Below are 144,179 nucleotides of genomic sequence, written 5' to 3'. Positions count from 1 at the left end.
TACAGTTCTTCCATGGAGCTCCGGTTTTTGGAATTCGCCCACGCTTGAACCTCTCCCATCTAGACATACTAGCTATGGACTTCACCTGCAAGGACTTCACCTGCACAGATACTCTGGGGCAGCCACTGTTAATGTTAGGTAGGGAAAGGATGTTCTGCCATGTTATGCTTATCATGCCGTACTTTTAATAAAACCTATTAACCGCAATAAGCCTGGTCTGAAGTTATTCAAGGGGTGCACATGGGGTCCTGGGGCACACACACAAGGGTCTGAGTCTGCAACCACTTGTAACAGCACACGAAAGGTTCTAGTTACACTCAGAAATAAAAGGTTAACTGCAGCCAGTCATTGTCATGGTACCTGGTAGAGTGACAGGTTCTCCAATAGTGATGGGGTCTGGTACTACGGCTCCCTCCCAAGCTGTCTGTCTCTGTCAGTCCACTGGGAGCACAATAGCGTCAAGGAGAGTCATGGCCTGGTCACTTGGTACGGATAATAAAGGATTAAGTGAGTATGCATGAGGTCTGCACTATGTGCTCTGTGGGACCCCATTTTGCTACTAGGAGTGAAGTGGCATGGTACACTGACTGGTGGAGTGGGCATGGACTCTGCATGTTCCTCCGAATGCAACACATACAGCTGTACAAATTTGTAGTAAACGAGACCACATTCTCGAAAAGGAATTCACATAGCACTGCACATAAGTTAATGTTTGATTCCTCACATAACCACAGCCCTTGTTGCGTCCTGGCAATGAAGAGCATGCCCCTGGGCAAGGTGTAAACCTGCTTTTACAACAAGATCCTTCTGGTTGTCTGGCGTAGCCCAAAAGAACCCACCCCAGAGTAGGCCTCCTGTGTGACCCTTACATTTGGCGCCCAACCAGTGTTGCCAACCCGTCACATTAAAAATCACTGACACGACACCCAAAATTTACGGACAGAGCTAATTTTTTACTGGCATTTTCAAAAATGTACAAAATTACATTTTTAAGTGCAAATTTCAGTCTTTATGCTGCAAACAATTACAATATGCAATTAACAGTGTGATTTGGGAGAGATTTCAAGGTAAAAGAAGGTTTGTCATTTTTGACCTGCTGGCTCTGACTGGACTACTAGACTAGAGTGGAGTGGACTGACTGGGGTGGGGGCTGGGCCAGCCCACAATGGACTTTTTTCAGGCTTCTTATCAATTCCACTTATTTTCTCACTACCTTGCATATAATTACTGGAAATGAAAGAGCAGTTTTTTTTTTTTTTTTGTGATGTAGGAGCATTGGCATATAATTAGTATATATGAATATATTAACCTTTTTGTTTTTTTCCTGTAATGTGAATTCTATTGCATGCTCTTGATCATGATAACCTTAGAAGAAAACACTTTATCCTTTTGACAGTAAATGGGTCATACGTATACATATAGTGTGTTATAGCCTCTCCTGCAACTTTAGCTTTAATACAGTAGTGGTACTAGTGTGTGTTACCCAAAAGTGTGTCTTCTTACAGCTAGAAGCTAACTGTGTGGAGTGTGGAGGACAGACAGACCCTTCACCAAAGGAGAAGATCAGATGGAGAGACAGTGGTGTGCCAGCCAGAGATGGATGGATCCTCGTGAGGGGACGCCGGGGTGGGAGCTGGCTGGTGCTGCTGCGGTGCTGCTGCCCTGGGCTGGTCGGTCGTCGGAGTCAGACTCCTCCATCGCGGCCGGTGTAGTTGAAAAAATCGGCAGTACACCGGCCCGGCGGGAAAACTTAAATGACGGCGGGGGCGGGGGCAGGGGCGGGCCGTGGTCACGATCATCTGACACAGCTCCGTCCATTGGGCATGTGTCAGGTGCAGAGACTGAGTCAGGGGAGGCTGTGATTGGCTGAGACGCGCAGCGCTTGGTGAGCGAGAGAGGGTGGGGGGAAGCTGGGGCTGACGTCACACGGTCTCTGCGAGAGAAGAGAACTCGGCTCGCTTCGGGGATCTCCGAGTCCGGAACTGCGCGCCGCGCACGCGCAGTTCTAACCTTGCCGCCGCCGCCGTAGATTTACTGGCACTTTTCTCCTGCTACGGGCATTTACGGGCAGGAGAAAAGTGCCCTGATTTTACGGGCTGTCCGTAAATCTACGGGCGGTTGGCAACACTGCGCCCAACGAGTTAATGGGAAACACATGGAGGAGAGGTCACCTGTCCATCACAAGACACCTACCCTCCCCCTAGAGGCTGAGAGCAATAGAGGGCATATGTTTGAGTTAATAATACATACTTGAACAGATTTTTTTTTTAACCCAATTTTAGTGTAACTTTAAGCGGTAGTAAGCCCTGCTTTTTTAGCCTATAATAAGAATTTCCTGTAAGTATAGTAAACATCTCCTAAATGTTCACTGTTTAGGAGATATTTACATGTGTAGCAGCTGGTGACATCACTGGAGCATGTACCATTCAAACGGCTGCAGTCCACGAACCTGAAAGGAAGACAGGGTGAAGATGGAAGCCCTGTCAGCGGTGACAGCATACAGCTGGAGGGCTTCATTTTAAGGTAAGTCTTTTATAATGTGCTAGTATGTGATACATACTAGCACATTATGACATTACCTTGCAGGGACCTGATTTTTTTTTTCTATGTCAAGACTACTGCTTTAACCACTTAAGCCCCGGAGGATTTGGCTGCTGAAAGACCAGGGGGTATTTAGCGATTCGACACTGCGTGACTTTAACGGACAATTTCGCGGTCGTGTGACGCTGTACCTAAACAAATTTGACGTCCTTTTTTTCCCACAAACAGAGCTTTCTTTTGGTGGTATTTGGTCACCTGTGCGATTTTTTTGATCATGCGCTATAAACAAAAAAAGAGCGTCAATTTTGCAAAAATAACAATATTTTTCACATTTTTTTATATGAAATTCCCCCCCAAAAAAATGTAAAAATGAAAATTTTTTAACATTTTCGGCCAATTTGTTTTATGCTACATATGTTTGGTAAAAAAAATCGCAAAAAGCGTATTTTGATTGGTTTGCGCAAAAGTTATCGCGTTTACTAACAAAGGGAAAGATTTTTGTCATTTTTGTTGTTTTTTTAACGCGTAATGGCGGCGATCTGCGATTTTTTTTGCGGTACTGCGACATTGCGGCGGACAGATCGGACCCTTGATTGACATTTTTAACACTTTTGGGGTTACCAGTGACATTTCTACAGTAATCAGTGCTATACATATGCACTGTTACTGTAAAATTACACTGGCAGTGAAGGGGTTAACTTTATTTGAGAGGGAGGGGCTGTGTGTGTCCCTAGAGGCGTGATTCTAACTGTGATTGGCTGTGGCTTGAGCTGTATGAACAATGATCAACGGTCCTACATAGTAGAACCGTATGATCATTGTTTCTACACAGGGGAGAATGACAGGCGGCTTGTTTACACAGCCTGCCTGCCTTTCTCCCTCTCCCCCGACGATCGCTGAGTGACCGGCGGACATCGGGTCCGCCGGTCACACGCGCGGGGGGGGGGGTCCGTGACTGCGCGGGAGCGCGCCGCTGGCGGCGCACGCTCGCTCCCCAGAGCCTCACAGGCTAGTGACGTACCGATACGTCACTCTGCCTGTGAGGGGCTGACCGCCGCAGTATATTTACTTGCGGCGGTCGGCAAGCGGTTAAGCATGACTAAAATTAGCCAGTCAATAGTGAATAAGGTGAAGCTCTGTTGCTTTCCATCATCCAATCATGTACAAACAAAAATCCTTTTTTTTCCCTTGCACATGATTGGGTATTCTTTGCAAAGTGAAATTTCCGCATGTTCACTAAGCTCTGGAGAAAATTACCATGCAAAGGTGAGCAGCCTATTTGCCTTTAGTAAACGGCTTTGATAGTTTTATCTCTGGTCAAGAAATAGCATCTACAGTAGATCCGTATTCTAATTAATTCGAAAGCCAGCCATACATGGGTTGAATTCCGAAACAAATTGTCTTTCGAATTTTGCACATTTTGTTAGCGGGCTGCAGCAACGATCGATTTTCATGCGACCATCAATATTGAGTGATCAGGCATGTTGGAAATTTGTGGAAAAAAAAACAAAGTTCTTATCATTGACAAGAGAATCGTGTAAGAAATATATGCGAAAAAAAATGCACGTGAGCTTTGACCTAGCAACTAAAGAAGATTCCTGACCACAAAAATTATTTTCTGTAGCAACATGAGGTGAAATAAAAGGGCTTGGTTGGTCAAATTTCTAAATCAATGGTGGCACCATTACAAAATGCACAACATTTCTGATTTTCAAAAGAAAATTAATTTGGAATTTGACCCAAGTATGGCCTGCATTCATCTGTGTCCTAGAAAGTATCAAAGCCAGTAGGTTGACACTGCAATTAGGTAGAAGAAAGAGGTAATCCCCAATGCCACACATCCATGCAGTCCTGCAATGGTGATGAGAGTGACAACCTGAGCCTGGACTCCAACCAGGTCATGCCCTCAACACATTTCGAATCAACCCCAGGGCTTAACAACCATGAGCAAAATGTGTTGGGGGGTGTGGGCTGGTTGGAGTCCAGGCTGAGGCAGAGCACATCAGTGAAGGAGAAAAATTACTTATTTTCAAAATCTACTCACAGAAAATAAGAAAAACTTTTTTTTTTCAAAATTTTCTGTCTTTTTTCTTTTTTTTATAAGAAATAAAAAACCCAGCGGTGATTAAATACAATCAAAAGAAAGCTCTATTTGTGTGAAACAAATAATAAAAATTTCATATGGGTACAGTGTAGCATGACCACGTAACTGTCATTCAAAGTGTGACAGCGCTGAAAGCTGAAAATTGGCCTGGGCAGGAGGGGGATGAAAGGGCCCTGTATTGAAGTGGTTAACAAAAAATAAAAAAAGTGTGGAAAAAAGTTGTATTAAATAAACAAATAGATAAAAAAATAAAAATTAAGCGCCACCGCCCCCCCGTGCTTACGTGCAAATGCAAACGCATACATTACTCCTGCATTCATATGTAAACGGTGCTCGCACCACACATGTGAGGTATTGTCGCGAACGTCAGAGCGAGAGCAATAATTCTACCACCAGACCTCTTGTCCAACTTTCAACTGGTAATCTGTAAAGGCATTTAAAGCATTGCCTATGGAGAATTTTAAGAACTGTAGTTTGCCGCTATTCTACTTAGTTACTATACATCTCTGGGCATAGGAAACACCCTGCAATGCCCTGTTAAAGTAGAATTATGCAAATACATGCAAATAATCAGATCAGACCAAACTGAGGAACAACTGAAGAGGAAAGAGGGGCAGAGGGACTTCATTCCATATCAGGGACTGTCCCTTGAAACAGTTGGGAGCTATGCCTGAAGATCCTGGTATAAATTAAGGGTGGAACCATATGCTGTTTTTATTTCTTGAGGGGGAGGGGACAACTTCTAGATCAGAACCTCATCTATTATAAGAATCTGGTAAAGAAAGCCACCCTCTAATAGGAAGTTGAATCACAGCAGCAAAAAAAACAAAATTGGAAGGAGGCTTGTAGGCAGGTTGCCTACAGCGTTAATGCTAGTTAGATTAGTGTGGCTGCCTAGGTTGGGAAGTGGAAGGGTTAACTCTGTTATGTTCTGCTGCTAACATTTTGTGGGCTTTTGGGGTCCACCCTCCTGACCTGTGATATATACAGCATCTCACAAAAGTAAGTACACCCTTCACATTTTTGTAAATATTTTATTATATCTTTTCCTGCAACAACACTGAAGAAATAACACTTTGCTACAATGTAAAGTAGTGAGTGTACAGCTTGTATAACAGTGTAAATTTGCTGTCCCCTCAAAATAACTCAACACACAGCCAATAATGTCTAAACCGCTGGCAACAAAAGTGAGTACACCCCTAAGTGAAAGTGTCAATATTTTGTGTGGCCACCATTATTTTCCAGCACTGCCTTAACTCTACTGGGCATGGAGTTCACCAAAGCTTCACAGGTTGCCACTGGAGTCCTTTTTCACTCCTCCATGACCACATCACAAAGCTGGTGGATGTTAGAGACCTTGCGCTCCTCCACCTCCCGTTTGAGGATGCCCCACAGATGCTCATGCTTGGCCAGTTCTTTACCTTTACCCTCAGCTTCTTTAGCAAGGCAGTGGTCGTCTTGGAGGTGTGTTTGGGGTCGTTATCATGTTGGGATACTGCCCTGTGGCCCAGTCTATGAAGGGAGGGGATCATGCCTTGCTTCAGTATGTCACAGTACATGTTGGCAGTCATTGTTTCCCTCAATGAACTGTAGCTCCCCAGTGCCGGCAGCACTTATGCAGCCCCAGACCCTGACACTCCCACCACCATGCTTGTCTGTAGGCAAGACACACTTGTCTTTGTACTCCTCCCCTGGTTGCCGCCACACATGTTTGACACCAAGTGAACCAAATAAGTTTATCTTGGTCTCATCAGACCACAGGACATGGTTCCAGTAATCTATGTTCTTAGTCTGCTTGTCTTCAGCAAAATGTTTGTGGGCTTTCTTGTGTATCATCTTTAGAAGAGGCTTCCTTCTGGGACAACGGTCATGTATACCAATTTGATGCAGTGTGCGGCGTATGGTCTGAGCACTGACAGGCTGACCCCCCACCCCTTCAACCTCTGCAGCAATGCTGGCAGCACTCATATGTCTATTTCCCAAAGACAACCTCTGGTTATGATGCTGAGCACGTGCGCCTAACTTTTCTGAGTGGAACCTTTCCTGTTAAACCACTGTATGGTCTTGGACACCGTGCTGCAGCACAGTTTCAGGGTCTTGGCAATCTTCCTAAAGCCTAGGCCATCTTTATGTAGAGCAACAATTCTTTTTTGCAGATCCTCAGAGAGTTCTTTGCCATGAGGTGCCATGTTGAACTTCCAGTGACTAGTATGAGAGAGTGAGAGCGATAACACCAAATTTAACACACCCCATTAAAACCTGAGACCTTGTAACACTAATGAGTCACATGAGATCGGGGAGAGAAAATGGCTAATTGGGCCCAATATGGACATTGTCACTTAGGGGTGTAATGGCTTCGTGTTGAGTTATTTTGAGGGGACAGCAAATTTACACTTTTATACAATCTGTACACTCACTACTTTACATTGTAGCAAAGTACCATTTCTACCAAAGTCACATGAAAAGATATAATAAAATATTTACAAAAATGTGAGGGGTTTACTCACTTTTGTGAGATACTGTAAATAGCAGAGGTTCGGATCTCAAGGGTCGAGTCGGGTCAGAGACAAAAGATCAGGACTGTGCTGAGACTTACAGTTCTTCCATGGAGCACCGGTTTTTGGAATTCGCCCACGCTTGAACCTCTCCCATCTAGACATACTAGCTGTGGACTTCACCTGCAAGGACTTCACCTGCACAGATACTCTGGGGCAGCCACTGTTATTGTTAGGTAGGGAAAGGATGTTCTGCCATGTTATGCTTATCATGCCGTACTTGTAATAAAACCTATTAACCGCAATAAGCCTGGTCTGAAGTTATTCAAGGGGTGCACATGGGGTCCTGGGGCACACACATAAGGGTCTGAGTCTGCAACCACTTGTAACAGCACACAAAAGGTTCTAGTCACACTCAGAAATAAAAGGTTAACTGCAGCCCGTCATTGGCATGGTACCTGGTAGAGTGACAGGTTCTCCAATAGTGATGGGGTCTAGTACTATGGCTCCCTCCCAAGCTGTCTGTCTCTGTCAGTCCACTGGGAGCACAATAGCGTCAAGGAGAGTCATGGCCTGGTCACTTGGTACGGATAATAAAGGATTAAGTGAGTATGCATGAGGTCTGCACTATGTGCTCTGTGGGACCCCATTTTGCTACTAGGAGTGAAGTGGCATGGTACACTGACTGGTGGAGTGGGCATGGACTCTGCATGTTCCTCCGAATGCAACACATACAGCTGTACAAATTTGTAGTAAACGAGACCACATTCTCGAAAAGGAATTCACATAGCACTGCACATAAGTTAATGTTTGATTCCTCACATAACCACAGCCCTTGTTGCGTCCCGGCAATGAAGAGCATGCCCCTGGGCAAGGTGTAAACCTGCTTTTACAACAAGATCCTTCTGGTTGTCTGGCGTAGCCCAAAAGAACCCATCCCAGAGTAGGCCTCCTGTGTGACCCTTACATTTGGCGCCCAACGAGTTAATGGGAAACACATGGAGGAGAGGTCACCTGTCCATCACAAGACACCTACCCTCCCCCTAGAGGCTGAGAGCAATAGAGGGCATATGTTTGAGTTAATAATACATACTTGAACAGATTTTTTTTTTAACCCAATTTTAGTGTAACTTTAAACGGTAGTAAGCCCTGCTTTTTTAGCCTATAATAAGAATTTCCTGTAAGTATAGTAAACATCTCCTAAATGTTCACTGTTTAGGAGATATTTACATGTGTAGCAGCTGGTGACATCACTGGAGCATGTACCATTCAAACGGCTGCAGTCCACGAACCTGAAAGGAAGACAGGGTGAAGATGGAAGCCCTGTCAGCGGTGACAGCATACAGCTGGAGGGCTTCATTTTAAGGTAAGTCTTTTATAATGTGCTAGTATGTGATACATACTAGCATATTATGACATTACCTTGCAGGGACCTGATTTTTTTTTTCTATGTCAAGACTACTGCTTTAACCACTTAAGCCCCGGAGGATTTGGCTGCTGAAAGACCAGGGGGTATTTTGCGATTCGGCACTGCGTGACTTTAACGGACAATTGCGCGGTCGTGTGACGCTGTACCTAAACGAATTTGACGTCCTTTTTTTCCCACAAACAGAGCTTTCTTTTGGTGGTATTTGGTCACCTGTGCGATTTTTTTGATCATGCGCTATAAACAAAAAAAGAGCGTCAATTTTGCAAAAATAACAATATTTTTCACATTTTTTTATATGAAATTCCCCCCCAAAAAAATGTAAAAATCAAAATTTTTTAACATTTTCGGCCAATTTGTTTTATGCTACATATGTTTGGTAAAAAAAATCGCAAAAAGCGTATTTTGATTGGTTTGCGCAAAAGTTATCGCGTTTACTAACAAAGGGAAAGATTTTTGTCATTTTTGTTGTTTTTTTAACGCGTAATGGCGGCGATCTGCGATTTTTTTTGCGGTACTGCGACATTGCGGCGGACAGATCGGACCCTTGATTGACATTTTTAACACTTTTGGGGTTACCAGTGACATTTCTACAGTAATCAGTGCTATACATATGCACTGTTACTGTAAAATTACACTGGCAGTGAAGGGGTTAACTTTATTTGAGAGGGAGGGGCTGTGTGTGTGTCCCTAGAGGCGTGATTCTAACTGTGATTGGCTGTGGCTTGAGCTGTAGGAACAGTGATCAACGGTCCTACATAGTAGAACCGTATGATCATTGTTTCTACACAGGGGAGAATGACAGGCGGCTTGTTTACACAGCCTGCCTGCCTTTCTCCCTCTCCCCCGACGATCGCTGAGTGACCGGCGGACATCGGGTCCGCCGGTCACACGCGCGGGGGGGGGGGTCCGTGACTGCGCGGGAGCGCGCCGCTGGCGGCGCACGCTCGCTCCCCAGAGCCTCACAGGCTAGTGACGTACCGATACGTCACTCTGCCTGTGAGGGGCTGACCGCCGCAGTATATTTACTTGCGGCGGTCGGCAAGCGGTTAAGCATGACTAAAATTAGCCAGTCAATAGTGAATAAGGTGAAGCTCTGTTGCTTTCCATCATCCAATCATGTACAAACAAAAATCCTTTTTTTTCCCTTGCACATGATTGGGTATTCTTTGCAAAGTGAAATTTCCGCATGTTCACTAAGCTCTGGAGAAAATTACCATGCAAAGGTGAGCAGCCTATTTGCCTTTAGTAAACGGCTTTGATAGTTTTATCTCTGGTCAAGAAATAGCATCTACAGTAGATCCGTATTCTAATTAATTCGAAAGCCAGCCATACATGGGTTGAATTCCGAACAAATTGTCTTTCGAATTTTGCACATTTTGTTAGCGGGCTGCAGCAACGATCGATTTTCATGCGACCATCAATATTGAGTGATCAGGCATGTTGGAAATTTGTGGAAAAAAAAAACAAAGTTCTTATCATTGACAAGAGAATCGTGTAAGAAATATATGCGAAAAAAAATGCACGTGAGCTTTGACCTAGCAACTAAAGAAGATTCCTGACCACAAAAATTATTTTCTGTAGCAACATGAGGTGAAATAAAAGGGCTTGGTTGGTCAAATTTCTAAATCAATGGTGGCACCATTACAAAATGCACAACATTTCTGATTTTCAAAAGAAAATTAATTTGGAATTTGACCCAAGTATGGCCTGCATTCATCTGTGTCCTAGAAAGTATCAAAGCCAGTAGGTTGACACTGCAATTAGGTAGAAGAAAGAGGTAATCCCCAATGCCACACATCCATGCAGTCCTGCAATGGTGATGAGAGTGACAACCTGAGCCTGGACTTCAACCAGGTCATGCCCTCAACACATTTCGAATCAACCCCAGGGCTTAACAACCATGAGCAAAATGTGTTGGGGGGTGTGGGCTGGTTGGAGTCCAGGCTGAGGCAGAGCACATCAGTGAAGGAGAAAAATTACTTATTTTCAAAATCTACTCACAGAAAATAAGAAAAACTTTTTTTTTTCAAAATTTTCTGTCTTTTTTCTTTTTTTTATAAGAAATAAAAAACCCAGCGGTGATTAAATACAATCAAAAGAAAGCTCTATTTGTGTGAAACAAATAATAAAAATTTCATATGGGTACAGTGTAGCATGACCACGCAACTGTCATTCAAAGTGTGACAGCGCTGAAAGCTGAAAATTGGCCTGGGCAGGAGGGGGATGAAAGGGCCCTGTATTGAAGTGGTTAACAAAAAATAAAAAAAGTGTGAAAAAAAGTTGTATTAAATAAACAAATAGATAAAAAAATAAAAATTAAGCGCCACCGCCCCCCCGTGCTTACGTGCAAATGCAAACGCATACATTACTCCTGCATTCATATGTAAACGGTGCTCGCACCACACATGTGAGGTATTGTCGCGAACGTCAGAGCGAGAGCAATAATTCTACCACCAGACCTCTTGTCCAACTTTCAACTGGTAATCTGTAAAGGCATTTAAAGCATTGCCTATGGAGAATTTTAAGAACTGTAGTTTGCCGCTATTCTACTTAGTTACTATACATCTCTGGGCATAGGAAACACCCTGCAATGCCCTGTTAAAGTAGAATTATGCAAATACATGCAAATAATCAGATCAGACCAAACTGAGGAACAACTGAAGAGGAAAGAGGGGCAGAGGGACTTCATTCCATATCAGGACTGTCCCTTGAAACAGTTGGGAGCTATGCCTGAAGATCCTGGTATAAATTAAGGGTGGAACCATATGCTGTTTTTATTTCTTGAGGGGGAGGGGACAACTTCTAGATCAGAACCTCATCTATTATAAGAATCTGGTAAAGAAAGCCACCCTCTAATAGGAAGTTGAATCACAGCAGCAAAAAAACAAAATTGGAAGGAGGCTTGTAGGCAGGTTGCCTACAGCGTTAATGCTAGTTAGATTAGTGTGGCTGCCTAGGTTGGGAAGTGGAAGGGTTAACTCTGTTATGTTCTGCTGCTAACATTTTGTGGGCTTTTGGGGTCCACCCTCCTGACCTGTGATATATACAGCATCTCACAAAAGTAAGTACACCCTTCACATTTTTGTAAATATTTTATTATATCTTTTCCTGCAACAACACTGAAGAAATAACACTTTGCTACAATGTAAAGTAGTGAGTGTACAGCTTGTATAACAGTGTAAATTTGCTGTCCCCTCAAAATAACTCAACACACAGCCAATAATGTCTAAACCGCTGGCAACAAAAGTGAGTACACCCCTAAGTGAAAGTGTCAATATTTTGTGTGGCCACCATTATTTTCCAGCACTGCCTTAACTCTACTGGGCATGGAGTTCACCAAAGCTTCACAGGTTGCCACTGGAGTCCTTTTTCACTCCTCCATGACCACATCACAAAGCTGGTGGATGTTAGAGACCTTGCGCTCCTCCACCTCCCGTTTGAGGATGCCCCACAGATGCTCATGCTTGGCCAGTTCTCTACCTTTACCCTCAGCTTCTTTAGCAAAGCAGTGGTCGTCTTGGAGGTGTGTTTGGGGTCGTTATCATGTTGGGATACTGCCCTGTGGCCCAGTCTATGAAGGGAGGGGATCATGCCTTGCTTCAGTATGTCACAGTACATGTTGGCAGTCATTGTTTCCCTCAATGAACTGTAGCTCCCCAGTGCCGGCAGCACTTATGCAGCCCCAGACCCTGACACTCCCACCACCATGCTTGTCTGTAGGCAAGACACACTTGTCTTTGTACTCCTCCCCTGGTTGCCGCCACACATGTTTGACACCAAGTGAACCAAATAAGTTTATCTTGGTCTCATCAGACCACAGGACATGGTTCCAGTAATCTATGTTCTTAGTCTGCTTGTCTTCAGCAAAATGTTTGTGGGCTTTCTTGTGTATCATCTTTAGAAGAGGCTTCCTTCTGGGACAACGGTCATGTATACCAATTTGATGCAGTGTGCGGCGTATGGTCTGAGCACTGACAGGCTGACCCCCCACCCCTTCAACCTCTGCAGCAATGCTGGCAGCACTCATATGTCTATTTCCCAAAGACAACCTCTGGTTATGATGCTGAGCACGTGCGCCTAACTTTTCTGAGTGGAACCTTTCCTGTTAAACCACTGTATGGTCTTGGACACCGTGCTGCAGCACAGTTTCAGGGTCTTGGCAATCTTCCTAAAGCCTAGGCCATCTTTATGTAGAGCAACAATTCTTTTTTGCAGATCCTCAGAGAGTTCTTTGCCATGAGGTGCCATGTTGAACTTCCAGTGACTAGTATGAGAGAGTGAGAGCGATAACACCAAATTTAACACACCCCATTAAAACCTGAGACCTTGTAACACTAATGAGTCACATGAGATCGGGGAGAGAAAATGGCTAATTGGGCCCAATATGGACATTGTCACTTAGGGGTGTAATGGCTTCGTGTTGAGTTATTTTGAGGGGACAGCAAATTTACACTTTTATACAATCTGTACACTCACTACTTTACATTGTAGCAAAGTACCATTTCTACCAAAGTCACATGAAAAGATATAATAAAATATTTACAAAAATGTGAGGGGTTTACTCACTTTTGTGAGATACTGTAAATAGCAGAGGTTCGGATCTCAAGGGTCGAGTCGGGTCAGAGACAAAAGATCAGGACTGTGCTGAGACTTACAGTTCTTCCATGGAGCACCGGTTTTTGGAATTCGCCCACGCTTGAACCTCTCCCATCTAGACATACTAGCTGTGGACTTCACCTGCAAGGACTTCACCTGCACAGATACTCTGGGGCAGCCACTGTTATTGTTAGGTAGGGAAAGGATGTTCTGCCATGTTATGCTTATCATGCCGTACTTGTAATAAAACCTATTAACCGCAATAAGCCTGGTCTGAAGTTATTCAAGGGGTGCACATGGGGTCCTGGGGCACACACACAAGGGTCTGAGTCTGCAACCACTTGTAACAGCACACGAAAGGTTCTAGTTACACTCAGAAATAAAAGGTTAACTGCAGCCAGTCATTGTCATGGTACCTGGTAGAGTGACAGGTTCTCCAATAGTGATGGGGTCTGGTACTACGGCTCCCTCCCAAGCTGTCTGTCTCTGTCAGTCCACTGGGAGCACAATAGCGTCAAGGAGAGTCATGGCCTGGTCACTTGGTACGGATAATAAAGGATTAAGTGAGTATGCATGAGGTCTGCACTATGTGCTCTGTGGGACCCCATTTTGCTACTAGGAGTGAAGTGGCATGGTACACTGACTGGTGGAGTGGGCATGGACTCTGCATGTTCCTCCGAATGCAACACATACAGCTGTACAAATTTGTAGTAAACGAGACCACATTCTCGAAAAGGAATTCACATAGCACTGCACATAAGTTAATGTTTGATTCCTCACATAACCACAGCCCTTGTTGCGTCCCGGCAATGAAGAGCATGCCCCTGGGCAAGGTGTAAACCTGCTTTTACAACAAGATCCTTCTGGTTGTCTGGCGTAGCCCAAAAGAACCCATCCCAGAGTAGGCCTCCTGTGTGACCCTTACATTTGGCGCCCAACGAGTTAATGGGAAACACATGGAGGAGAGGTCACCTGTCCATCACAAGACACCTACCCTCCCCCTAGAGGCTGAGAGCAATAGAGGGCATATGTTTGAGTTAATAATACATACTTGAACAGATTTTTTTTTTAACCCAATTTTAGTGTAACTTTAAACGGTAGTAAGCCCTGCTTTTTTAGCCTATAATAAGAATTTCCTGTAAGTATAGTAAACATCTCCTAAATGTTCACTGTTTAGGAGATATTTACATGTGTAGCAGCTGGTGACATCACTGGAGCATGTACCATTCAAACGGCTGCAGTCCACGAACCTGAAAGGAAGACAGGGTGAAGATGGAAGCCCTGTCAGCGGTGACAGCATACAGCTGGAGGGCTTCATTTTAAGGTAAGTCTTTTATAATGTGCTAGTATGTGATACATACTAGCATATTATGACATTACCTTGCAGGGACCTGATTTTTTTTTTCTATGTCAAGACTACTGCTTTAACCACTTAAGCCCCGGAGGATTTGGCTGCTGAAAGACCAGGGGGTATTTTGCGATTCGGCACTGCGTGACTTTAACGGACAATTGCGCGGTCGTGTGACGCTGTACCTAAACGAATTTGACGTCCTTTTTTTCCCACAAACAGAGCTTTCTTTTGGTGGTATTTGGTCACCTGTGCGATTTTTTTGATCATGCGCTATAAACAAAAAAAGAGCGTCAATTTTGCAAAAATAACAATATTTTTCACATTTTTTTATATGAAATTCCCCCCCAAAAAAATGTAAAAATCAAAATTTTTTAACATTTTCGGCCAATTTGTTTTATGCTACATATGTTTGGTAAAAAAAATCGCAAAAAGCGTATTTTGATTGGTTTGCGCAAAAGTTATCGCGTTTACTAACAAAGGGAAAGATTTTTGTCATTTTTGTTGTTTTTTTAACGCGTAATGGCGGCGATCTGCGATTTTTTTTGCGGTACTGCGACATTGCGGCGGACAGATCGGACCCTTGATTGACATTTTTAACACTTTTGGGGTTACCAGTGACATTTCTACAGTAATCAGTGCTATACATATGCACTGTTACTGTAAAATTACACTGGCAGTGAAGGGGTTAACTTTATTTGAGAGGGAGGGGCTGTGTGTGTGTCCCTAGAGGCGTGATTCTAACTGTGATTGGCTGTGGCTTGAGCTGTAGGAACAGTGATCAACGGTCCTACATAGTAGAACCGTATGATCATTGTTTCTACACAGGGGAGAATGACAGGCGGCTTGTTTACACAGCCTGCCTGCCTTTCTCCCTCTCCCCCGACGATCGCTGAGTGACCGGCGGACATCGGGTCCGCCGGTCACACGCGCGGGGGGGGGGGTCCGTGACTGCGCGGGAGCGCGCCGCTGGCGGCGCACGCTCGCTCCCCAGAGCCTCACAGGCTAGTGACGTACCGATACGTCACTCTGCCTGTGAGGGGCTGACCGCCGCAGTATATTTACTTGCGGCGGTCGGCAAGCGGTTAAGCATGACTAAAATTAGCCAGTCAATAGTGAATAAGGTGAAGCTCTGTTGCTTTCCATCATCCAATCATGTACAAACAAAAATCCTTTTTTTTCCCTTGCACATGATTGGGTATTCTTTGCAAAGTGAAATTTCCGCATGTTCACTAAGCTCTGGAGAAAATTACCATGCAAAGGTGAGCAGCCTATTTGCCTTTAGTAAACGGCTTTGATAGTTTTATCTCTGGTCAAGAAATAGCATCTACAGTAGATCCGTATTCTAATTAATTCGAAAGCCAGCCATACATGGGTTGAATTCCGAACAAATTGTCTTTCGAATTTTGCACATTTTGTTAGCGGGCTGCAGCAACGATCGATTTTCATGCGACCATCAATATTGAGTGATCAGGCATGTTGGAAATTTGTGGAAAAAAAAAACAAAGTTCTTATCATTGACAAGAGAATCGTGTAAGAAATATATGCGAAAAAAAATGCACGTGAGCTTTGACCTAGCAACTAAAGAAGATTCCTGACCACAAAAATTATTTTCTGTAGCAACATGAGGTGAAATAAAAGGGCTTGGTTGGTCAAATTTCTAAATCAATGGTGGCACCATTACAAAATGCACAACATTTCTGATTTTCAAAAGAAAATTAATTTGGAATTTGACCCAAGTATGGCCTGCATTCATCTGTGTCCTAGAAAGTATCAAAGCCAGTAGGTTGACACTGCAATTAGGTAGAAGAAAGAGGTAATCCCCAATGCCACACATCCATGCAGTCCTGCAATGGTGATGAGAGTGACAACCTGAGCCTGGACTTCAACCAGGTCATGCCCTCAACACATTTCGAATCAACCCCAGGGCTTAACAACCATGAGCAAAATGTGTTGGGGGGTGTGGGCTGGTTGGAGTCCAGGCTGAGGCAGAGCACATCAGTGAAGGAGAAAAATTACTTATTTTCAAAATCTACTCACAGAAAATAAGAAAAACTTTTTTTTTTCAAAATTTTCTGTCTTTTTTCTTTTTTTTATAAGAAATAAAAAACCCAGCGGTGATTAAATACAATCAAAAGAAAGCTCTATTTGTGTGAAACAAATAATAAAAATTTCATATGGGTACAGTGTAGCATGACCACGCAACTGTCATTCAAAGTGTGACAGCGCTGAAAGCTGAAAATTGGCCTGGGCAGGAGGGGGATGAAAGGGCCCTGTATTGAAGTGGTTAACAAAAAATAAAAAAAGTGTGAAAAAAAGTTGTATTAAATAAACAAATAGATAAAAAAATAAAAATTAAGCGCCACCGCCCCCCCGTGCTTACGTGCAAATGCAAACGCATACATTACTCCTGCATTCATATGTAAACGGTGCTCGCACCACACATGTGAGGTATTGTCGCGAACGTCAGAGCGAGAGCAATAATTCTACCACCAGACCTCTTGTCCAACTTTCAACTGGTAATCTGTAAAGGCATTTAAAGCATTGCCTATGGAGAATTTTAAGAACTGTAGTTTGCCGCTATTCTACTTAGTTACTATACATCTCTGGGCATAGGAAACACCCTGCAATGCCCTGTTAAAGTAGAATTATGCAAATACATGCAAATAATCAGATCAGACCAAACTGAGGAACAACTGAAGAGGAAAGAGGGGCAGAGGGACTTCATTCCATATCAGGACTGTCCCTTGAAACAGTTGGGAGCTATGCCTGAAGATCCTGGTATAAATTAAGGGTGGAACCATATGCTGTTTTTATTTCTTGAGGGGGAGGGGACAACTTCTAGATCAGAACCTCATCTATTATAAGAATCTGGTAAAGAAAGCCACCCTCTAATAGGAAGTTGAATCACAGCAGCAAAAAAACAAAATTGGAAGGAGGCTTGTAGGCAGGTTGCCTACAGCGTTAATGCTAGTTAGATTAGTGTGGCTGCCTAGGTTGGGAAGTGGAAGGGTTAACTCTGTTATGTTCTGCTGCTAACATTTTGTGGGCTTTTGGGGTCCACCCTCCTGACCTGTGATATATACAGCATCTCACAAAAGTAAGTACACCCTTCACATTTTTGTAAATATTTTATTATATCTTTTCCTGCAACAACACTGAAGAAATAACACTTTGCTACAATGTAAAGTAGTGAGTGTACAGCTTGTATAACAGTGTAAATTTGCTGTCCCCTCAAAATAACTCAACACACAGCCAATAATGTCTAAACCGCTGGCAACAAAAGTGAGTACACCCCTAAGTGAAAGTGTCAATATTTTGTGTGGCCACCATTATTTTCCAGCACTGCCTTAACTCTACTGGGCATGGAGTTCACCAAAGCTTCACAGGTTGCCACTGGAGTCCTTTTTCACTCCTCCATGACCACATCACAAAGCTGGTGGATGTTAGAGACCTTGCGCTCCTCCACCTCCCGTTTGAGGATGCCCCACAGATGCTCATGCTTGGCCAGTTCTCTACCTTTACCCTCAGCTTCTTTAGCAAAGCAGTGGTCGTCTTGGAGGTGTGTTTGGGGTCGTTATCATGTTGGGATACTGCCCTGTGGCCCAGTCTATGAAGGGAGGGGATCATGCCTTGCTTCAGTATGTCACAGTACATGTTGGCAGTCATTGTTTCCCTCAATGAACTGTAGCTCCCCAGTGCCGGCAGCACTTATGCAGCCCCAGACCCTGACACTCCCACCACCATGCTTGTCTGTAGGCAAGACACACTTGTCTTTGTACTCCTCCCCTGGTTGCCGCCACACATGTTTGACACCAAGTGAACCAAATAAGTTTATCTTGGTCTCATCAGACCACAGGACATGGTTCCAGTAATCTATGTTCTTAGTCTGCTTGTCTTCAGCAAAATGTTTGTGGGCTTTCTTGTGTATCATCTTTAGAAGAGGCTTCCTTCTGGGACAACGGTCATGTATACCAATTTGATGCAGTGTGCGGCGTATGGTCTGAGCACTGACAGGCTGACCCCCCACCCCTTCAACCTCTGCAGCAATGCTGGCAGCACTCATATGTCTATTTCCCAAAGACAACCTCTGGTTATGATGCTGAGCACGTGCGCCTAACTTTTCTGAGTGGAACCTTTCCTGTTAAACCACTGTATGGTCTTGGACACCGTGCTGCAGCACAGTTTCAGGGTCTTGGCAATCTTCCTAAAGCCTAGGCCATCTTTATGTAGAGCAACAATTCTTTTTTGCAGATCCTCAGAGAGTTCTTTGCCATGAGGTGCCATGTTGAACTTCCAGTGACTAGTATGAGAGAGTGAGAGCGATAACACCAAATTTAACACACCCCATTAAAACCTGAGACCTTGTAACACTAATGAGTCACATGAGATCGGGGAGAGAAAATGGCTAATTGGGCCCAATATGGACATTGTCACTTAGGGGTGTAATGGCTTCGTGTTGAGTTATTTTGAGGGGACAGCAAATTTACACTTTTATACAATCTGTACACTCACTACTTTACATTGTAGCAAAGTACCATTTCTACCAAAGTCACATGAAAAGATATAATAAAATATTTACAAAAATGTGAGGGGTTTACTCACTTTTGTGAGATACTGTAAATAGCAGAGGTTCGGATCTCAAGGGTCGAGTCGGGTCAGAGACAAAAGATCAGGACTGTGCTGAGACTTACAGTTCTTCCATGGAGCACCGGTTTTTGGAATTCGCCCACGCTTGAACCTCTCCCATCTAGACATACTAGCTGTGGACTTCACCTGCAAGGACTTCACCTGCACAGATACTCTGGGGCAGCCACTGTTATTGTTAGGTAGGGAAAGGATGTTCTGCCATGTTATGCTTATCATGCCGTACTTGTAATAAAACCTATTAACCGCAATAAGCCTGGTCTGAAGTTATTCAAGGGGTGCACATGGGGTCCTGGGGCACACACATAAGGGTCTGAGTCTGCAACCACTTGTAACAGCACACAAAAGGTTCTAGTCACACTCAGAAATAAAAGGTTAACTGCAGCCCGTCATTGGCATGGTACCTGGTAGAGTGACAGGTTCTCCAATAGTGATGGGGTCTAGTACTATGGCTCCCTCCCAAGCTGTCTGTCTCTGTCAGTCCACTGGGAGCACAATAGCGTCAAGGAGAGTCATGGCCTGGTCACTTGGTACGGATAATAAAGGATTAAGTGAGTATGCATGAGGTCTGCACTATGTGCTCTGTGGGACCCCATTTTGCTACTAGGAGTGAAGTGGCATGGTACACTGACTGGTGGAGTGGGCATGGACTCTGCATGTTCCTCCGAATGCAACACATACAGCTGTACAAATTTGTAGTAAACGAGACCACATTCTCGAAAAGGAATTCACATAGCACTGCACATAAGTTAATGTTTGATTCCTCACATAACCACAGCCCTTGTTGCGTCCCGGCAATGAAGAGCATGCCCCTGGGCAAGGTGTAAACCTGCTTTTACAACAAGATCCTTCTGGTTGTCTGGCGTAGCCCAAAAGAACCCATCCCAGAGTAGGCCTCCTGTGTGACCCTTACATTTGGCGCCCAACGAGTTAATGGGAAACACATGGAGGAGAGGTCACCTGTCCATCACAAGACACCCCCTAGAGGCTGAGAGCAATAGAGGGCATATGTTTGAGTTAATAATACATACTTGAACAGATTTTTTTTTTAACCCAATTTTAGTGTAACTTTAAACGGTAGTAAGCCCTGCTTTTTTAGCCTATAATAAGAATTTCCTGTGAGTATAGTAAACATCTCCTAAATGTTCACTGCTTAGGAGATATTTACATGTGTAGCAGCTGGTGACATCACTGGAGCATGTACCATTCAAACGGCTGCAGTCCACGAACCTGAAAGGAAGACAGGGTGAAGATGGAAGCCCTGTCAGCGGTGACAGCATACAGCTGGAGGGCTTCATTTTAAGGTAAGTCTTTCATAATGTGCTAGTATGTGATACATACTAGCAAATTATGACATTACCTTGCAGGGACCTGATTTTTTTTTTCTATGTCAAGACTACTGCTTTAACCACTTAAGCCCCGGAGGATTTGGCTGCTGAAAGACCAGGGGGTATTTTGCGATTCGGCACTGCGTGACTTTAACGGACAATTGCGCGGTCGTGTGACTCTGTACCTAAACGAATTTGACTTCCTTTTTTCCCCACAAACAGAGCTTTCTTTTGGTGGTATTTGGTCACCTGTGCGATTTTTTTGATCATGCGCTATAAACAAAAAAAGAGCGTCAATTTTGCAAAAATAACAATATTTTTCATTTTTTTATATGAAATTCCCCCCCAAAAAAATTTAAAAATCAAAATTTTTAAACATTTTCGGCCAATTTGTTTTATGCTACATATGTTTGGTAAAAAAAATCGCAAAAAGCGTATTTTGATTGGTTTGCGCAAAAGTTATCGCGTTTACTAACAAAGGGAAAGATTTTTGTCATTTTTGTTGTTTTTTTAACGCGTAATGGCGGCGATCTGCGATTTTTTTTGCGGTACTGCGACATTGCGGCGGACAGATCGGACCCTTGACTGACATTTTTAACACTTTTGGGGTTACCAGTGACATTTCTACAGTAATCAGTGCTATACATATGCACTGTTACTGTAAAAAATTACACTGGCAGTGAAGGGGTTAACTTTATTTGAGAGGGAGGGGCTGTGTGTGTCCCTAGAGGCGTGATTCTAACTGTGATTGGCTGTGGCTTGAGCTGTAGGAACAATGATCAACGGTCCTACATAGTAGAACCGTATGATCATTGTTTCTACACAGGGGAGAATGACAGGCGGCTTGTTTACACAGCCTGCCTGCCTTTCTCCCTCTCCCCCGACGATCGCTGAGTGACCGGCGGACATCGGGTCCGCCGGTCACACGTGCGGGGGGGGGTCCGTGACTGCGCGGGAGCGCGCCGCTGGCGGCGCACGCTCGCTCCCCAGAGCCTCACAGGCTAGTGAAGTACCGATACGTCACTCTGCCTGTGAGGGGCTGACCGCCGCAGTATATTTACTTGCGGCGGTCGGCAAGCGGTTAAGCATGACTAAAATTAGCCAGTCAATAGTGAATTAGGTGAAGCTCTGTTTCTTTCCATCATCCAATCATGTACAAACAAAAATCCTTTTTTTTCCCTTGCACATGATTGGGTATTCTTTGCAAAGTGAAATTTCCCCATGTTCACTAAGCTCTGGAGAAAATTACCATGCAAAGGTGAGCAGCCTATTTGCCTTTAGTAAACGGCTTTGATAGTTTTATCTCTGGTCAAGAAATAGCATCTACAGTAGATCCGTATTCTAATTAATTCGAAAGCCAGCCATACATGGTTTGAATTCTGAACAAATTGTCTTTCGAATTTTGCACATTTTGTTAGCGGGCTGCAGCAACGAACGATTTTCATGCGACCATCAATATTGAGTGATCAGGCATGTTGGAAATTTGTGGAAAAAAAAAAACAAAGTTCTTATCATTGACAAGAGAATCGTGTAAGAAATATATGCGAAAAAAAATGCACGTGAGCTTTGACCTAGCAACTAAAGAAGATTCCTGGTTAAAAAAAACCCAAAGTGAATGGGATTATATAGCGCTTGCTGGCAGGATCAAATAGGAATATAGATTATAGTTAAAAAATATATATTATATAAAATATAAAATCTGAACCCATAAATTAAACACAGTAAAAATATATTAATAAATAACAATAGTGTCATAAAGGTGTATAATAGTGTTTAATTTATGGGTTCAGATTTTATATTTTATATAATATATATTTTTTAACTATAATCTATATTCCTATTTGATCCTGCCAGCAAGCGCTATATAATCCCATTCACTTTGGGGTTTTTTTTAACCATTTCCTCCTTTTACTATAGCAGCTGCTATTTGTTAATATATTTATTAGTTTAGTTATCTGTTTAATTAGGCGTTCCTAGGCGCGAAGAATATATTCTTTTGAATATATATACTTTGAAAGAAGATTCCTGACCACAAAAATTATTTTCTGTAGCAACATGAGGTGAAATAAAAAGGCTTGGTTGGTCAAATTTCTAAATCAATGGTGGCACCATTACAAAATGTACAACATTTCTGATTTTCAAAAGAAAATTCATTTGGAATTTGACCCAAGTATGGCCTACATTAGTCTGTGTCTTAGAAAGTATCAAAGCCAGTAGGTTGACACTGCAATTAGGTAGAAGAAAGAGGTAATCCCCAATGCCACACATCCATGCAGTCCTGTAATGGTGATGAGAGTGACAACCTGAGCCTGGACTCCAACCAGGTCATGCCCTCAACACGTTTCAATCAACCCCAGGGCTTAACAACCATGAGCAAAATGTGTTGGGGGTGTGGGCTGGTTGGAGTCCAGGCTGAGGTTGTCACTCTCATCCCCATTGCAGGACTACATGGATGTGCAGCATTGGGGATTACCTCTTTCTTCTCCCTTGAACTATAACTTAGAGCCAGGATGGGCGCTGTCCCTTGCCAGCACTCCCCGCATTGGAGGCGGAGGAATCCGCTCACATACCCCATATTGAAACAAGCGTGAGCGGCACTCTAAGCTCTTTCAGAAAATGATCAGCATTGCAGATGATGGTCAGATTCCTTAATCAGCCAGATTTCAAAGAAAAATATTAGAGTGGAACGGAAAGGTTCCACATTGCTCCCTACCTAATGGGTCCCACAGAAGCTGCTTGGCCTGCCTCATGGTTGTGCTGAAATAACATATTCAGTTATAATAATGGACCAGGAGAGCTCGACAGCACAATACTTATTTTCCAAGAAAAAAATATAATTCATTACAATGGAGTCGGACACTTGTTATATTCCTATTGACCATTTCTAGTGAAGGATATAATGCATGCATTATGTGTTAGCAGCAACCAGGGAACATAAATAATCAAAATGAATAATTTAAAGCTCAAAGAAAGAGAATAAATAAATAGGTATAGTGACCTGTAGATGAAACAGGTTTACTTGTTGTAATAAACATTTTAGCCAAGTGTCAGAGAAGGATGTGGAACAGATGCTGTGCTGCCTTTCTACTAACCTTCTGCACAGTAATTAAGTTTCCACACAGTAAAGCAGCAAATTTATATTTCCAGGTGTCGGGGGAATTTATAGAATCATACCATTACTAGATTTCCTTTTGCTTTTCATGGTAGTTAAACAAACAAGACATAGTAGGGGGCCTATTATATTTTCTATTCTATTTTATAAAAAATGTATATTTATTGTGCATGCTTGTATGCTGTACAGGCAGTCCCCGGGTTACAAACAAGATAGGGTCTGTAGATTTGTTCTTAAAGCGGAGTTCCGGGCACAAAAAAGTTTTTTCAATAGACATACCCCCGGGAAAGTCAGGGCTAGTACATTCCACAATGGCTAGCCTCTGATCTGTCCCGGTTCGCACTTACCTGCAAGAAGAAATACTCACTTATAAAATTTCTTCTCCAGCGTTGCCATCTCTCTTGTGGGCAGCTGAAGCCGGCGCGATCCTCTTCCGCGTCCTCTTCCGTGTCTTCTTCTCCCAGAATGCGCCTGCACCGGCCCCTCTAGTCACTTCCGGTGCGGCGCCGCATTCCTCCACAGCTTCTGGGCATGCCCAGAAGCTGTTTAGCAGGGAATGTGGCGTCGCCCCCCCGGAAGTGACGAGCCGGGCCGGTGCCGTCGCATTGATTCCTGGGAGCGATGACGTTCAGCTCCCAGGAATCATTGCAAAGGAGGAAGTGACGGCGGAGCCGCGGCACAGAGGGAGGAAGTGAAGAAGAGGTGAGTATTCTCTATCTACAATTACAAGGCGAGTAAAAAAAAAAAAATATATACCTAACTATCCAATTCCTTTTCAGGTGAAGAAGATCCATCGGATGGGCACAAAATCGATTAGGTCGATTTTGTGCCCGGAACTCCGCTTTAAGTTGAATTTGTTGGTAAGTCGGAACAGGTACATGTTTTAAGTGTTAAATGGGATGTGTAAAAAAAGTGCGCTGGAAAATAGAAAAGCTGCGACCTTAGAAAAAATGTAAAAGTGAAAGGTGTGTATCAGGTGCGCTAAACTATTAAGTGATAATATCAAATATATAATCATATAGTGACAAATCAACAAAAATGATGAATAATATGTAGAATGGGAGGACAAACCTCCTCCACAATGGGTGAATCAAATAACACAACAAAATGGATGACAGTATGTGAAAGGAATACAATCCAAAATGATACAAAGTCATACAGATGTATGTCCATAAATAAAATGTGAATGTCCAAAATCATATTCATCCGACATGCATGCGAAAAGAATCCAAAGGTGCAAAAGTCAATACAATAGATGTGGGCAGTGAAGACCTCCACCGTGATTGAATAAGCCTCTTACCAGATGAGATAACACAAGGGCGTATGTATTATCAGATCCAATAATAATACCCAGGAAAGGTGAGAAAAGACCCCCAAATCCTTTTCTCCAAGAGGGAAGAGCAGGTCAGCCTCTTACCAGATAGTTCTTAATTCTAGGCAAAAGGATTGGATTCCGCCTGTAATGGGTGCCTGTTCTGTTCCCTGGGATACTTGGATCTACTAGCTCTGCTCGTTGTATAAGGTTCCCCCGGTAACCAAAAAAGAAAACCGCTGATAGTGTGATATCTTCCAACAAAATTTAATATAAGAAGGTAATGCACTTACAATGGGTTGACTTGGTATGTGACATAAACAGCAATGTGTACCGGAGAGAACAGCTGGAGGGCCGCGGCCGCCTGCAGCGCGGTCCGCGGCGATGGATCATGACGTTGCGGTGCTCCTCTCTGACGCGTTTCCTCCTACGAAGGACGTCAACTCAGATGGCGCTTTTTGTTTTCCTCCAGACATCTACTAAGCTGCTGAAAGAGAAAAATTTAGGAAAAAGGCTTTTCTTATATTTTTTCTTAATATTTAATGTTGGTAATACGTGTATATTCAGGTAATATGTGCAATGGCATTACAGCCAATAGAGTTTACAGGTTTTTTTTTTTTTTTTGAATTTTAAAGTTGCACTTCTGTTTGTCAAAAAGCAATATTTTTGTTTGTTTATGAAACTTGGTTTTATTTAACCACTTGCCGACCGCCGCAAGTAGATATACTGCGGCGGTCAGCCCCTCACAGGCAAAGTGACGTATATATACGTCACTAGCCAGCGAGGCTCTGGGGAGCGAGCGTGCGCCGCTGGCGGTGCGCTCCCGCGCGGTCACGGACCCCCCCGCGTGTGTGACCCGATGTCCGCCGGTCACTCTGCGATCGTCTGGGGAGAGGGAGAAAGGCAGGCGGCTAGTGTAAACAAGCCGCCTGTCATTCTCCCCTGTGTAGAAACAATGATCATACGGTTCTACTATGTAGGACCGTTGATCATTGTTCCTACAGCTCAAGCCACAGCCAATCACAGTTAGAATCACGCCCCTAGGGACACACACAGCCCCTCCCTCTCAAATAAAGTTAACCCCTTCACTGCCAGTGTAATTTTACAGTAACAGTGCATATGTATAGCACTGATTACTGTAGAAATAACACTGGTAACCCCAAAAGTGTCAAAAATGTCAGTCAAGGGTCCGATCTGTCCTCTGCAATGTCGCAGTACCGCAAAAAGAATCGCAGATCGCTGCCATTATGCGTTAAAAAAAACAACAAAAATGACAAAAATCTTTCCCTTTGTTAGTAAACGCGATAACTTTTGCGCAAACCAATCAAAATACGCTTTTTGCGATTTTCTTTACCAAACATATGTAGCATAAAACAAATTGGCCGAAAATGTTAAAAAATTTTGATTTTTACATTTTTTGGGGGGGGAATTTCATATAAAAAAATGTGAAAAATATTGTTATTTTTGCAAAATTGACGCTCTTTTTTTGTTTATAGGGCATGATCAAAAAATCGCACAGGTGATCAAATACCACCAAAAGAAAGCTCTGTTTGTGGGAAAAAAAGGACGTCAAATTCGTTTAGGTACAGCGTCGCACGACCGCGCAATTGTCCATTAAATTCACGCAGTGCCGAATCGCAAAATACCCCCTGGTCAGGAAGGGGGTAAAATCTTCCGGGGCTTAAGTGGTTAAAAGACAATATATTTTACAATGGCTAAGACTCCATTCACACTGCCGCGACTTGTCAGGCGACTTGTGTGCCCTCAAGTCGCCCCAAGTCGCTTGACATAACAAATGCAATGTAAATCAATGAGAGCCGTCTTAATATGCACTACTGAAGTCGCTCCGACTTCAGAAAAGGGTCCTGTACTACTTTGAGGAGACTTGTATCCGACTTGTGCCAATAGACTTCAATGGGAGTCGCCTCCAAGTCGGATCCTTATCTTATTTGAAGCGACTTGTGATCCGACTTTGCAGTAAGAAGAAGGAAAATTAGCCAGGCATTCCCCACATTGCAGCCATGCCTACAGTTCCTATATACCATTATCTCTGCCTGGTCTGTGTGAGTGGCACTGGTGGACACAGATAAGTGGCACTGGTGGGCAGTGGCACTGGTGGACACTGATACGTGGCACTGGTGGACATTGATTCGTGGCACTGATACGTGGCACTGATATGTGGCACTGGTGGACACTGATTCGTAGCACTGATACGTGGCACTGGTGGACACTGATTCATGGCACTGATATGTGGCACTGGTGGACACTGAAAAGATAATTTTTCTTAGAATTATTAGTAGAGCAGGGATGGGGCTCTGCTCCTTTTATGCCAGGGTGACAGAACTCATCCATGTCAGGGTGACCGCCATAAGAAAAAGATCATTTTTCTTAGAATTATTAGTAGAGCAGGGATGGGGTTCCGCTCCTTTAACACCTGGGCATTTTTGTTTCAGGCGTTTATTGGGCTTTTTTGTGGACTTCTTTGGAGTCAGGCATGACATCTGAACTTCTGAGTAGGGGTATATATATATACACACACACACATATATGTATATATACACATACACACATAGGTGTGAAAGGAGCAGAACCCTATCCCTGCGCTACTGAAATTATTTGCAGGGATGGTGTTACACGAATTTCTCAAAACTTTTGGCCACAGCTGTAGGCAGGGCTGCTGATAGGGGGTGGGGGAGGGGGGACCACCGGTCCACCTGTAGGGGGACCAAGCACACAGGAGGGCCCAAACAGCAGGGAAAATCAGTGCAGTTGGGTGGAGGGGCAATTACAGAAGGATGCCCTGTGCGGCTCTCTGCAGCAGCTGAAAGCAAGCTTCTCTTCCTCCAGCCAGCTTTCAGCAGCTGCCAGAAGAGACACAGACACAGGGCATTGTTCCTGTAATCGCTTCCCCTGCACCAATCCACCTCCCTGTTCTGCTTGCTTCTGATCCCCCTGTGTGCCCTCCCTATCACTGTGCTGCCCCCGGCTTCCCTGTCCTGAAAACATTTTTTTTTAAATAAATTAAAAATATAATTAAAAAATAATAATTTTGAAACTTTTTTTAAAATTTTATATTTTTTAATGTAAAAACAATTTAAAAAGAGCTAATTCAAACAGGTTCTCTGTTATGTTTGTGTCCGCTAATAATGATTTTAGTGTACTTTTAGTAAAAATATATTTTTTATATATTGGGGGGGCCCTGTCAGGTAGGCTTTATGGGGCCCCACGATTTCTTACAGCAGCCCTGGCTGCAGGGCCACCATCAGGGGGGGGGGGGGGCAACCCATAAACATGTATGGGGACCGGGAGTCCCGGCGTGGGCCCGAACCAAGGAGTTGTTGCTGCTGACATGGACCCGGAGTAGTTTGGGCAGAAGTGAGACTTTCCAACAGGCGCCGGGATCTCCCTTCCTGTTTACAGGGAGGGGAGAATGCACGCGGCCAGCAGAGCGAGCAGCGGGAGCAGCAAAGACAATGCAGGATTTCTTCCTCCTGCTCTGGTACTGTAAGTTTTTCTCTGTCCCTTCCGCAGCTCCAAAGGATGGACAGGGGGGTCAGGGGGTGTTAGGTCCCCTCTGATCACCCCCCTGTAGTCTTACTACTTGGGGTCTCCTTCTCCTGGAGGGGGGGCCATAGAAAGTCTGTTTTGAGGTCCCTACTGATCCCCCCCATGAAGTCCTACTAACTGGGGTCTCCTTCTCCTGGAGGGGGGTGGGCAGAAGGCATCTGTTTTGCTGTCCTTACTGATCACCCCTCTGTAGTCCTCCTAGCTGGGGGTCACCTTCTCCTGAAGGCAGAATCTGTTTTTGTGTCCCCTCTGATCACCCCCCTGCAAACCTACTTACTGGGTGTCTCCTTCTCCTGGAGAGGGGTGGGCAGAGTTAAGACTGTGTTTGCATCCCCCTTGAATCACTCCCCTGCAGTCCTAATAACTGGGGGTCACCATCTCCTGGAGGGGGGGTCTGTTTTGGGGTCCCTACTGACCACCCCTGCAGTCCTTTTAGCTTGGGGTCACCTTCTCCTGGGGGGTGGGCAGAGGAGGGTCTGTGTTGGGGTCCCATCTGATTGCTCCTCTGCAGTCCTAATAAAGGGGGTCTCTTTCTCCTGGAGGGAGGTCTGTTTTGGGGTCCCCTCGGATCCCTCCCCTGCAGTCCATTTAGCTAGGAGTCTCCTTTAACTGCAGGGGGTTTGCATTTGTCTTGAATCTTGGATGGATCTAAGGGGGTTATTTTTGATCACACCCATGCACTCCTCCTGTTCAGGGGTCTTCTTTTCCTGAGGGATCAGTATTCCTTGATGGGAGGGAGGGGGCCCCTGGCCCCCTGATCACTCCCCTGTACTCCTTAGTGATGGTTGATCTGTAAATATAGAGGGGGGTCAGGAGGGCTTATTTAGATAGGTGTCAGGGGGTCTTATATAGAGGTAGGTAGGTGTTGAGTGGTCTTATATAGAGGTAGGTAAGTGTCCAGGGGTCTTATATAGAGGTAAGTTGGTGCCAGGTCTTTTATAGAGGTAAGTGGGTGTCAGGGGGTCTTATATAGAGGTAGGTAGGTGTCAGGAAGTCTTATATAGAGGTAAGTAGGTGTCAGGGAGTCTTATATAAAGGTAAGTGGGTGTTCGGGGGTCTTATATAGAAGTAAGTAGGTGTCAGGGGGTCTTATATAGAGGTAAGTGGGTGTTAGGGGGTCTTATATAGAGGTAGTTAGGTGTCAGGAAGTCTTATATAGAGGTAAGTAGGTGTCAGGGGGCCTTCTATAGAGGTAAGTGGGTGTCAGGGGGTCTTATATAGAAGTAAGTAGGTGTAAGGGGGGTCTTATGTAGAGGTAGGTAGGTGTCAGGGGGTCTTATATAGATGTAGTTAGGTGTCAGGGGGTCTTATAGAGAGGTAAGTAGGTGTCAGTGGGTCTTATATAGAGGTAAGTGGGTGTTAGAGCCAGGGGTCTTATATAGAGGTAGTTAGATGTCAGGAAGTCTTATAGAGAGGTAAATAGGTGTCAGTGGGTCTTATATAGAGGTAAGTGGGTGTTAGGGGGTCTTATATAGAAGTAGGTGTAAGGGGGTCTTATGTAGAGGTAGGTAGGTGTCAGGGGATCTTATATAGAGGTAGTTAGGTGTCAGGGTGTCTTATATAGAGGTAAGTGGGTGTCAGGGGGTCTTATATAGAAGGTAAGTGGGTGTCAGGGGGTCTAATATAGAAGGTAAGTGGGTGTCAGGGGGTCTTATATAGAAGGTAAGTGGGTGTCAGGGGGTCTTATATAGAGGTAAGTGGGTGTTAGGGGGTCTTATATAGAAGTAGGTGTAAGGGGGTCTTATGTAGAGGTAGTTAGGTTTCAGGGTGTCTTATATAGAAGGTAAGTGGGTGTCAGGGGGTCTTATATAGAAGGTAAGTGGGTGTCAGGGGGTCTTATATAGAGGTAAGTGGGTACCTGGGGGTCTTATATAGAGGTAAGTGGGTGTCTGGGGGTTTTATATAGAGGTAAGTGGGTGTCAGGGGGTCTTATATAGAGGTAAGTGGGTGTCAAGGGGTCTTATATAGAGGTAAGTGGGTGTCAGGGGGTCTTATATAGAGGTAAGTGGGTGTCAGGGGGTTTTATATAGAGGTAAGTGGGTGTCTGGGGTCTTATATAGAGGTAAGTGGGTGTCAGGGGGTCTTATATAGAGGTAAGTGGGTGTCTGGGGTCTTATATAGAGGTAAGTGGGTGTCAGGGGGCCTTCTATAGAGGTAAGTGGGTGCCTGGGGGTCTTGTATAGAGGTAAGTGGGTGTCTGGGGGTTATTGAGGTTGGTAAGTGACTGGTTGAACGACTCAGTGGGTGGATTTGTTGTGACAACCAGTAGACGGGCCCTGGAAATGTTGGTGATCAGGACCAGGGGCCCCACAAATGATTTTGGCTGCCATGCCTGAGTGTAGGTAGTTATTTGTAGCTGCTGATTATTTATTTATTCCAAACAGGGAGAAGAACAACCCTGTATTTTATGGAAAGAAAAATAAAACAACGCTAGGTGGCGCCTTTACAAACAAATACACCTATACGGGCAAAGGACCCAGCTTTCCCACATAGAGCTCACATTGTGGGAGGTTGTCTCATGCTTTATGTAATAACTAGTTATGGCCATCATATATTCCATGTCCTGAAGACAGCGGCTTCTGTATGCTGCGCGCCCTGATTTCATGAATAGAAATTATTAGTAGAATACCAAAAAGATGGCCGCCCCCGGTGTGGCGGCTACACATTGTGCCTAGGTGTATTTGGATGTGTGGGGCGTGTCCGGTCACGTGGGGGACGGTGGGCGGGAAGGTACAGAACACTTCCTTGGTAACTTGGTTACCGGAGTAACGCGGCTAAACAGGAGCGACAATCCGGATCAGGGGAAGCGCGGGGTCTGCGGAGCCATGATGGTAAAGATGACACTGAGCCAGTCTTGTCATTATGTGTGTTCATGTCCCCAAATGTTATATGTCCCTGTGTTCTGTGCTCTCCACATCGAGGACAATCGTTGTTCCCGGACATTTATAGTTATAGTGGATCTGAAAGGTAACCTTTTCTGGTTTTGCATACAGCAGGGAATGCTCAGAACCCGTATCATCATCATTAATATTAGTCATTTGTTTTGCTCCATTTGGGAGATTTCCCCCCACTTCCTGTCCTGGGGTCATCATAGTAAGTGAGGAAAAATCCCCTTTTAAGGGCCATTCATTCCAGAAAAAGAGGAGTTATGTTGTGCTGTCCTGTGCTGGAAAAAAAAAAACAGAATGTGCATTACTTTATTTTTTTTTTCTGCGCAAACAGAAAAATATAATAGGCATTGCTTTGCGGCTGTAAAAAATTGCATGACTTTGAGGTCGCAAAAGTGTGAAAGGGGCCTTCAGTAATTAAGGTATAGTGTGCCCCCTTTCAATGCAGAGTGACCAGCGTGCCCCCTTTCAATGCACAGTGACCAGCGTGCCCCCTTTCAATGCACAGTGACCAGCGTGCCCCCTTTCAATGCACAGTGACCAGCGTACATGCCCCCAATGCAGTGACCAGCGTACGTGCCCCCAATGCAGTGACCAGCGTACGTGCCCCCAATGCAGTGACCAGCGTACGTGCCCCCAATGCAGTGACCAGCGTACGTGCCCCCAATGCAGTGACCAGCATACGTGCCCCCAATGCAGTGACCAGCGTACGTGCCCCCCAATGCAGAGATCCGCGTGCGTGCCCCCAATGTAGTGACCAGCATACATGCCCCCAATGCAGAGTACATGCCCCCAATGCAGAGTACATGCCCCCAATGCAGAGATCAGTGTGCGTGCCCCCTTACCTACCTGGAGCAGCAGCGGCGGCGGGCGGCGCATCTCAACGAGTCCTTCCAGCAGCGGCAGCTTCTTCTGAGTCCCGGTGACCAGCGGCGCGACTCCACGAGTCCTTTCCGGTCCCGCCTCCTCCTTGGCCAATGGCAAGGGGTTTGTCTTGCGGCCAATCAGGAAGCGCGTATCGGACGCGCTTCCTGATTGGCCAGGAGGAGGATCGGTGTGACAATAGCGAATTTTCATTCGCTATTGTCACACAATGGGTGGACTCGGGACGCACTGCTCTGCGCCCCAGGTCCACCCTTTGCATCGCCCTATTAGAGCCTCTGGCTCTAATCAGGTGATGCCAAATAAAAAAAAAAAAATCCCATTGTACTCCATGCGTCCGGCGCCCCTGCATGCAGATTAGGGGGCCGGACGCATGGATGGGGGGGCGGCTCCCCTGCGCCCTGTATACATCAGCCGCCACTGTAATGCAGCAGATGTAACCTCATATAAAAACAATGCACATAAATGGCAGTTGAGGTTTCATTTAGAAATAAAGCTTAGTGAAAAGGTATTGAGGTGTATGTTAATCCGCAACGCAGCATTTGATAAAGTGACACATTGCGGTGTGTAAAGACCCGTAGGAAAACAAGCATTTGAGTTGTGTTCCTAAAGTTCCAAACCAATCTCCCTTAAAGCGGAGTTCCACCGCTTTAAATACTCCTGACCCCTTGACATGCCACATCTGGCATGTTTTTTTTTTTTTTCGGGGGGGGGGGGGGGGCTGGTACCTAGATTTGACAGGTTCCCACTTCTGTTCTGGCCGCCTAGGCAGCTCAAGCGAAAGTTCTCCTCTCCCCATCCTTTCCTGCAATCTTCTGGGACACGTCGCAGGTCCCAGAAGATTGCCCGGCCATTCACAACGTGCAGCGCCACTTGTGCAGTGCGCACCCAGCTGTGAGCCCTGGTTCACAGTGCGATCACGGAGATCGCATGTAATTCGGAGTGCACTGCTCCTAAATTACATGCGATCTCTGTGCAGTGAAAATTTCAGCCATACACTTTGTATGGCTGAATTCGCACCCCATCCGCACTAAACACACACAGGACCCTTTTTTTTATCCGCAGCAGAATCGGATCGCATGGTGGTTCACACTAGTGCGATCCGATTCTGTGCCAACTTGCAGATCGCAACTGGGGGTGTCGTTAACTTTTAATTGAAACCCCCTGCGTATCGCATATGGCAGTATGAACTGCCAGGGGTGCGGATGCGATGCGGGATCATGCTGCATATTCGCAGCGTTCCCGCATCGCACAAATGTGAATTGGGACTAAAGCCGCAAGTTGCCACAGACGGCTGCCCACACTAGAGATGTCGGTGCCGCCGAACGGCGAGGGAGTGGAGGGAGGCTTCAGGCGGCTGGATCGTGGGACAGGTGAGTGTGTGTTACACTTTTAGTAGATGCTGACTTTTAATAAACACAAAAACGAGTCGAACTCCGATTTAAAGTAAAACTTAACCTGGGGATATTTTTCCCCCAACCTTCTTTTTTCTTCTCTTCCTTTCCTTCCCCTTCCTCTCTTCCCTTCCTCTCTTTCCTTCCCTCCATACCTTACCCTTCCTTTCCTTCCTCCCTCATTTCCTCTCTTCACTTCCTTTCCTCTCCCCCCCCCCCTTCCTTTCCTCCCCCCCTTCATTTCCTCTCCCCCCCCCTTCATTTCCTCTCCCCCCCCTTCCTTTCCTCTCCCCCCCTTTCCTTTCCTCTCCCCCCCTTTCCTTTCCTCTCCCCCCCCTTCCTTTCCTCTCCCCCCTTCCTTTGCTCTCCCCCCTTCCTTTCCTCTTCCCCCCTTCCTTTCCTCTTCCCCCCCTTCCTTTCCTCTTCCCCCCTTCCTTTCCTCTTCCCCCCTTCCTTTCCTCTTCCCCCCCTTCCTTTCCTCTTCCCCCCTTCCTTTCCTCTTCTCCCCCCCTTCCTTTCCTCTTCTCCCCCCCTTCCTTTCCTCTTCTCCCCCCCTTCCTTTCCTCTTCTCCCCCCCTTCCTTTCCTCTTCTCCCCCCCTTCCTTTCCTCTTCTCCCCCCCTTCCTTTCCTCTTCTCCCCCCCTTCCTTTCCTCTTCTCCCCCCCTTCCTTTCCTCTTCTCCCCCCCTTCCTTTCCTCTTCCCCCCCCTTCCTTTCCTCTTCCCCCCCCCCCTTCCTTTCCTCTTCCCCCCCCCTTCCTTTCCTCTTTCCCCCCCCCTTCCTTTTTCCTCTCCCCCCCTTCCTTTTTCCTCTCCCCCCCCCTTCCTTTTTCCTCTCCCCCCCCTTCCTTTTTCCTCTCCCCCCCCTTCCTTTTTCCTCTTCCCCCCCCCTTCCTTTTTCCTCTTCCCCCCCCCTTCCTTTTTCCTCTTCCCCCCCCCCTTCCTTTTTCCTCTTCCCCCCCCTTCCTTTTTCCTCTTCCCCCCCCCCCTTCCTTTTTCCTCTTCCCCCCCCCTTCCTTTTTCCTCTTCCCCCCCCCCTTCCTTTTTCCTCTTCCCCCCCCCCTTCCTTTTTCCTCTTCCCCCCCCTTCCTTTTTCCTCCCCCCCCCTTCCTTTTTCCTCTCCCCCCCCCCTTCCTTTTTCCTCTTCCCCCCCCCTTCCTTTTTCCTCTTCCCCCCCTTCCTTTTTCCTCTCCCCCCCCTTCCTTTTTCCTCTCCCCCCCCTTCCTTTTTCCTCTCCCCCCCCTTCCTTTTTCCTTTTTTCCTCTCCCCCCTTCCTTTTTCCTTTTTCCTCTCCCCCCTTCCTTTTTCCTCTTCCCCCCTTCTTTTTTCCTCTTTCCCCCCCCCCTTCCTTTTTCCTTTTTTCCTCTCCCCCCTTCCTTTTTCCTTTTTTCCTCTCCCCCCTTCCTTTTTCCTCTTCCCCCCCCCCTTCCTTTTTCCTCTCCCCCCCCCTTCCTTTTTCCTCTTCCCCCCCCCTTCCTTTTTCCTCTTCCCCCCCCCTTCCTTTTTCCTCTTCCCCCCCCCCTTCCTTTTTCCTCTTCCCCCCCCCTTCCTTTTTCCTCTTCCCCCCCCCCTTCCTTTTTCCTCTTCCCCCCCCCTTCCTTTTTCCTCTTCCCCCCCCCCCTTCCTTTTTCCTCTTCCCCCCCCCCTTCCTTTTTCCTCTTCCCCCCCCCTTCCTTTTTCCTCTTCCCCCCCCCCTTCCTTTTTCCTCTTCCCCCCCCTTCCTTTTTCCTCTTCCCCCCCCTTCCTTTTTCCTCTTCCCCCCCCTTCCTTTTTCCTCTTCCCCCCCCTTCCTTTTTCCTCTCCCCCACCCTTCCTTTCCTCTTTTCCTTCCCCTCCCCTTCCTTTCTATTCCCTGGTTGTCATCAGCACCTTTTAATTATTGGACGTGTGTACAGATGTGTAGCAGGTCTCCAGGATAAGGATAGGCAACCTGGAATCACTCTTCAAAGGGCAATGATGTTGTGCCCTGCTGCCTTGCTTTACAGAGGGCATTTGACAGGCAGCTTGGAGGTAATATGTCTCCTCTGTGTATTTATTTATTTTTCATCCTGTAAAGCAGTGGATCTCAACCAGGGTTCCTCCAGAGGTTGCTAGGGGTTCCTTGAGCAATGAGCAATTTCTGCCTCTGAGATAAGTTCCCCTGACACCATTGATCTTTTTTTTTTTAATCAGATAATTTTTATTGAATTTTTTTCAAAACAAACAACAAAAATACATAAAAGACCATTGATCTTTTTAGCTATCTGGAAGAAGGTAATTATTTTCAGTGTCAACAAGTGTAAGCAGCATTCATCCCACTGACCATCATACTAATGTATCATGAGTTATAGATGTAGTCATTTTTAGCAGGGGTTCCCTGAGACCTAAAAATTATTTCAAGGGTTCTTATTTTTTTGGAAAAAAATACACTTTAATGAAAAAAAAAAAAAAGGAATATATAACCCATTTTCCGCTTTCGTTCATTGACAGACACAGCTCCTGTCATTCTTGACCATTGGGTAATGCTGCCCCCTACAGGAGTAGGACATTGGACAGAAAAAACTTCTGGCTACAATAATGGGCTGTCCCAGGGGGTATACTCCCTCTTCCTGCTGAAGTCACTCAGTTTTTTTCTGCCTAGTCAGGAGTAAGGACCTAGTCCTTTGCTGGAATCTTTGGTCCTGGCAACATTTCTAGATCGGAAATTTTTTTCCTGGGCTACCGGCTGAATACTCTAGATCCAGTGGTCACCCCAGTCTGGCCAGCGAGCGCATGCAGGTCGGCCGCGACATAGCCCCACTGGACGGGGCGTCTTGTGAAGTCGCAAACAACCTGGCCTCAGTCTGAGTTTGGGGAGGAGGATCTGGAGCGGAGCCCACCCTGTACCTGGTATGGTGAGTAGCTGTCCTCCCTCTACCCCTGGAGGATTTTGGGGTGGACATGGGCCCCTTCTTGGGACGGCCGGACTCCCGGGTTCCCATCCTTCCCGCAGGAACCCACTCCCATTCAGCCCCCCCCTGCATATGCTGGGGTTGTACTTTTATTTAGGTGGCCTGGCCACTTTCCTGGGGTGGGGGCAGAGCACTAACTGGCGAAGGGGGGTGCGCCGCCGGCGACTGAAAAATCAATTGAGCAGGGGGGTTGTACCTGGTGGTGGCTCCTGCCTGGATCTGTCCTTGAGGCCCGGTCCCTGTATTCTGGGTCCGTGTATGCCTCGTGGGGCAGCCATTTTGTTGTAGCCTGTGTGTTTCTATGCACGGCGACCATGTTTGTGTAGTCTGGCGGCCATTTTCTTGTGGTTTACCAATGCAAATAGCGACGGTCATGACAGAGCACTGTGGGCAGCGTTTTCGGCAGTGGGAGCCCCCTCCGTATCCCCTGGTGCTGACTCCTGGATCATTTAGCTTCCTGATTGCGCATGTGTAGTGCAGATTGTTCTGGTGGTCGCAGGTGCCTGTGTCGGCGGCTGGTGAGTCTGGTGGGGTCCTCTTCCTCTCTCCTGAGGATCGTTCTGTGCCTTGTGCTGGGGACTGGGTGGTGCTACCAGCACGGTGGGTGTTGTCCCTTAGCAGTGTGTTACACTTTTTTGTAGGGTCCCCCTGGTGACTCATAGTCTTTGGAGCATGTTTTCCCACCTGATCCCCCTCTTTGTGGCTGTGGTGCCCTCCAGGCCCCAACCATCCATCCATGCACTAACGGCGGTCCAGAAGTCCTATGTGTCCCGGGTTGAGGCGGCTTGCGGGCAATGGGCTAGCAAAAAGCACCCCTCGTCTTCCCCTGCCTCATGGTCTCATAGGATCCTGAATCTGATTCGGCCCGTCGCGGACATGGGTCACCTTGCTGGGTCTGCGACCACGTGCCTGGAATCCTCTGACGGTGAGGATTATACCTCCATGTCGGCGGCCACGCATGAAAAGGTACCGGTTGATGCACTAACTGTATCTGTGTGTGAGACCCTGAAGAAGGAGAATGCAGCTGAAGCTGCGACGGAGGCGCAGGTACCCTTTGGCACTCACAAGCCATCCAGAGCGGCAAAGGTGTTTCCTTTCCCCATCTATTTTGACAGAATTGTGGCTAAAGAGTGGGGACGACTAAAGCGTCCCCGTGGGGTTCCGAATCGCTTTACTAGGCATTACCCCTATGAGGAGTCCCTCTTTTTAAGAAGTAGACTGTACCACCAGTGGTGGACCCTCTGGTTTCCAGATTGAACAAGGCAACTGTAATTCCAGTGGAAAAGACCCTGGCCTTTAAGGATCCCGCTGACTGGAAGGCAAAGGCTGTGGCCTGCATAATGTATACCTTAGCTGGTTCAGCAATGAGGCCAGTATTTACTATTGCCCTAGTGTCATAAACTCTGACCGAGTGGGCTAAGCTCCTATGCCGTGATCTGAAGGGAGAACCGCTTCCTCCTGCCTTTGCCGAGCTGGTGGATGCCTCTTTGGACGCAGCTCCCCTGATGGCTCTCCTCTCTGTTTGGTCCTTCGGCGTGTCTTTTGGCTCAAATGCTGGTCTGCAGACCAGACTTCTAATAAGGCCTTGACTGATCTTCCCTTTCAAGGAGATCGTCTGTTTGGAGCTACCGTGGATGACATCATAAAAGGTCTCAAGGGGGCGGGGGAGAGTACCTTTTCTTCTGCAGGCTACTAAGGGCAAGGAACATCGTCGTAGACATGGACCCTCCTTTCCGGCTCATAAGAAGTTTTTTTCGTCCCTCAGGGTCGACCGACAAGGGCTCGAAGCCTTTTCAGGGCCTCCTCTGACGAATCCCAACGAACCTGGTCTGGCAAGCCGAGACAAGGCTCCTTCTGCATGAAGATGCACCCTCACCCATATCAGGGGTGGGGGGGACAGCTTTGCTGGTTTTCAGACCCATGGACTTCCCAGGTGCCAAACAAGTAGGTTCACAAAGTCATTCGGTCCGGCTACAAGTTCGAGTTTTCCCCTTGTCCCCCCCGGCAAGGTTTTTTCCTTCCAACCTGCGCTTGTCCCCAGACCGGTTACAGGGTCTGTAGGGGGGGCGGTACAAGACCTGTTCCTTCAAGGTGTAATTGCTCTGGTTCCGACTTTAGAAAATTTTCAGGGTTTTTTTTTCTCAAACCTGTTCACAGTCCCCAGGAAGGAAGGGGAAGTACGTCCAATCCTGGACCTCAAGGCGCTAAACTGCTTTGTGCGAGTACAGAAGTTCAAACTAGAGTCCATTCCAACAGTGGTGGCATCTCTGCATCAGGGGGATTTCCTCGCCTCTATAGATATCAAGGATGCCTTCACATTCCAATCTGTGCCAGTCGCCAACATTTTCTCCGCTTTACTGTGGGAGAGGAGCATTATCAGTTTGTGGCGTTACCCTTTGGTCTCACCTCCACTCTTCGGGTCTTCACAAAAGTGTTGGCTCCAGTGCTAGCCTTGCTACACCAATGGGGGATTGCGGTACTGGGATACTTGGATGATCTCCTTCTGCCAGCCGAGTCTCCCTCTGTTAAGGGGGGATGGGTGCGCTGATAGTGTGTTGAAGCTGCTCCCGGTATTCAGTGCTTGGTGAATATATAAAATAAATATGGTGGATCTCCTAGGAGATCGGATTTTGTTCAGCATATGAGTTTATAATTTGCACCTTACCTTTTTCCGTTCGGTAAGGAGGAATTTCACTTGGTGGTGGATACACTTTAGAGTCTCCCTCTGCTCTGGTGGAGAACCTGCAGATCACCATACGAACTCTGCAGGAGTTCGGCTGGATTTTGAGTTTTCAGAAGTCTGCCCTGGTGCCGTCCACAGGATATTCCCCTGCTTACGCTGGCCTAGAAGGTGGTCTTTTTGGTGGCTATCACCTCTGCGTGTGGTTATCCTGTCGTTCACCTTACTTGGTGATTCACAAGGAAAAGTTGGTGCTTCGTGCTTCGACCCTGTCCGTCATTCCTTCCTAAGTTGGTCTCTGACTTTCATTTGAATGAAGACATTGTGTTGCCTTCAGACAAAAACACATCGCTCTGAACAGCAGAACCATCAGGTAAATGGAAACGTTCATCAGGTGCACAGGCTATGGTGATCTCTCCAAACACGATGAAATATAATGTCAAGCAAAAGGACTGCTGACAACTCTCTAAATCTTCCAATTCTTTATTGTCACACCTCCAGTGAGTAAAAAGGTTAAGGTGGCTAACGCGTTTCGGCAATGAGCCTTGGTCACAGCACACACAACATATGAAAAAAAATTATATATATATATATATATATATATATATATATACACACACACACACACATAATAGGAGACTCCACCCCCATACCAATCAATTAGTATTTGAATCAAGTGTTGTGCTGACCAGAAAGGGTCAACAGCTGTTACAAATGTTAGAAGGGAAGTAGTCTCCAATGTGTATTAGTTAAAACAGATGACAGCCTTAATGGAACAAAATATATGGTACAATAAAATACTTGTACATGAAACATACACAGGCCATGTAATAATTTACTTCAGGAAACGATCCACATCATAACGATGATTCATTCCCAAAGGCATCCTTGCTTGGAGGTTAAAAAACCACCACACCTTCCGGAATATGGGCTTGCGGTGGATATCACCCCCTCGGGAGGACAAACCAACTCTTTCTAGTCCTTGAAAGGTAAAGGAAGTCATATTTCCATGGTGCACATATTTAAAGTGTTTATAAACATTAGACAAATTGTACCACAAATATACAAGCCAAAAGTTTGCAACCAAGTTTTGTGTGAATGCCTAGATTCATATAGACTGGGGGACAATATATTGCCCAATGTCTTGGCACGTCTGCTGGAAAATCAAATGAAAGGGCCAAGTCTTTATCTGTTGCAAGTAAAGGTAAGTACTTAGAAATAATATTTTTTTTAAATTAAACTAAATTCTAATGAATAAGTGGTAACAAAAGTAATGGGATTTTTATTTCTAGACAGTGGCATATTTTTAGAACAGGTTTCATTTCTTTTGCTATACTGACCCTTGCCTGAGTTTCTCAGACTGAATGCCTTATCTCTTTTGGAAGCCAAGCGAAGTGCTCCGGGGATGCGTTGTTCATTATACTGACTCTCTTTTTAGGTCTACAGTAATAGTCTCACATTCCACCACAAACGCATCATCAGTTGACAGTATGTCTTCCTTTACAGTATGACTTCCTTTACCTTTCAAGGAGTAGAAAGGGTTGGTTTGTCCTCCCGAGGGGGTGATATCCACAGCAAGCTCCTATCCTGGGAGGTGTGGTGGATATTTAACCTCCAAACAAGAATGCCTTTGGGAATGAATCATCGTTATGATGTGGATCTTTTTCTTAAGTAAATTATTACATGACCTGTGTATGTTTTCTTGTATTTTAATGTACCCTATATTTTGTTCCATTATGGCTGTCATCTGTTTTAACTAACACACATTGGAGACTACTTCCCCCCTACAATTTGTAACAGCTGTTGATCATTTTTGGTCAGCACAGCACTTGATTCAATTACTAATTGAGTGGTATGGGGGTGGAGTCTGCTATTGTGTGTGTGTGTGTGTGTGTGTGTGTGTGTGTGTGTGTGTATATATACATGTACAGTGCCTTGCGAAATTATTCGGCCCCCTTGAACTTTGCAACCTTTTGCCACATTTCAGGCTTCAAACATAAAGATATAAAACTAATTTTTTGTGAAGAATCAACAACAAGTGGAACGAAATTTATTGGATATTTCAAACTTTGTTAACAAATAAAAAAACTGAAAAATTGGGCGTGCAAAATTATTCAGCCCCTTTACTTGCAGTGCAGCAAACTCTCTCCAGAAGTTCAGTGAGGATCTCTGAATGATCCAATGTTGACCTAAATGACTAATGATGATAAATAGAATCAACCTGTTTGTAATCAAGTCTCCGTATTAATGCACCTGCACTGTGATAGTCTCAGAGGTCCGTTTAAAGCGCAGAAAGCATCATGAAGAACAAGGAACACACCAGGCAGGTCCGAGATACTGTTGTGGAGAAGTTTAAAGCCGGATTTGGATACTAAAAGATTTCCCAAGCTTTAAACATCCCAAGGAGCACTGTGCAAGCTAAAATATTGAAATGGAAGGAGTATCAGACCACTGCAAATCTACGAAGACCTGGCCGTCCCTCTAAACTTTCAGCTCATACAAGGAGAAGACTGATCAGAGATGCAGCTAAGAGGCCCATGATCACTCTGGATGAACTGCAGAGATCTACAGCTGAGATGGGAGACTCTGTCCATAGGACAACAATCAGTCGTATACTGCACACATCTGGCCTTTATGGAAGAGTGGCAAGAAGAAAGCCATTTCTTAAAGATATCCATAAAAAGTGTCGTTTAAAGTTTGCCACAAGCCACCTGGGAGACACACCAAACATGTGGAAGAAGGTGCTCTGGTCAGATGAAACCAAAGTCGAACCTTTTGGCAACAATGCAAAACGTTATGTTTGGCGTAAAAACAACACAGCTCTGGTGGTGGCAGCATCATGGTTTGGGCCTGCTTTTCTTCAGCAGGGACAGGGAAGATGGTTAAAATTGATGGGAAGGTGGATGGAGCCAAATACAGGACCATTTTGGAAGAAAACCTGATGGAGTCTGCAAAAGACTTGAGACTGGGACAGAGATTTGTCTTCCAACAAGACAATGATCCAAAACATAAAGCAAAATCTACAATGGAATGGTTCACAAATAAACATATCCAGGTGTTAGAATTGCCAAGTCAAAGTCCAGACCTGAATCAAATCGAGAATCTGTGGAATGAACTGAAAACTGCTGTTCACAAACGCTCTCCATCCAACCTCACTGAGCTGGAGCTGTTTTGCAAGAAGGAATGGGCAAAAATTTCAGTCTCTCGATGTGCAAAACTTATAGAGACCTACCCCAAGCGACTTACCGCTGTAATCGCAGCAAAAGGTGGCACTACAAAGTATTAACTTAAGGGGGCTGAATAATTTTGCACGCCCAATTTTTCATTTTTTTTTTTTTATTTGTTAAAGTTTGAAATATCCAATAAATTTTGTTCCCCTTCATGATTGTGTCCCACTTGTTGTTGATTCTTCAAAAAAAATTACAGTTTTATACCTTTATGTTTGAAGCCTGAAATGTGGCAAAAGACCGCAAAGTTCAAGGGGGCCGAATACTTTCGCAAGGCACTGTACATAGTTTATATAATATGTGTTTTTTAATATGTTGTGTGTGTGCGCGGCACATCGCCGAAACACGTTAGCCACCTTGTCCTTTTTACTCACTTGGGTGTGATAATAAAGAATTGGAAGATTTACAGAGTTCCCGACTGTCCTTTTGCTTGACGTTGTGTTGCCTTCCCTGTGTCCCAGACCTAAACATCCAAATGAAATAGCCTTGCATGCATTGGATGTGATCCGGGCAATTAGGGTGTACCTGGCAGCTACCAATTCTTTCAGGAAGATGTTCATTGACGGACATGGCACCCACCCCTCTGTTGAGTTATGATTCTCCTGACATTGCTTGTAACAAAACTGACTATAGCAGGAAGAGGGAGTATACCACCTGGGACTGCCCATGGGTGTAGCCATTTAGTTCTGCCTAGTGTCCTACTCCTGTAGGGGGCAGCATAACCCAATGGTCAAGAATGACAGGAGCTGTGTCTGGCAATGAACATGAGAGAAATGGTTTTTACGGTAAGTCAAAAATCCAATTTTTTTTTTTTTTTTTGCCATGAAAGCTGTTACGCCAAGTAAATAGATACCCAGCATGTCATGCTTTACAATTGCGCATGCAAGTAGAACATTAAGCAGGAAAAAGCTTTACCACACATATGGGGCCGTCCTTGCAGGCATACACCTACACACTCTGCTATAGCCCTCAGTTTGTTTCTGCCTAGTTTAGGAGTAGGACCTAGTTCCCGGCTGGGACTTCGGTCTTGGCTTGTCTTCTTTATTTTAAAGGGAACCTTTGCTAAAAATTTAATTTTTTAGCTAGTTATGTTCCTGAGAGAACTGAAATCAACAGCCGGCCTGGGTTTCGGACTGGATATGCTAGATCCTTAAGGTCTCCCAGCCCGGCCAGCGAGCATGTGCAGCCCAGCGCTAGGCCTCGCCACGACAGAGCCAAAATGGACAGGGGAGTCGCAGCGTACCACTTGGCAGTCAGCACCCTCACCTCGAGTGGAGAGGTAGTCTGTCCGGAGTGGGGCCCACCCGATGTCGTTGGTATGGTGAGTAGTGTCCCCCCATAGCTCTTGCGGTCTCGGGGTGGACGTGGGCCCCTCCTTGGGATGGTCGAACCCCCGGGTTCCCTTCCATTCCCCTATTCCCTCTAACAGTCACGGTGGTCTTTTGGCCCCAAACTACACCCACGCCCCCCCTCCCGGAGTTAGGTAGGAGCTGGCTTTGCCACTTGCTCCAGTAAGGGGAGGGGGGGGGATGTATGCGGTTGTTGCTGATCGGGCTATCAGGATCGCAAACGGGGGTCTTTGAGCAAGTTCCCATGGGGATTAGTGACTGGGGCAGAGATGTCTTTTAGGCTCCCTGCGGCGGTTATAGGCTTGAGGGGGAGCGGATGTTTCTTCATACACGGGTCTGCGCCTCACTTGGCTGGATCGGGCCGAAAATTAAGGCCGCGGCTTGCGGCCTACTCACGGCTGTTCCTGTCCGAGTACTATATCAAGCCGCCCGGGTACCATGTCAAGCTGTCCGAAGTGCCTGACTGAGCTGACCGGTGGATGCCGACGGATCGCCTCACGTGGCCGGATCAGAAAAATTAAGGCCGTGGCTTACGGCCTTCTCGTGGCTGATGGAGCTGGCTGTCTGAGTGACTGACCAAGCTGTCCGGGGGCAACTGACCAGGCTGTCCAAGCTCCTATCCGAGCTGTCCAAACTGCTAATCAAGCTGATAGAGCTGACAGCAGACCCACGACTGGATCGGGCCCCAAATTTAGGCCACAGCTTTGGGGCCTACTTGAGGCTGGCTGACCGAGTTGCTGACCAGGCGGTTTGAGCTGCTGACCGGGGTGATAGAGCAGCAAATGGGCATCTGCCCCCTTTGAACCTGGGGGGGGGGGGGGGGGGGTGCCGTGTGTAGGGGTACTCTGCTTGTGTGTCTGTGTCACGGCTGGCACCCTCTTTATAGGGGGCTATGTCCTCATGTAATTTATGGTCTCTCTTTAGCCGGCGTCTCCTTGCGGGACTGCGGTCAGCAACACCCCCCCCCCCCCCCGCTTGTTATGCACTCACTCAGGGTAAGCTTAGCACATAGCGAATCTATTGGGTCTGCATCCACACATTTCGGGTGCTCTGCAGTGAGGACGATTCCTTTTTTACTGCACATTCAAGGGCGCTGGTGGATGCACTAATTGTATCGGTGCAGAAAATGTTAACATGGGGGGCGCAGATCCCCTAAAGGCGGCAAAGGTACTCCCTTTTCCCTCCTACTGTTACAAAATTGTCGCGCGTCTGTGGCGTTGTTCTAAACGCGATAATGGTAACCACACATGGTGGGGCTAAAAAGCTGGTCTGCGGATCAGGCTCTACAGATCTTTCCTTTACGGGGTACCACCTATTTGGGTCTTTGTTGGAATCCGCTAAGGGCAAGTCACCGCTTAATAGACAGGGCCCTTATTTTTCAGCACACAGGCGGCCCCTTCGTGACTTCGGCATGCAGGAGAAAGGACCTATGCCATTTAGGCCATCTGGGTGTTTGAAGAAAATGTGGCCGGTTAAGCCGAGAACAGGCCCCTCCAGATCTGCGGACAAATCTCCGTCTGCATGAAGAGTTGCCCTCACCCGTATCTGGGTTGAGGGGACGTCTTTGTTTCCTGTCCGGAGCCATGGACCTCCTTGATTCAGGACAAATGGGCCCACGAGCTGCTCCGATCGGGTTACAAGATCGAATTCAGGTCCAGACCGTCAGACAGATTCTTCCCGTCCAATCTACGCCTATCTTCAGATCGGTTAAGGGATCTATGAGAGGCGGTACAAGATCTGCAGTCGCAAAGGGTGGTTGTGCTGATTCCCTCTGGAACGCTTTCAAGGGTTTTATGCAAACCTGTTTACTGTTCCCAAAAAAGAAGGGAAAGTACATCCAATTCTTGACCTCAACGCTCTGAATCGCTTTGTGCGGGTACAGAGCTTTCGAATGGAGTCCATTCGCCCGGTAGTAGCGTTCCTACACCAAGGGGACTTTTTGGCCTCTATCGATATCGAGGATGCAAATCTGCACATCCCTATTTACGCAGGACACCGGCGTTTTTCTTTGCTTTGCTGTAGGAGAGGAACATTATCAATTTGTGGCGTTACCTTTTTGGTCTCACCTCCGCCCGCATGGTCTTCACCAACGTGTTGGCTCCGGTATTGGCATTACTGTAACAGCGGGAGATTGCGGTACTGGGGAGAGCAGACTCGCATTCAATGCGGTTGGGCGACTTGTCAGTCACTGTACGAACTCTGCAAGAGTTTGGTTGGAACATCAATTTAAAAAAAAAAACTGCTCTGGTCCCATCTTAAAAGATGGATTACCTGGGTCTGACTCTGGACTCCGCTTCGGTGAGGGTGTTTCTTCCCCCGGGAGAGCTGCAGAAGTTGCAGAAGGCGATTCGCCTGCTGTTCTCCAGCAACTTGTCCTCTCTGTGGACATGCATGTGAGCCTTTGGTCTGATGGTGTTGACCTTCGAGGCGGTTCCGTTTGCTCAGTTCCACACAAGCCCCTTACAAAGGGAAATTCTTGTCAAGTGGAACAAAGATCTAAAATCCTTGGACGCTATGATTTAGTTGAGTCCTAGCACAAGGAGTGTTCTTCTTCTTTGGTGGCTTCATTCGTTGGCCCTACACCAGGACAATCCTTCCATTGTATTGGACCATGGTAACCATGGATGTCAGCCTGTCCGGCTGGGGAGAAGTGCTTGGGAAGCCTGTGTGTCCTGGGGTCCTGGATCTGAGCGATAAAGCTTTGCCTGAGTCACTGGATGAATCTTCTTCAGAGTTGTCCAGTTCTGTTTCAATAGGACAATGCCACGGTTGTGGCTTACATCAATCATCTAGGGGGCACCAAGAGTGTCCTGGCGGCCTGGGAGGTTGCCGAGATCCTGAAATAGGCAGAACATTTTGTTCCAGCCCTTTCCGCCGTGCATATCCAAGGAGTGGAGAACTGGCAGGCGGATTACCTGAGTCGTAAGGTGTTGGATCGGGGGGAATTGTCCCTGCACCCGGAGGTGTTTCACCTGCTATGTGTCCGGTGGGGGACACCCGACGTTGACCTGTTAGCCTCTCGACTCAACAAGAAGGTACAGAGGTTTGTAGCCAGGTCTCAGGATCCTCTTGCCGTTGCCACAGACACTCTGGTGGCTCCTTGGGGTCAGTATCGGCTGATTTATGTGTTCCCTCTGCTGAAGCTCCTGCCGAGGATTCTGCACAGAATAGAGGTGGAAGGGATTCTGGTCATTCTGGTGGACCCAGACTCGCCTTGCCGGTACGCAGATATGGTAAGGTTGGTCGCCGATGCTCCTTGGAGATTTCCTCTCAGGGAAGATCTGCTGTCTCAAGGGCCGATCTTCCATCCTGCTTTACAGTCGCTGGCTTTAATGGCGTGGCTGTTAAAAGCCAGGTGCTGAAGGTCAGGGGTCTTTCTGACTTAGTAATTCCTACAATGTTGAAGGCTGGGAGATCTATCATCGTACGTGGAAATCGTACATCTCATGGTGTGAATCGCTGAAGGGGCATCCTCGCTTTTTTCCGGTGGCTAGGATTTTGGCCTTTCTCCAAAGAGGGGTTCAACAGCGGTTGGCCTTGGGTACGGTCTGTTCTTCAAAAATCTCCCTTTGAGAACATTAGGGAGATTCCTCTGCTCGCAGAGTATCTGAATTGGTGGCGCTATTCTGCCGTTCACAGAAATTAAGTGGTACTTCGACCTAATCCGTCGTTTCTTCCTAAGGGATTGTCTATGTCTGCTGAGAACATACCCAGATTGATCAGGCAGACGGTGGTACAGGCTTATTCACTGAAGGGTCAGGTTACACTTTTCCCTGTGAAGGCGCTTTCTACTAGGACGCTGAGTGCTTCTTGGGCTTTTCGCCATCAGGCATCAGTGATGCAAGTTTGCAAGGCGGCAAGTTGTTCGTCGGTGCACACGTTCAGAAAATTCTATAAAGTAGATGTGTTGGCATCCTCGGATACTTCTTTTGGCCTCAAGTTTTTGCAGGCTGCTGTTTGACTTTAGTCTCTTTGAGGGTGTTTGTTCTATATGAGCTCCAGTTGTTCCTGGTTGAGCTCCATGTTCACTGGTTGGCTAAAGTTTTAGCCTTTTTGGGAATTGCGTTCTTTTTCTGCGTTTTCTCACCCCTCATGCAAATACTGATTTGGGATGTCCCAATGGTCAAGAATTATATGGAGCTGCGTCTGTCAATAAACGATCGAGAAAAGGATTTCACGGTAAGTCAAAAATCCAGGTATTTATTTTATGACTTTTTTTTTTTTTTTCCAACTTTCCCTTTTACATTATTATTATTTGTTCACTTCCTATCACAAGAAATGTAATGTAATAGAAATAAGCAGTGATGGGTAGGGATGCACCGAAATGAAAATTCTGGGCTGAAACAGAAACCGAAAATTCAGGATGCCCTTGGCCGAAAACCGAAAAGGACTTTTTTACCCCAAATGATTTTAAAATAGTTTTTTCTATCATTGAAGATGAAAAAAGAGACATGAAAAAACACAAACATATAAGCACTAAAATCCATCCAACATAAATAATGACTTAATGCTAGAAGGGGGAGGCAGGGAGTGGAAAAGGGAAGGGGAGGAAAAAACAAATTGGTAAATAAGTATGGAATGTCCATTGAATAAGATATCCAACTGCACCAAGCAGTTCTTCTCAGAAGTGAGGAAAACTCTGGAACAAATACAAAAAGCACAGAACAGTGCTCTAAGTGCAGACCGATTTAATTAAAGTGTGTTTATACAAATGTAGCAACTCCAAAGAAGCCACGGCATGAAAAGGCTGTTGTATCAATGATTGAGCAGGACTCCTAGGTGGTGCTGTCCCTCCACATGTAAGGACAAAACCAAAGCAAGCCGTCCGTCACAGGAGGAGAGGTGCCGGCTGTCTCCTGTGATAGTCCCGGTCCCAAGCGGAGCTGTGATGCGGAAGTGAAGATGAGAGAATATGGCAGCGTTACCCGGAAGCTGAGGAAAGAGCGGGCATGTCCGTTTGGGACTTGGTGCATGCTCAGAAACGCGTTGTGCGCCCACCAGCTTCCGGGTGACGCTGCTGTATTCTTTCTTCTTCACTTCCGCATCACAGCTCCTCTTGGGACCCGGACTATCATAGGAGACAGCCGGCACCTCTCCACCTGTGACGGACGGCTTACTTCGGTTTTGTCCTTATATGTGGATGGACGGCACCACCTAAAGGAGTGTTGATCAATCATGGATACAACAGCCTTTTCATGCCTTGGCTTCTTGTGAGTTGCTAAATTTGTTTTAATGCACTTCAATAAAATCTGTCTGCACTTAGAGCGCTGTATTTTGCTTTTTGTATTCATTTTCGGCATATATGACCCGTTTTCGGCCGAAATTTCGGTGCACCACTAGCGACAGGTCCTATTTTATGCAGAGATCTGGGGATAAATCGGACCCCAAATCTCTCATCCACAGTGTAAAGCATTAGATCAAAAAAAAAAAAAAAAAAAACCATTGATCCAGTGCTTTTAAAAAAAATGGCCTTGTTTACATTGGGCCGGAACCAGAAGTGACCCCGCTCCAGTCCTCGTAGGCAATAGAGATGTGCGGAGGCCATCTTTCCTCTGCTTATTTCTATTACCAGCCATCCCAGTCCTAAAGTTAGCTAATAACTCTTTGGTAGGGTTTACGCTTTATCTCCTCTTTAGCACATTCATGGTAAATTTCAGGGCATTTTATTTCTCTTTTTGATTAGGTTTCAAAGAGGGGAATGACTTACAGTCAGAGGGAAAAGCAAATAGCTGAAGCTCGACGTCAGGAGTTTATCCGAGAAGACCAAGTAAAAAGGCTGAACCAAGAACAGCAGCTGGAAGCATCTCTAAAAAGTGAGGAGCGTGTGGAGAAGAAGCGCTATCTTAGAAGACTACAAGATGAAGAACAGGAGAGACAAATGGAAGACGCCATTCAGCATGTAAGTAATATGCTGACCTTTTATTTTTTACTCTGATAAACATGTGGTTTAGGATTGATATTTGATGGATTTCTGATTCTTTTTGCTTACATTTACATTTAGTAATATCTGAAAAGCGTTCCATTTATTTACATTTTTGTGACTTGGGCCGGCCATAGACAGTTGGAATCTCGGCTGGTTCAGCAGGATTTTAATCATATTTCGGTAGGCTGAATTGATCAACAATTTAGGTACAACCAGCCTGCTGGATTTCACATGCGATTTTTTTTTTTTGCTGTCCCTGTTCCTAATCCCTGTGTTTTTCTGGCGGGGATGTCTTCCCCTGCTGGGAGAAGACAATTGCTCCACAAGAGGGATTCCCCTGTCAACACCATCTGTGTTGATGGGGGAATCTAGTGAATTTCTTTCCTGCAACTCCTGGTTGGAGGCCAGAAATTTGCTCCCGTATATGGCTGGCCTTAGATTGATATTCAACCATTCATTTTTAAGCACTTTCAGCAGCTGATTTAATTACTGAGTATGGAGCTTCTTTAGGCCCCTTTTACACTGATGGACCAATGGGATCTGCCTGTCAGTTTTTCAGGCAGACTCGATCGGACCATCTATTGCTCTGTCCATTGACACCCGCTCACATCTGATCCTATCCTATCTAAAAACATACAGATGGGGATCCATTCCCCATCCATCTTTTGGATCGGATGACAGTCGGATGGAAAAGGACAGGCGGTCAGTTTCCACCCGATCGCCCATAGAGGACAGCGGGCTGTGTCTGCATCAGCGGAGTGGATACGGACCTGTCATCTGTCATCAGCGGAGAGATCCCCCTGCTGAGTGGGCTTATTTGCTGGCAGACTTCGCCAGTGTGAATGGGGTCTTATCCTTTAATCCTTGGCTATGTTTCTGTGTAAACTGGTGCCATGAACCCTACCCAAGGTTTCCTATTTAAAGTAGGGATGCACCGATCCAACTTTTTTGGACCCGATACCGATATCTGGCATGGTGAAATCGCAGATACCGATTCCGGAACCGATCTGGAGCTACGCACAAAGCAAGCGGCTGCAGTACAGAGCAAAGCCGCTGCTTCACGTGTACGGCTCCTCCATTCACAGGCGGAGTGCATCTGATATCACTCCGCCTGTGAGCCTGACCTATACAGGAAGTAGCGGCTCCCATCCCATACTACTACTGCACCTAGTAAGGGATGGCTGAGACGTTACTCAGCAAAAACCAGATCGGCCCGTGGATCGGTCAATGTTACCTATCCCCCGATCCATCTAAAATGGCCATATCGGTGCCGATATCCAATCCGAATATCAGATCGGTGCATCTCTAATTTAAAGCTTCGTACACGCTATTAGTTGTCACTATCTGCTCTGGTTGGAGCTGCTGTACTAACAATCCAACGTTAGTACAGCGATCTCCCCCCACTGAGCCATTGGCTGGGAGCCGGTTGACTGCACGTTTTTCCGCATGCATGTCCAACAGAAGCTGGCCAGTATGTATGGCAGCCGAGCCGCCTTCTGTTGTCATGCATGCTGGAAAACCAGCAGCCGAATGACGGCCTGTTTTTATTGAACTGGCTGATGTAGCCCAACATTTGGCCCCCATACTAGGCTTAAGGCTCCATGCACACTGGACTGAACCCCAGTTCCATTGGCAAAAAAAAGAAACGCTGATATAGAGCGTTTTTGTACACATATTTAGGCACGTTTAGGAGTGTTTAGCGTTTTTTTTCTGCCAGAAAGGCCCAAACCAGAAGGGTTTTTTTTTTTTTTTTCCTGCCTCTAAACCCTAAGGTTAAAATATGCCTCTAAATATCCTAATGCGCATGGACACATAGAATAACATTGATCTCCTTCAATAGGCAAAACACAAAACTACTGTAGAAGCAGCAATTTTTAAGTCGGTGTGCTTGGACAATAGAAATAAAAAGCCGTTAGTTTAGAATGGCAAGGCATGTTCTGTAAGGATCCTTGTGTAAACATGCATCTGCATAGACACGACTACAGTTCTTCTTCATCCTCTTCTAGTTGCCAGTGCTGCAATATATACAAGTATACAAGAGTATGTGTGTAAGTTACTGCAAAATTTCCTATTCGTATTTTACAGCTCTGTACTCATTGCTGTATTACTGATCTTTATGTATCTGTGTGCATTGTTCCATAGACAGAAAAGCCTCTGTGTTCAGATCAGTAAAAAAACATGGCGTTTTTTACTTCTGTGTACAAGAGGCCTAATAGTCCACCAAGGTAACTAGTGCTAGAATTACAAAGATCACAATTGTAAGGGTCAGAAAATTGCAATAACAACCTCTTCCTATCTAGGAAGGACTATACAACATATACAGTTTATTGCAATCCTATAGGTTAGATTCTTCAAGTACGACTTGAGAGTTAACAGTAAGGGACAGTGGGGGAAGAGGCAATGGTGAAATTTATTGTTGAAACTTAATGAAGATCTGTAAAAACATGGAATGGAAAAAGAGGGAAAGTTGGGAGAGAGTAGAGGGTATCAATTGGGATGGGAGGGGGATTAGGAAAATTGGTTATGGTTTGGAAACGAAGACAGCTCACTGTATAGTGGGATGAAGAGTTTATTGCCATCTGTGACCTTGTCCGGATGATTTCCCCTTACTTTGTGTCAGGACATTTTTAGAAATGTGAAAAATGGTGAGAATTTCTAAAATTTTTTTGTTTCAAGCTGTCTGCTTGATGATGCAAATCAGGAAGAGATTGAAGATCTCTCCAATGACATCACAGGCAGACAATTTAACTTTTAGCACTGATCTTTACAGTATATAATATACCAGCACTAAGAACTAGCCAGGATCTGTTAGTGCCAGCGGTACGCATGCTAAAAGAGTGAACATAAGTATACTCGCCCCAGTGTGCTTTTGCGGCTCTTTCAAAAAGTTTGGACGAATAATTAAGACAGCGATAATGAGTATTTAATTATTCTACAGCAATGCCTCCAGCCTTTTAGTGTGTTAATTAGCATACCATAAATTCAGTTAATATATAAACTACGCTGGCTTGACTACTTTACTTTAGTCTGTTTACTCTTTTGTAGAGTTTTTACCACAATAGCCAGAATACATGCAATTGGGCTATACTGGCAGATAACCAGGTTCACCCAATCAGACCCTCCCCTCAGACTATTCTGCAGCAGAATATGAGCCTCAAGTCTTTGCTAACAGTTACGTTGATAACCGCTTGCTACATAGGTATTTAATTATACTTTAACAATTAGGATATTTGTGATGGGTTATGGAACCACACACAGGAATCTGCAAGGCCGCATTTTGGATGAACTGTAGAGGATGTTCAGAGGGCTTTCAAGGAGATTAATCTACAAAGCCTTAGATTGAGAGAGCATGTTTTGTTGAAAGACTCTATAGTGCATAGTGATGAAGATGAAGTGTGACCTGATGATGTCCCCCCTTCCTCTCTGAACTTTACTTTTTCCAAAATTGCCTTATCTAAGGACTAGTCTGTAGTTCAGATTATTTACAGCTGCAAGAAAAAGTATGTGAACCCTTTGGAATGATATGGATTTCTGCACAAATTGGTCATGAAATGTGATCTGATCATCGTCATCTAAGTCACAAAAATAGACAATCACTGTCTGCTTAAACTAATAACACACAAAGAATGAAATGTTGCCATGTTTTTATTGAACACACCATGTAAACATTCACAGTGCATGTGGAAAAAGTATGTGAACCCCTAGACTAATGACATCTCCAAGAGCTAATTGGAGTCAGATGTCAGCCAACTGGAGTCCAATCAATGAGATGAGATTGATGGTGTTGGTTACAGCTGCCCTGCCCTATAAAAACACACACCAGTTCTGGGTTTGCTTTTCATAAGAAGCATTGCCTGATGTGAATGATGCCTCGCACAAAAGAGCTCTCAGAAGACCTACGATTAAGAATTGTTGACTTGCATAAAGCTTGAAAGGGTTATAAAAGTATCTCCAAAAGCCTTGCTGTTCATCAGTCTATGGTAAGACAAATTGTCTATAAATGGAGAAAGTTCAGCAATGCTGCTACTCTCCCTAGGAGTGGCCGTCCTGTAAAGATGACTGCAAGAGCACAGCGCAGACTGCTCAATGAGGTGAAGAAGGATCCTAGAGTGTCAGCTAAAGACTTACAAAAGTCACTGGCAAATGCTAAAATCCCTGTTAGCGAATCTACAATACGTAAAACACTAAACAAGAATGGATTTCATGGGAGGATACCACAGAGGAAGCCACTGCTGTCCAAACAAAACATGTTTACAGTTTGCACACGAGCACCTGGATGTTCCACAGCAGTACTGGCAAAATATTCTGTGGACAGATGAAACCAAAGTTGAGTTGTTTGGAAGAAACACACAACACTATGTGTGGGGAAAAAGAGGCACAGCACACCAACATCAAAACCTCATCCTAACTGTGAAGTATGGTGGTGGGGGCATCATGGTTTGGGGCTGCTTTGCTGCGTCAGGGCCTGGACGGATTGCTATCATCGAAGGAAAAATGAATTCCCAAGTTTATCAAGACATTTTGCAGGAGAACTTAAGGCCATCTGTCTACCAGCTGAAGCTCAACAGAAGATGGATGTTGCAACAGGACAATGACCCAAAGCATAGAAGTAAATCAACAGAATGGCTTAAACAGAAGAAAATACGCCTTCTGAAGTGGCCCAGTCAGAGTCCTGACCTCAACCCGATTGAGATGCTGTGGCATGACCTCGAGAAAGCGATTCACACCAGACATCCAAAGAATATTGCTGAACTGAAACAGTTCTGTAAAGAGGAATGGTCGCGAATTACTCCTTACCGTTGTACACGTCTTATCTGTAACTACAGGAAACGTTTGGTTGAAGTTATTGCTGCCAAAGGAGGTTCAACCAGTTATTAAATCCAAGGGTTCACATACTTTTTCCACCGGCACTGTGAATGTTTACATGGTGTGTTCAATAAAAACATGGCAACATTTCATTCTTTGTGTGTTATTAGTTTAAGCAGACTGTGATTGTCTATTGTTGTGACTTAGATGATGATGATCAGATCACATTTTATGACCAATTTGTGCAGAAATCCATATCATTCCAAAGGGTTCACATACTTTTTCTTGAAGCTGTATCTACATCTGATTGGAAGACCCTTCTATAAATTAACCCAATGTTTGTTTAGGAGTTGACTGTGGCTTCCCACCAGATGGGGCTCTAAAGCCTCGTACACACGATCAGATTATCGGACGATCTTTTGTCCATTTTTTTGTTGCATGCTAGTCTCGTATGGAAAGTGAAGGTTACTTTCATACGAAAATTCTCGTATGACAGAATTCAACTCCAGAAGTGATGTCATGCGTTGAATTGTTTTGTATGTGCTCTTTTGTTTCTGAGCATGCCTAGTCTTGCTCTTTTATGATTTTTTTTTCGGACGAAAACTGTACTAATTAAACAAAAATCGGACGTTGTGTTCACGTACGATAGAAATTTTATAGCCTGCACATCCGGTTTTTGTCGTCCGAAAATTCGCAATCGGTTATTGAAAGCACTATACTAACAATCCGAAAATCACCAGATCGTTCGTCGGATGAAATTTTACTTCCAATTTTCGTATCGTGTGTACGGGCCTTAAGTGCCGGTTCACATTTGTGCGATGCGGGAATGCTGCAAATATGCAGCGTGATCCCGCATCGCATCCGCACCTCTGGCAGTTCACACTGCCATATGTGATACGCAGGGGGTGTCAATTAGAAGTTAACAACGCCCCCAGTTGCGATCGCATATCGCAGTGCAATCTGCAAGTTCGCACAGTATCGGATCGCACTAGTGTGAACAACGATGCGATCCGATTCTGCTGCGGATAAAAAAAAAATCCTTGTGCGAGTTTATTGCGGATGCAGTGCGAATTCAGCCATACAAAGTGTATGGCTGAAATTCGCACCACACATGAGATCGCATGTAATTTAGGAGCAGTGCACTCCGAATTACATGCGATCTCCGCAATCGCACAAATGTGAACCGGGGCTAAGACTAGGAATTCCTATTTTAGGTCTTCTGGAAATAAAATTTAGATGTTCAACTTCAAAGGTATCTGGGACATAATTATTTTTATCTTGAGTTAATCTAAATAGGTTATCCTTATCATAGTGTGGAGAAGTCCCCATTATGAATAATATTATTTTTGATATTAATTTTCAATGTACCTTCATTTTAATCTTATGATATTTGTTAAAGATGTGTGATTTATCCAGAAATCAATTTTTTAAGGTATACATTATTAATCCACAATGGAGATCTTGATAAATATTAACTCTTCATTTCATTTTCTATCTCTCTTCTGATTTCTTATCTTAAGTATTTTGCTGTTTCATATATATGGTACAATATTTCTTGTCATCATTGAGTCCTTTAGATTGTAGGATGTGATATATACACATTATATTGTCAAAAGTATTGTGACGCCTGCCTTTACACGCATATGAACTTTAAAGCTATCCCAGTCTTAGTATGTAGGGTTCAATATTGAGTTGACCCATCCTTTGCAGCTATAATGGCTTAAACGCTTCTGGAAAGGCTGTCCATAAGGTTTAGGAGTGTGTCTATGGGAATGTTTGACCATTCTTCCAGAAGCGCATTTGTGGGGTCAGGCACTGATGTTGGATGAGAAGGCCTGGCTTGCAGTCTCCGCTCTAATTCATCCCAAAGGTGTTCTATCAGGTTGAGATCAAGACTCTGTGCAGGCCAATCAAGTTCCTTCACCCTAAACTCGCTCATCCATGTCTTTATGAACCTTGCTTTGTGCACTGGTCCAAATAATTTGGTGGAGGGGGGGATTATAGCATGGGGTTGTTTTTTAGGGGTTGGACTTGGCCCCTTAGTTCCAGTTAGGGGAACTCCTAAGGTGTCAGCATACCAAGACATTTTAAACAATTTCAGTCTCCCAACTTTCTGGGAACAGTTTGGGGATGGTCCCTTCTTGTTCCAACATGACTGCACACCAGTGCACAAAGCAAGGTCCATAAACACATGGATGAGGGAGTTTGGGGTGGAGGAACTTGACTGGCCTGCGCAGAGTCCTGACCTCAAATCGATACAACGCCTTTGGGATGAGTTAGAGCAGAGACTGTAAACCAGGCCTTCTCGTCCAACATAAGTGCCTGACCTCACAAATGCTTTTCTGGAAGAATGGTCAAACATTCCCATAGACACACTCCTAAACCTTGTAAACAGCCTTCCCGGAAGAGTTTAAGCCGTTATAGCTGGAAAGAATGGGCCAACTCAATATTGAACCCTACAGACTGTAAAGGAAATTTGTACCTCCTGTATATTATTGTATTATATTTTGTATGTAGTGCAGACGACACTAATAATGTTTTCATTATGTTTGCATTCTTTTGAGTCGTAATTAGAATGAGTCTGTCTATGTTACGGCCTTGTTACCATAAAGGTACAATTGTAATATTAATGTGATATATACATAATCATGTGTATAAAAACCTTCAGTTGCGTCAAATAAAGCAGAACAGTTATTTTCGAAAAATGCGGAGTGTATCTTTTTGTGTCTGTTCCCTACTACAGTAGTTATTATTTGGAACCACTAATCAATATGAGGATAGGAGTTGCCTATCTATAAAATGTCCAGAACAAGACTAAGACTGGAATGCCATTAAAGTTCATGTGTGTGTAAAGGCAGTCGTCCCAATACTTTTCACAATATAGTGTGTGTATGTATGTGTGTATATAATATATTCTCACTCTATAGTTATTTTCCAATAGTGTCCCTAAGATATAAACTGTTCTGCCTTATAAAAAATAAAATATTGAAAAACATATAATAAATTTTCCTTTTTTCATTTGTGGAAAGATTCCACAAGGTTGTAATTCGTTACATAGTTACATAGTTTGTGAAGTTGAAAAAAGACATCAGTTCAACCTATGATGTGCTTGTGTTTGCTGTTAACCGTACATTGTATACCCCTGAACGTTGTGGTCTTTAAGGTGCCCATCTAATAGTTTTTTGAAACTATCGATGCTCCCTGCTGATACGACTGCTTGTGGAAGAGAATTCCACATCCTTACTGCTCTGACAGTGAAGAACCCCCTACGTACTTTAACCACTTAAGCCCCGGAAGATTTTACCCCCATTCCGACCAGGGGGTTTTGTTGCGATTCAGCACTGCATGACTTTAACGGACAATTGCGCGGTCGTGCGACGCTGTACCTAAACGAATTTGACGTCCATTTTTTCCCACAAACAGAGCTTTCTTTTGGTGGCATTTGATCACCTGTGAGATTTTTTTTTTTTGATCATGCGCTATAAACAAAAAAAGAGCGACAATTTTGCAAAAATAATATTTCTCTTACGTCCTCCGACAGTCGCCGCCTCTTCATATTCGTCACATATGGGGTATTAGACTTTGCTCCGAAGGAGTAGCTAGGCAACAGAATATGTTAACATTAAAGCTTTTAACATATCCCACCCTCAAGGGGTGGTCCCCTCAGTCAATACCCTCCTACTTCCTGCAACCATATCTCAGTTTTTAATGTCTAGCTTGTCAGGAGTGGCTGGCTTTTCCTGTGCTGGGGCTTTCTGCCCCAGACTCTTTCTTCTTTTTGAAATTTTGTTTGAGTTTTCTCTCTACCTTTACTTAGCTGTTATTTTTGTCAGCGTTAGTTAGTTCTTCTGATGAAGAGGATCATGCGGGCTGGGTCTCGGGCTGATCCCCCTGGTCGCAGGTCGTGGGTCAGTGGCTTCCCAGCCTGCCATCGAGCGTTCAGCCAGGTAACGCTCCTGGCACAGTGAACGACCCATCCCTGTTCGGTGCAGGGATGATTGGTGAGGTGGCTACCTCACTGGACGCCGTGCGGTTTCTTAACCCCCATTTTGTGCGTCTTGAATTGCGACTCTCCCTGCCTCATGTGCAGCGGCTTGTTCGCCTGTGCGGGTCCCCCACGCCATTGAGAGGTAAGTGTATCTATGTGGGGACCTGTCTGTCTGGGGGGGTGTCAGTCTGGGACTGTGTAACCTGCCTCTATTCACACTGCTTGTCTCCCTATCTCTCGGCTGCATGCTGTGGGCTGCAAGGGGGGGGGGGGGGGAGCTGTGTGACACTGTGTGTGTCAGCCTGGTCAGTGTGAAAAGCTGTGTGCTGTGGGGCATGTTTTTTTGGCATGTTTGGGCATATACAGTGATCGCTGCGGCGATCTGACATGTGTTCTTATACATGGATGACATGTGTGCATTACTGCACTGTGGAGCGGCGGTTTCGGCGCCAAACGGCGCCATTTTGCCTACACTCGCTCCGGCCGCATGTTTTACATGCATGGCGGCCATTTTCTTGTAGCCTCCATAGGCTTTCATAGAGCGCCCTGGCAGCATCACTTCCTCTTTCCAGGAACACCGATCGAGGCAGCAGCAGTGGCGAGGGTCTCCTCAGGTTTTATCCTTCTGTTCTTGCTATCCATTGCCTGTGTTCAGTTTGCATATTCCCTGTGGGGGTCTCATTGTGCTTGAGTGTGGTGCGGTGGGCTGCGCTTGCCGCGCTTGCTTAAAGGGGCAGTTAACCCTTTATTGTCTGGTATTACAGGGGCAATGGATTCTCAGGAGGGCAAATTTCCTACCGCCTTGGTGGAAAGCCAGGGGACCGCTGTTTCCCCCCCAGGGGGGGATTTAGCCACTATTGTGGCTGGCCTTGCTGCTCAGGTGCAGATGCTGGTGGCTGCTCAATCTACTAAAAGACCCAGAATTGCTCTTTCCTCTGATTCTGAGGGTGAAGGTGATGGGGTTGTTATGGCGGGGGCCTCCTTATCGGGGTCCCGCTCCTCCCTAGATCTAGTGGGGTCCGAAGTGGAGGCTGAAGTTGAGGGGGTTGATAATTCTCCCCCTGGCTCGCCTGAAGAGCTTGCAATCATGGATGAATTGATTGCTTCCATAAAGCAAACATTGCATTTGCAGGATGAAGTGTGTCCCCCCGCTGCCTTGGCGGCCTATGGGACGCAGAGAAAACGCAGGACACCGCAGGTTTTTCCCTGCAATGATGATTTTCAGCGCGCTGTTAAGGAACAATGGCGCAATCTGCGCAAACCTTTTGCTGTACCAAGTAGGTTCAAGCTGCGTTATCCTTTCTCGCCGTCCACTGATGAAAGGTGGTGTGTGCCTCCCCCAGTGGATCACGCAATTGCGGTTTTAAACAAGGCCACTGCGATTCCTGCAGAGGATTCCCCTGTGTTCCGTGATGCCACAGATAGGAGATTGGAGTCTCTTGCCCGTCATACTTATTCTGTTACGGGTTCTATGCTTAAAGCTCTGTTTGCTTCTCTCATGGCGGCCCAGGCGATCGCAAGTTGGACGCAGATGCTTAGGCGCGTCCTAGTGGCCGACTCGGCCTCGCCGGCGACCCTGGATATGGTGGATCAAATCCACCAGGGTGTCATGTATCTGTGTGATGCGGACCTGGACCTGGTTCCATTGGCTGCACGTGTGCACAGCGTGGCGGTGTTGTCCCGCCGCCTGGTTTGGTTAAAATGTTGGTCGGTGGACCAATCTTCGCGTAAGACCTTAGCCAATCTACCTTATGATGGGTCTCGCCTTTTTGGGGAGTCCTTGGATGTGTTGATTAAGGGGATCACCGGGGGTAAGAGCACTCTCTTGCCCCATTTCCCCAAGGCTAAGGGGGCTTCTGGGAAGAAGCATGCTAATTTTCGGCCCCCTCAGGGGTCCTTTCGTGCCTTTCGGCCGCACTACAAGGGCAAGCCTTCAAAGGTCAAGGCTCTCAGAAGAAGCCCTGGTCTGGGAAACAGAAGTCCGGCCAATCCGGATCTGCAGCCCATAACAGTTCGGCCTGAAGGGGCGCCCTCACCCAGTTTTGGGGTGGGGGGACGCTTGCTCGGTTTTCTTCAACCCTGGTTGGCCCGTGTGCGGGACTGATGGGTTCAGGAGATCGTTCGATCTGGTTACAAGATCGAGTTTCTCTCTCGGCCGGAGAGCAGATTTTTTCCCTCAAATCTTCAACTGTCTCCAGAGCGTTTGCGGGACCTGCACCTGGCGGTGCGGGACCTGAGGGCTCAGGGAGTGGTGGTTCCGGTGCCTCATCGGGACAGATTTCGGGGGTTTTATTCCAATCTGTTCACCGTGCCCAGAAAGGAGGGCAAGGTTCGTCCAGTTCTGGACTTGAAGGCTCTGAACCGCTCTGTGCGGGTTCGCAAGTTCCGCATGGAATCCCTGCGGTCGGTGGTGGCTGCCCTGGTTCCGGGGGAATTCATGGCCTCCATCGATTTGAAGGATGCGTATCTTCACATCCCCATTTTCGAGGGTCACCAGAGGTTCCTTCGATTTGCCATTGCGGAGGATCACTACCAGTTCGTGGCGTTGCCTTTTGGTCTCGCCTCGGCTCCGCGGGTCTTCACCAAGGTGCTTGCACCGGTTCTGGCATTATTGAGGGCCCAGGGCATTTCTGTCCTGGGGTATCTGGACGACATTCTGGTTCGGTCTGCGACCAGCCAGGGTCTGGAGAAGGACCTGTCTGTCACGATGCAAACTCTGCAGGAGTTTGGTTGGACGATAAATTTTCCAAAGTCGACACTGAGTCCGTCGGTTCGTCTTCCCTACCTGGGAATGATTCTGGACTCGGTGCAGGCGAAGGTCTTCCTGCCGGAAGACAAACTCAGAACTCTTCAGGAGGAAGTCAGGTCCCTCAGAGACGTTCCGCACTCGTCTCTGCGGACGTGCATGAGATGTCTGGGATTGATGGTCTCGGCCTTCGAGGCGATTCCCTTCGCCCAGTTTCACACGCGGGGTCTCCAAGCGGAGATCCTGTCCAGGTGGGACGGGCGACCTCAATCTCTGGATCTTCAAATCTCGTTGAGTCATCGCACCAGAAGAAACCTTCTGTGGTGGCTCCAGTCCCCGATGGTGTCCGGGGGCAAGTCGTTTCGTCCTGTCTCGTGGACGGTGATCACCACGGATGCCAGCTTGTCGGGCTGGGGTGGTGTTCTGGGCGTTCTATCCGCCCAGGGAACTTGGTCGGAGGGGGAGTCTTCCCTTCCGATCAACATTCTGGAATTGCGTGCGATAAAGCTCTGTCTTCATCGCTGGACGGACCGGCTGCAGGGCTGCCCGGTTCGGGTGCAGACGGACAATGCCACGGCGGTGGCCTACATCAACCACCAAGGGGGCACCAGGAGTGCCCGAGCGGCTCGAGAAGTGGCCGACATTCTGTCTTGGGCCGAGACTCATGTCCCGGCGATAACGGCGGTTCACATTCCGGGAGTGGAGAATTGGCAGGCGGACTATCTGAGTCGCCAGACCCTGGATCAGGGGGAATGGTCTCTCCACCCGGCTGTCTTCCAGATGTTGTGCGCGAAGTGGGGTCTTCCAGATGTGGACCTGTTCGCGTCTCGTCTCAACAACAAGGTGAAAAGGTTCGTGGCAAGGACGCGCGACCCTCGGGCAGACGCGTCGGACGCGTTAGTGGCCCCGTGGCATCAGTACAGGCTGATGTACGCGTTTCCACCGATTCAGTTGCTGTCCAGGTTCCTTTGCAGGTTACACTCGGAACGCAGCACGGTGATTCTTGTGGCACCGGACTGGCCTCGCCGGTCCTGGTACGCAGACCTCGTGAATCTGGCGGTCGACGCTCCGTGGCATCTGCCTCTTCGAGACGATCTACTGTCTCAAGGACCGATATACCATCCTGCTTTACAGTCGCTGGCTTTGACGGCCTGGCTGTTGAGACCGAGGTCCTGAAGGAGAGGGGTCTCTCTCCAGAGGTCGTTCATACTTTGATCAACGCGAGGAAGTCTTCCTCGGGGAAGGTTTATTACCGTACTTGGAAGGCCTATTTTGCCTGGTGTGAGTCCAGGGGGTTTTCACCCCGCACGTACTCGGTTTCCCGTGTGCTGTCTTTTCTTCAAACGGGTGTTGATCAGCGTTTGGCGCTGGCTACGATAAAGGGTCAGGTGTCTGCACTGGCCGTTCTGTTTCAACGTCCCGTGGCTTCCAACTCCTTGGTTGGCACTTTTGTTCAGGGTGTGCGGCATCTGGTTCCTCCTAGGAGGGATCCTTTGCCCCCTTGGGACTTGAATCTCGTTCTGTCTGTGTTGCAACGTGCTCCTTTTGAACAGATCAGGGAGATCTCGTTGTCTATGTTGTCCAAAAAGGTCGCCTTTTTGGTGGCGATCACTTCGGCTCGCAGAGTGTCGGAGATGGCAGCTTTGTCCTGCAAGTCTCCGTACCTGGTTGTTCATTTGGATAAGGTGGTCTTGCGACCTAATCCTTCTTTTCTTCCGAAACGAGTTTCGGAATTCCATCTTAATGAGGATATTGTCTTACCTTCGCTGTGCGCGAAGCCTAAACATCCAAAGGAGGTGAGATTGCATTCTCTGGTTGTTGTTCGGGCGATAAGGGTTTACCTTAAATCGACTGAGTCTTTTCGAAAGACGGACTCCTTGTTTGTTCTTCCAGAGGGTCCTCGGAAGGGCATGGCGGCTTCGGCCTCTACCATCGCAAAATGGATCAGGCAGACCATTGAACAGGCCTATGCTTTGCAGGGGAAGGTTCCCCCTGTGCCTGTGAAGGCGCACTCTACTAGATCTTTGAGTACGTCTTGGGCCTGTCGTCATGGGGCTTCTGTAGCCCAGGTGTGTAAGGCGGCGACCTGGTCGACCGTACACACGTTCACAAGATTCTACAAAGTAGATGTTCAGGCATCGGCGGATGCTTCCTTTGGCCGCAAGGTTCTTAGTGCGGCAGTTCCCTAGGGTCCCTTGTTGGGGACCTCTGGCTGTTGGGATAAGTTTTGTATCCCCTGGTTTTTTGTCTTTTCCTGGGTTGTTGCTCCTGTTGAGCACTTGTTTTTTTCTGTTGCCCAGCTGGTTTCCTTCCTTTGGTAAGGTTCCTTTCTTTGATGCGGAGACTGCGTTGCCTTTCGGCGCGGATGCGTTTCCCACCCCTCATGTTTGCACTGCTTTGGGACGCCCCCATATGTGACGAATATGAAGAGGCGGCGACTGTCGGAGGACGTAAGAGAAAACGGAATTTTTGTAAAATCTTACCTGTAAAATTCCTTTCTCTGAGTCCTCCGACAGTCGCCGCCCCCGCCCCTCTTTTGGGGTTTGGTTGTATACTCTACTGCTATTCCACTAAAACTGAGATATGGTTGCAGGAAGTAGGAGGGTATTGACTGAGGGGACCACCCCTTGAGGGTGGGATATGTTAAAAGCTTTAATGTTCACATATTCTGTTGCCTAGCTACTCCTTCGGAGCAAAGTCTAATACCCCATATGTGACGAATATGAAGAGGCGGCGACTGTCGGAGGACTCAGAGAAAGGAATTTTACAGGTAAGATTTTACAAAAATTCAGTTTTTTCACATTTTTTTATATGAAATTCCCCCCCAAAAAAATGTAAAAATCAAAATTTTTTAACATTTTCGGCCAATTTGTTTTATGCTACATATGTTTGGTAAAAAAAATCGTAAAAAGCGTATTTTGATTGGTTTGCGCAAAAGTTATCGCGTTTACTAACAAAGGGAAAGATTTTTGTCATTTTTGCTGTTTTTTTTTTTTTTAACGCGTAATGGCGGCGATCTGCAATTTTTTTTTTTTTTTTTTTTTTTGCGGTACTGCGACATTGCGGCGGACAGATCGGACCCTTGACTGACATTTTTGACACTTTTGGGGTTACCAGTGACATTTCGACAGTAATCAGTGCTATACATATGCGCTGTTACTGTAAAATTACACTGGCAGTGAAGGGGTTAACTTTTTTTGAGAGGGAGGGGTGGTGTGTGTCCCTAGGGGCATGATTATAACTGTGATTGGCTGTGGCTTGAGCTGTATGAACAGTGATCAACGGTCCTACATAGTAGAACCGTGTGATCACTGTTTCTACACAGGGGAGAATGACAGGCGGCTTGTTTACATCAGCCGCCTGCCTTTCTCCCTCTGCACCGACGATCGCCGAGTGACCGGCGGACATCGGGTCCGCCGGTCACACGTGCAGGGGGGTCCGTGACCACGCGGGGGCGCGCGCTCGCTCCCTAGACCCTCACAGGCTAGCGACGTAGTACTACGTCGCTCTGCCTGTGAGGGGCTGACCACCGCAGTAAATAGTCGTGCGGCAGTCGGCAAGCGGTTAAGGTTAAACCGCCTTTCCTCTAGTTTTAGTGAGTGGCCACGTGTCTTATTGTATTCCCTTTCTCTGAATAGTTTGTTCCTTATGCTAGGGTCGTCAGTACAGTATTTGTACATTGATATCATATCCCCTCTCAATCGTCTTTTCTCCAGAGAGAATAGGTTCAGTGCTTGTAGTCTTTCCTCATAGCTGATGTCCTCCATTCCCCTAATTATTTTTGTTGCCCTTCTCTGGACTCTCTCCAGTTCCAGCACATCCTTCCTGAGGACCGGTGCCCAGAACTGGACAGCATACTCCAGATGTGGCCGGACCAGAGTCTTGTAGAGTGGGAGAATAATCTCTTTATTTCTGGAGTGAATCCCCTTTTTTTATACATCCCAGTATTCTGTTGGCTTTGCTTGCAGCGGCTTGGCATTGCATGCCACTGCCAAGCCTGTTGTCTACCAGTACCCCCAGGTCCTTTTACCATCCTAGACTCGTTAAAGATTTCCTATGTTCCCTTCTCAGTTTTATCAACAGAACAAGAGTGAGACCAGCCAGTGTTTCTTACTAGCTTCGTTAAATGGAGTCCACTAGAAGTTGACACTATGCAGGAAATATGGTTTCTCTTACGTCCTCCGACAGTCGCCGCCATCTTCATATTCGTCACAATGGGGTATTAGACTTTGCTCCGAAGGAGTAGCTAGGCAACAGAATATGTCAGTATTAAAGCTTTTAACATATCCCCACCCCAGGGGGTGGTCCCCTCAGTCTATACCCTCCTGCTTCCTGTTTCCTGCTTCAGTTTCAATGTCTAGCTTGTCAGGAGTAGCTGGATGTCTCTATGCTGGGGCATTTTGTCTCAGCCTTCTCTCTTTTTTTTTATTTTATTTGAGTTTTTTCTCTCTTTCTTTATTTAGCTGTTATTTTTACCAGCAATAGTTAGATCTTCGGATGAAGAGGATAATGCGGGCTGCGTCTCGGGCTGACTCCCCTGGTCGCAGGTTGTGGGTCAGTGGCTTCTCAGCCCGCCATCGAGCGTTCAGTCAGGTACCGCTCCTGAGTTTTCTGAACGACCCATCCCTGTTCCGTGCAGGGATGCTAGGGTGAGATGGCTACCTCACTGGACGCTGTGCGGTTTCTCAACCCACCTTCTGCTGCGTCCTGGATGCGACTCTCCCTGTCTCATGTACAGCGGCTTGTTCGCCTGTGCGGGTCCCCCACGCCATGTAAGAGGTAAGTGTATTCATGTGGGGACCTGTCTGTCTGGGGGGTGTCAGTCTGGGACTGTGTTACCTTGCCCTGTGTTCACACTATTGATGTTTCCCTATCTCTCACACTGCATGCTGTGGGCTGCAAGGAGGGGGGGCTGTGCTGCACTTCTGTGTCAGTCTGAGTGTGTGAACGGCTGTGTGCTGTGGAACTTGATGCTATCATGTTTGGGGCACATTACAGCGCCGCTGCGGCGGTCCACCATGTTCTTTATGACTATGTGGTGTATTTTTATTCCACCTTCATGAGGTGGGGAAGCGGCGGTTTCAGCGCCAAACGCCGCCATTTTGGCTGTACTCGCTCCGGCCGCATGGTACACATGCATGGCGGCCATTTTCTTGTAGCCTCCCATAGGCTTTAATGGAGCGCCCGGAATATCAGCAATTCCTTTTCTACAGGAGCACCGATCTGGCCAGCAGCAGCAGCGGTCTCTCCAGGTTTTTTCCCTCTATTCTCTGTATCCTTGCCTGAGTATAACTTCTCTCCCTGTGGGGGTCCCTGGTGTGGGTGTGCTTGTGTGGCGGTGGGCTACGTTCGCAGCGCCTTATTTAAAGGGGCGGTCACCCATTTTATTTTACTCATTTTGGGGCATGGATTCTCAGGAAAGCAAATTTCCTGTCACATTGGTGGGAAGCCAGGGGACTGCGGTTTTCCCCCTCGGGGGGGGGGGGGGGGATTTGGCTGCGATTGTGGCTAGCCTTGCGACTCAGGTGCAATTGCTGATGGCTGCTCAATCCTCAAAAAGGCCCAGAGTTTTCACTTTCCTCTGATTCAGAGGGTGTTGGAGATGGGGCTGCTGTTGCTGGGGTCTCCTTGTCGGGGTCCCGTTCCTCCCTGGACCTTGTAGGGTCAGAAATGGAGGCTGAGGTTGAGGGGGTTGATATTTCTCCCCCTGGCTCGTCTGAAGAGCTTGCACTCATGGATGAATTGGTTGCTTCTATCAAGCAAACACTGCGTTTACAGGATGAACCTTGTCCTCCTGCTGCCTTGGCGGCTTATGGGACGCAGAAAAGATGCAAAACATCGCAAGTATTTCCCTGCACTGATAATTTTCAATGCGCTGTAAAGGAACATTGGCGTAATATACGCAAGCCTTTTTCTATACCAAGTAGGTTTAGGCTGCGCTATCCTTTTACGCCCGCTACTGATGAGCGTTGGTGTGTCCCACCTCCGGTGGATCACGCGATAGCGGTTCTGAATAAGCCCACTGCGATTCCTGCTGAGGATATCCCGGTGTTCCGGGATGCCACGGACAAACGGACGGAGTCCCTTGCCCGTCATGCCTATTCTATTATGGGTTCTATGCTGAAAGCTTTATTTGCTTCACTTATGGCGGCCCAGGCTGTCGCGAGCTGGACGCAGGTGCTTAATCGCGTCCTGGTGGCTGATTCTGCCCTCCAGGTGACTTTGGATATGGTGGATCAAATCCACCAGGGTGTCATGTATTTGTGTGATGCGGACCTTGATATGGTTCCGTTGGCTGCACGTGTACATGGTGTGGCGGTATTGTCTCGCCGTTTTGGTTTGGTTGAAGTGTTGGTCGGTGGACCAATCTTCGCGTAAGACCTTGGCTAATCTGCCCTATGATGGTTCTCGCCTTTTTTGGTGAGTCCCTAGATACGTTAATTAGGGGGATCGCGGGTGGTGAGAGCACGCTCTAACCCTAATCCCACAAGGCTAAGACGGCTCCTGGTAAGAAGCCGTGGACTGGTAAGCAAAAGTCCGGCCAGTCCGGTTCAGCGGCCCACAACAGTGCGGCCTGAAGGGGCGCCCTCACCCGACTCTGGGGTGGGGGGGGACGCTTGCTCGGTTTCCTTCAGCCATGGCTGTCCCGGGTTCAGGAAAGGTGGGTTCAGGAAATCGTGTTTCTCTATAGGCCGGAGCGCAGATTTTTTCCCTCAAATCTTCTACTGACCCCGGAGCGTTTGCGGGATCTGCATCTAGCGGTGCAGGACCTGAGGGCTCAGGGAGTGGTGGTCCCGGTGCCTCATCGGGACAGGTTTCGGGGGTTCTATTCCAATCTGTTCACCGTGCCCGGGAAGGCGGGCAAGGTACGTCCGATTCTGGACTTAAAGGCGCTGAACCGATTTGTGCGGGTGCGCAAGTTCCGCATGGAATCTCTGCGGTCGGTGGTGGCTGCCCTGGTTCCGGGGGAGTTCATGGCTTCCATCGACTTGAAGGATGCGTATCTTCACATCCCGAATTTCGAGGGTCACCAGAGGTACCTTCGATTCGCCATAGCGGAGGATCACTACCAATTTGTGGCGTTGCCCTTTGGTCTCGCCTCGGCTCAACGGGTGTTCACCAAGGTGCGGGCACCGGTTTTGGCTTTGTTGAGAGCCCAGGGCGTCTCTGTCCTAGGGTATCTGGACGATATTCTGGTTCGGTCTGCGACCAGCCAGGGTCTGGAGAAGGCTCTGTCCGTTACGATGCAGTCTCTGCAGGAGTTTGGTTGGTCGATAACTTTTCCAAAGTCAGCACTGTGCCCATCGGTTCGTCTCCCTTACCTGGGAATGGTTCTGGACTCTGTCCAGGCGAAGGTCTTCCTACCGGACGACAAACTCAGGACTCTTCAGGAAGGAAGTCAGGTCCCTCAGGGACGCTCCGTCCTCGTCCACTCGGACGTGCATGAGATGTCTGGGATTGATGGTCTCGGCTTTCGAGGCGATTCCCTTCGCCCAGTTTCACACGCGGGGTCTCCAAGCGGAGATCCTGTCCAGTTGGGACTGGCGACCGCGATCTCTGGATCCGGATTTCGTTGGGCCATCGCACCAGAAGGGTTCTTCTGTGGTGGCTCCTGTCCCCGCCGGTGTCAGGGGGCAAGTCTTTTCGTCCTCTCTCATGGACGGTGGTCACCACGGATGCCAGCCTGTCGGGCTGGGGTGGTGTTCTGGGCGTTCTGTCCGCCCAGGGAACTTGGTCGGAGGGGGAATCCTCCCTTCCGGTCAGCATTCTGGAATTGCATGCGATGATTCTCTGCCTTCAACGTTGGCCGGACAGGCTGCAGGGCTGTCCGGTTCGGGTGCAGACGGACTTTGCCACGGCGGTGGCTTACGTCATTCGCCAAGGGGACACCAAGAGGGCCCGGGTGGCTCGGGAAGTGGCCGACATTCTGTCTTGGGCCGAGACGCATGTCCCGGCGATATCGGCGGTTCACATTCCAGGGGTTGGAGAACTGGCGGGCGGATTATCTGATGCCGCCAGTCCCTGGACCAGGGGGAATGGCCCCTCCGTCCGGGTGTTCTCCAGATGTTGTGCGCGACGTGGGGTCTTCCGGAGGTGGACCTGTTCGCGTCTCGTCTGTACAGCAAGGTGTACAGGTTCGTGGCAAGGCCACGCGATCCTCGGGCAGACGCGTCAGACGCGTTGGTAGCTCCGTGGCATCCGTACCGACTGATGTATGCGTTTTCACCGTTTCAATTGCTGCCCAGGTTCCTTCGCAGGTTGGTCTCGGAACCAAAACACGGTGATTCTTGCGACACCGGACTGGCCTCGCCGGTCCTGGTGCGCAGACCTCATGCATTTGGCGGTCGACGCCCCGTGTCGTCTGCCTCTTCGGGAAGGTCTCCGGTCTCAAGGGCTGATATTTCATCCTGCCTTGCAGTCGCTGGCCTTGCCGGCCTGGCTGTTGAAACCGAGGCCCTGAGGGATAGGGGTCTCTCCCCTGAGGTCATTCACACTTTGATCGACGCGAGGAATTTTTCCTCGGGTTAGGTCTTTTACCATATTTAGGCCTATTTTGCCTGGTGTGAGTTCAGGGGGTCTTCACCTCGCCCGTGGTCGGTGTCTGGGGTGTTGTCCTTCCTTCGAAAGGGTGTTGACAGCGTTTGGCGCTGGCTATGATCAAGGGTCTGCGATGGCCGTTCTTTTTTCAACGTCCTATGGCATCTATCTCCTTGATTGGCACTTTTGTTCGGGGGCATCTGGTCCCTCCTAGGAGGGTGCCTCTGCCTCCTTGGGACTGGAATCTTGTTCTGTCCGTGTTACAACATGGTTCTTTTTTTGAACGGATCAGGTAGATCTCATTGTCTATGTTGTCCTAGAAGGTCACCTTTTTTGGTGGCGATCAATTCGGCTCGCAGAGTGTCGGAGCTGGCAGCCTGTCCTGCCAATGGCCGTATCTGGTCAATCACTTGGTTAAGGTGGTCTTGCGACCTAACCCTTCTTTTTTTCCGAAGAGGGTTTCGGAATTTCACCTCAATGAGGACATTGTCTTGCCTTCGCCTTGCGCGAAGTCTAAACATTCGGAGGAGGTGGTGTTGCACTCCTTGGATGCTGTTCATGGCGATTAGGGTTTACCCAAAAATCGTCTGAATCTTTTCACAAGTCGGATTCTTTGTTTGTCCTTCCGGGGGTCCTCGGAAGGGCGTGGCGGCGTCGGCTTCTGCCGTCGCCAATTGGTTCAGACAGGCCGTTGAACAGGCCTATGCTTTGCGGGGAAAAGTTTCCCTTATGCCTGTGAGGGCGCACTCTACCAGATCTCTGAGTACGTCTTGGGCCTGTCGTCATGGGGCTTCTGTGGCCCAGGTGTGTAGGGCGGCGACTTGGTCGACCGTGCACACCTTCACTCTGTTCCACAGAGTGGATGTTCAAGCATCGGCAGATGCTTCCTTTGGCCGCAAGGTTCTTAGTGCGGCGGTCTCTTAGGGTCCCTGGTTTGGTCCTTTGGGCTGTTTGGGATTTCTTTGTATCCCTGGGTTATTTGTTTTTTTTTTTTTCCCGGGTTATTGCTCCCGTTGAGCAAATTTTTTTCTCGTGTTGCCCAGCTGGTTTCCTTCCTTTGGTAAGGTTACTTTCTTGATGTGGAGACTGCGTTGCCTTTAGGCGGCTGCGTTTCCCACCCCTCATGTTTGCACTGCTTTAGGACGTCCCCATTGTGACCAATATGAAGATGGCGGCGACTGTCGGAGGACGTAAGAGAAAACGGAATTTTTGTAAAATCTTACCTGTAAAATTCCTTTCTCTGAGTCCTCCGACAGTCGCCGCCCCCGCCCCTCTTTTGGGGTTTAGGTACTCTACTGCTATTCCACTGAAACTGAAGCAGGAAGCAGGAGGGTATAGACTGAGGGGACCACCCCCTGGGGTGGGGATATGTTAAAAGCTTTAATACTGACATATTCTGTTGCCTAGCTACTCCTTCGGAGCAAAGTCTAATACCCCATTGTGACGAATATGAAGATGGCGGCGACTGTCGGAGGACTCAGAGAAAGGAATTTTACAGGTAAGATTTTACAAAAATTCAGTTTTCTACCAGCTGGACCACAGAATTTGTGTATTCTCCGTAACAAACTGGTTGCTGTTTGGATATCCATGCATTTGCCAGAGACTTGTATGTCTTTGACTTAGTCTACGTTACCACTAATGTGACTCCAAAGTCATGCAATTTAGAGTGCGACTTTAAGTGGAAATTTGATCCAACTTTACACTCTCTGGATCAAAGTCACATCAAAGTAGTGCACGCACCTTTTCAGAGTTGGTGCGACTGATTTGAATGGATGCCATTGAAACCAATGGGCTGTGACTCTTCATGCGACTTGGTGTCCAAAGTCGCATGGCAAGTCGCATCAGTGGAAACAGAGACTTAAGCTTACTACACATCTCAAACTTTAGTCCTTCAAGGCCTTCGTTTTGAGGTCAGTGAGCACCTGTAATGCTGAGTTCATCTGAAGTTCAGTCTGATTATCTCATCAGTATTCTGTTTTATTGATACTTTTATACCAGAGAAACCCTGACAGCTTTATTGTTCAGCAAGCTGAGGGTGTGGTTTGACCAAGCTGATGCTTCAGTGGAGGTTTAGTATCTGGCTGTGATGTCTGTAAGGGATTCCTGGATCACAAAACTATTTTTCAAAATGCTAAAACCCTTATATTTGTAATCAAAATGTGTACTAAGCTGATCGGTTAATCGACTTCTGTTCAACTGCAGTGACCACGCATGGATTGAAATTCACTGGTCCCTGCTGAACTGGCTGAATTTCCATGCATCTGTGGCCATTTTAAAGCTGGATACACACTATAGAATTCTCTTTAGATTTTTTCCATTAGATTTACTAAAACCATATAATATGAGGTCAAACCTAAACACTAATCTAAATCTAAAGGAAATCAAACAACAAAAGTTATATAGTGTGTATCCAGCTTTAGACCAGCAAAGCCCATTTTGTGTGCTAATCACTGGGAGGTGGTCTGTGTCTGCTACCACCATAGACAGCTGAGACTTGCTTAGGGAGCTTTTTTTTTTTTTTTTTTTTAGCAGGTGTTCAGTTAACAAAAATGGGCATGAGTCTGTCTTTACACTTTTCATAGTTGAAGGTTGTGACTATTATGTCTGAGTTACTTTGCAAAAGAAATATAAAGATCGTTCATTTATTGCTTTTTTCAATGTAGGCAGAGGAAACTAAAAGGCTTAAGGAGTTACAGTTGGAACAGGAAGAAAGAATGGCGACAGAACTGGCTAGGATCAAACAAGAAAAGCTAAAAGATGAAAAGCTGAGGCAACAAATTCGAGAGAACAGGTAGTTTATTGAATTGAAGGCAAGAAAAAAATATATATATCTACACACTGTTTAAAAAAATTAAAGGAACACTTTGAAAACACATCAGATCTCAACAGGGAAAAATATCCTGCTGGCTATCCATACTGATATAGACTGGGTAATGTGTTAGGAATGAAAGGATTCCACATCGTTTGATGGAAATGAAAATTATCAACCTACAGAGGGCTGAATTCAAAGACACTCCGGAAATCAAAGTGAAAAATGATGCAGCAGGCTAGTCCATTTTGCTGAAATCTCATTGCAACAACTCAAAATGGTACTCAGTAGTTTGTATGACATGCCTGACAAAGCTAGGGTATTCTCCTAATGAGACAATGGATGGTGTCCTGGGGTGTTTCCTCCCAGATCTGGACCAGGGCATAAACTAAACAGACTGAGGTGCAACCTGACAGTGTCGGATGGATCGAATTATGTCCCAGAGGTTTTCTATTGGATTTAGTTCATGCAAGTATGGGGGCCATTCAATGATATCAATTCCTTCATGTTCCCGGAACTGGTGTCCTCCCAGAATAGGGTCTGACAATGGTTCTAAGGATTTCATCCCAATACCTAATGGTAGTCAGGGTGCCATTGTCTAGCCTGTAGAGATCTGTGCGTCCCTCCATAGATATACCTCCCTAGACCATCACTGACCCACCACCAAACTGCTCATGCTGAACGTTGGTACAGGCAGCATAACGTTCTTCACGGCTTCTCCAGATCCTTTCATGTTTGTCACGTGCTCAGGGTGAACCTTCTCTGTGAAAAGCACCAGGTACCAGTGGTGGACCTGCCAATTCTGGTGTTCAATCACAAATGCCAATGGAGCTCCACAGTGTCTGACATTGAGCACAGGGCCCACTAGGAGACATCGGGCCCTCAGGCCACCCTCATGAAGTCTGTTTCTGATTGTTTGGTCAGAGACATTTACACCTGTGGCCTGCTGGTGGTCATTTTTGTTGGGCTCTGGCAGTTCTCATCCTGTTCCTCCTTGCACAAAGGAGTAGGTACAGATCCTGCTTATGGGTTAAGGACCTTCTAATGCCCTGTCCAGCTATCCTAGAATCTACTCCATGCTCTTGAGACCGTGCTGGGAGACACAGCAAACCTTCTGGCAATGGCATGTATTGATGTGCCATCCTTGAGTCGCACTGCGTGTGCAACCTCTATAGGGTCCAGGTATCGATCCATGCTACCAGTAGTGACACTGACCCTAGTCAAATGAAAAACTAGTGAAAAATAGTCAGAAAAGATGAGTAGGGAAAAAAATGTTAGTGGCCTCGACCTGTAAAACCATTCCTGTTTTGGGGGTCATCTCATTGTTGCCCATCTAGTGCACCTGTTGCTAATTTTATTAAAACCAAAGCAGCTGAAACTGATTGACAACCCCCTCTGCTACTTAACTGACCAGATCAATGTCCATGAGTTTAATTGACTTGAAGCTATACTCTGATTAAAAAGTGTTCCTTTAATTTTTTGTGAGCTGTCTGTGTGTGTGTATATGTATATATATATATATATATATATATATATATATATATATATAATAATCTGCATACATTGCTACGCTTCTTTAGAAACATGTGTTTTTTTTTCATCTGAAGTCTCCCAAAAGCATGTGGCAAAATGTGTTGTGGACGGATGAAACCAAGGTTGAACTTTTTGGCCATGATTCCAAAAGTTACGTTTGGTGCAAATTCAACACTGCACATCACCAAAAGAACACCATGCCCACAGTAAAGCATAGTGGTGGCAGCATCATGCTTTGGGGCTGTTTTTCTTCAGCTGGAACAGAGGCCTTAGTCAAGGTAGAGGGAATTATGAACCGTTCCAAATACCAGTCAATATTGACACAAAACCTTTCAGCATGACAACGACCCAAAGCATACATCCAAAGCAACAAAGGAATGGCTTCACCAGAAGAAGATTGTGGAATAGCCCAGCCAGAGCCCAGACCTGAATCCCATTGAAATTCGGTGGGGTGATCTGAAGAGGACTGTGCACAGCAAAAGCCCTTACAATCTGATAGATTTGGAGGGTTTTTGCAAAGAAGAGTGGGCAAATATTGCCAAGTCAAGATGTGCCATGCTGATAGACTCATACCCAAAAAGACTGAGTACTGTAATAAAATCAAAAGGTGCTTCAACAAAGTATTAAGGGTGTGCACACTTATGGGACCATATTATTTGTTTTGTTTTTACTTCCCTCCACCTAAAAAAGATTTCAGTTTGTTGTTCAACTGAGTTGTACAGTTTTTTTTTTTTATTCCACATTAAAGGTGGAAAAAGTTCTGAAATTATTTATTTTTGTCTCTTTTTTTACATCACAGAAACCTAACATTTTAACAGGGGAGTGAAGACTTGTTATATCCACTGTATACTCTTATTCTACATTAACACCATTTTTTTTAAAATGAACACTGGTAAAAAAAGAGAATGCTATTTGTGTTGTCTGTTTTTAGTTTTGTTGCATTTTTTTATGTCGAAGATTTGCATTAAAAACTTTTTCTAGACAATATCGCAAAAATGAAAGCCTTGTTTGTCCCCCACCTTCATTTTACGCCCTATTCTATCTACCCTGTAAAGGAAAGATATGTATACTTACCTATTCTGAGGGCACTCCCATACAGTCATATGATCGAAATCCCAGCACTGGCTTCATTGTAGAAGAGGGACAGCTGACAACTGATGCCCTATGCCTATGCCTATGGGTAAGCCTATGGGTGTTGTCACCACCCAGCTCTGCAGCCGTTATCAGTTATCTCTCCTGAAGCCGGCTACTGGGGAGATCAGGTGACCAGACCTGAGCGCCCTCAGCATAGGTATTTGCTGGACATCTTTACCTTGCAGGGCAGTTAGAATAGGCTTAGAATGGGGGTATAAGCAGGTTTAAGTAGAGTTTGGATTTAACTGAACTTCTATGTTAATTTGTTTATAATGACTGTACTGTTTTCCCAGCCTGGAGCTCAGAGAATTAGAGCAAAAGCTGAAGTCTGCCTATCTAACTAGAGAGCGGGCTGCACAAATAGCAGAAAAAGAGGTCGTTAAATATGAGAAAATGGTAAGTTTTTCTACTTTTGATGAAAAGAACACCAATCTAATTGGCCATTTACTATATATATATATATATATATATATATATTAATATAAAATTACCAATTTTTTTTTGTATGCTTTTTGCTGGTTATACCCATAAGTCATTAATTCCAAAGGTTATATATTGGAGCCCAGAGGTTGCATAGAATACATAAAAGCAGCAACACTGCTTTAACATTGGGCCCCATACAGATATAAAGAAAAAGTGTACTTGCAAAAAGTCCTGCATATTCATGGGGTTGGGATTGTTGTTAAAGAACTGTAAGTGCAGTAAAGCATGCCTGCTATACCGCTATACCTTACCATCTATAGTCCACAAGTTCTGTTCACTTTAAAGATGACCCTTGATTCCTGGTTTGTTAAAGCGGTTGTAAACCCTAAAAAATAAAAACCTGCAAGACAAAGGCATAATGAGCTAGTATGCATCGCATACTAGCCCATTATGTGTAACTTACCTTAGAACGAAGCCCTGACACGGACCCCCGGACATCGCTGCGGGCGCTGCCATGATCCCTCGCCGTCTCTTCCGGGTTCGGCGGCTCCGGCGCGGTGATTGGCCGGAAGAGACGGCTCCGGCGCGATTATTGGCCGGAGCCGCGATGACGTCACTCCGCGCATGCACGTGGGAGTGATTTTTTCCGGCAAGCTCCCGGCAAATAAATTGAAGGTCCCCCCCGGACCTTCAGAGCGCTCGCGCGAGCGGCTGCATGCACTGTAAATATCTCCTAAACCATGCCGGTTTAGGAGATATTATTTGTACCTACAGGTAAGCCTTATTATAGGCTTACCTGTAGGTAAAAGTGTCAAAAAGCGGGATACTACCGCTTTAAGAAAAAAACACTGTAGTGAGCACAATCACATATTGTCCCACTTTATTAAATCCAAAGAAAATCAAATCATTGATTAATAAATGAAAAATATTTTAGTGCAGCTAGTAAAGTTTAGAAGCAATCAGTACATAGAAATGTATATACAGTATACCAACCATAGGTAACATTCTATGACACAAAGTTAGACATATTCCTGGAGCCAGGTATCCAATGTACTTTAAAATTTTCTCCTGGTAATTTTTTAGCAGCTTATCAAAAGAAGGAAGTTTTTCCTTCTGATGGTCTTGAATGCTACGTTTATCTGTTGACCCTTACCATATTACAGAGCAGCTCAGTCTGGTCACCACCAAAATCTGCCTTCAACTCTGAATGTCTCAGTGTCAGTAGAAACTGCTGCTACCATTGAAAGAACCTAGCTAAAGGCAAATACAGAAATCAGATCAGCCACTGCCAAAAACAATATAAAGTATTTTTGAAGCACCTGCTGCACAAGAACTCCTCTTTCCACCTTTAGGGAGTATGGTGGTGCAGAGGCTTTCCTGTAACTGAATAGTAACATGAACATATGTGGTCCCACAACAGAACTGTAGATGGCAGTGTAAAAATACATGAAGCATATGCCAATACAAAATAAACATTACATATTTCGTACATCACTGCAATACATGCACATTCCCCAACATTTTATCCCTTTAAATATGGTGCAAGTACAAAAAAAGCTGTTGATGTGTCAGAAAAATACTGTGTTCTTACCATCCTCTTTGACGTGACAACAGTGTATTTTTGCTTCTGAATTCAAAAGCACATGTTGTCAGCCCTGCCTAATTCATTTATGAGGGATTACCAAAAATACAGACTTCACACTATCTCCATAATCCCTCCTACTGCACTGGCAGAGAGCACAAGAAGTTATCAGCTCACATTTCTGGCAAAATCAACAGGTATTTTTTGCACTTAAATATTTTATAATGTAACACTTTCAACTGTATATTTAGCAGACCAAAAGAGAGCAAAGAAGAAAAATTAATTTTGCACGTGAATTATTAGACCCATGTGGATGTTTATATTTTTCTCTCTCATCCATTGAGGGATATGGAAATCCAGATACTATTGGATTATACTGTCACTTACAGGAGGATTGGGCTCTGGAAAACAAAAATTGTAGGCCAGCCACGGAAAACCTCTCCTCTACCCGCTGGGGTTGATTTACTAAAACTGGAGAGAACAAAATCTAGTGCAGCTGTGCATGGTAGCCAATCGGCTTCTAACTTCAGCTTGTTCATTAAAGCTTTGACAAAAAAAAACTGGAAGCTGATTTTCTATGCAGAGCTGCACCATAATTTGCACTCACCAATCAATTCTATTCTATCTAAGCTTTTTGCAGGTATCCTAGAAGGATAGACATATTTTCTTTTCTTCAGCTGTGCTGAGAAAAATCTAAACAAATGTTGCTAGCCTTTTGTTTGTTGCTTTTTTATTCTTTCTCTAGTAAATTCAAGCAGGATTTATTCCTGCTTTTGCTAGTCTCTAAATTAGAGATCGACCGATTATCGGGAAAGCCGATATAGCGAGGGCCGATATGGGCTTTCCCCGATATATCGGAATCGGCTTTTTATTTACCGATAGTGCAGATTTTTCAGGGAAAGTGCATGTACTGGGCTGATGCCTGCAACAAGAGGCATCACCCCGGTACTGGTGTCCATAGCCGACGGTGGGCTGTCTTGTAATGGCAACCGATGCGGCTGAGAAGCCGCTCGGCTGTCATTACAAGGAGCGGGAAGGGTCGACGTTCCACCCCCCCCCCTCCCGCTGACTTCCGCGGCTCGCCCGGGTCTCTTATCTCACCGGGAGGCTCAGGAATCCTACCTTCACCACCGCCGTCTGACCCGGGTCTCCATTTCTTTAAATTCGGTGCCGCCGCGTACCCGGAAGTGATGTCATGACATGACATCGCTTCCGGGTACTGGCGGCGCCGAATTCAAAAAACTTACAGCATTCAAAACAGCCAAACTTGGCGTTTTGAATGCTTAAGTGCGGAGGAGGGGTTTGGGGTCTTTTAGATCCCCAGATCCCTCCACCACAGTACCTGTAGACATTAAAAAAAAAATAAAATAATAATAATTTTTTTAATGTCCGAAAATATCAGCCGATACCCGATGACCAAAATATCGGTATTGGCGGTAAAAAAAACTATATTGGTCGATCACTACTCCTAAATAGCTGCTATCCAAATCAGCCTTTCTTTAGCTTTACATTGTTGCCAGAGTCTGCTGACCTGGACATTGTAGGACTAGCCTAGAATGTGACTATCATGTGCTGGGTTCTATTTGTAGAGCAATCCAAACATCACGGGGTAGCCCCAGACCACTTTTCAGGTCCAGAGCAGTGGCGATTCCTCAGCGCTTGCTCTGTCTCTGAAGGCTCATTCTGTTTAGAAGGCCAATCAGGCTGAGCTCCTGGAGCTATTTTGCCATTTGCAGTGCTGGGCACCTTTTTCCTGGCTACTGTCGGCTCAACCGCAGTAAGTGTTAAAGCTGAGAAACTGAGTGTGGATTTGCTGGGTGAAGTGTTGGGTACTGTCACTCTGTGCACTCTTTCTTGCGGTTCATGTAGAGTAAGCAACATCCTACTGCTGCTCTTGCTTTACAAAGCATCACCTGGAACTCCCATCTCTGTTCTGTTCCTGCTGCCTGCCTTCAGTGATCTGGTCACCTCCAGCATCTACCCCTCATCAGCTGCCTTGGTTTATGGGAATCTGAATCCTTACCTCCACGTGGTGCAACATGTCTGCACACAGAGAGGACAGTCCCACTGCTATGGGTGACTTAAGCCCATACTCTGGCGGTTCCCAGGGCATCTACTTGGTATCCTCTGAAAGCACCAATTCCTTCAATCTGAAAACTAGTCCTCCTTTAGTCATAGGGTCTACATATTCAGAGTCTCCCTCTGTTGAGTGAGGCGGAGTCTCCTACCCTATCGTCGTGGACCTCTACTGCATTCAAGACTTTGTGACCAAATTCACCCAATCTCTTGCGGATAACCATTGCGAAGGCTGTATGCATTCTCCAGCGCGATTCTCCATTCTCCAACATTTCTGAGGTCTTCGAACAGGCTGAGCCACCAGTCGCTGTGACCACCTTTGACTCAGATTCAGAGGTCTAATAATTTATCTCCAAAGAGACACTAGTCTCTTTCTTTCACCTCCTATTACAAGGGATTATTTTGCTCCTTTTATTGATGCAGTACAATTGACAAAGACCTTTCCATTACACCTGCTATTTGAGGTATTAGTTTGTGCAGGCAGGAAGAGTCCTGGGACCCACTCGAGGGTGTGTTGGATCTGTTCCCCCTTGAGAGGGATTTTGTTAAACGGTAGTTGATATCCACTGTGCATCTACTAGTGAGCAATCTTAACAGGAAAACTCCTAGACAAGAAGAGGGTGTGCTTACCTTTTTAGGGATTCTATTGACAGAAGTTAGAATCTTTGCTTAAATCCCAGTTATCTTTGACAGGTACTGTACTCTGTCCTGGTGCTGGGATGTTGATGCTATATTTAAAGAGACTTGCTTATCATTTGGGGACATTGTATATTTGGACCTTCACATGATGAAGTATCATCAGGAATTCCATGGAAGACAAATGTGCACTCCTGCATAAACAAAGGAGGTCTAAGGAAAAAAACATATGTTTCTCCCATTCTAAGCCCTCTGAAAAGCCGCCTTCTTGTAGGTATGCTCCAACTTCCAAGAAATTAAGGACGGAGTCCAAACCCTGGCGGTCCTTGGGTAGTTTGTGCCTCAGGCTTTCATGTGCAGAGTGCACCCCATTAGGCTCACAGGATAATCCCATGCTCCCTTCCACTGCTTCCTCTTATCTCCCCTGTGCTATTGCGCAGAATTATGCACCTTTCCCTTGGGTTCCTCTTACCCCTTACTCCTGTTTATGTGTGAACCCAGTCTCTGTAGCTGTGTCCCATGCAAGGTAAAACTTTTATCTTAGGGAAGTCTCCTGTCCTTGGGACATGTAATGCCCTTAATGGAACTTGGTATCCTTTAGCCTCAGTTTCCACTAGTGCAGCTACGAAGCCGTGCTACTTCTAGCACGACTTCATAGCGAAAGTAAACTGCGGCTTCAGTGAGACTTGTCCCTCATATATAGAGGGAAGTCGCACTGAAGGCGGCTCAAAAGTAGTGCACGATCTACTTTTGAAGTCGCCGCAACTGAAGCCGCGGCAGTGGAAACGGGTCCCATTGAAAACAATGGGTTTTGACTTGCTGTGTGACTTGACATGTGTCAAGTCGCACCGCAAGTCGCATTAGTGGAAACCGAGCCTTACTGTTCCTCTCCTGCAGAGGGACTCCTGACCTACTAGGTTGACTGGGACCGGCTCTGACTGTTTTCTGTCAAGATAAGAATCTGGATCTCTATTGTTCCTCATGCTCATCTGATAATTATTGGAGCATTGGTTCTTGTGTTTGGCCTTTACCATTGTGAGACACTCTGACAACCTCCTGGGAAGAGTCAGCTTTGTGGATCTTTGAAGTCAGCATCTTCTCAAAGAACCTAACATCTGTAAGGCCCGCTGGATCTGGCTTCATCAGGTCTTCGCATTGGAATCGGTCTATTACCTGTGAGATTAACCAGTTTAGTTCCTCACTATGAAGAGCCACAGTAGGCATACCTTCATATACCCCTCATCATACGACAGGAGGTAACCCCTTCTGTCTTGCAGGAACGTTGAGCATTGGGGGACCCTCCTTAGTCCCTTTCTCTTCTATTGCAGAGAGTCTTTTTCTGGTGCAGTCTAATGGCTTTGCTTCTATAGACTCTGGATTCCCCAGTTTGATCACTCAAGCATCTTGAGTCGACTGGAACTGATGCCTCTCCCCATATTTGGGGAGTTTCTCTTGGAGAAGAACCACCATTACTGGGACAATTATTTGGCCTTCCAGAGGAGGTGGTTCCTTCTACATCATGGGATCCTGCCCTGGGCAAGTCTCCTGGTTAAGACTCAGTTTGACACCATCTAGGTCAGGGGTATTGAATTAAAATGAAAATTCCAGTCGCTAAAATTTTCTTCCAACTGAGGTCCGAATCTCAAGTCTATGCCATGAAAAATTGTACATGTCTACTTTTCTTTTTTGGCACAAGCCACGCTCTTTGGCGCTTTTGTTACAGTTTACTCCACACACTCAGGTGCCCCTACCAGAGTAATTTATTACATTGTGTGCCCCCATCAGACTACCTCCCATAAACCAGTTGCCCCCATCAGAGTGCCCCCTTAAGTAATGTGTCCCCATCAGAGTGCCCCCTTAAGTAATGTGTCCCCATCAGAGTGCCCTCTTAAGTAACGTGTCCCCCATCAGAGTGCCCTCTTAAGTAACGTGTCCCCCATCAGAGTGCCCTCTTAAGTAACGTGTCCCCCATCAGAGTGCCCTCTTAAGTAACGTGTCCCCCATCAGAGTGCCCTCTTAAGTAACGTGTCCCCCATCAGAGTGCCCTCTTAAGTAATGTGTCCCCCATCAGAGTGCCCTCTTAAGTAATGTGTCCCCCATCAGAGTGCCCTTTTAAGTAATGTGTCCCCATCAGAGTGCCCTTTTAAGTAATGTGTCCCCATCAGAGTGCCCCCTTCAGTAACCATTTGTCCCCATCAGAGTGCCCCCTTCAGTAACCATTTGTCACCATCACAGTGCCCCCTTTTACATCAGGTGTTCCCACCACAGTGCCCCCTTTTACCTCAGGTGTCCCCATCACAAGTGTCCCTTTTTACATCAGGTGTCCCCCCATCACAAGTGTCCCTTTTACATCAGGTGCCCCCCATCACAAGTGTCCATTTTACATCAGGTGTCCCCCATCACAAGTGTCCATTTTACATCAAGTGTCCCTTTTTACACCAGGTGTCCCTTTTACATCAGGTGTCCCCATCACAGTGCTCCTTAACATAAAATGTGCCTATCAGCGTGCCCCTTGACATAAAATGTGCCCCCAACATGAAATATGGGGCATTCTGATGGGCCCATTTTATGTTAAGGGAAACATTTTATGTTAAGGGGCACTCTGAAGTGCACAACATAAAATGTGCCCCTCAGCGTGACCCTTAACCTAAAATAAGGGGCATGATGATCAACACATTTTATGTTAAGGGCAAGGTGATAGGTACATTTTATGTTAAGCGTCACACTGATGGGCACATTTTGTTGTGCCCATCAGAGTGCCCCTTAAAGTGGTTGTTAACCCACTTTGACAAGTTAATATAATTTCCTAATGACAGGTGCTCCTGTCTGTTTTTATAAAAAAAATGCCTTTTTTTACCGGATTTCAGAGCCTCTTCCGGCGCCCATGTGACCGGCCGGCTCTCTCCTCTCCCCGTCTGACAGCTGCAGTGAATGGGGCCGAGATTCTCCCGCTGACGTCAGTTGGGACTAGGGGAGAAGAGGAGAGCGAGAGCCGACCGGTCATGTGGTCGCCGGGAAATGCTCTGAAATCCGGTAAAGAAGGCTTTTTTTTTTTTTTTATAAAACAGAAAGACCGAAGCACCTGTCATTAGGAAACAAGGAGGATTATATAGAACAATAAAAGTAATTTTAGTAGCGGGAGGGGGCGGCGGCAGGCACTGACACAGAAGCAGACAGGCAGGGAGGGGAGGGGGAAGAAGATGGAGGAGAGCACAAAGGAGGACAGGAGAGCTGCAGATAACGGAGGCACATAAACTGACCATAGTATCAGGGCTCAGCAGCCATGATAAATGTGGCCAGTTTACAGAGTGGAGGGCATAGCCAGGCAGGATCAACCAGGTTTTTAGGTGAAACGGGAGGCCAAATTACACAGCACAAGCACTGTGCTGTGTAATATGCTTTAAAGAAATCGGATCTTTTTTTTGGGGGGGCAACAAACACTTTAAGATAAAATGTGCCCATCAGCGTGCCCTTTTTCAAAAAGTGTGCCCCTGTAAATATAACACCCCACATACCTTGAGGGCAGGAGCTAGCGTTGGTTAAAAGCTGCATGAGACAGGAGCTGCAAGATACCATACCTCGAGGCCAGCAAGGAGTGAGAGCCAGGACCTGCTAGATAGCGAGCAGCGGGGGTGGGGCGCACATGTGATGTTATGCCTTAACTCGCGGCCCAGCAGGGAGCTGCGAGTCGCAAGATAATCAGTAGCAAGTGGTGGGGAACACACGTGACGTAAGTGATTGGTGGGATACCCAAGGTCCCAGCAACCAATGACTGCTGAGTGGCAATGATGTGGCACTACACTGGCGGGCTGAGGGTCTGGACAGGAGCGTCGCTTGGTCTGTGTTTGGACCGCGGGCTGCCGTTTAATGATGGCTGATCTAGGTGTTTAGGTGTAGCCATGCCTTTACCACCGAGAAGGAGTGGAAGTCCTTTCAGCAGCAGGAGAGATAGTCTGGTTCCTCTGCTAGATGATACTACACGTCCTAGCCTTGCTTAAACCGACTCCCTTGGAGTGTAACTAAACCCATCGATTTAATGGTTTCCCAAAATATTTACATTCAAGGCATGTTGTGAATGATCACTCTCACAAGTGCTTGTGCTCCAATAAACCCTACCTTTTCAGTCACTTTGTCTTTGACTTTGTAGGACTGAATCCCTGAGTTCCCTGGTGCACTTGTGAATCCTTTTACACCCTTTTTGAGCTGTTGTGTTTTTGCTGTTACAGAATTTTCCTTGGTAATTCTCACCTAGAGAGTTTGGGTGTCTGGCCAGACAACCTCTTTAGTCATCTAGTTTTTATTCTTTTGCTCCTAGACGGTCAGGATTGTAAAAGTTTTGACCCTTCCCATGTGGACCAGCTAGTCTTTCTGATCTCGACCTGTTCTGCCCTGGGTTCCTTCTTAGAACTTATTCTTTTTAGGAATTGTCCCCATTTTGTTTCTGACACATAAGTTTGTGCCTCTTCTCCCTTCACATGAATTTGTTATTGTGCCCCGTTTTTAGTGAGAGTAGGTTGCTTATGTTGGTTCAGGTTTGGTGTTTTCTTCCATGTAGAATAATTTCCTCTGGTGGCAACCTGTCGATCTAGGTGAGGATAATTTTCTTTGCCCTCCCTCTTGTCATTTTGGGCAGCTTTCCCTTTCTAGCAGAGGGCCCAGCCCCATCCGGTTTAGGTTCGGGCTTGGTTCTTCAGGTGGCCCCTGGGCTACAGTCAGTTTCTATTTCTTAAAAAACAAATTGAAAAGGATTAAAAGAGGTGCATGGAAGCCAGCCAGCCCCCAGTCTGATGTACTCACCCTCCAGTCTGCCACCAACCAAGTAGACCTGTCTCGATATAAATAAAGAACAGGGGTTTAGTTGACATGCATTTGCAAACGCATATGTAAGCTGCAGAGCCACGACACGGCACCCTGTTTTATCTGCAGTCCCTAACACTTTTAAATTTGAGTGTCTCCACTCTGGGAGCACATGGCTGCTAATGGGTGGATAGGAGGCAGGTGGGAGGGAGCAGCCCAAACTTCCCCCCAACCCACCTCCATCCACGACTGGTATAGTATCTCAATGCTCTAATAGCAATGTTCTTAAGATGGTACAAACTGAAAACGACCAGCTGAGAAGCATACACCTCCAATCCCTTGGCGGGTGCAGTGTAAAACACAGATTGGGACTTTATATGAGGCAATTTGCCTGTATAGCTCAGTGCCTCCATCCCTTCTATTTCTTTTCTTTGGGCCTGTTAGTGGTTGTTGCTGTGTTGCCCACCTCTCAGTTTGACTGCTTTTTAACTTCCTGAAAGTATCTGAAATCCTGTGTCCCTCCAAAGGACGAAAAGAAAATAGAATTTAAGAATTCGTTGTAAAATTTTCTTGGAGTCCATTGTAGGCCACAGATCACACCCCTCTGTGTTTGTGTTCATGCACTTGGTACTGATTGCTACAAACTGAGGCATGCTGGGAGGAGACTTGGTTATCCTGACCTTAATTTATTTTTGTCTACCAGTATCCAATCCTGTAGTTGGCAGTATAATCTGACTGCATCTGAATTCCTGTACCCCGCAATGGACTCCAAAAAAATAATTTTGCAGCAGGTACAAAATATTGAAATATTCTTTCTCTAACCTGTCACTCCCAAAACTTTTGCATACTGAATAGAAACGTGAAGCTGAAATAGCTCGCAAAATGAAGGAGGAACATGAAAGGGCTTCAGAGGAGGAACTGGCTAAAGAAACCAGGCGCTATCATGAGAAGCTGCATTACCAGAAGGAGCTGGAAACACAGCTGGAAGAAAAGGAGATGAAGAGGCAGGAAGCTTATCAGGAGTTCCTGAGGGAGAAAATCCTTATAGATGAAATTGTCAGGAAGATTTATGAAGAAGATCAAACGTAAGTATAAAAGACATGTGTGATTGTCCTTCTAAAGGAAATATATGTGTGAGCAGAATTTTCAGACTGCAAATATGAATTGTATATGACGGCATCTGTAATGAACAGTTAAAGAATAGCTCCAGTAAGCAATATATGCACCTAACCCGCCCATATAACATATATCTGCTCTAATTGTAGGAAAAAAAAATCCAGTGAGGGGTTTCTAATTTAGTTTGGATTAGGGGAATAGGTAAAATAGAATAATTTTGTTTTTACTAGAAGCGATCTTGCCCTTTTAAATATGAAGTTTGACTACAATATATTTTTAACATGTAAAATAATTTATAGCAAGCAGTCAGCATTTACTGGCCTGACTCTAATTTTGGTTCTTATTGACATATTTTATGTATACTTTTATCGTTATTGCCTGACACCCTAAATAATTTACAAATCAATTCATCACTAGTCTTTGACACATTTTAGTTAGCTACAATTTCCCTTTCAGGAATAGGTTTACTGTCTTTTTACAAATTACAGTTAAACATTTACATGTTTACCAATGATTACCGATATTTTTGGTCACTTACTTGCTGATACCGAGTACCGATACCTTTGCGTTGCAATTTGAGCCCACAGAAAATAAATGGACTTAAATCACACTGAAAAGAATCACATCCAATTGAACAGGAATGCGGTATGATTTCTGTCCAAATTGCATGCCATTTCCCCTACAGCTTCTGTGTGATCCCAGTATAGAAAGACAAGGAAGTGCCATCTAAGAAGTGCAGTAATGGGTAAATAGTTTACTAAAAAAATGTTATGTTATCACAACGCACATAAAATTACATAATATTTCTTGCATGTCAAATCCAAAACCACGGCTGCTTGTGGTGCTCACAGGGCTGGAGGAGATGTAGGCAGTTCCAGGACCCCTGTGGGTATAGGGCAAAAGTGATGTCAGCTTAGGGGCAAGACCGCCTATGCATCTCCTCCAGCCCTGTCAGCAATCCAAGCGTCCATGGTTTGTGAGTTGTGATAACCTAACATTTTTTAATGAACTTTTTGTTTGCCCATTGCTGCACTTCTTAGATGGCGCTTTCCTGTCTCTCTATACTGGGATCACACAGGAGCAGTGGGAGAAACCGCATGCGATTTGGACAGGAATCGCACCACATTCCTGTTCAAATTGCATGCGATTGTTTGCAATGCAATTTAAGCCCACTCATTTTGTATGGGCTCAAATCGCACTGCAAAGGTACTGGTTTTTGGGTATCGGGAGCATTTGCAGGAGTACAAATACTCAAGTGCATCCCTAGTTAGTATTATGTGCTAGTGTTATATAACAAATAGAATTATACTGCAAGGTAAACATTATGTTGCCTTGGTAATATAAATCTAAATTATAATAGCCAGTTGTTTGCCCAGAAAGGACAGTAAATTTGGTTGTCTAGGGCAGAGTTTGCTAATTCATTTTTCCCTTGGAATCCTTTGACATGGTATAGCAAAACTTTGGAACCCCCCCAAAAAAATGTGTGCCATAGACTAAGTAGTGCAGCACAAACCTTTCAGTGAGCAAAATGTAATGTTCTCTTTTGCTGGCAAAATCTTTTTTTTATCTGGTTTAATTGTTGACAGAGTCTTTCAATGCCCCTGACAGAGCCTTTTAATTTCCTGAGCAGAGAATGTCAAAGCCCCAGACAGTCTTTCAGTGCCTCCGACAGAGCTGGCTGACGGCTAGGCGGGCTGGCTGACGACGGCTGGGTGGGCTCTCTAACGGACGAGCTAAGTGAGTGGCTGGCTGACGGCAGTGCGGGCGCTAGGCCAGGCTCTGACAGCAATGCCGGCTGACAGCAGGGTGGGATCACGCTCCCGCGATCTCTGCTGTTTCCGACCTTCCGCTAACAGCAGGTAACGGGGGCCATCTTGGATGTGTCAAAATGCAGCGGAACCCCAATTTTTGTTCTTGCAGAACCCCAATTGGGAAACGCTGGTCTGGGGCATCTAGAGCTGTCCATTGAAACCCACACCATCTAGGTGTCAAGTTCATTTAAATTTCTAAACAACAAAAAGCAATTACCTTGCAGTATATGATCAACAGATGACATTAAAGTAGCACTTTAAAACATTTTTTAATTTTAAATAGAGTAAGGGAGGGTTATACCACCATTCTATTTTTTTTTTTTGTCATGCATGTCCCATTTGGGAGTTTTCTCTTGACTTCCTGTCCCATAACCAAAACAAGAAGTGAGAGGAAATCTTTCTCCAAAATGAAGGAATCACTGGTTGTCACCAGGGTCAACAAAGCTAGTGTCACTTTTTTTTTTCTCCTTTAAGGCCTTATGTACACTGCTGCTTGTAAACATATGTTTTTGAGCAGTTGGGCGTTTTTTTTCAGAAGCCCCTAAACCCACCTCTATGTTATCTTATCTGTCCATGTACACTGGGTCGTTTACAGTCATTGTCGTTTTTTGGAAAGCAATTTTCTCTTACGTCCTCCGACAGTCGCCGCCTCGTCATATTCGTCACATATGGGGTATTAGACTTTGCTACGAAGGAGTAGCTAGGCAACAGAATATGTTAACATTAAAGCTTTTAACATATCCCACCCTCAAGGGGTGGTCCCCTCAGTCAATACCCTCCTACTTCCTGCAACCATATCTCAGTTTCAATGTCTAGCTTGTCAGGAGTGGCTGGCTCTCTCTGTGCTGGGGCTTTGTGCCCCAGACTCTTTCTTCTTTTTTGATTTTTTTGTTTCAGTTTTCTCTCTACCTTTACTTAGCTGTTCTTTTTGTCAGCATTAGTTAGTTCTTCGGATGAAGAGGATCATGCGGGCTGGGTCTCGGGCTGATCCCCCTGGTCGCAGGTCGTGGGTCAGTGGCTTCCCAGCTTGCCATCGAGCGTTCAGCCAGGTAACGCTCCTGGCACAGTGAACGACCCATCCCTGTTCGGTGCAGGGATGATTGGTGAGGTGGCTACCTCACTGGACGCTGTGCGGTTTCTTAACCCCCATTCTGTGCGTCTTGTATGCGACTCTCCCTGCCTCATGTGCAGCGGCTTGTTCGCCTGTGCGGGTCCCCCACGCCATTGTGAGGTAAGTGTATCTATGTGGGGACCTGTCTGTCTGGGGGGGTGTCAGTCTGGGACTGTGTAACCTGCCTCTGTTCACACTGTTTGTCTCCCTATCACTCGGCTGCATGCTGTGGGCTGCAAGGGGGGGGGGGGAGCTGTGTGACACTGTGTGTGTCAGCCTTGTCAGTGTGAGAAGCTGTGTGCTGTGGGGCATGTTTTGTGGCATGTTTGGGCACTATACAGCGATCACTGCGGCGATCTAACATGTTTTTTTATACATGGATGACATGTGTGCATTACTGTACTGTGGAGCGGCGGTTTCGGCGCCAAACTGCGCCATTTTGCCTACACTCGCTCCGGCCGCATGTTCTACATGCATGGCGGCCATTTTCTTGTAGCCTCCCATAGGCTTTAATAGAGCGCCCTGGCCGCATCACTTCCTCTTCTCCAGGAACACCGATCGAGGCAGCAGCAGCGGCGAGGGTCTCCTCAGGTTATATCCTTCTTATCCATTGCCTGTGTCAGTTTTATTGTCCCTGTGGGGGTCTCATTGTGCTTGTGTGTGGTGCGGTGGGCTGCGCTCGCCGCGCTTGTTAAAGGGGCAGTTAACCCTTTATTATCCGGCATTTGTAATAGGGGCAATGGATTCTCAGGAGGGCAAATTTTCTACCGCCTTGTTGGAAAGCCAGGGGACCGCTGTTTCCCCCCCAGGGGGGGATTTAGCCACTATTATGGCTGGCCTTGCTGCTCAGGTGCAGATGCTGGTGGCTGCTCAATCTACTAAAAGACCCAGAGTTTCTCTTTCCTCTGATTCTGAGGGTGAAGGTGATGGGGCTGTTATGGCGGGGGCCTCCTTATCGGGGTCCCGCTCCTCCCTGGATCTAGTGGGGTCCGAGGTGGAGGCTGAAGTTGAAGGGGTTGATAATTCTCCCCCTGGCTCGCCTGAAGAGCTTGCAATCATGGATGAATTGATTGCTTCCATAAAACAAACGCTGCGTTTGCAGGATGAAGTGTGTCCCCCCGCTGCCTTGGCGGCTTATGGGACGCAGAGGAAACGCTGGACGCCGCAGGTTTTTCCCTGCAATGATGATTTTCAGCGCGCTGTTAAGGAACAATGGCGCAATCTACGCAAACCTTTTGCTGTACCAAGTAGGTTCAAGCTGCGTTATCCTTTCTCGCCTTCCACTGATGAAAGGTGGTGTGTGCCACCCCCAGTGGATCACGCAATTGCGGTTTTAAACAAATCCACTGCGATTCCTGCAGAGGATTCCCCTGTGTTCCGTGATGCCACGGATAGGAGATTGGAGTCTCTTGCCCGTTATACTTATTCTGTTACGGGTTCTATGCTTAAGGCTCTGTTTGCCTCTCTCATGGGGGCCCAGGCTGTCGCAAGTTGGACGCAGATGCTTAGGCGCGTCCTAGTGGCCGATTCGGCCTCGCCGGCGACCCTGGATATGGTGGATCAAATCCACCAGGGTGTCATGTATCTGTGTGATGCGGACTTGGACCTAGTCCCGTTGGCTGCACATGTGCACATCGTGGCGGTGTTGTCTCGCCGCCTGGTTTGGTTGAAATGTTGGTCGGTGGACCAATCTTCACGTAAGACCTTAGCCAATCTGCTTTATGATGGGTCTCGCCTTTTTGGGGAGTCCTTGGATGTGTTGATTAAGGGGATCACCGGAGGTAAGAGCACTCTCTTGCCCCATTTCCCCAAGGCTAAGGGGGCTTCTGGGAAGAAGCATGCTAATTTTCGGCCCCCTCAGGGGTCCTTTCATGCCTTTCGGTCGCACTACAAGGGCAAACCGTTCAAAGGTCAAGGCTCTCAGAAGAAGCCCTGGTCTGGAAAACAGAAGTCCGGTCAATCCGGATCCGCAGCCCATAACAGTGCGGCCTGAAGGGGCGCCCTCACCCAGTTTTGGGGTGGGGGGACGCTTGCTCGGTTTTCTTCAGCCCTGGTTGGCCCGCGTGCGGGACGGATGGGTTCAGGAGATCGTTCGATCTGGTTACAAGATCGAGTTTCTCTCTCGGCCGGAGAGCAGATTTTTTCCCTCAAATCTTCAACTGTCTCCAGAGCGTTTACGGGACCTGCACCTGGCGGTGCGGGACCTGAGAGCTCAGGGAGTGGTAGTTCCGGTGCCTCATCGGGACAGATTTCGGGGGTTTTATTCCAATCTGTTCACCAGAAAGGAGGGCAAGGTTCGTCCAATTCTGGACTTGAAGGCTCTGAACCGCTCTGTGCGGGTTCGCAAGTTCCGCATGGAATCCCTGCGGTCGGTGGTGGCTACCCTGGTTCCGGGGGAATTCATGGCCTCCATCGATTTGAAGGATGCGTATCTTCACATCCCCATTTTCGAGGGTCACCAGAGGTACCTTCGATTCGCCATTGCGGAGGATCACTACCAGTTCGTGGCGTTGCCTTTTGGTCTCGCCTAGGCTCCGCGGGTCTTCACCAAGGTGCTTGCACCGGTTCTGGCATTATTGAGGGCCCAGGGCATTTCTGTCCTGGGGTATCTGGACGACATTCTGGTTCGGTCTGCGACCAGCCAGGGTCTGGAGAAGGACCTGTCTGTCACGATGCAAACTCTGCAGGAGTTTGGTTGGATGATAAATTTTCCAAAGTCGACACTGAGTCCGTCGGTTCGTCTTCCCTACCTGGGAATGATTCTGGACTCGGTGCAGGCGAAGGTCTTCCTGCCGGAAGACAAACTCAGAACTCTTCAGGAGGAAGTCAGGTCCCTCAGGGACGTTCCGCACTCGTCTCTGCGGACGTGCATGAGATGTCTGGGATTGATGGTCTCGGCCTTCGAGGCGATTCCCTTCGCCCAGTTTCACACGCGGGGTCTCCAAGCGGAGATCCTGTCCATGTGGGACGGGCGACCTCAATCTCTGGATCTTCAAATCTCGTTGAGTCATCGCACCAGAAGAGACCTTCTGTGGTGGCTCCAGTCCCCGATGGTGTCCGGGGGCAAGTCGTTTCGTCCTATCTCGTGGACGGTAATCACTACGGATGCCAGCCTGTCGGGCTGGGGTGGTGTTCTGGGCGTTCTGTCCGCCCAGGGGACTTGGTCGGAGGGGGAGTCCTCCCTTCCGATCAACATTCTGGAATTGCGTGCGATAAATCTCTGTCTTCATCGCTGGACGGACCGGCTGCAGGGCTGCCCGGTTCGGGTGCAGACGGACAATGCCACGGCGGTGGCCTACATCAACCACCAAGGGGGCACCAGGAGTGCCCGAGCGGCTCGGGAAGTGGCCGACATTCTGTCTTGGGCCGAGACTCATGTCCCGGCGATAACGGCGGTTCACATTCCAGGGGTGGAGAACTGGCAGGCGGACTATCTGAGTCGCCAGACCCTGGATCAGGGGGAATGGTCTCTCCACCCGGCTGTCTTCCAGATGTTGTGCGCGAAGTGGGGTCTTCCAGATGTGGACCTGTTCGCGTCTCGTCTCAACAACAAGGTGAGAAGGTTCGTGGCAAGGACGCGTGACCCTCGGGCAGACGCGTCGGACGCGTTAGTGGCCCCGTGGCATCAGTACAAGCTGATGTACGCGTTTCCACCGATTCAGTTGCTGTCCAGGTTCCTTCGGAGGTTACACTCGGAACGCAGCACGGTGATTCTTGTGGCACCGGACTGGCCTCGCCGGTCCTGGTACGCAGACCTCGTGAATCTGGCGGTCGACGCCCCGTGGCGTCTGCCTCTTCGAGACGATCTCCTGTCTCAAGGGCCGATATACCATCCTGCTTTACAGTCGCTGGCTTTGATGGCCTGGCTGTTGAGACCGAGGTCCTGAAGGAGAAGGGTCTCTCCCCAGAGGTCGTTCATACCTTGATCAACGCGAGGAAGTCTTCCTCTGGGAAGGTTTATTACCGTACTTGGAAGGCCTATTTTGCCTGGTGTGAGTCCAGGGGGTTTTCACCCCGCACGTACTCGGTTTCCCGAGTGCTGTCCTTCCTTCAAACGGGTGTCGATCAGCGTTTGGCGCTGGCTACGATAAAGGATCAGGTGTCTGCGCTGGCCGTTCTGTTTCAATGTCCCGTGGCTTCCAACTCCTTGGTTGGCACTTTTGTTCAGGGAGTGCGGCATCTGGTTCCTCCTAGGAGGGATCCTCTGCCCCCTTGGGACTTGAATCTCGTTCTATCTGTGTTACAACGTGCTCCTTTTGAACAGATCAGGGAGATCTCGTTGTCTATGTTGTCCAAAAAGGTCGCCTTTTTGGTTGCGATCACTTCGGCTCGCAGAGTGTCGGAGCTGGCGGCTTTGTCCTGCAAGTCTCCGTATCTGGTTGTTCATTTGGATAAGGTGGTCTTGCGACCTAATCCTTCTTTTCTTCCGAAGCGAGTTTCGGAATTCCATCTTAATGAGGATATTGTCTTGCCTTCGCTGTGCGCGAAGCCTAAACATCCAAAGGAGGTGAGATTACATTCTTTGGATGTTGTTCGGGCGATAAGGGTTTACCTTAAATCGACTGAGTCTTTTCGAAAGACGGATTTCTTGTTTGTTCTTCCAGAGGGTCCTCGGAAGGGCATGGCGGCGTCGGCCTCTACCATCGCCAAATGGATCAGGCAGACCATTGAACAGGCCTATGCTTTGCAGGGGAAGGTTCCCCCTGTGCCTGTGAAGGCGCACTCTACTAGATCTCTGAGTACGTCTTGGGCCTGTCGTCATGGGGCTTCTGTAGTCCAGGTGTGTAAGGCGGCGACCTGGTCGACCGTGCACACTTTCACAAAATTCTACAAAGTAGATGTTCAGGCATCGGCGGATGCTTCCTTTGGCCGCAAGGTTCTTAGTGCGGCGATTCCCTAGGGTCCCTTGTTGGGGACCTCTGGCTGTTGGGATAAGTTTTTTATCCCCTGGTTATTTGTCTTTTCCTGGGTTGTTGCTCCTGTTGAGCACTTGTTTTTTTCCTGTTGCCCAGCTGGTTTCCTTCCTTTGGTAAGGTTCCTTTCTTTGATGCGGAGACTGCGTTGCTTTTCGGCGCGGATGCGTTTCCCACCCCTTATGTTTGCACTGCTTTGGGACGTCCCCATATGTGACGAATATGACGAGGCGGCGACTGTCGGAGGACGTAAGAGAAAACGGAATTTTTGTAAAATCTTACCTGTAAAATTCCTTTCTCTGAGTCCTCCGACAGTCGCCGCCCCCGCCCCTCTTTTGGGGTTTGGTTGTATACTCTACTGCTATTCCACTGAAACTGAGATATGGTTGCAGGAAGTAGGAGGGTATTGACTGAGGGGACCACCCCTTGAGGGTGGGATATGTTAAAAGCTTTAATGTTAACATATTCTGTTGCCTAGCTACTCCTTCGGATCAAAGTCTAATACCCCATATGTGACGAATATGAAGAGGCGGCGACTGTCGGAGGACTCCGAGAAAGGAATTTTACAGGTAAGATTTTACAAAAATTCCGTTATTTGCGTTCAGGATGTTCAGAACGTGTGTTTACCGGCGTTTCAAACGCAAAACGCGATCACCCGCGTTTAGCGCTTGCGTTTTTCCATTTTAAAGGGGAATGATTTTTTTGACCTCTAAAAACGGATCTGAGCGCAAACGCCTGCTAAACGCGGCTGCAAACGCGACACAACAGCCGTTTTAAGCGTCCTTTAAATTCCAGCGTTTAAAGGACTTTTTAAAACGTCCTACGTACATGTAGCCTTAGTTATAATTTATCCAAAATCCATATTTCTATAGTTAGTTCACTGCTACCCTAAAAAAACTTAAAGGTAATCTTTGGTAACGGCATACACTTTCATATTACAGCGCAATATTATAATAATACAAACAATCGTTTTTTCACAATTCAATATAAGCTTATTTGAAACCTTTTCCATCTCTTTCCACAACTTCCTGTATTTGCTGCGTGCTTTGTAGCTTCCCTCTGCTGCTTACATTCAGTTTCTAAGAACTATATATCCCATGGTTCAAGCATTGATTTCTATACTGACTCCACCTCCTTAAACTCCTCTGAAACTCCTCCTCCTCTGTGCTCCTCTGTAGTCAGAAGGCAGGCTCTGTCAAATGTGTGAAACAGCAGAGCCCATTAACCACTTTACCGCTGAGTACCGTAGTACTACTGCGGCAAAGTGGCTCTTGTAGGTCTGACGACGTAGACCTACGTCATCAGACTCCTCCCCCTGTAGGCGGCGCTCGCGCGCCGCCGGAGGCGCGCTCCCGCTGTTTTCATTCACAGCGGGAGTCGGGCCAGGGAAGGAGCGGCGGCGATCGCCACTGCTCTGCCCCGATCGTCGGGGAATCCAGTTTGGAGATCCGCCCGCCTGTGTAAACAGAGCGGGCGGATCTCCTAAGTGACAGGGAGTGACAGATCGGAGTGTTCAGCATAGCTGAACATCCGATCTGTCCCTGGCTCACTCAGTCACCCCCCCCCCCCCCCCACACGTTAGTAAGCACCAGGCATACATTAACCCCTCCCTCTCCAATAAAATTAACCCCTTCCCTGCCAGTGTCATTTTTACAGTAACAGTGCATATTTATAGCACTGATTACTGCAGTAATGTCACTGGTACCCCCAAAAGTGTCAAAAATGTCAGTCAAGAGTCCGATCTGTCCGCCGCAATGTCGCAGTCCCGCAAAAAAAATCGCAGATCGCCGCCATTACTCGTTAAAAAAAAAAAACACCAAAAATGACATAAATCTTTCCCTTAGTTAGTAAACGCAATAACTTTTGCGCAAACCAATCAAAATACGCTTATTGTGATTGATTTTTTTTACCAAACATGGGTAGCAGAAAACAAATTGGCCAAAAAATTTAAAAAAAAATAGTTTTTTACATCTTTTTTGGGGGGAATTTCATATAAAAAATGTTAAAAATATTGTTATTTTTTCAAAATAAACGCTCTTTTTTTTGTTTATAGCGCAAAAAGTAAAAATCGCACAGGTGATCAAACACCACCAAAAGAAAGCTCTGTTTGTGGGAAAAAAAGGACGTAAATTTCGTTCGGGTACGGCGTTGCATGCCCGCGCAATTGTCAGTTAAAGTCGCACAGCGCCGAATCGCAAAAAGTGGCCCAGACGTAAGACAGCAAAATGCTCTAGTGGTAAAGTGGTTAACAGGGCATAGTAAAAATGTGTCCCAGAATTCCATTAAGTAAATGTGTGGGGATCTTCACAAACTACGTCTACCAACTTCAAGATCGTTCAGAGTAAAAAGAGTATGCTCGAAATACACTGCTCAAAATAATTAAAGGAACACATTAACAACATCAGATCTCAATGGGGAAAATATCATGCTGGATATCTATACTGAATTGAACTGGATAATGTGTTAGGAAGGAAAGGATACCACATCATTTAATGGAAATTAAAATTATCAACCTACAGAGGGCTGAATTCAAAGACACCCTGAAAATCAAAGTGAAAAAATGATGCAGCAGTCTACTGCATTTTGCTGAAATTGTATTGCAGCAACTCAAAATGGTATTCAGTAGTTTGTATGACCGCCACGTGCTTGTATGCATGGCTGACAATGTCAGAACATGCTCCTGAGATGACAGATGGTGTCCTGGGGTATTTCCTCCCAGATGTGGACCAGGGCATCACTGAGCTCCTGAACAGACTGAGGTGCAACCTGGTGGCGTCGAATGGCCCGAAACATAATGTCCCAGAGAGGTTTTATTGGATTTAGGTCAGGCGAGTGTGGGGGCCTTCTAATGGTATCAATGCCTTCATCCTCCAGGAACTGGCTGCAAACTCTCGCCACATGAGGCTGGGCATTGTCATGCACCAGGAGGAACCCAGGACCCACTGCACCAGCGTAGGGTCTGACAATGGGTCTAAGGATTTCATCTTGATGCCTAACGATAGTCAGGGTGCTATTGTCTAGCCTTTAGAGGTCTGTGCGTCCCTCAATGGATATGCCCCCCCCCCCAGACCATCACAGAACCACCACCAAACCGGTCATGCTGAACGATGTTACAGGCAGCATAATGTTCTCCACAGCTTCTCCAGACCCTTTCACGTCTGTCACATTAGCTCAGGGTGAACCTGCTCTCATCTGTGAAAATTATAGGGCACCAGTGGAGACCTGCCAATTCCGGTGTTAAATGGCAAATGCCAATTGAGCTCCACGGTGCCGGGCAGTGAGCACAGGGCCCACTAGAGGACCTCCAGCCACCCTCATGAAGTCTGTTTCTGATTGTTGAGTCAGAGACATTCACACCAGTGGTCTGCTGGAGGTAATTTTGTAGGGCTCTGGCAGTGCTCATCTTGTTCCTCATTGCACAAAGGAGCAGATACCAGTCCTGCTGATTGGTTAAGGGTTTTCTACGGCCATGTCCAGCTTCCCTAGAGTAACTGCCTGTCTCCTGGCATCTCCTCCTTGCTCTTGATACTGTGCCGGGAGACACAGAAAATCTTCTGGCAATGTGCCATCCTGGAGGAGTTGGACTGCCTGTGCAACCTCTATAGGGTCCAGGTATCGCCTCATGCTACTAGTAGTGACACTGACCCTAGCTAAATGCAAAACTAGTGAAAAACAGTCAGAAAAGATGAGCAAGGAGAAAAATTTCAGTGGCCTCCACCTGAAACACCAATCCTGTTTTGGAGGTTGTCTCATTGGTGCCCATCTAATGCACCTGTTGTTAATTTCATTAACACCAAAGAAGCTGAAACAAATTAAAAACCCCCTCTGCTACTTAACTGACCAGATAAATATCCCAGGAGTTTAATTGACTTGATGTTATACTCTAATTAAAAAGTGTTCCTTTAATTTTTTTGAGCAGTGTACAATGTAGAAATTTAATTTATGATTTTTCATTTTGACCATAGATATGCTTAAAGTCAGGCTTTTTCAAGCTCTTCACCCCCGAGGAACCCCTGAAATAATTTCTTGGGAAACCCCTACTAAAAATAAAGATCGTATTACATTAGCTAGATCAGTCAATTATGCAAAATTTTAAATACATTAACGAAGAATGTGGCATACCTGGAGTGTTTGGCACCTAGGGCAGATTGTTTTTAACACTCACTTGCTGCATAAGCTTTAATAAAATTTAAATGTAATAAAAAACAGTAGGTTGGAGATCGGTTCTCCATTGCTCAACCTCAGGACCGGCTCTGATTGAGAGAAGCTGATCTAATTTACCTTAAGGCCCCATTCACACGGCTCCGTTCCGTCGACAGAGCCATGCTGCTCAGCGGGGGATCGATCCGCCAATCCCCCGCTGTTGGTCGATGGGCTGCAGTTTATTTGTGATGCAAACTTTCTGTTTCAGTGGTGGCGATTAGGCACGTGCTGTGGCTTAAGAATTGGTCTGCAGTCCAAGCCTCCAAGAAAGCGCTTATTGATCTGCCCTTTTAAGGAGATCGCCTGTTTTGTGCTACCCAGGATGACATCATTAAGGATATCACGGGGGGGGGGGGTACCTTCCTACCACAATCCAGAAAAGGGAAGGAGCATCCTCGCAGATGGGTGGCCGAGGTACTCATGCACATCGCTGGATAGAGATGGGGCTCAGGTAAGTATGAGGGGGCTGCTACACACAGAATGTTTTTCATCTTAATGCATTAGGATAAAAAAAACCTACTTCCTTTACAACCACTTTAAATCCTTGGTTGATGGACCATAGTTTAAATGGCAGTGATGAGGTTCTGGCTCTTGAGACTCTCATATACACTTATACTGGCTAAAACCAGCAGACGTGTTTAGTGAGGAATCTCCTGCAAATCAGAAGTCTAAGCATTTGACTTCTGATGCCATTTATAAATTTTATCTAGTTAAACTTTAAAGCATAAATCTGCTTGGCACTATTTGCACCTAAACTGGCATTATATGCCCGTTACCCCAATTTTTAGAAGAGTACTGTTTATAGAGCATCCATATGTCTCCTATGTCATATAATTTATTATTCAATAGAAGGGGTGGGCACAGCATGATTCCCAATGACACTCAGGGCAGGCACAAACAAATTATACATTGGGATTCGATCAAGGAGATATGCTTTTCTGCATATCAAAAACAGTTATACCCAGTCGATTAATCGATCATTAATGCATTATTGTTCATTACCCTTGGACACCTTTTCAAAATGTTTTTTTTTTTTATTTAAAAAATTCAAAACTTGGAAAGTGAGATCATGGAATAGAAGGTTCCAGTGATAATGTTTAATTTTTATTTAGACAGCATGTCACTGCATGAATAGATAATGAAGGTTACCAAACGCAGTCCATGTATGTTGTCGGCTAGCATGGATACCACTTGGCCCTGCCCAGCATACACAGAGGAGGGGGAGGGACTTGTGCAAGCACATTCAGTATAAATTTGGGCCTGGTGAAAAATGGACAAGCTCTGAGGAAGGGAGTGTGTCTCCCGAAATGTGTCAGCGGTCCAAATACAGGGACATGTTAATTTCCACATGTGGTGGACTCATTCAATGCGATTTTTGCTCTTCATGTCTGTGAGTATGTTTTTGGCATTTTAATAAACTTTTTAAAGATGTCCAAGGGTAATGCACTAGGTGTTTGCGCCTCCTTTCTTTTTCATGTTTTTAGTCTTTGGAGTTCCCCGTCTGAGGAGAGCGGCACGCCTAATATTCCCATTGGAGAGAGCTCTTGATTATTTAGTTGTTTGAGAAATATGATCATATATGCTTTCATATGATTTCTGCCGGCTTTAGCCACTAGCAGTAATGATTGTGTTCTGCGACTGTGTTGATGGGGGAATCCAGCTATTTTCTTTCCTTACACCCTTGGTGGAAGAAAAGAAAATCAAATCATCTATGGCTTGCGTAAATCTCTGCAGTGACACAGCAATAAAAACATGGCTGGGTTCTAACACCTACACATTGGGGTTAATTTACCAAGGGCAAATAGTCTGTACACTGCAAGTGTACTGCAAGTGCATTTGCGCTAGATCTGAGGGGAAGCTCTGAAATGAGGGAAAGCTCTGCTAATTTCTATCATCCAATTATGTGCATGCAAAAATGCTTTTTTTTCGGGGTTTTTTATCTTTCTTTTTTTTATCTTTCTTTTATGTTCCCCTCAGATGTAGAACAACTGCACTTGTAGTGCACAGACTATTTGTCTTTAGTAAATCCACCCCATTGTAGCCAAAAACTAAAAAAAGAAGTTTTGGCCATACAAAAACCATATTCCTAAAACACCAGCAGATGGCAGAGGTGTACAGAAATACAGTTGTAAAAATCTGAAAACACATGGTGGTTTAGAGCATGCTGACACACTTTAGACCTTCATTTACTTACTAAATGTATGCTTCCATAGCTGAGTATTCTTCATCACTTTTGACCTTGTTTAAAGAGGCTGTAAACCCATAAAAAAATGTATTTATTTTTTTTCAACCCGAAAGAGAAACACATAATGAGCTAGTATGCATCGCATACTAACTCATTATGAAATACTTACCTTAGAACGAGCCCCGGCCGTGCCCCACGCTGTATGACGGGCGACATGTTCAGTCGCCCGTCTTCCGGATCGCAGCATCCGGCCATCTGATTGGCCGGAGCCGCGGTGACGTCACTCCCGCGCACGCACGCGGGAGCCGATGGTCACGGCACGGGGCTCTGAAGGAATGGCACCAGCGGCCGTTCCTTCAGAGCGCATGCGCCAGTGATGTCACTGGCTGCATGTAAGGTAAATATATCCTAAACTGTACATGTTTAGGAGATATTTACAGTACCTATAGATAAGCCTTATCATAGGCTTACCTATAGGTAAAAGTTGCAGAGGAGGATTTACTTCCTCTTTTAATGCAACTGCAAAAGCTGAATAAAAGCTGTAGTCAGAGCTCACAACACTGTTAGACCTTAAGCTGGCCAATTCATCTGGTTCAGCAGGGACCGGACTTAAGTTCAATTAGTGTTTGTCCATCCATGTTCAACCGAAGTTAGTCATTTTATTGACTTCGGTTGAAGGGACTTGTTGAAAAACTGTTGTCAATCAGTAGCTGCAGCTGATTGATGTATTCTGACAACACCCAAGTAAGGATGGGGGGGATTCCTCCAAGCACCTTGTGTTTGATGGCGCAGTCTAGTATTCAATGTCCAGCCTTCGAGTTTATGGTTGGTTGCTTTGTAATGTTGTTGCGGAGACTAAGGCAGGGGTGTCAAACTCAGTGTCATTGTGGGCCTCATCAGCAGTATGGTTGCCCTCAAAAGACTGGTTGCATCTGGAATAACGTGCATCTACGCTTTTATTATTAAGGAGTACATTACGCACAGGGTGTACAGTTCAGGGGTGCTCTGTGTACAGAGTGCAGAGTTCAGGAGTGTGTTGCATACCAAGTGCAGGGTTTAGGGCACAACTAGAAGTGGTAGGGGGAACAGTTCTAATCCTGAATGAGCTACACTATGGCTGTTTGGCTGATATTGGGGATGAGAGTTCAGGGGTACCATTGCTGTAGAAAGATATGTCCACTAACAGCCAGGAGAATGACTGCTGGAAATATGGAAATAGGTGCAGGAAGAAAGTCTGCTACTGGTTCTATGATGCACACTCATTCCTTGCATGATTAGAAGGATATGTTAATTAGAATTTGATTTTAATCTATGATCTGGGAGTAGGGGAAAGGTAACAGAAATGGTAAATATAGTGACAGTAGGGAGTCAGAGATAACAGGGGTTAGCAGGGACACAGTGGGGGTGGGGTTAGCAAAGGCAGTAAGGAGTTATTTAAAGTGTTACTAAACCCACAACAGTAAAATCAGTCTGTATTTGCAGTAAAGCATGCTTGTTATACTCACTGTGGAACCCAAGGGGAATCCTCTGCATTGTGTATAAAGGCTCTTTGATCCTGTCTCTCTGATCTTCCTCTTCTTCCACTGTCTCCAAAACAATAGCCTGATATTTACAGAGCCATGACATTTTAATAGAGAAACAAAATTTAAGAAAATTAAAAACCTAAAAAGGAATCTATATGACTTAATAGGAACTTTATAGATATGATAAAGTATGAAAAAAGAAATACAAAGCAATTTCTAAGGGTACTAAAAATACATTTAGGAAAGAGTATAATAAAACAAATGTCAGAAAAACTGGATCATGATTAACGACAAACTCTTATGTCCCCTCTATAATACCCGATCAATATTTGATAAGACCTGAAAGCCATGGCCGCAGGGGTCAGGATCATTATCCGCTCTACCTTCTAGGCAGCTAAACCAACACTGTTTTTAACTACTTCAACCCACACCTGTATATACCCTCTCATTTCCAGACCTGAGAAGTTTAAAATTCAAAATGTTATTAGATTGAGGATGGGACAGGGGGAGGAGTGGTAGGTGAGGCCGGTGGTGTGGAATAATTGCACTAGCATTGGAAGGGGCTTCAAACTCAAGCCTAGATATGGAGTGCAGGAGTCAGAAGTAAGTCATTAGATTTAGCAGTCATTTTCTAAATTCTGTTTTTGTCCACTAATAAGAATTTAAGAGTAGTACTTGTAGTGAAAAAAATCATAGTGATATTTTTTTTTGGTGGGGGGGGGGGGGGGAGCTGTCAGGTATGCTGTACAGGGCCCCGTGATTTATAACAGCAGCCCTGATGTACTGCATTGTCAAAAATAATTTGCATTTCTTTTTTTTTTTTTTGGGGTACACCAACGCACATTGATAGCCCATTGGAAAGTTTTATATAAGTGTCCTGAACACCCTCTATACAAGACAGCAGACAATGCAATACAAGACTGCATACAGTATATTTAGATGTCTTCATTTAAACATATTTTAAACTTTTAATTTTAAATTTACATTCCATAAAGAAACTAAATTTCGGTAAAAAAAAAAACTAAAAAGGAATCTATATGACTAAATGTATAGATGTGAATAAATCTATATATAAATATATGTCAATTTCTAGTGACTAAGGATAATAATAAAAAAAAAATGAGGAAAGCGTATAATAAAACAAATTGCAGGAAAACTGGATAATGATTTAATGATTAATGACAAACTCTATAATACCCAGTCGAAGTTTGCTAAGACCTGGAAGCCATGGCTGCGGTACCTGGAGAGAGTATAGTGCGACTTGGGGATCTTGGTTACATCTTTCCTGTTTCAGTCCCTTCTCGAGTCTAAACCATCTTCTTGTCTCACCCTTGACCTGCCTCCTTCTTCCTTTTTTTGGACGACTAAGTAATAATTCTCTTTTCTGGTAACTTGTTTTTGTTTGGACGCTTGGTGCAAATATGACAGCAAGCGAGAATGTTGAATATGAGAGGTGACCCCATTAGAAGCTGCTCTTTCGTCTAGTGTTCTAGCAATTGTTAAGATGTAAATGGTATCTCTTTACCCTCCTTTTAAACGCTTTGTCTTCACTATACTGGTTATCCTATTAAGGGAATTTGTACCCAAGTGTCTGTTAACTATTCCCTCCTGTGGGGGCTCGGTTTTGTTAAATACATGAAAAACTTAATAAAAAGATTGGAATCGAAAAAAAAAATTGTATGAAATCAATCAACTCAAATCAATTCAATTAACATAGACTGAATCTGAAAACTGTATTTACTCATAAGAAAAAAAGGCCAAAGCCTAAAGCTTAAAATAATATAATATTAAGTATCCAAAATTAAGCTTTTTTTTTTATAATTTTTTGATCCAGGGAAATAATACAGAAATAGGGTCAGAAAGGTATTTTTCTTTGTTTCGTTTGTTTTTTTGGTCAACGTAACCCTGTTTTTTAGTTTTAAAATCTTTCCTTTAACCACTTAAGCCCCGGAAGATTTGGCTGCTAAAGGACCAGGGTTTTTTTTGCGATTTTTTACTGCGTGACTTTAACGGACAATTGCACGGTCGTGCGACGCTGTACCTAAACGAATTTGACGTCCTTTTTTTCCCACAAACAGAGCTTTCTTTTGGTGGTATTTGATCACCTGTGCGCTTTTTACTTTTTGCGCTATAAACAAAAAAAGAGCGTAAATTTTGCAAAAATAACAATATTTTTCACATTTTTTTATATGAAATTCCCCCCAAAAAAAATGTAAAAATCAAAATTTTTTTAACATTTTCGGCCAATTTGTTTTATCCTACCTATGTTTGGTAAAAAAAATCGCAAAAAGCATATTTTTATTGGTTTGCGCAAAAGTTATCGCGTTTACTAACAAAGGGAAAGATTTTTGCCATTTTTGTTTTTTTTTTTTTAACGCGTAATGGCGGCGATCTGCGATTTTTTTTTTTTTTTTTTTTTTTGCGGTACTGCGACATTGCGGCGGACAGATCGGACCCTTGACTGACATTTTTGACACTTTTGGGGTTACCAGTGACATTTCTACACTAATCAGTGCTATATATATGCACTGTTACTGTAAAAATACACTGGTAGTGAAGGGGTTAACTTTATTTGGGAGGGAGGGGCTGTGTGTGTCCCTAGGGGCGTGCTTTCTACTGTGATTGGCTGTGGCTTGAGGTGTAAGGACACTGATCAACGGATCTACATAGTAGATCCGTCTGATCAGTGTTTTTACACCAAGGAGAATGACAGGCAGCTTGTTTACACAAGCCGCCTGACTTTCTCCCTCTCCCCCGACGATCGCCGAGTGACCGGCGGACATCGGGTCCGCCAGTCACATGCGCGGGGGGGTCCGTGACCGCGCGGGAGCGGGAGCGCGCCTCCGCGGGCGCGCGCTTGCTCCCCAGACCCTCCCAGGCTAGTGACGTTAATTAACGTCACTCTGCCTGGCAGGGGCTGACCGCCGCAGTAAATTTACTTGCGGCGGTCGGCAAGAGGTTAAACATTCTCTCTAGAATTCCCAAACGAATTATATACTCCTGGTGTAAAAATCTAACTTATTATTATTATTATTATTATTATTATTATTATTTATGGTATTAAGGTTTGAACATGCACTACAGACACAGATTTAGCCATTGCGATATAGAACGTCTTTATAAATAAAACCAAGTTTCACAAACAAAAATATTCGTTTTTGGCAAACAGAAGTGCAACTTAAAAATACAAAAAAAAACTGTAAACTCTATTGGCTGTGATGTCATTACACATATTACCTAAATATATTGCCAACATTAATTATTAAGAACAAATATAAGAAAAGCCTCTTTTTTTTTTTTTTTTCTTTCTGCAGCTTAGCAGATGCCTCTTACTTATGCTTATGCGGTAGTGCAATACATGTTTAAACTTTAACATGCTATTATTACAGGGTCTCAATGAAATTGTATTGCCGATTTAGAATTTGCAAGCAGAGAAGTGTTAATTTTGATGTCAATTTTCGATTTAGTTTTAGTCCTAGTCCTTTTGACTAAAATGCCATTTTAGGTTTAGTCGTATTTTAGTCATCTGAATTGTTTGTCTTATTTTAGTTGAATAAAATTGTTTCAATTTAGTCATCGAAAATTTTTTATTCGACAAAATTAACACCACTTTTTAGTTTTCCGGAGTTCAGCTTTAAAACTTGGTTTCAAAGCTCAGGAGTCCTAAAGCTAAAGACATTGCATTCATGTCCCACATTTTATAGACATTTTACTAAGACAAGAAATTACATTGCATATAATAACAAGTTAACATTATTTATTGCTAAATGAGTGTTTCAATGATTACTTATTTGCTATATCAGGGAAAGACAGTTAAAGCTGGAAAAAACAAGTGCTACAAAGCGATACATTGAAGAATTTAAGGAACAGCAGAAGACTTGGAGAAAAATGGAAAGAGAGAAAATGGAGGCAGAAAATCAGAGAATTCTGTCATTTGCAAACATGCAGCAGAGAAGAGAAGAAGATCGTATGGCCCAGATCAGGGAACGGGAGGAGAAGAAGAAAGCTATCCAGGACATGGTATTGCTGACACACCTACAAAACCCTTTAACCATGCATAATGAAGGGAATTTATCAAAACTGCAGCAGCCAGAATCTGGAGCAGCTGTGCATGGAAGCCAATCCGCTTCTATCTCCCAGCTTGTTCAGTTAGGTTTTGAAAAAGAAAGATTGAAGTTGATTGGTTGTCATGCATAGCTGCTCCAGATTCTGTCTGCTTAATTTTTTATAAATTCCTATGAATGTATAGCTACCAAGCACTTCAGAATTCACAAAATGCATTGGAACTTTACTGTTATCAGAAAGTAAAAACATCCTTACAATGGGATTTATTTGTTCAGAATATGTGGTTGGTTTAGGATGTCAGTAGAAGAGATTTGTTAAATAATAAGCCAGAGGCTTCTACTAATAGAGAATTCAGAAGTTGGTATATGCACACTAGGGATGTGGGGCTCAGCTAAATTTTAAATTCAGCCATAACTGAGGGTTAACCCTGTTTTCTTTTTTCTTCTTTGCTGTTTGTACTCCTGCTAGAGAGTAGACTATGACCACAATCACAAAGATGGAAAACTAGGAGAATCTCTCTTATCTAACCTTCAAAATATACAGGCAAATCACTGCCTGCATAATGGTGCAGATACTTCCTAGTGCTGTTGTGCACTAGTAAGTACTAAATTAGGCACTTCACTTTCCTCAAACCGGTAGTAAACGCATGAAAAATAAAAATTGGTCCCCCTACAGGTTTAGGTCATAATGTACTAGTACGCATACTTACCTGTCATAATATGCCCTCCCTTACTGTGGTGTCCCCAATCCCACAGTATGTGGGTACTTCAATCTTGGCTTGGTCTTCCTTCTGGGTTCTGATTCTTCAGCCGCTCGAAGGCCGGGTCACAATGACATTCCTCCTGTACATGCACACGGGAGTCACATCATCACGGCACAGGTAGGTGCCGATAATGCACGTTGAGCTGCACATGTGGGGCGCAGTGTACATTACAGCTGACAGGCAGGGGAAGCATTTATAGAAGAAGCCAATAATTTATCAATTCATATTTGTGTACTTGTATAATAACCATTTATTGTGTTTTATTAACAGCTCGCAGAGCATATTCATAGAGAACAGCAGCAGAGAGATGAACTCGATCAAATGCGAGAAGAGTTATACCTGGAAGAACAAGCTGAGCAGGCCAGACAGCGTGAAATCGTAAGTGACAGTAATGACCTCCTCCTGTAAGTCATGTTTGTAATAATTTCCTAAAGGTGTCTAAAGTTAGATCAGACCACCATCAATCTATCTGTGGGGTACAGCAGGCATCCCTGGCCCCAATTGTTGGGGAAAATGTTGTTTGCAGGGTTTTTAAACTTTTTCTTTGCCTTTTTCTCATCGCTGTGAAGAAATAGTTGTGATATTGCCAGCAGACATTATTTTATTGCCTGCTGGCAATATAGAAGTGTGTCAGTTGAGGTATAGCTTTAAGTCATTAGATTGTTTCATAGCATTTGAAATGTCTTCAGATGTTTATGAACCTATTTTACTGTGCTGCATTGTTTAGTTAATTTTGTTCAAGAATGCATTGATTTTTTTTTTTCTTTTTAAGTGATAAGTTTGTAGCTGAAATCTGCTACATTTAAAGAACTTGCCTGATGAACAACCTATTTTAGATTTGCAAGATTAGTGAGGCCTAATAGGAGATTAAAGCATTTATTGTTCAGGGATGTTTGCTTTGAGGGAGGTAATACACATTAAGAGGATAGTGCAAATGCTGCCTTTATGCCCAGTAACAAGACTGTATCTTGTGTATCTTCTAACGTGTTCATTTTACTTTCCAGTAACAGTTGGCAAGAATATTTATGGCGGTCTGTTCTTACTGTCATTCTAAAACATGGGTACTTATAAAGAAATCGGCCCCCTGTTTCTTATCCATCTCATGATCTGGTGGAACAATCTTTGCACCTCAATACCCATGTGCTGCAGGGAATGTCACCCTTTGTGCCAGAGTTTTTATTTATTGCTTATTAAAGCAAATTCAGGAGGAGACATGAGACTAAATGGTTTTATTAGAAAAGGGGGGGGGGGGGTTCTAATGGAGGAATTTTGCCACCCGAGTTCCCCTACACATAGTTACAGTGGATTCTGGTGGACAGAACCATTCACTGGCTTCTTCAAGTGGACAATAAACACATACTTTCCTACTTCACTTTTTAAATGAAAGGAAATCTGTTAAAACCTGGATTAAGAAGCACTACTGATTACCGAACTTGACACAGAGGCTATAAGCATACTCCTGCACCTTCCTCTGCAGAATCTCTGTGTAATCTTCCAGTGGCTTTAGTGTCCTCTGAGCACCTGTCTTGGCCGGGACCTTTATCTGTCAAACTCTAACTGACTGGTCTTAGGCTATTAGAAGGGACCAAATCACTTTGGCAGCTGATCCCTTAGTGACCTAGCATATGGAGTCCATGCCCACTAACTTCAGTGTGGACAGGTTGTTGGAGGTCTCCCACCTTACAGCATGAGTCTTTGTTGGTGAACAAAAGGAGAACCCTTTGGCTAAAGTGTCTGCAGAGGCCACATGCAAAAAGCACTTTCTCCGTATGCTCTTTGAGGTACAACTTTTATTAGGGGCCACCCTAGGTGTCCTTATTAGGATTGTTATTGGTGGCAAGAACACCCATCTTCCCTAGCAAAATAGGCCTAGGGCTAAGTTTGGAAAAGCCCAATCCTTGATGGAGGCCAAGGAGAGTCCTCTTCGTTTCTCCCAGTTCTCAACCTTAAAGTTTAAACTGAGTCTGTTACCACCCAACCTGCCTGCTAATCCTGGACTTCCAAGTCCCCCAAACCCTCAGATCAGTTTTTTTCAGAATTAGTGGGTGCTCCAACTTTCCAAAGTGAGGGGACATCTGTTAACCTTGGAAATCAGTATCTCAAATGCTTGGGTGTCAGGGGTGGTTTCTAGGGGCAACAAGCTGGAACCCCCTCTCCGGTTAATTTCCTCCAACCCACCTGTGTCACCACACAGATTAGCAGATATCTGTGTAGCCCTGCTGGGCCTTCTGGAGCAGGCCATCATTGCCCTATTCCTTGTGACACAAATGTTCTGGGGGTTCTACTTCAATCTTTTCCGTTTCCACCCCATATTGAATTTCAAGTCTCTAAGTGTCTTCATTCAGGCCCAGAAATTCTGTATGGAATCCACAAGGTCTGTCACAGTCTCCCCGATGAAGAGAGGCTTTTTGGCTCATGTAGACCTCAAAGATACATATTTCCATGCCACCATTTTTCCAGCACATCAGCAATTCCTTTGCTGTGGGCTCTTTGCGTTTTTAGTTTGTGACCTTGCTATTTGCCCTGCCCTCTGCACCACAGGTACTTGCCAAGGTGCTTACATCTTTGGTTTCCCTACTGCACTCTCAGGACATCACCATTTTGAGATATCTGGATGATGCTGAGGGAATGGTCTGCCTTGGTTTTGGCAAACAACATAGCCCAGACTGTCCAGACCTTGCATGGGTTTGGCTGGTTCCTGAACTTTAAGAAGTCAGCATGGAAATATCTGTCTGTGTCTAATCCTAGACACAGCTCAAGCCAGAGTTTTTTTAACAGTCCAAAAATGGCTTTATAACAGAAATTCATTGTTGGGGTTAACATACGCTTTAAAATTGGTTTACTGAATGTGACAATTATATAGTCTTTTATCCAGCCAGGCGGTGAAGCTCTAGGCTCCTTTCATTGTTTTCTCCACCTAACATATGTGAAAAAGGGTGAAATGTACACACAGAACTAGGCAAGTCACTACATGAATGCTTTACCAGACTGCTCAGTGTGGCATTTACATGCCAAACATCTGCATATAAATGGGAGATGAGTCTGCTGCCCTGTCTCTTTAGCTAACCCGAAGCACTTCAGGATTCTTTGGTCATCTATTAAACTTTTGTAAAACAAAGATTTTATGCATACATAAAATAGAAACAAAATACCATAAAATTATTCTAGTCTCCCTTTGATCCTGCCTTCCATAGCTCGTTCGTTCTTGTGGGGTGCAGGAGGGAGCCTGAGCAAACAAAAAAAGTGGTAATCTATAATTGCATGTTTAAGGATGGAAAAAACAATCGGTCATAAATCTGACAAAAATAAATAAATAATATTCCTCCATCTTTATTGCCGTTTCCAATAATTTCTTGCTGCAGCTTTCTTTTGAATGCATGATTTTTTTTTTTTTCCGCGAACCAAGAGTTTCTGATAATCATTTGCGTAATATTTTGTAGGAAGAATTGGAAAAGAGAATTCGCCAGCGTCTTGAGTTGCAGCGAACCTTTGAAGAACAAATGGCTTTTAAGCAAATTGTTCAACAAGCAGCAAAAGAGGAAGAGGAGGCTTTCAGACAGGCAATGCTTGCAAAGTTTGCTGAGGATGACAGGATTGAGCAGATGAATGCTCAGAAGAGGAGGATGAAGCAATTGGAGCACAAAAGAGCAGTGGAAAAACTACTTGAGGATCGGCGCCAACAATTCATTGCTGATAAGGTGACAAAACATCCTTTTTTAATTCATTCACTGCAGAATTTATTTCTCAAACTAATAGACTGCATTGCTTTTTTCGTACACAAAAAAAACTCTACACACTAAATAGTGATAGACACGTTGTGGTAGGAAACTCGCTGATATGAAAAAAGCAAGAAAAAGCAAACTTCTTGATGCTGAGAATGTATTTGAAAAGAGTTCCAGTTCTACAGTCATTAGCAAACCAGAAGATATAAGACAATCTTTCTCAACCTTTTTAACAATGGGTAAACCCTTGAATTAACTTTCGAGGCTCAGGGAACCCCCTGCTAATAATTACTATATCTACAGCTTTTTTTGTCTTGCAACCAGCAATTTTAGTATATCTAAAAGCAAAACTTTTTTTTTTTCCATTTTGGCTGTCACCAGTTTGAAGATTATCCCATGTAGTCCTGTCCTGGTGACAACCCAAAATTTAGAATTTTCTTTCACTTTCATTCTTGCTAAAAATGGTAAACAGGACAAATAGAGAGGGTGAATCTCCTTAAAGGAGACGTACAGCCAAAGCTTTTTTGGTTGTACTTCTCCTGTGGATCACAGGATCACAGGAGTGCAGTTTTTGCTGCAATCCTGTGACCTGTTTTCAGCAGACAGCGGGCTAAAACAAGGGCTCCAGCAAGATCGCAACAAAGGAGTCGAGATAAGCCCACATGCCTGGACGGGCACCTGGCTCAGCCTCTCATGGAGCCGCTGAGAGGCTGAGCCCGATGCTCCCACCCCCTCCACAGCCTAGCGCTCCAGTGGGGGAGCAGAGCACAGAGCTGCTGACTGACAGCATCTCTCTGTTCAGGGAGCTCTGAGAACTGATCGATACATTGGTTCGATCGCACGGTTCCCAGTGTTAGAGGCGCCGGGGGACAGCCTGACACCTAAGTAAGTATAATTCTAAGAAAACAAAAAAACCCTGAACTTCTCTTTTAATAGGGGCACAGATGGCAATAAAAACCTGAAAGGTTTTAATCCCTTGCTACACTGTCCACAACAACAAAAGAAAGTTTTATTATACTTTAAGCACAGGAGATTAAACATGCACTAATTATAAGTTTTGTGCATTGATATGAAATGGGCTAAAGTACTAAAGATGCCCATACACAGGATGTTTATTGTTGAAAATTAGACTGTTGCATAGGGTGATCATAAATGACACTTAAACTGTGAAAAAGATATAGGGCCCATATTGCTGAATGATCAATCCTCCGATATTACATAACCGATTTGATGACCAAATATTAGGATATTTCAGATTTATCCATTAGCGAGTATGATCAAATAAATAATCTGCTGTTGTATTGGCCAACTTTAGAATAAAATCTTGATACAGCTTATTATCTAATAAAAATATTACTTAAGAAACATACAAGTATTTACTAATATTTTACTGTGTACAGGAACATGAGCTCCTGGAAAGACAGGAGGAAGAGAAGAGGGAAGCATTTCGCCGGGCTATCATTGAGGAGGAGAGACAGAAACTTCTTAAGCAACATGCCAGCCAGTTACTGGGCTACCTTCCAAAAGTAAGTGCCTGTCTTTTATGGTACGGTCTGTACCAGAGGTGCTCAAACTTTTTCATGTATAAGTCACAAATACCAGCATGCTATTTTATGTGTCTTCTAATATCAATTTTGCCACTGTTCTCTGTCACCCAAAAAGTTTTCCCTTCTTTTGTTTTTTTAATCCACAAAATGTTAGTAGTTTTGGCCATCTCTGTATTTTAAGCACACTATACACTACTCTAGATATTTTATGTACACTATTGAAGTTTGAACCCTTAGCTTGCACACCTGTGGTATATTTGCTTCACATAGGTAGTGCAGTAGAAGTTTGCTATTGTTCTACCATAAAATAATATTTTTCCAAGCACCTGTCACACACGCAGCAAGCAGCAAACCAGAAGGTACTACTCTGCAGTAAAATGAAGATAAAAAGGGGTCAAACCACGGCACACCAGTACAGCCCAGGTGCAGTCAGTAAACTCGGCTTCAGCCTGGCTCAAATCTAGGCCACGGCTCCGACGTGTTTCGTCCAGCCCACAGGGCTTATTTACTTTGTGTGCACCAAATGCCTTTGCAAATGCAGATACTACCTTGTAGAAGTAAGTGACTTCACCGTTTTTTTTAGCATAGCCTGAGCAAAGCTCTGGGAAGGGCCCAGCAGGCCAATCCATAACTGACTGCATGCAAAAAACTACAGGAGGGGGTGGATACAAGAATGGTCAACCTGTACAAGGAGTGGGAGCAGCAGTGGTTCCTGTAGAGAGGCCCAATTTTACACTTGATTTCTACACTGATCTGGAAGAAAAAACGAAATTTTTGTAAAATCTTACCGTAAAATTCCTTTCTCCGAGTCCTCCGACAATCGCCGCCACCTCTAAGTCATCACTATTGGGTATTGACTTCCGCTCCGCAGGAGTAGCTAGGCATAAGACTTAGTCAAAAGAACAAAGCATTTAGCATAGACACACCCATGGGGGCTCTCCCACTGGTCAATACCCCCCTGCAGTGATCCCTCCCAACTTAGTTTGGTAGAATAGCAGTAGGTGTACAAGAAAAAACCCCAAAAGAGGGGCGGGGGCGGCGACTGTCGGAGGACTCAGAGAAAGGAATTTTACGGTAAGATTTAACAAAAATTCAGTTTTCTCTTACGTCCTCCGACAGTCGCCGCCACCTCTAAGTCATTACTATTGGGATGTCCCAAAGCAGTGTAGACATGAGGGGTGGGAGACGCAACCGCAGAAAAGGCAACGCAGTACCCACATCAGAGAAAGGAACCTTACACGCACAGTAAGAGAACCTTCTGGGCAATAGAAAAGGCTCAACAGGAGCAACAACCCAGGAAAACAAATATCCAGGGGATAAACACCCCAACAGCCAGGGACCCACAAAACAACAAGGGTCCCCTATGGCACTGCTGCACTGAAAACTTTGCGGCCAAAGGAGGCATCTGCTGATGCCAGAACATCGGGGCGTTGAAAAAGAACAGCCAGTGCAGAAACCTAGCCCTTAATCGTGGCCAGCGCCAAGCGCTGGTCCACACCAGTCTGAAGGAAAGCCAACACTCTCGTCACCGAGTATGAGCGAGGGGAGAACCCCCTGGACTCACACCAGGCGAAATAAGCTTTCCAGGTACGGTAATAGATTTTACCAGATGAGGCTTTCCTAGCCTTGATAAGAGTAGGAATGACCTCTGAGGAGAGACCCCTGTCTCTCAGGACCTGGCTTTCAACAGCCAGGCCGTTAAAGCCAGCGACTGTAAAGCAGGATGGAAGATCGGTCCCTGAGACAGTAGATCTTTCCGCATTGGCAGCCGCCAAGGAGGCTCGACCGCCAGGTGAACAATGTCAGCGTACCAGGACCGACGTGGCCAGTCCGGCGCCACTAGAATCACCAAGTTCGGTTCAGAGACTAACCTGCGAAGGAACCTGGACAACAACTGATTCGGAGGAAAGACATACATCAGATGATACTGATGCCAAAGGGGCCACCAACGCATCCGAGGCGTCCGCCCACGGATCGCTCGTTCTTGCCACGAATCTTTTTACCTTGTGATTTAGCCGAGACGCGAACAGATCCACGTCCGGGGATCCCCACTTCGCACACAGCATTTGGAAGACCTCCGGGTGTAGGGACCATTCCCCCTGGTCCAGGGTCTGGCGGCTCAGATAGTCGGCCTGCCAATTCTCCACACCCGGAATATGAACTGCTGAAATTGCCGGGACATGAGTCTCGGCCCAAGACAGAATGTCGGTCCCCTCCCGGGCCGCCCGGGCACTCCTGGTGCCCCCTTGGTGGTTGATGTAAGCCACCGCTGTAGCATTGTCCGTCTGTAACTGAACAGGACGGCCCCGAAGTCGATCCGACCACTGGAAGAGACAGAGTTTGATCGCTCTCAATTCCAATATGTTGATGGGAAGGGAGGATTCCTCCCCCGACCAAGTGCCCTGGGCAGACAGATTGCCCAGGACTCCACCCCAGCCCGACAGGCTGGCATCCGTGGTAATCACTGTCCACAGCAATGGACGGAAGGATTTTCCTTCTGACACAGCCGGGGACTGAAGCCACCAACGAAGATCCATTCTGGTCCGGCGACTCAATGAGACACTCAGATCCAGTGACTGAGGTAGTCTGTCCCACCTGGCCAGGATCTCCGCTTGAAGAGACCGTGTGTGAAACTGAGCAAAGGGTATCGCCTCGAAGACCATCAACCCTAGGGACCGCATGCAGGTCCTGAGTGACGAGGATGGCTTGTCCCCGAGGGACCTGATCTCGTCCTGCAAGGTCCGGAGCTTGTCCCCCGGCAAGAACACCTTTGCTTGAGCAGAATCCAGAACCATTCCCAGATAGGGAAGACGAACCGAAGGAGACCAGGTCGACTTCTGTACGTTGATGGTCCATCCGAACTCCTGGAGCTTCTGTACCGTAGTGGACAGATCGCGCAGTAGGTCCTGGCTGGCACTCGGTCTTAAGAGGAGATCGTCCAGATATCCCAAGACCGCAATGCCCTGAGCCCTTAGCAGGCCCAGAACAGGCGCCAACACTTTGGTAAAGACCCTTGGAGCCGAAGCGAGACCGAAAGGTAACGCCACAAACTGATAATGGTCCTCCGCTATTGCGAACCAAAGGTACCTCTGGTGACCCTCAAAAATGGGGATGTGTAGGTATGCATCCTTCAGGTCTATAGAGGCCAGGAATTCCCCTGGACTCAGGGAGGCCACCACCGAGCGGAGGGATTCCATACAGAACTTGCGAACGCGCACGAAGCGGTTCAGCGCTTTCAAGTCCAGAATAGGACGCACCTTGCCCTCCTTTCTGGGCACAGTGAACAGATTGGAATAAAACCCCCGAAACCTGTCCCGATGAGGCACCGGTAACAATCACCCCCTGGGCAAGGAAGTCCTGCACCGCTTGATGCAGGTCCTGCAGGCGCCCTGGGGTCAAATGAAGATTTGAGGGAAAAAATCTGTCCACCAGCCTGGAAAGGAATTCGATCTTGTACCCTGATCGACTGATTTCCTGAACCCACCTGTCCGGAATTCGGAGCAGCCAAGGTTGGAGGAAACCGCGCAAACGTCCCCCCACCCCTGAAATGGGTGAGGGCGCCCCTTCAGGCAGAGGCGGATTGACCCGCCGCACCGGCATTGCCGGACTTCTGCTTGCCCGCCCAGGGCTTCTTCTGGCTACCTTGGCCCTTGAAGGGTTTGCCCTTGGTTTGATTCCTAAAGGCACGAAAGGACCCTTTTGGGTCGAGAGGCGGAACCCCGCTTGCCACGAAAGGACTTGTTCTTCGGGTTCTGGGGCAGCATGGTGCTCTTGCCCCCCGTGACGCCTTTTACCAAGGTATCCAACGCCTCGCCAAAAAGGCGAGAACCAGCATAGGGAAAATCAGCAACTGTTTTTCAGCTCTTCAGCCAGATCAGTCGACGGTTAAGCACGGTTAAGCAACACTAGATAGGCGTGCTACCAAAGGGGCCTCATTTAAGGCCGCATCGCACAAATACATGACTCCTTGGTGAATTTGGTCCACCATAGCCAGTGTGGCAGGCGGGGCAGAATCAGACGCGAGGTTGCGTCTAAGCACCTTAGTCCAATCCGCCACCGCCTGAGCCACCAGAACGGACGAGAAAACAGGTTTGAGCAAGGAACCCGCCACCGTGTAGGAATGGCGGGCAAGAGACTCCAACCTCCTGTCCGTGGGATCCCAGAACACCGGGGTCTCCTCAGTAGGAATCAAGGTAGCCTTGTTTAACACGGCCACAGTGTGATCCACCTGTGGAGGCACGCACCATTGCGATTCCGTAGCCGGCGCAAAGGGATAAAGCAACTTAAACCGACTAGGTACCATGAATGGACGTTTTAAAGTGCGCCACAGTTCATTCACAGTGTAATGGAACTCAGCGGGGCAGGGAAAAACCTGCGCCGACTTGCGGGTCCTATGTGTACCAAAAGAGGACACAATGCCCGGAGGACTGGGCTCATCCTCCAGTGTAGCGTTTTCTTTCACAGAAGAAATCAACTCATCCATGGCCGCGCGTTCTTCAGGCGACCCCGGGGGAGAATCATCAACCCCCTCCGCCTCCCCCTCAGACCCCACAGGGTCCAGGGATGAGCAAGACCATGAAAAGGGCATGCCCGCCGCAGCAGCCACATCACCATCTGAATCAGAGGAGATAGATAATCTGGGCCTTTTCCTAGCAGCACGTTCAGCCTAAAGCACCTCCATTTTGTACACTAAAGCCGCCACTACAGCGGCCAAATCAGGTATAACAGGGGCCACAGCAGGACTGGGGTCCCCCACCAGGGCTGGGGGGAATTTGCTGTCCTGAGATTCCATTGCCCAAGTTAGAAAAAAACAGTGCAATAAAAGGTACTGGCCCACCGCTATATGTACAGTGACCAAAGACCCCCAAAAGGAAAAGAAACTGAGCCAGGAAGGACAAAACAGTTTTTGGAAGAGACTGTCTGCAGAGCCCCCACAGAGTGTTACCACATCGATCGCTGCTTCAGAGGAAAAGGAAGTGAGGTCATCAGAGGCTGAACTAAAAGCTGAAAGACCCAGGGAAAATGGCTGCCCAAAGAATTGAATGGGAGGCTTCGGCAAGATGGCCGCCAAACATGTGCTCGGAACGATCGTTCTGCCACACACAAGATGGCGCCGGATGGCGCCAAAAACAGCATGCAGATAAGCCCATAGTGAAGCCAGACTAAATGCTTGCCCATACTAAAAATGGCTGACCGCGCGGTTCTTACCCGCTGCGGCCACCGCACACGCAGTCTGCACCCCTAAAAACACCGAAGTGACACAGGGGAAGGGGCCCCCAAAAACACACAGCACTGCAGCGCATGTACAAGCGATCCCCACAGGGATCGCATCAGGGAGCCCCACACAGGCACAGACATGGGGAACACACAGCAACACAGGACTGCCACCCCAGACAGAGGCCCCACACAGAAGTACTTACCTGTACCAGAGGGCGTGGGGTGCCTCTATGAACGGAAAGCCGCTGTCCTCATCTGACAGGGAATGCCGTTAGCCAAGAAAAGAACACTGCAGCACCGCAGAAGTGTCCAGTGAGGTAGCCACCTCACAGGCTGCATCCCTGCTGAGAGCAGGGATGGGTCGTTCATAATGCCAGGACGAACACATGACCGAAAGCTCGATGGCGGGCTGGGGAACCCTCTGATCCTCTGCCCTGGAGAACCAGGGCGGTCAGTCCGATTCCCAGCTCCGCAGAATCCATCTTCATCCGAAGATCCGACTAAACTAAGCTGACAAAATAAACAGCTAGTAAAGCAAAGAAAAAACTGACATTTTAAAACTAAAAATCAAAAGAAAAGATTAGAAGGCTGAGACTGAAAGCCCCAGCACAGGGAAGCCTGACTACTCCTGACGCTAGGCAGAGACAAACTGAGTTGGGAGGGATCACTGCAGGGGGGTATTGACCTGTGGGACAGCCCTCATGGGTGTGTCTATGCTAAATGCTTTGTTCTTTTGACTAAGTCTTATGCCTAGCTACTCCTGCGGAGCGGAAGTCAATACCCAATAGTGATGACTTAGAGGTGGCGGCGACTGTCGGAGGACGTAAGAGAAACACACAACACACCAAGATTTAAATAATACATATGACTCGTGTTTTTAGACAATATGTACTTATCCCAGAGTTCAGCTTTAAGCTGTTAACTTTTGTCTTTATGAATTTCAGGGAATATTTAAAGGTGAAGAAGATCTCAATATGTTTGATGAAGAGTTTCGCAAGACTTTTCAGAGGAGAGGTGCAGACATGTTTTCGGATGATGGCTGGGATTCATAAATTAAAGTAGAGGAGATGGATTAGAACATCTATTAGGTTTTAATTGCTGTCTGTGTCCCCGTTATTTACCGTTATTATTGAAAATAAAAGAAAATCACAAATTTTGGGTTGTCCTCAGAAAATAGAGGGGAATTCTTCTAATGAGGACACTAGTTCTAGTGACCTGGGGGACCCTAAGGGATTTCTATCATTTTGCTGGGATTTCCTCTCATTTCCTGTTTTGGCTATGGGACAGGAAGTGAGGCTAAATCTCCTCAATGGGACACAGATTGCGTAAAACAATCTGACGAGTTATAACAGTCACCTACTCTATCCGAAATGGATTGCCTATAGCTCTACTTTTAGGTTCTTCACTTTTCTGACACCTGATGGCAATCTATTGCTTTATCAACCATGTGCTATTTGCTTTTTTTTTTTTTTTTGGATGTATAGTTCTCGTATAAACTTTTTAGGTGCGGTCCATTAGCTATATCTTTCTGGAGATGTAATGTCCAATAAAATGTACACTGAAGCGAACCATATATTTTGCTTGTTCAATCTGTTTGAGTTTGTACAGGCCAGGGGATAACTACAATTGACAATAAACCTAGAATTTAAAGATAACAATCAAATCTCGTTAGTTAACAGAAGAGAAGAGAATAAAGGTAAAAAATGGTATTGGTAACTTAACAGAAATAACAGAAGAAAAGGCGATGCAGTTTGTTAAGGATTACCCAGGACTACGTGGGAACAAAAAGTCTTTTCACACAGGTGTTATCCAGTCATGTTTTTTTGCTGGGGAAAAAACTGATGAAAACAGATTCCGATTAGATCAGTCAGAGGAGGGAAGGAAAAGGAAGGGGAAGAGGAGGTCAAGAAGAGGGGAGAGGAAAAAAAAAAAAAAGCACGGGGGAGTTGCACCTCCCCGACTAGATTTCAAGGAAGCTCCAGTTGAAGCCAGTAGGGAGAAATTTAGAGCTCCAGGGTTGCCAGATGGCCAGAAATGTATTAGTTTTATCATTCAGTTTGGCTTCAATTTTCTCATGTAACATAACTGAGTTGTCTTTTTTTTTTTGGTGTTATTTTTAGGGGAGAATAGGTGATTTTCAGTCCAAAACACGAAGGAGAAGGTTAAAGGTAATTTTTTAAAAGGCTAGGAGGTTTAAGATTTAGTAGAGCATGCTGGACCAAAAAGGAGATTGAGGAGTCTGTATGCTCTGAGATTAGCTGAAAAACTTTTCGCCAAAACTGTCTTATAGGGAAAGTCCACCATCCATTGAGAAAAGTTTGCATCTGTCCACATTCCCTAAAGCATAATGGTGGATATCTTGGCATTCAGTGATATATTATAGAAAGTACCATGTACCAGCGTGTTGAAAACATTATAAATTAGTTTCTACTGCCAGAACATTCCCGGGAGCAGGATATGTTTCCCATATCTGGTACCATTCTTGTGCATCCAGATCTGTGTATATGTAGGCAACCTACAGTTTTTTGCGAAAGTATTCGGCCCCCTTGAACTTTGTGACCTTTTGCCACATTTCAGGCTTCAAACATAAAGATATAAAACTGTAATTTTTTGTGAAGAATCAACAAGTGGGACACAATCATCAAGTGGAACAAAATTTATTGGATATTTCAAACTTTTTTAACAAAGAAAAAAACTGAAAAATTGGGCGTGAAAAATTATTCAGCCCCCTTAAGTTAATACTTTGTAGCACCACCTTTTGCTGCGATTACAGCTGTAAGTCGCTTGGGGTATGTCTCTATCAGTTCTGCACATCGAGAGACTGAAATTTTTGCCCATTCCTCCTTGCAAAACAGCTCGGGCTCAGTGAGGTTGGATGGAGAGCGTTTGTGAACAGCAGTTTTCAGTTCTTTCCACAGATTCTCGATTGGATTCAGGTCTGGACTTTGTCATGGCCATTCTAACACCTGGATATGTTTATTTGTGAATCATCATCCATCCTTCATCAATCATCACCGGAGGAAGAAAAAGAGCGGACAGCAAAAGACCAGAGAAGAGAAGAACAGATGAAGATTTTTAATAAACTTTCCAAAATGTCTCGTGTCGTTATTTACATACACTGCCTTTAATGGGGTGAATGGGTAGGGATACAGTGTACCCCATGCCCATTCACATAGGTAGGGGGACTGGGACCTGGGGGGGCCCCCTTGTTAAAGGGGGCTTCCAGATTCCAATGAGCCCCCTGCCCGCAGACCCCCACAACCACCTGCCAGGGTTGTGGGGATGAGGCCCTTCTCCTCATCAACATGGGGGCAAGGTGCTTTGGGGTGGTGGGTGCAGAGCTCCCCCCCCCATGTTGAAGGCATGTGGCCTGGTATGGTTCAGGGGGGGTGGGGCCGCTCGCTCGTCCCCTCCCCATTCCTGCCCTACCGGGCTGCATGCTCGCATAAGGGTCTGGTATGTATTTTGGGGGGGGACCCCACACCGTTTTTTCAGCGTGGGGCAACCCTCAAATTCCATACCAGACCCGAAGGGCCTGGTTTGGAACCTGGGGGGGGGCCCCCACACAGTTTTTTTTTTCCCATTTTTGGCATGGAGTTCCCCCTCAAGATTCTCACAGTGCAAGTCGCGCCGCAAGTCGGATCATCCTGATCCGACTTGCGGTGCGACTTCCATTCAAATCAATAGGCTTCCATAGGGAACCATTGATTTTGAAGGGAGACAGAAAAAACGCTGCTAAAAGCAACGTGGCCAAACGTGCAATAACACAAATGTAAAAAGCTACTGAAAGCACGTTTTAACAGCTGCTTTTTCCCGGCGTCAGAACTAGCTTTGCAGCACGTTTTTTTTCTAATGTCCCGTGTACATGGAGCCTTAGACTTGAGACTTGCACATGTGTGACTTATGCCCCATACACACGTGCAGATTATCTGCAGACTTACCAAAACCATATAATATGAGGTCAAACCTAAACACTTTCAATTTGTATGCAATCCGGCAGGCCCTTGCACTACATAGAAAAGGTAAGTCTGCAGACAAAAGTCTGCAGATAATCTGCACGTGTGTACGGGGCATTACTCCCATGTCTGCAATCGGCTAACCTCGATTGCCACCCATACCTGTTTAAAAGTTCCTCCAAACTTTTGGCCATCCCCCCACTCCATCTAGCAGAACCACACCCTCTCCGTTTAGGTGCAGTCTGTCTCTGTTTTAGAATAAAATATCAAGATTGCAGCGCTAAAAAACAATGATAAAAAAAAAGTGGTGACCAGATTAGGAGTCCATATTTAATAGAATACTTCAAATTGAATATATAAATGCGATATTATATTGCACATAAAGAAAAGAGTCCATAGATAGTAATGTCCTTTGTGGAAGGTAAGAATTCCGCGCAAATGGATGTAGTTAAGCTAATTTAATGACTGCAGCCTACCCCAAAATATAGATAAACTATATCTGAAAAGTAGGGATAGGTGGGGTATATTGGCGCTGCCTATACGGATGTTGGGTATATGGGAGAGAAGTGACTGGCAGTATATCAAAAAATATGTGAAAAAAATAACGTTGGATTGGGTCAGTCAATGGTGTAAATAAATAAGAGAAAAATTAGGTCCTTATAAACACTGAAAAATGCCCGACAATGGGACAAATAAATATATCACAGAAAATTTGTCGATAAGTTAAATAAAATATATCTTAAATAAATCTAAAATAATATTGACAATGCATGTAATAACAAGTGAAAATTGGTGTTAAATGAATTGATAAAATGAATCTAAAACAATATTGACAATATATATAATAACAAGTGAATGGTGTGTAAAAATAAGGTGACTGGTGCAATAAATAATATAGCCACTAGGAGCCAGTGTGGTATATAAAAAGTTGTAAAAAGGATATCCAAGTGGTATGACTAATATATAATGTGCAAGTGACAAGAAAATAGTGCTGAGTGAAAAAAATTCCTCATGAAGGTAGATATTCCAGAGAAAATAAAAAATATTATAAAATATGTGTATGGATATCCTAGTGAAAAATTATAATAAATTTTATATAAACGACTCTAGTAAATGGTGCCACATAAATAATCTCATAAAAAGTCCAAACTGTGATTTAGTGAAATAAATACAAATAAATTGAATTTGTGCCAACTAATAAAACTAGTTGTTGGTAAATATCTCATAAAGGAAAGTCCATAAATTGTAATCAATGTGATGGTCTTCCTGAAAAGTGCAGCAGTAGCAGATATTGAGGTGCCAAATAGATATTAAGGAAGGAGTGAGTCCCAGTGCTGGATCCTAGATGTGGGTGCTGGGTGATAAAAAATCTGTGCTGCCCTCTCAATCAAGCCCGCACTCACCAGAGAGCGGCACCCCTACAGGGGTAACCAGCGTTGGTTATATGGGGTAAAGACCTCCGATGTCTCTCAGTAAATCTCTCCAATCCTCCTGGGTGTAACTCACTTTCTCCCTCTTATGATATTAGGCAAGCGATGTGCAATACAGGGTAACTTTAGGGCAATTCTCCAAGATATGGAAAAGACGGTATCCAGGGTATGCAGATAAGAAAACACTAATATAGTGACGTACCGTTTGGAAATTCCATTTATTTAATAAATCACAAATATTACTCACATTTAAAAGCAAGGTATAGCGTCCGTAGGTGTGTAGGGACCGCAAACCCCTCGTGTAGCGGTGCTTCCGGGACGCCGTGCGTTTCACCGGCCGGATGTGCGACTCACAGGGCAGAACTGACGTGCCTACGCTCTACGCGTTTCGTCATCAAAATGACGTCATTTTGATGACGCTGCTCCTGATGACGTCATTTTGATGACGAACGTCACTATATTAGTGTTTTCTTATCTGCATACCCTGGATACCGTCTTTTCCATATCTTGGAGAATTGCCCTAAAGTTACCCTGTATTGCACATCGCTTGCCTAATATTATCATAAGAGGGAGAAAGTGAGTTACACCCAGGAGGATTGGAGAGATTTACTGAGAGATATCGGAGGTCTTTACCCCATATAACCAACGCTGGTTACCCCTGTAGGGGTGCCGCTCTCTGGTGAGTGCGGGCTTGATTGAGAGGGCAGCACGGATTTTTTATCACCCGGCACCCACATCTAGGATCCAGCACTGGGACTCCTTCCTTAATATCTATTTGGCACCTCAATATCTGCTACTGCTGCACTTTTCAGGAAGACCATCACATTGATTACAATTTATGGACTTTCCTTTATGAGATATTTACCAACAACTAGTTTTATTAGTTGGCACAAATTCAATTTATTTGTATTTATTTCACTAAATCACAGTTTGGACTTTTTATGAGATTATTTATGTGGCACCATTTACTAGAGTCGTTTATATAAAATTTATTATAATTTTTCACTAGGATATCCATACACATATTTTATAATATTTTTTATTTTCTCTGGAATATCTACCTTCATGAGGAATTTTTTTCACTCAGCACTATTTTCTTGTCACTTGCACATTATATATTAGTCATACCACTTGGATATCCTTTTTACAACTTTTTATATACCACACTGGCTCCTAGTGGCTATATTATTTATTGCACCAGTCACCTTATTTTTACACACCATTCACTTGTTATTATATATATTGTCAATATTGTTTTAGATTCATTTTATCAATTCATTTAACACCAATTTTCACTTGTTATTACATGCATTGTCAATATTATTTTAGATTTATTTAAGATATATTTTATTTAACTTATCGACAAATTTTCTGTGATATATTTATTTGTCCCATTGTCGGGCATTTTTCGGTGTTTATAAGGACCTAATTTTTCTCTTATTTATTTACACCATTGACTGACCCAATCCAACGTTATTGTTTTCACATATTTTTTGATATACTGCCAGTCACTTCTCTCCCATATACCCAATATCCGTATAGGCAGCGCCAATATACCCCACCTATCCCTAGTAATGTCCTTTGTGATAAAGGGTTATCTAAACCAGTGTTTCTCAACTCCGGTCCTCAGGACACACTAACAGGCCAGGTTTGCAAGAAAACTGAAATACATCACAGGTGATATCATTTGCTTATTGCAGTATTCTAGTCTGCATCTCCTCAAGGTAATACTTAAAATCTGGCCTGTTAGTGTGCCCTGAGGACCGGAGTTGAGAATCACTGATCTAAACCACTCACCGCAGCAGTCCAAAGTCTTAATAGAAGGTGAACCTAGTGAAGAAATCATTGTGTCCGCACTGCAGTTAATCTCTCTCATAAATATGAGGAAAAAACAGACATTAAAACCTTCATAGTGTAATATTTCAAGTAATATCTTCTTCAAAGCAGAGGGGAGCACACCCGTGCATGAGAAGGCAAATGACAGACTCACGTGTTCAACTCCTATCACCCCACATGCAATGCAAACTCACCAGAAAGGAGATGGTATATCGCTTGATGATAAGACTAAAAACTCATCTTGCAGGTCAATCACACATTCTGTTCTCTCCACATGATGGTCACAGAAGAACAGGCAATGTGTCATAAAATTCCGTTAATAGTAATATCAGTGTGCAAGCATTTAAAAGAATGTAAAACACCGCCACAACTCTCAATCACGGCAGCGTGACGTCACGTGAAAGGCTCCGCCCAACGAGTTTCTAGCCAATGCTCATCATCTGGGGCCCCTAGTGTTCAGCCTGATGGGTTCTTATAAAGAGTCTACTTGCGGAACATCACTTCTGGTTTTGGCCTCCATTTTGCCATAGACCGATACATCACTTCCTCCATCCGTGCCATTTTGCCTAAGATTTCATAATGTAAATAAACAATGCCTGACCGCATCGCTACAGGTGACAGCTCAGGTTGTTATAGGCAAAAGACAGAACATCTAGATGGACACAACCATCCATGTCACTACAAATGACGGTCCTTCACCTGGTGTAAGTAAAGCAGAATACATAGATGGGTACAGCGGAAGTGAAATATGGTCACTAATCAAAAGAATAATGATAAAATACAAAAATGCAGAAAATACAAAATGCACATAGTGATCATAATAAATACATTGCAGAAATAGAACAATACACAATAAATAAGATTTCAATTCATATAGCCAAAACATTTGTTTTGAAATTTCTCTAATCTTATTTGTCCCTCTCCAGTGGGGGTGGAGCTTGGATATAGCTGTAAACTAACTTCAAGCAACTAGGATCACAATTATGGTGCTTTCTGAAATGTAAAGATAAGCTATGTTTCGTGATTTCTTCACTAGGTTCACCTATTAAGACTTTGGACTGTTGCGGTGAGTGGTTTAGGTAACCCTTTATCACAAAGGACGTTACTACCTATGCACTCCTTTCTTTATGTGCAATATAATCTCGCATTTATATATTCAATTTGAAGGATTTTATTTAGGGTTCGTATGGTCATGAAAAACCTGGAAAAGTCATGGGATTCTAAAATGGCACTTTCCAGGCCTGGAAAAGTGTTGGAAAATTAACTTAACCAACAAAGTTTTGGAAAAGTCATGGAAATTATTTGTTGCATATGCAGAAAAGAGAGAAATGCGCCTCTCAGTGGAGCATGTAAATAAATTTATTAACACATATTAAGAAATGACATGGAGGTGTAAGCGTCTATCATAGCTCGGCGTCCTTCCGGGTCCGCGGTGTTTCCAGGGTCTTTCCCTGAGGCTGGCCAGGAGATGACACTAGGGGAGAACCAATAAGGGGACTCAATGTGATTGAGGCAGCGGTGAAGCGCATACCTCACTGGAGGGCCACACGAACGGGATGACGCGGGGGGGGGGGGCGGTAACCGGTTTCAGAGAATGCGTGAACCGCATGCTCAAGGAGCGGTTCACGCATGCTCCGAAACCGGTTACCGCCTCCCCCCGTGTCATCACGTTCGTGCGGCCTTCCAGTGAGGTATGCGCTTCACCGTTGCCTCGATCTGACTTAGTCCCATGATTGGTTCTCCCCTAGCGTCATCTGCTGGCCAGCCTCAGGGATGGAAACACCGCAGACCTGGAAGGACGCCGAGCTATGAAGATATACGCTTACCTCCATGTAAGCTTTTAATATGTTTCAATAAAATTATTTACATCTGCTACACTGAGTGGCGCCTTTCTCTCTTTTCTGCCTGTTCGTGGGACTGTTGCTTCGGCCTAACAAAGAGCTGCCCTCGATGTAAGCGCCGCATTTGTGCATCTTTGCCGTCCATGTCAGCTTTGATAAGGACATAGTATGTCTATTAGGATGTTTTTGTATTATAGATACTGTATATAAATACAGTTTCATTTGCATCTTTATTGTGTTGTTGTTTGCTATTATTAAATTAGGTTCCCCTGCCAATAATGGTTTCTCAGTGTCCCATATTCTTTAATTCTCTGTTGGGACAACTTATGAGTTTGACATGAGCAGCGAGGAAAGGATACTACCCCATGAATTCCTAAAAGTGCATATACACAACAGGCTCCTAAAGACCAGTATAATTTTGCATCATATCCAGCCGCATCTGAGTGAGTCGTCCGCAGTCAGATCAGTGAGCTTCCCAGGCATCAACCGCAACCCGCACACACTGTGTTACGAGCGAGCAGGCAGGTGGGGCAGTCAGGCGGGCGGGACCTAGAGCTTCACTGACGCTCCGACTCCGCCCCGCCATCTGCACCCATCCATCAAATATATCATCATGTCATCATCCACTGAGTGCATACTCGCCGCCCGCCGCTCCCTGCAGACAGTCCCGCCTCCCGCTGGCCAGCGCCGCCCAGAAGTTACAAAGAAGGCATGCCTGCCTGGGCTGCGACGGCCAGTAGATTATCGCGCTGCTGGCTGGGGGAGGGAGTGTGGAACTGGCGCGGCGGTGGGACTAGTCCAGAGAACTGTCTCTCACTCTGGAGGAGGGACTGGGGGTGGCACTGTGGCTGGCCTGTGATGAGACCGCATGCTTACAGCAGTCAAAGAGGAGCCGAGGAGAGTGCTGCACAGCAGGAAGTCTTGAAGTCAGTTAGAGACGGAGTCGGACTCAGGGAGCACCAGAAAGACTGAGTGGAGACACAAGGACAAGGTACAAGTTTAAACTGAAGTCTATGGGGGAGGGGGCCAGTAGGCCACTTCAGGAAGGGATGGGACCTGCCTGTCACTGGGAGGGGGGATCCACCCTAGTTCCTGGCCCACCCTGGGGGGACTGACTGTCACTAGGAGGGGGGGTTCCACCCTGGGGGGGACTGACTGTCACTGGGGGGGGGATCCACCCTGGGGGGACTGACTGTCACTGGGAGAGGGGATCCACCCTGGGGGGACTGTCACTGGGAGGGGGGATCCACCCTGGCCCACCCTGGAGGGACTGACTGTCACTGGGAGGTTTGGATCCACCCTGGCCCCCTCCCTTTAAAAATATGCAATATTATATTATTATTATTTGCATTTATATAGCGCCAATAAATTCTGTAGCCGCGCTTTACAATATTCAATTACAAGCAAGTGGGTCCCGAAAAAAAAAATCTGTATTCATAAGTGAGTCTCGGCCCAAAAAAGTTTGGGAAGCCCTGCCCTATATCATAGCTTAATTTCCTAAAAAAAAAAAAAAAAACACCCATAAATAAATAAAATTTGGTGGTGGACCCAAGACTACCCATATTTTCAGACTCAAATTTACTCCCTTACCTCCTAAAAAAACAGTCAATCACAACAAGTAGGTTATAGTCAAAAGTGCTGGGTTCAAATTTTACTAGCGTCTATAACATTAATCTCTCCATCATTCATTTGTAATCACTGAATGCCCTATAAATTAAAGTGGATTTAAATAAATACCATCTACTCCATGTTGCTTTATGTCTATCCAAATTTCTTCTAGATTATATATATATATATATATATATATATATATATATACATACATATACGAGTTCTTCCAACAAGCATACTTCATCTACTCTCTTCATCCATCATTTCAGTGTTACCAGTAGTGACACTGACCCTAGCCAAATGCAAAACCAGTGAAAAACAGTCAGAAAAGATGAGTAGGGGAAAAAATGTCAGGGTCCTCTGCCTGTAAAACCATTCTTCCTTTGGAGGTCATTTCATTTTTGCTCATCTAGTGCACCTGTTAATTTCATTAACACCAAAGCAGCTGAAACTGATTAACAACCCCCTCTGCTACCTAACGGACCAGATCAATATCCCAAGAGTTTAATTGACTTGGTGCTGGCCTACATGTTTTTTTTATTTGCCAGTGTCTAAACCTCCCGACAGTACTATATGACTTTATTTGTCCCTAAATAGACTCCAAGAAAAGGTCTTTACAGTGAGTACAAAAACGTTTATTTTAACATACCATTTTTACAGCTGTATGTAAAAAAAAAAAAAAAAAAAATCAGCAATATACTACAATTATCAAAAAAGTTTAAAATATATCTCAACTAGCTGCGCAATACACCCATAAATAAATAAGTGAATGAACAAATAAAAATAATTAATAAAAGATATAAAAGTGACCGTAAATAAGCAGGATTGATAAAATCATGCAAAAAACAAAAAAGTGCAACTACAAAGTCCACATTCAATCCACTGTAATCAGTTAAGTGATTGGTGATCAGGTAGTAAAGTTCTGTGCTGAATATTGGGTCACTGTAAAATCCACCACCGCCATGATTCCACTCCCATCAGCTGGCAACTCACCCCATAAAGTTGCCCCCCATTTTCATGGTTAGGGCTACAAGCGCAGTTTGAGCCGCTGTTCTATTCAGGGGGAACCTCCTTGGATTGCTCACTAAAGCCAACTCCTCCTCTCCCATATGCATAAAATAAAAAGGAGAGACCCACTAGTGCAATACGGTTTCAACTAGGTGTTTATTAATATAAAAACCCAAAGTAAGTTGCACTCACAAGGTATAAAAGTCATCAGCGCATATTAACCACTTGCCGACTGCCGCACGACTATTTACGTCGGCAGTCAGCCCCTCACAGGCAGAGCGACGTAGTACTATGTCGCTAGCCTGTGAGGGTCTAGGGAGCGTGCGTGCGCCCCCGGAGGCGCGCTCCCGCGCGGTCACGGACCCCCCCTTCCCCGCACGTGTCACTCGGCGATCGTCGGTGCAGAGGGAGAAAGGCAGGCGGCTGATGTAAACAAGCCGCCTGTCATTCTCCCCTGTGTAGGAATAGTGATCATACGGTTCTACTATGTTCCTACACCTCAAGCCACAGCCAATCACAGTTAGAATCACGCCCCTAGGGACACACATAACTCCTCCCTCTCAAAAAAGTTAACCCCTTCACTGCCAGTGTAATTTTACATTAACAGTGCATATGTATAGCACTGATTACTGTAGAAATGTCACTGGTAACCCCAAAAGTGTCAAAAATGTCAGTCAAGGGTCCAATCTGTCCGCCGCAATGTCGCAGTACAGCAAAAAAAAAAAATCGCAGATCGCCACCATTACGCGTTAAAAAAAAAAACAACAAAAATGACAAAAATCTTTCCCTTTGTTAGTAAACGCGATAACTTTTGCACAAACCAATCAAAATACGCTTTTTGTGATTTTTTTTACCAAACATATGTAGCATAAAACAAATTGGCCGAAAATTTTAAAAAATTTTGATTTTTACAATTTTTTTGGGGGGAATTTCATATAAAAAAATGTGAAAAATATTGTTATTTTTGCAAAATTGACGCTCTTTTTTTGTTTATAGCGCATGATCAAAAAATCGCACAGGTGATCCAATACCACCAAAAGAAATCTCTTTTTGTGGGAAAAAAAGGACGCCAAATTTGTTTAGGTACAGCGTCGCACGACCGCGCAATTGTCTGTTAAAATCACGCAGTGCCGAATCGCAAAATAGGCCCTGGTCAGGAAGGGGGTAAAATCTTCCGGGGCTTAAGTGGTTAAAATACGAGGGGTCTGGGGTGGTCCCTTAGTCCTCACCACGTCCACACTGGCGAGCCGGACCTTCGGGAAACACCTCTGCTCACTCCTCTGGTGTGCTGTGTAGCCACGCTCTCACGCGTTTCGTCACACCCAACTTTGTCAAAGGGTGCCCACGGAGGTGGTGGATTTTATGGTGACCCAGTATTCAGCACGGAACTTTACTACCTGATCACCAATCACTTAACGGATCACAGTGGATTGAATGTGGACTGTGTAGTTGCAATTTTTTTGATTTTGTGCACGATTTTATCAATCCCTGCTTATTTCCTGTCACTTTTAAAACTTTTATGAATTATCTTTATTTATTCATTCACTTATTTATTTATGGGTGTATTGCGCAGCTAGTTTAGATATTTTTCACTTTTTTGATATTTGGTTTAATTTTAAGGCTGCAGCATATTTACATGTTTATCACATTTATACAGTTTGTTTTCCCTTCTAGCGCGAGAGCTTCTTTTAATATATTAAAATATACTACAATTACTATGTAAAACTGACATAATTTAACATGTGATAAGGCAAGCATAAAACAGCAAATGTTTTGAACCACAGCCAAAAAAGATATAGATGAAAATCCATTATAGACTTCTTTACACTAATTGAAAAATGCATATTTACTTTGCAGGTAAATAAAAAGCTTGAAAATTGTGAGATGCATATACTACAACAATAAACATGCATACATCCTTTTGGCCTTGTTTCAAACAATGACAATCACAGTCTAAGAAACACCCCAGTCCAGGGCTTTCATGAACTCCTCTTCTGTGAATGAAAGCATCTTTGCTGCTTCGATGTGCATCTAGAAAGTTGGGGAAAAAATAACTGATTAGCCTCATGAGTGTACACTGAAAATATTATTTTAATGTCATGTTAAAGTGGTTGTAAAGCCTTGTTTAAAAAATAAAAATAACAAACATGTTATACTTCCCTCATCCTGGATCCTCCTCTTCTCGGGTCCCTCGTTCCAGCTCCTAGCACCTCCCTCCTGTCGAGTGCCCCCACAGCAAGCAGCTTGCTATGGGGGCACCCGAGCTGCAGCTCTGTGTCCACTCAGACACGGATCTGCCATTTGGTCCCGCCCCCCTCTCTCCTGATTGGCTCACTAACTTTGACAGCCATGGGCCACAGCTGTATCTCAGCCAATCAGGGGGTGAGAGTCCCAGGACGGATGAGGGACTGGTGGACATCGAGGGGGCACAGGTAAGTATTAGGGGTGCTGGGGAGGCTGCTACACACAGAAGGCTTTTTATCTTCATGCATAGAATGCATGAAGAGAAAAAAACCTTCCTAACTTTACAACTCCTTTAAGGTGGTAGTAAACAGAAAAAAACTAATTGGGCCCCTGCAGAAAAATGTGCTAGTATACATCACATACTAGCACATTGTGACAGACTTCCCTTAAAACAAAGCCCTCCATCGGTGCAGTCTCCATTGACAGGGTTTCCATCTCCACCTGGTCTTTCTTCAGAGTACACAGGCTCTCTCAATGGACAAAATGCCATCCATTGATCACGCATGCGCTGGTGAGGTCATTTGGATGCTACTTAAAAGTAAATCCTCTCCAAACGGTGCACATTTAGGAGATATTTACTGTGCCTACAGGTACAGTTAGGTCCATAAATATTGGGACATCAACATAATTATAATCTTTTTGGCTCTATACACCACCACAATGGATTTAGAATGAAACAAACACGATATGCTTTAACTGCAGACTTTCAGCTTTAATTTGAGGGTATTTACACCCAAATCAGGTGAAAGGTGTAGGAATTACAACAGTTTGTATATGTGCCTCCCACTTTTTAAGGGACCAAAAGTAATGGGACAATTGGCTGCTCAGCTGTTCTATGGCCAGGTGTGTGTTATTCCCTCATTATCCCATTTACAAGGAGCAGATAAAAGGTCCAGAGTTCATTTGAAGTGTGCTATTTGCATTTGGAATCTGTTGCTGTCAACTCTCAATATGAGATCCAAAGAGCTGTCACTATCAGTGAAGCAAGCCATCATTAGGCTGAAAAAACAAAACAAACCCAGCAGAGAGATAGCAAAAACATTAGGTGTGGCCAAATCAACTGTTTGGAACATCCTTAAAAAGAAAGAACGCTTTCTACTGCTTTATTTAACCTGCCCCTCTGCTGTCTCCCCGACGAGCTCCTATGTCAACCGTTAGTCATCGCACCTTCTACCATTGGGGTCCCCGGATAAAATATGTATCTGACAGGGTCTTCAATGCAATCCTATTTTTGCACCATTGCTCGATGTTAGAGATACGGTATCTGCTGTGAAAATGGACCGCTGCTATCTTTCTCGTGATTGTACTTTTTATATTCATGTCCATTGGTGTTTTACTGTATGCCTTCTTGTTTTCATGTTTTATTAAATAAACAAAGAATTAAAAAAAAAAAAAAAGAACGCACCAGTGAGCTCAGCAACACCAAAAGAACCGGAAGACCACGGAAAACAACTGTGGTGGATGACCGAAGATTTTTCCCTGGTGAAGAATACACCCTTCACAACAGTTGGCCAGATCAAGAACACTCTCCAGGAGGTAGGTGTATGTGTGTCAAAGTCAACAATCAAGAGAAGACTTCACCAGAGTGAATACAGAGGGTTCACCACAAGATTTAACCCATTGGTGAGCCTCAAAAACAGGAAGGCCAGATTAGAGTTTGCCAAACAACATCTAAAAAAGCCTTCACATTTCTGGAACAACATCCTATGGAAAGAGGAGACCAAGATCACCTTGTACCAGAGTGATGGGAAGAGAAGAGTATGGAGAAGGAAAGGAACTGCTCATGATCCAAAGCATACCACCTCTTCAGTGAAGCATGGTGGTGGTAGTGTCATGGCGAGGGCATGTATGGCTGCCAATGGAACTGGTTCTCTTGTATTTATTGATGATGTGACTGCTGACAAAAGCAGCAGGATGAATTCTTAAGTGTTTCGGGCAATATTATCTGCTCATATTCAGCCAAATGCTTCAGAACTCATTGGACGGCGCTTCACAATGCAGATGGACAATGACCCGAAGCATACTGCAAAAGCAACCAAAGAGTTTTTTAAGGGAAAGAAGTGGAATGTTATGCAATGGCCAAGTCAAGCACCTGACCTGAATCCGATTGAGCATGCATTTCACTTGCTGAAGACAAAACTGAAGGGAAAATGCCCCAAGAACAAGCAGGAACTGAAGACAGTTGCAGTAGAGGCCTGGCAGAGCATCATCAGGGATGAAACCCAGCGTCTGGTGATGTCTATGCGTTCCTGACTTCAGGCTGTAATTGACTGCAAAGGATTTGCAATGAAAGTTTGATTTATGATTGTATATGTGCCTCCCACTTTTTAATGGGACCAAAAGTAACGGGACAGGTTAACAAACTGTTGTAATTCGTACACCGTTCACCTGATTTGGATGTAAATACCCTCAAATTAAAGCTGAACGTCTGCAGTTAAAGCACATCTTGTTTGTTTAATTTCTAATCCATTGTGGTGGTGTATAGAGCCAAAAAGATTAGAATTGTGTCGATGTCCCAATATTTATGGTCCTGACTGTAGGTCTCATTATAGGCTTACCTGTAGGTATAAATAAATAAGCAGACTTTACTACAGCTTTAAAAGCTTGAAACTAGAAAACACAAGATTGTGTCGAAAAAATTTTCAAAAAGCAAACCATTCTAATATTTAGGAGAAATAGACTAAGTGTCAGTACTAATAGCGAACAGATTCCCACCTTGTTTTGGCCCAACTTCAGTTAATTCTACTGGTTGCTTAGGGTAACTTCACCCCACTTCTGGCATTATTTACTGAATAAATCCTCTCCTACTTATCTTGGCACAAAATTGTTACATAGATCATGTTAGACACCAGGTGTGCCACAAGAACAACTGTTATCTACCACTATAGCAAGGACCCTCCCTAGTGACCAGTCCTCATTTAATAAGAGCTTTGTACTAGTGATCGACCGATATCGGATTTTCGTTGCCGATACGGATATTTTGGCCATTGAATATCGGTATCGGCCGATATTTTTGTACATTTAAACATTTTTTTTTAATTATTTGTACACTTGACAGGTACTGTTGTGGAGGGATCTGGGGGTCTAAAAGACTCTGCACGTAAAAAGTTTGGCTGTTTTGAATGCTGTCATTTTTTTTTAATCTGGTGCTGAACACCCGGAAGTGATGTTATGACATCACTTCCAGGTTTTTACATGGAGACCCGATCAGAGCCAAATGCAGCTTTGATCGGGTCTTCTCTTCGGCGGCCGTGCAGGTAGAATGCCCGGGTCTCCCGGTGGGACGGGAGACCCGGACGAGCCGCGGAAGGCAGGGGGGACGTCCCCTCCTGCTGCTTGTAATGGCAGCCGAGCAGCTTCTCAGCCGCATGGTTTGTCATTACAAGACAGCCGACCGTCGGCTATGGGCACTGGTACCGGGGTAATGCCTCTAGCTGCAGGCATCACTTCGGTACAGCACTTTCCTGAGATATCGGCAATATCGGTGACCTCAGGGGCCGATTCTGATATATTGGGAAAAGTGCAGATCGGCCCTCAATATATCGGCTTTGCCGATAATCAGTCGAGCCCTACTTTGTGCCACCTGAAGGAGCTGACTGCATTCCCTTCTATAGAAAATTGTTTGTATGTTTTACTATAATATTACTTCTTGTATAAGATGACTCTAAATGAAATGACCTCTATCCACAACACTTACAGTATGTTCTGTAATTTACCATCTACAGAGCCTAAATAAATAATATTGTACAATCTTTGTACAATGCACTTTAGATTTACTAAAACATTGTGTTTTGAGGACCTACCCAAAATATCAATAATCAGTCAGGCCCTTGCACTAAATAGTTGGTGGTAGCTTATTACACATTCAAACACAAAACTGTTGGGGTGGTTGTATTTATGATATTTTTTCAGAACATTTTCGGCAAAGCACAGAAAACACCTGTTGATCTTGCCAGAAATGTGTCACTTCCTGTAAACTAAAAAGAAAGCACTAACATTGTTATCTTGTAATTGTGTAAACTGCTACCCCATCAATCCATCATTTAATGGGAATGAACAAAGGCAGGCATGTTTGATGTCCTACCTAGAGGACAACCACTGCTCCCTCTAAAGATACAATGGATAAATGTAGCCGCAAAGGAACTGTAAGCCCGCATTCACACTACCGCGGCACGACTCTATACTACTTCGGGGGCGACTTGTGAAGTCCCGTGCACCGCGACTTCGGCGCAACTTGCACGGACTTCATATAATGAATGTCTATGCAAGTCGCATCGAGGTCGCCCCGAAGTAGTACAGGACCCTTTTTCTAAGTCCGAGCGACTTGTGTCGCTCCTATTAGAATGGGTCCTGTAGCAGTCAATGGACCGCGACTTGCCAGGCTGACAAGTCGCCTGACAAGTTGCGTTAGTGTGAATGGACTCTTAAAATTTGTTATTTACAGGATTAACAAGTAAATAGAAAGAACGCCTGAAAAAAGAAAACCATGAAGCCACCATATATGCTTTTTGTGTTGGTATCAAATTAGACAGTCATCCTTTCATGCTTAGTTCTCCTTATTCAAACAAGTAAAAGCCACTGAGTTTTCAAAGGTCGAAGTGTAAAAAGTTGTTTACAGCTCAGTTATTCCAGCCAGTGGTGCAGCAGAGACGAAAGTTATTTTAGATTTCAGAGACCTATGGGAATTTTATGTGAAAAATGCCCCTTGGACTAACATGTACGTAAAATATATTTTTAGCACAAAGACAACAGCAAACACAGAAAACACCTGAAATGTTACAGAATTTTGTACTCTCACACTCCCTTAAGCTGACAGGTGTTACTTGTACTTAGAGCTCCCCAGGGGAACATCAAAATGGCTGCCACATCAAAACTCAGCCAATAACTAAATTGTGCAGCAGTTCACATAGTAGGCCATTCTAAAAGTAATACTGAGGTAAGCAAGTATAAAGTTATTTGGCTTTGGGTTAAAATAACAAATGTATGTCTTAAATAGAAAAATGAGAAGAAATAAGCACACCCCATTAAAATTGCTGATATATTTGAACAGTCAAACATTAAAGCTTGATTAGATAATTCCTACAGATTGGCATGATCTGAATCATGAAGTTGAGTCATTTGTATGGTGTAAATCATGGGTGCTCAACCTGTGGTCCTCCAGCTGTTGCGAAACTACAAGTCCCCTCGTGCCTCTGCCTTTGGGAGTCATGCTTGCAACAGTCAGTGGATTGCATTGCTTCATGGGAATTGTAGTTCCACAATAGCTGGAGGGCCACAGGTTGAGCACCCATGGTCTAACTCTTAATTTAACGAAAACTGCAAATCTGTTATATGGAAAAGAACACCCCTACATTTATCACCACTTACAATCCATGAAATTAGAATCTCGTATTTCAGATTGGAAGCCAATTATACAGGTTGAACACAACCCTCAGACAGTAGGTAAGACGTGTAAGTGTTCTCTTTGCTACTAAAAGTGAAAAGCAAAAATATTGCGCGAACCATAAAAAAGCTGCTACACCAAACAACTGACAAGAAAATTGTGAATAGCAAAATGTGGAAAAAGTGCAGCGCTAATAAATACTAGCAATATAAACGTGTATATATATAAGCCAAGAAAGGTAAATACAAATAAATTGCAAAATGAATAAAAGTGAACATCAAATCAACAGTCCCATATGTGAAGTGAAAAAAACAGTCCACAACTGTGATAATTGAAGTGCTCACTGGATCCCAACACCAACAAGATATAGAGATATAATGTGCTCACCAGAACGATAGGACTCAAAATGCCATATAGCATATGAGTCAAATCAGCTTGTTGTACAATGGATGGATAATCCGAAGGGATAACTAAGGTCACTAATGTTGAGGTGAAGAGGTAATAGCAGATATGAACCATCACACCAGAGAGGCTCTCACTCCGTCAGATGGCCAGAAAGGAACCAAAAAAACAAGGGAGCACAAAATAGTGTAACACTGCTAAAATTTTAATTAAATAAAAATACACCAAATTGCACTTACAAACATCTCGTGGTAAAGAGCGTATACAGATGCAAAGGTAGGCTGTCAGCAATTTATGTTTTGCAATTTATTTGTATTTACCTTTCTTGGTTTATATATATATATATATATATATATATATATATATATATATATATATATATATATACACACGTTTATATTGCTAGTATTTATTAGCGCTGCACTTTTTTCCACATTTTTCTCTTTGCTACTGACAAGGTTTTAGAAAGAAAGTTTTGATAGCCTTTGCTGCCACTGACATATGCCTTAGGCTACAGAGGTCGATGTCAGCTTCCAGATGGAAGTGACCTGGCAGCTGTACAGCAGCCCAGTCACATCCATGGACCCCAGGAAGTGGCAGGACTCCCTCCTCCCTGTATGCTGGGGTCTGCTAAACCTCTTCTGGGTCCAGAACCCACATGCCAGGTGGCCCCAGGTAGAGGGTAGGGTGACCAGTGAACGTCCATCTTTAGAGACCAGAGAACATATCATTACAGTTGCTATCATAAAGGGGGTTATTGGTCCCTATGTAATAACAATAAAGTTTAGTGAAAAAAAATGTATGTTACACCTGAGCACTTAAGGTGATATTAAAAGGCTTAAAACGTTTTTCCCCACAAAAAAACTAACATCTTATACTTATCTGCCCTTTGGTTTTACAGAGCAGCCTCAATCCACTTCTTCTCAGGTCCCCCGCTGGCGCTCTGGGATCCTCCCCCCTGCCAAGTGCCCCCATAGCAAGCCACTTGCTATGGGGGCACTCGTGCGTGTTCCCTCCTGAGCCCTGCACTGTGTCCATAAGACACACAGAATGGGGTAAGGCCCCTCCTCTGCTCTCTCTTACCTTTGATTTACAGCAGCAGGAGCCGGTCTTTTAGCCAAAGAGTGTGCAGAGAGTCAGGACAGCAGCCACTCTGGTGCACATTGCTGGATTGGGATCGGGCTCAGCTAAGTATTTAGGGGGCTGGGGGAAGCTGCACACTGAAGGTGCATAGAATGCATGAAGGTAAAAACCTTCAGGCTTTACAATTACCTTAACATTTGCACCAATTCAACCTGTATGAGGGTTGTGTTTAGAAAAAGCTCTTGCTATCCATTAAGAAAATATGAGCAAGATTACACTTTGCCATTAAACATATAAACAAAGGCTTGATGCCTTCTGGAATAATGTAGATTTGAAACAAGCAAAGATAGAGTTGATTGGTCATGTGAACAAAATACATGTTTGCCACAAATGGAGTTACTTGCTGCTTCAGGGCATGGGTAGTCATTGAGTCAACTTTACATCATTGTACATTTTATAAAGTGTGCTTGATTAGAATGTGAGGATATCAGCCCAAATGTTGAAGCTTAAAAAATGAGTCAACATGATAATGAACTCAAGCACACTACCCAATCCATCAAGGAATGCCTAAAAAAGAAAGAATAGAGGAATATGGACTACCCTAGTCAAAGCCCTGATTCCCAATAAATTTTGTAGGGGGATTTTGAAACAGGCATGTCTAAAAAAAAAAAAAAAATCCACAAACATCTTTCAACTGAAGGAATTTCACATGAAGAAGAAGTGGTCAAAAATGTTGATGTCAGACTGGTGGGCTGTTATACAAAATACCCACAAGAAGCCATTTCTACTAAAGATTTACAGTGTAAATCTCAGAACTGAATGAACCAAAATACAAATCCTTTGGCAAAAAAAAAACACTGCCATAAATGGTACATTTTAGCTGTCTGCCTGGAGGTCAGTTTTATGAGTTATAGAACAATGTTCAACTTTAAAAAAGCCCTTTTTTGGTTTGATAATCTTTAATTTAAATCTGACCTGGAGTTCTAGTTAAAGCACTCCAAGAGAGGCTGAAAACGAAAGCCTGACTGAGCAATTTTTTAAATACCCCTACCATCATCCTTACCCTTTCTTCCACTAGATGTGCAAAGGACATTCGGCACGCGTAGTGTCACCATGGCTCCTGCGTTCACATTGTAATGAAGCAGAGAGTGGTGCAGATGTCAGTGGTGCTCTCTGCATCACTGTAGACTGCCCAGCCTAACAGAGGAGGCATGCCCATTGACTTACCTAAAGACATCCTTCATTAGGAAGTATAAAAATGCCCAGCATCATCTAGCTCCTTCTTCCCCAGCAAGACTGTCCCTGCCCCCCTTTTATACGCTGTTTTGAAAAAATAAACAAAAAAATCAATAGCATGTTGGCGAAGCGGTGAGGGACAAACAAGGAATAGGTGCTTTTTTTTTTCCCTATAAAGAATTTAGAGCCAAAAAAATTACATTTCTTGCCCCCATTGAGGAATGGTGTTTTGCAGACATCAGCTGTCACTGGGAAATGTGAACCATTTCAGCCGTGACAGTTTAGGGGGCAAATGGTGAACAGAGCTGGAGGGAAGAAAAGTAATGCTAGCGCCAACAAAAATTAAACCAAACCCTGATTTATGAGAGCAATATCTATTATTGAATAGTTTGGAGGTTATTGTGGATTAACTATCAAGCTGGAATAAGTCAGTCATAATTCCCACTGATTATACAATATTTGGCTCTGAGTCACAGTGTGTTCTTACAGCTGACATGCATTTTCCCAGGACTGAGAATTAAAATGACATTAAATAATAAGGAACTTGTTAATCTGAACTGGAAGTCTGTTTCAGTAACTATGAAGTGCATGGAAAAATAAAGATTTCTCAGCAGATGATCGAGTAAACTTAGAAAAAACACACTTTTACTGCAGTTTAATCTTTTTTAAAAAAAAAAAAAATATATATATATGAGTAGTTCTATAATATCCTATAGCTTTAATAGCAAAGGCATTACTTGAACATACATTTTATTTAGAAAACTATCAAACATCATAGCAGCATTCATGTAGTGTTTAAAGGACATTCCAGGAGCAGGACTGTGTCCCCAGGAAGCATCTGTGGGAGCAGCACATGCATCATCACTAGAGTTGAGCGAACACCTGGATGTTTGGGTTCGGCCAAACTTGAAAAAAAAAAGTCTGGGTTCGTGAACCGGACTTAACCCGAACTTTGTCCCGATCCCGAACCCCATTGAAGTCAATGGAGACACAAACTTTTGAGCACTAAAATGCCTCTAAAACAAACATGGAAAGAGCTAGAGGGCTGCAAATGGCAGCAAAATCATCTTAAGAGCATGGCAAGTGCTCTGCAAATAAATGTGGATAGGGAAATAACTTAAAAGAACATAAAAAACAGAAAAATAAAAAATAATCATCTTGAATGATGTAGGAGGAGGACGAGGCCCATATGGAGTAGGAGGTTGAGGTGGCGGTGGATGTGGCAGTGTAGGTGGAAGCGGCGGTGGAGGACGAGGTAGCCAACACTGTTTTTTTTTTTAATTGTATTTCTTTTTAAATTAGGGTACACCCTAAAAGAGTTAGAAAGATCAAATACAACAATGGCTGGGTAAGGCCGGTATACATGTCTATTCTGCACAAGGTACGGACAAGTCCTGTGGGATCCATGCCTGGTTCATTTTAATGAACGTGAGCTTGTCCACATTGGCTCTGGACAGGAGGCTGCGCTGGTCTGTGATAAACGCCCCCAGCCATGCTAAATACACGTTCAGATAATACACTGGCTGCAGGGCAGGCCAGCACCTCCAAGGCGTAAAGGGCAAGCTCAGGCCATGTGCCTAATTTGAAGACCCAGAAGTTGAAGGGGGCAGACCAGTCATTCAGTATGTGCAGGCGTGTCCACACCTACTGCTCCACCATGTTAGTGCTGGGTCGTGGTGCTGCTGGTGGAGCTCCTGTTGCAAGGAAAGGACGTGGGCGATCTGTGGCAGCTACACGCACAAGTGAAACACCTTTCTCAGCTGCGAGTAGGTGACAGAACCTTACAGCAGTATTTGGCAGGGCCTAATGCGCCTCTACAAATGTTGAGGCCAGAACAAGTACAGGTGATAGTAGATTGGGTTGCTGACAGTGCCTCCAGTTTCTTCACATTGTCTCCCACCCAGTCTTCTGCTGAAAGGTCAGAGTTGGCACCTGCAGCCGATGTCCATCAATCTTTCACCTCATCCCCTTGCAAATCAGCCAAGCAGTCTGAGCCCCAAGTCATGCAGCAGTCTCTTCTTCTTTTTGATGACTCTGTTAGCATGGTTTCCCAGGGCCATCCACGTAGCCCTGCCCCAGAAGTGGAAGAGATTGAGTGCACCGATGCCCAACCACTTATGTCTCAAGATGAGTACATGGGAGGACCATCACAGCACGTCTCGGATGATGACGAAACACAGGTACCAACTGCTGAGGAATTCCGAATTGTGGAGACCGACAAGGGTTGCAGGGATGAAGACTGTGTGGAAGATGATGTGGAGGACGATGAGGTCCTCGACCCCACATGGAATGAACGTCATGCAGGTGACCTGAGTAGTTTGGAGGAAGAGGCGGTGGTCGCACAGAGCCACCAACACAGCAGAAGAGGGAGCAGATGCAAAAGCGGAGTGGCCATGCCCTAGACACTACGCCTGCTACTGCCCAAAGCAGCAAGGAACCGAGCACACCAAAGCCAGCTCAAAGGAGTTCCCTAGCGTGGCAGTTCTTCAGACAATGTGATGATGACAGGACACGAGTGGTTTGCACGCTGTGCAATCAGAGCCTGAAACGAGGCATAAACCTTCTCAATCTGACCACAACCTGCAAGACCAAGCATCTAAGTGCAAAGCACAAGCTGCAGTGGAGTAGACACCTCAAAAACCAAGAAAGGTCTCTGGCTCCTCCTGCTTCCTCTTCTGCTGCAGTCTCGGCCTCTTCATCCACCTCTGTAGTGAGACCGGCACCTGCCACCCCACAAACATGATCTGCGAGCAACACCACCACCTGGGTCACCAACAACCATCTCCACAATGTCCCGCGGAAGCATTCAGCTTTCTATCTCCCAAACACTTGAGCGGAAGAGGAAGTACCCCCCTACCCACCCGCGATCCCTGGCCCTGAATGCCAGCATTTCAAAATTCCTGGCCTTTGAAATGCTGTCATTCCGGCTGGTGAAGACGCAGAGTTTTAAAAGCCTTATGGCAGTGGCTGTCCCACAGTACGTTGTGCCCAGCCGCCACTACTTTTCCAGGCAAGCCATCCCTTCCCTGCACAAGCAAGTGGGTGACAAAATCAGGTGTGCACTGTGCAACGCCATCTGTGGCAAGGTCCACCCAACTACGGATACTTGGACCAGTAAGCACGGTCAGGGACGTTATATCTCCCTAACAGCACACTGGGTAAATGCAGTGGCGGCTGGGCCTGAGGCGGATAGCAGTTTGGCGCATGTCCTTCCACCACCGAGGATTGCAGTGGGCTTCAGTTTGCCTCCTGTTATTAACTCCTCCTACTCCGCTTCCTCATCCTCTACCGCCTCCTCATCCAGTCAGCGCAACACCTTCACCACCAACTTCAGCACAGCCAGGGGTAAACGACAGCAGGCAGTTTTAAAACTTGCCTGTTTGGGGGAAAAAACCACACACCACGCAGGAGTTGTGGAGGGGCATTCAACAGCAGACCGATGAGTGGTTGGTGCCAGTGAGCCTCAAGCCCAGCCTGGTGGTGTGCGATAACGGGCGAAATCTCGTAGCAGCTCTGGGCCTAGCCGGTTTGACACACATCCCTTGCCTGGCGCATGTGCTGAATTTGGTGGTGCAGAGGTTCCTTAGAAATTACCCCGATATGTCAGAGCTGCTGCAGAAAGTGCAGGCCGTCTTTGTGCACTTTTGGCGTTCTCACCCTGCTGTTGCTCGCCTGTCAGCGCTGCAGCGTAACTTCGGCCTTCCCGCTTACCTCATATGTGACGTGCCCACAAGGTGGAACTCCGCCTTGCACATGCTGGCCAGACTGTGCGAGCAGCAGCAGGCCATAGTGGAGTTTCAGCTGCAGCACGCACACATGAGTCGCTCTGCGGAACAGCACCACTTCACCACCAGTAACTGGGCCTCCAATGCGAGACCTGTGTGCCTTGTTGCGCTGTAACATATGCAGACTAGGCCGCAATGTAATATTTTTTCCATAAATGGGTGTTTATTGAATAGCGGAATAGAACAACAGTATCCAAAGAGTTTATCTCACAGTAACATATGCAGACTAGGCTGCAATTTAATATTTTTTTCCTAAATGGGTGTTTATTGAATAGCGGAATAGAACAACAGTATACAACGGGTGTATCTCACACATACAGATACAGACTAGGCCGCAATTTAATATTTTTTTCCCCTAAATGGGTTTTTATTGCAATGCGCAACACAACAGTATGCAATGGGTATATCTCACTGTAACATATGCAGACAGGGCCGCAATTAACTTTTTTTGCCCCTAAATGTTTTTTTTTTTATTGCAGTACGCAATACAACAATATGCAATGGGTGTATCTCACTGTAACGTATGAATGAAAATCTGATAAAAATAATTGTCCCCTTAATAGGTGCTTGTTGAATAGCAGATTTGAAATGCAGTGTCTGTCTAAACGCTCACAATAAAATATGAAGGAAAAAAGTTTTTTTCTTTTTTAAATGCAGATTAAGCAGACACATATGCATTCAGCTTGCAGTAAATGGCCGCTACACACCGCACGCCGAACAGGTTGGATACTGTTGTTCTATTCCGCTATTGAATATAAAAAAAAAACAACATTTGAATGAAAAACTGAAAAAACTGAATTTTTGTAAAATCTTACCTGTAAAATTCCTTTCTCTGAGTCCTCCGATAGTCGCCGCCTCTTCATATTCGTCACATATGGGGTATTAGACTTTGCTCCGAAGGAGTAGCTAGGCAACAGAATATGTTAACATTAAAGCTTTTAACATATCCCACCCTCAAGAGGTGGCCCCTCAGTCAATACCCTCCTACTTCCTGCAACCATATCTCAGTTTCAGTGGAATAGCAGTAGAGTATACAACCAAACCCCAAAAGAGGGGCGGGGGCGGCGACTGTCGGAGGACTCAGAGAAAGGAATTTTACAGGTAAGATTTTACAAAAATTCCGTTTTCTCTTACGTCCTCCGACAGTCGCCGCCTCTTCATATTCGTCACATATGGGGACGTCCCAAAGCAGTGCAAACATGAGGGGTGGGAAACGCATCCGCGCCGAAAGGCAACGCAGTCTCCGCATCAAAGAAAGGAACCTTACCAAAGGAAGGAAACCAGCTGGGCTACAGGAAAAACAAGTGCTCAACAGGAGCAACAACCCAGGAAAAGACAAATAACCAGGGGATAAAAAAACTTATCCCAAC

The 144,179-nt window shown here is 45.4% G+C and overlaps 2 protein-coding genes across 2 annotated transcripts in view; one reads left to right on the top strand and one right to left on the bottom strand.

Moving 5' to 3' along the window:
* Positions 1-31,203: 31,203 nt before the first annotated feature.
* Positions 31,204-118,104, top strand: MNS1 (meiosis specific nuclear structural 1). The gene is made up of 10 exons (XM_082256183.1): positions 31,204-31,310; positions 49,511-49,726; positions 72,492-72,619; positions 75,598-75,700; positions 85,674-85,903; positions 105,484-105,700; positions 106,779-106,886; positions 109,949-110,206; positions 111,631-111,756; positions 117,939-118,104. Exons 1-10 carry the CDS (start codon positions 31,305-31,307, stop codon positions 118,044-118,046), a joined length of 1,500 nt encoding a protein of 499 aa, XP_082112309.1. The 5' UTR covers positions 31,204-31,304; the 3' UTR covers positions 118,047-118,104.
* Positions 118,105-130,629: 12,525 nt separating this feature from the next.
* TEX9 (testis expressed 9) overlaps positions 130,630-144,179 on the bottom strand; it is a gene marked incomplete at its 3' end in the record, with an annotated part of 129,874 nt that continues 116,324 nt past the window's right edge. Inside the window, exon 12 of the mRNA XM_082254930.1 lies at positions 130,630-130,707. Coding sequence (XP_082111056.1) covers positions 130,630-130,707 — 78 coding nt within the window. The remainder of the gene's footprint in view (positions 130,708-144,179) is intronic.

The sequence above is a fragment of the Pelophylax lessonae genome, assembly GCF_965119305.1.
Source record: "Pelophylax lessonae genome assembly, chromosome: 4".
In the NCBI taxonomy this organism is placed as follows: domain Eukaryota; kingdom Metazoa; phylum Chordata; class Amphibia; order Anura; family Ranidae; genus Pelophylax; species Pelophylax lessonae.
The sequence above is the reverse complement of the archived record's forward strand: the minus strand, read 5'-3'. Positions and strand labels throughout refer to the sequence as shown.

Excerpts from the sequence above, each read along its gene's own strand:
- MNS1 (XM_082256183.1), top strand. Across the intron at positions 75,701-85,673 it reads TCGTTAAATATGAGAAAATG|AAACGTGAAGCTGAAATAGC; the intron begins GTAAGTTTTTCT and ends CATACTGAATAG. Across the intron at positions 111,757-117,938 it reads TACTGGGCTACCTTCCAAAA|GGAATATTTAAAGGTGAAGA; the intron begins GTAAGTGCCTGT and ends TATGAATTTCAG.